Raw genomic sequence first — 121896 nt, 5'->3', positions numbered from 1 at the left:
ATTCTCTTCATTTATTATTTGTCATATACTTTTGACCTCTCACTGGATGTTACAGTATTGAACTCTAATGCTTTGTTTAAATTCTGAGCTGTACTATGTAACTACATTGATTTGGCTCTGTTATACAGTGCCACTGACTCTTGTGCCTTTTTGTCTTTTTCTTTATTACTTGTTCAATAATTCAAATGTTCAATAGACATTGATTATACAAAGAAAAAAAAAACAACAGGACAGTCTCTCTTATTAATATATAGTGTGGTAGTAGTCAATTCATAATATGGGAAGCTGTCTGGCAGTTTCTCTCTACAGAGACTTTCATGCACATTGTGATGGAAGTGACTTTGGGTGGGGGTCTCATGGAACACAGCTCACTTTGGAGAGGTGGGGAGACCCCTGTCTCAGCTCCCCATATCCCTATTATGTGTAAGTCACCCTGTGCCTGTTAGGGGTACAGGGTTATCTTTCCTAATATTGGGGTGGGGGTTGTTGATTGTGTAATGCCATGTGGTTGCATCTCATTGTTCTATTGTGTATCTTGCTTGGGAGTAAACTATTATGGGATGTATGTGTTTATGTGTATTGGCTTGGTGGGGGTGTCTCCAGCAGCCCTCCCTCCTGATGGAACTGTCTGTTGGTGTGTCTCTTGTTACTAAATGTAGATAGCCCCACCCTGTGTCATTATGCAGGGAGGTGGGGTTGTTCCCTTGAATGTTTATATCTTGTGTCTGTGTTAAAATAAACTAGTCTATTTCCTGGTTTCCTTCAAGACTGGTGTTGTGTAGTTTTGCATGGTCTGCTGTGGTGTCTGTGGTCGGTGTTCAGACAGGGAAGCGGTATTATAACGGAAATACTGGTTCCGTTACATACATGGTATTCTAACATGGCAATATCTCATGTTATTTGTTCTAACATGACAGTCTCTCACAATAAACTCTTTTCCATACAGGGCAGTTTCTTGCTAGGCATTCAGCAGTGTTTTCCCTAAAAATGGTAGTTAATCTTTCGCAACAAGCCAATCTCAGATGGAAGATTTTCTACAAAAGGTCTCTCTGATGGAACCACTGGCTTCTACCACCCTTTAAAATTATTTTATTGCATTAAAGCTTGGACAGCACTATTCTAAATGATTGTATGAATATGTTTTGTGATATAAATGTTAGTAAAGCGTGACACAAAAATGTTCTAACAAAGACTTTTCCTTTTGTAGACCATAAAATATGAGTTCCTCTGACACAGGGATATGCCCTGACTGTGGGCAGAGAGCTATTGGCAATGGCAAGTATAGTTATTATATCTATATTATATTTGGTGATCATTACAAAGTATTATATTTTGCTGCCTTTAGTTTAAAACAAGGAACATTTGTGAGAAAATGTAAAACACTCTCTATAAAAGATGTTCTGGAAATTAGAATAAAAAACTAGAATTACATCACAACATTACGTATACAGTATTATATTAATTGCTTTTACGTGTTTACATTTAATTTATATGCATATTGTTTTTCTTGCAATTTCCACTGCTAGTAAAGAACAGATAGATGAAGCACACCAAGCATCACAAAGAGAATTGACATTCAGAGAGAAACTCTTTTCTGGTATCGGAAAGCTTTATAGTTATAACCAGCATAATTTATAAGACTACCACTTACTGGACTTGTTCCTACCTGTAATGTTTTAATGGTAATGCTTTTTATAGCTTAAAAATGCCATGTCACTAAACAGAAGTGACATGGGCCAGATCTGGAAGGTGCAGCCAGTCAGGGCTGTATTTACCATAATGACACTTGTGCTTCAATGATCAGGGCAGTAGGGTAAGGCTTCATTTACATGGGCAGGCAATTATATGCATTCATAGGGCATTTCTAAACACATATAAATGCATGTAATTATTTTAAGCAGGTTTGCGCTGATTCTGATACTGGTATACAGTCATGGCCGAAATTGTTGGCACCCTTGATATTTCTCCAGGAAATCATGTATTTCTCACGAAACGTATTGCATTAACACATGTTTTGCTATACACATGTTTATTCCCTTTGTGTGTATTGGGACAAAACAAAAAAAGGGAGGAAAGAAAGCAAATTCGACATAATGTCACACAAACCTCCAAAAATGGGCTGGACAAAAGTATTGGCACCCTTTCACAACTGCGGATAAATAAGAATGTTACAAGCATGTGATGCTCCTGTAAACTCACCTGGGGCAAGTAACAGGTGTGGGCAATATAGAAATCACACCTGAAAGCAGATAAAAAGGAGAGACGTTCACTTAACCTTTGCATTGTGTGTCTGTCTGTGCCACACTAAGCATGGACAACAGAAAGAGGAGACGAGAACTGTCTGAGGACCTGAGAACCAAAATTGTGGCAAAATATCAACAATCTCAAGGTTACAAGTCCATCTCCAGAGAACTAGATTTGCCTTTGTCCACAGTGCGCAACATTATCAAGAAGTTTGCAACCCATGGCACTGTAGCTAATCTCCCTGGTCGTGGACGGATGAGGAAAATTGATGAAAGATTGCAACGCAGAATAGTCCGGATGGTGGATAAGCAGCCCCAAACATGTTCCAAAGACATTCAAGCTGTCCTGCAGGCTCAGGGAGCATCAGTGTCAGCGCGAACTATCCGTCGACATTTAAATGAAATGAAACGCTATGGCAGGAGACCCAGGAGGACCCCACTGCTGACACAGAGACATAAAAAAGCAAGACTACAGTTTGCCAAAATGTACTTGAGTAAGCCAAAAGCCTTCTGGGAAAACGTCTTGTGGACAGATGAGACCAAGATAGAGCTTTTCGGTAAAGCACATCATTCTACTGTTTACCGAAAACGGAATGAGGCCTACAAAGAACAAAACACAGTACCTACGGTAAAATATGGTGGAGGTTCAATGATGTTTTGGGGTTGTTTTGCTGCCTCTGGCACTGGGTGCCTTGACTGTGTGCAAGGCATCATGAAATCTGAGGATTACCAAAGGATTTTGGGTCGCACTGTAGGGCCCAGTGTCAGAAAGCTGGGTTTGCGTCCAAGATCCTGGGTCTTCCAGCAGGACAATGACCCCAAACATACGTCAAAAAGCACTCAGAAATGGATGGCAAAGAAGCGCTGGAGAGTTCTGAAGTGGCCAGCAATGAGCCCAGATCTAAATCCCATTGAACACCTGTGGAGAGATCTTAAAATTGCTGTTGGGAAAAGGTGTCCTTCCAATAAGAGAGACCTGGAGCTGTTTGCAAAGGAAGAGTGGTCCAAAATTCCGGGTGAGAGGTGTCAGAAGCTTATTGATGGTTATAGGAAGCGACTGATTTCAGTTATGTTTTCCAAAGGGTGTGCAACCAAATATTAAGTTAAGGGTGCCAATACTTTTGTCCAGCCCATTTTTGGGGTTTTGTGTGACATTATGTCATATTTGCTTTTCTGCCTCTGTTTTATATTTGTTCCAATACATACAAAGGGAATAAACATGTGTATAGCAAAACATGTGTTAATGCAATACCTTTTTTGTGTGAAATACTTGATTTTCAGGAAAAATATCAAGGGTGCCAACAATTTCGGCCATGACTGTAAGTATCGGTGCTGATACTGAGCATTTGCATGAGTACTTGTACTCCTGTAAATGCTACGATACCTAAAGCTGATACCATTGTGGTGTGATTTGACCCCATACAAAATGAATAGGCTCAAACTACAGTGAAAAGAATCACATGTGATTTGAACAGGTATGCAGTGTAATTCCTGTCCTAATCACATGCGGTTTTCTTGCAGGTGTTGTGTGATTTGAGACATACAAAATGAATGGCTCAAATCACACTGAATTCCTGTTCAAATCACATGTGATTCTGTGCAGTGCGATCTGAGCCCATTCATTTTGTATGGGCTCAAATCGCACCACAAAGGTATCAGTAATTGGTTTTGGCAAGTACTTGAGTACAACAAGTATCGGTACTTATCGATAAAAAAAAAAACGGGGAAACCCTAATTTTAAGAGTACATGCACATGGATGATTGCAGGCACAAGGAAGATCTGCCATAAAACTCCAGGCAGTTTCTTGAACACAGAGGTTTCACATTTTGGAAAATATGTCATATGCAAATGTGCAGGTAAGCACCAATGCAAAAGAGCATATACATTTACAAGTACAAGTGCATACAGCCATTCACTTCTACTGCTGACTGTATACGCCACCCTCAGTTCCCTGTGAGCAGGAAAATGCTGGGAGTTTTATACTAGAGCTCTAGTGTGTCTCCTAACATCTGTATGTGTGTACCCTACATGGTGTAATGCTTGTTGTGCATTAATTTCTGTTCAAGTAAATTAAGTTCAGCTGAATTTAGAAAAATGTGTTTGTGTGTCCATAGGCGGATTAGATACTGCGAGGATGTGTAAATGCATGTTAGCGCATTTAAATGCAGGATGGCTTGATCGGAGAAGTAAAATGTTTGTTTATACTTCCCAGATCAATTCCTCCTGCATTTAAATAAAACACATGTGGGAGATCCATGTGAATTGGGGCTTAGGTGGACAACACTGAGCCTCAAAATTCAATAGCCGTGACAAGTTAAAAAAAAAATGTTCAATAGCCCAGCCACTTCTGAATATTTGTGGTTAAATTCAGCTAATAAACTATAACGAGATTTGTGTGAAACAAGATGTATTCATCTGCTGTAGGCACTTAGGTGTCCGTTTATGACACAAAAAATAGCTGTGATTCAGAGGATCGCAGCTACTCTCTGGTCATTCAGAGTTTATGACACCCAGGAGAACTGTTCAGCTCTTCACTGGAGATCTGTGTTCTCCCTCCAGATTCTCCAGCCCAGAGCTGGAGAATGGGAGGGACCGCAAACTAAGCAGAGATAATTTACCACTGTTTAGTAAACTGATCTTTTACTGTAATCTCGCGAGATTATAGTAAAATCAGCCGTTTCCCAGCGTTTGTAGACCGTTCTCCCTTCGTTTGGAGAACTGATCTACATATGCTTCATAAATGGCATTCACATGAGAACTGTGTTCTCCGAGGATGCCGGAGAACTGAGCAGCGATCATTTATCGTTGGTTTATAAACGGACACCATAATCCTCACTGATCTCTGATGCATGGAGAAGGGAAAGCCACTCACTATTTGAAAGTCTTAGTATCTGTTTGTTAAATTCTCCATCATACATACTGTGCACCTGGTTGATGCAGCCCTAACCAGGAGGCATAGTCTGATAGAGAGCTTAATAAATGGATATCAAGGCTTTAAATGGTGAATGGCTTCCCCTTCTCATTGAGCGTCAATGAAAAATGTGTGCTTCAGATGTGGGGAGGAGTCAGAAGACTCACTATAGTTCACAAAGCATGAAATATCTCTCATTTCTATTATTTGCTGTTCTGTACAGTCACAATGTACTGTAGTTCTTAATACAGACAGCATCTAGCAAAGTTTTTAAAAGAAAAAAACTGAGGGCTACAAGGTGTGCAGCGTGTACAAAAATGCACCACCATTCAGATGTACCTGGGATAGAATAATATCTGAAGCCCTGCATCCAATCATTTAACATTTAGCATCCAGGCTTTTAGATAACAAACCATTAACGTATAGTTCATATTACATATCCTTATAGCGTATGTAAGCCTTGCACTGAAAAATGTGTTAAATAATGTCTTACCCCACATCTTTTCCATTGAGGCCAATCTTCAGACTGCACTGGCACAATTTTATGTAAACCTTTACAACTACTTTAGATATTATTTGTAATTTTGGGTAGAGTGAGGAAGCGTTGGAATACCTGTCAATCACTGGATGCTGTATTTGACTCCATTAGGAAGATTCATCTTCATTTTTAATACTGTGACTACGTTTCCAAGGTTAGAAAGTGAGGCAATATCTACTGTTTTTGAGTTGTCACCAGGCAGCAGCAGAGGGAAAGTAATCTAACAGGGAAGCCACTTCCAATGACAAATAGAGATAAACAATGATAAAAAAACTCACAGAGTTTCTATCCCTTCCTCACTCTCTCCAAAACTACAACAACATTTTTCCATTAGTTTTGATTGTGTTTAAGTAATAGTGTACAATAAAATGTTGGACTTGTGGCACTCATTTATCAATAATGGTATAAACTGTTTCTCCAAGTTGTAAAGTATGAGAATATCCTGTCTCTCATTCAAGTTTCCTGAAGAATGCAGGAAATCAGTGCCATTATCCCCAAATAATCTACATTAGTCAGCTTCTTTCTCATAATAAACATTGATATTCATTGTAGAATGAGGTATTTATTTTCAGATGTAGGTGTGTTTTTTCTATTCTGATAAGACATTTATTACTATCAAGTGGTGTAACAAGGAGTGGGTTGACATTTGTCCTTGGAGTGGTATGGCACTGCTTTATCTTAAAGATAAGCAGATAAAATCAATTAAAGGGATACTAAAAAGAAATATCTGAAGGCACTGCTTACAGCAAACACAGAAAAGGGAATCAACAGACACAGAAAATGAAACAGGGATTTTCTACACACACAAACTGATTGAAGGGAGGGCCTGTACTAAGGACAGTGACATGGAACAATACATTTTTATCACCCTCCTAGTTTATCTAGGGGGAGCTAGACCATAATGCTTAAATAGGTGTAATAGCCAGAGGGGTCACATTCTTGTCAGGGCTGAGAGACTCTGCAGGTCAGTCTCTCTGGAATTTCCCTCTGCTCTGTGGCTTTCGGAGAAGGGCCTTGGAAGCAGTGGGTGGATCTTCAGGGACCTCAGCCGATCTCCAACAGGAAACTTGGCAAGGGGCTGAGACTCCCTTGAAAATGGAAGAGCCAGGAGAGGGGTGGTGGGAGAGGAGAGAGAAGCAGTAAGATGTGAGGCTGGAGGTGGAAGCCTGCCAGGAGGCCTGGTGGGATGGTGCCTGCCTGTGAGCCTGGAGCTGGAAAGGGTGAAAACTCAGGACTCACTGGCCCCCTGAGAGAGGACCACCTGTATGGTAGGAAAGGAGCAGCCCAGCTGATAGGCCTGGTAGCAGCAGCCATTTTGCAAGCGGGGCAGGAGAGGATCTGAGTGAGTACACCTGCACCCCCTGGGTGGATAGGGGAAGGAGCACTCTGGTGGGAAACCAGATTAGCCATCTGCTAATGACTGTACACCTTACTTAAAGGAACAGGAGCCAGATCCGCTGCTCAGAGAGAAAGTCTCCAGATTGCTGCGTGAAGAGGAGTCATCTAGGTCTGGGGTATTACAACTAGGAGCTGCTGGCTAGCACTCCAACATAGACTACATCAGAGAAAATAAGCTGTGAATAGTTCAGGAGGTTGTCCTCAGATTTCAGTTCCCTTGAGCATCCTATATACCCCTTACCCCATCTAAGTTTAATCCCCTCAATAAAATAACAAAACCAACACTTAAGGCCTGATTTCTGTTTATGGATGAAAGCTGTGTGGAAAATGCTAATTGACTGGCTGGACTATAGGGGAACCCAAATTCATTGTGAACCCCTTAGGGGGTAGTGCTCTACATTCACATACTCAGTCAATGGAAGCTTGCTTAACCTACAGCAGGAAGGTTCTTTGGTTGATGCAAGTTTTCAGGCTGGCATTGCTTTATCGAGAAATTTTCCTTTTTTCTTCCAAGATAAAGCATTCCCTTTAGCTGTTTCAGTGCATCATCTCCCACAGGCTGATACCAAATCAAATGAAGGTACTTACATTGCTTGCATTTAAAATACATTTAATTAGATATTAATGAATACAGATCTGCATTGATTTGTGCCTTTTATATTTGATTGGAGTTTAAAGGATAAGTTCATCTTTCATAACATGTTACATGCTACACCCATATTCAGGGCAACATGTTATGAAGGCAACAGCCTTCGCTCCCTGCCAATCCCCTGCTTTGACAGCTAGCGGGGGATCTTCTCCCCCCACTATCTGTAAAATTTTTAAAAACACGGCTCCGGTCTCCACCTGCTAGACCACGTCACTGCTCTGTGAATGAGGAACTACAAGTCCCAACAGCCTTAGTGGCTGTCGACTTTTAGTTATCAATGAACTACCACGGATCTGTGGAGCACCGTGGTAGTTCATTGAATCTTCCTGTCAGTATATCTGCTTACCCGTACATCCTGTACAGGCAACCAGATATGCTGACAGATCTGCAGGAGACCTGCATGGCACCAATGATCTGCTGATTGCTGGTGTAATGCTTTCCAGGATCCTTCAGCAAAAAATAATAAATGCAGATTTTTTTATCTGCAAAAAAAATGTGCATTTATTATTTTTTATCAAAAGGTGAACTTTTCCTTTAACTGCTTGCCGTCCGCTTGCTCATCCCCTGCTGACTCGTGATGTTATTGGAAACAGCATGAGTTTGTCAGCAGGTTTCAGCCAATGATTTTGCTGATCAGCTATGGGCAATCACAGCACAAACACAAGACTTTGTACAAAGAACAGCTAGATCTGTGAGTAAAGGCAGTACATTATTTATTTATTTCAGGTACTTGTATAGTGCTGTCAATTTACGCAGCGCTTTACATATATATTGTACAATCACATCAGTCCCTAACCCTCAAGGGGTGTACAATCTAAGGTTCCTAACTCACATTCATATACAAGGGCCAGTTTAGACAGGATCCAATTAACCTACCAGCATGTCTTTGGAGTGAGGAAGGAAACCGGAGTACCCAGAGGAAACCCACGCAGGCACAGGGTGAACATGCAAATTCCAGGCAGGAGGTGCCGTGGCTGGGATTCGACATATTACATAGATTACGTTTGTTAGGCACACAGGTACCCCTTAACTGCTCTTGATGCTAACCCCTTCCAAGTGAGTGTCATTAATACACCGTATATTATTATATCTTATCACTGTATTCGTGGCACTAGCGACACTAGTGTCAGTGTCATTTAGTCAGTTTGTGTCCCTCCCAGATAGTGTCAGTTAGCACCAGATTGCCTGTCACACTATCAAAGTCACACTATAATTCTGTGATCACCGCTATTGCAAGTATAGAGTCTATAACTGCGTAAATTCCAGTATATATACCATAGTTTGCAGACACTAAAACTTTCACACAAACCAATTAATATACACTTATCAGGATTTTGTTTTACCCAAGATGGGTAGCAGAATAAATTCTTGCCTAAATTTAAAAAGAATTGGATATGTTTTCCAACATATAGTAGAAAATATATTATTTTTCAAAATTTTCTGTCTTTTTTCATTCATATAATAAAAATATAAAAAACCCAGGGTTGATCAAATACATAGTTACATAGTTAGTCTGGCTGAAAAAAGATAAAAGTCCATCCAGTTCAACAATAAAAAAATAAAAAAAAACCCACCAAAAGAAATCTCTATTTGAGTGAAAAAAATTATATAAATTTCATTTGGGCACAGTGTTGCATGGTCGCGCCAGTTTAATTTTAATTGCCACCTAAAGTAGCACAGTGCTGAATAAATGCCCTAGTCATGAAGCGGGTAAAACCTTCTGGAGGTCAAGTGGTTAATTTGACTTGGTATCAGCCACTTTAGAATAGGAGGGCAAGAAGCAGCGCAAGAAGCCAATCAGTTCATGAGCTGACAATGAGCATGCTGAAAGAGGATAGATCAGAGTGCCAGAGTGAGGAGCTCATCACAGTCCTGCTTCTCGTTCATTGTCCATGCACTGATCAGGGGTGGGTCTTTGATAGCTTGAACTCAGAGAAAGTGGGTTGAATGTTTTTGGCCTTCATTCAAACTGGAAGACTAAAGGCATCTAGCGGTGGAAACGAAGTACTGCAGGGCAGTTCCAAATAATTATCTAATAATAGGAAATCATTTTATTTTTCATAATTTATAATTTTTTTGCTGAAGTTCTGCTTTAGGGCACATTCCACTTTAGGAGTTGTTTAAATAACTTGTGAGCCACTACCTATTTTTAACAAGGTGCGTCAGCACAAAAACACTTACTCAATGTGTATATATAAAATTTCAAACAATAGTGCCGCTCTCCTAAAAAATATCATATACTTAAACTATAATTTTTCAAAAATATACATTAGTGATATAGGTCCTTTGTGTTAGCGTGAAACAAAATATATCCAAATAATAAGTGACCATTAAATCTACTATAAAAAGTGATCAGTCCAAACGTGAAAAATTCAAAAGTGAACAAATCTCCATTCCAAGTGACTTCTTATTGTGATCTCTATATGCGCTCACCTCCTTTGATGCCTACTAAAGGCAAATCTCGCTTTTGTTCACCTATTGGAACTTTGGATCATATATTGCATCTTAACAGAAATGGTGAGTATCTCCCAATTGCTGCTGGAACGTGACGCTCCTCCCCTACGCGTTACGCTGCAGATGACGCAGCTTCATCATGGGGATATCCCCCTGATGAAGCTGCGTCATCTGCAGCGCAATGCTGTTAGGGATCCGGGTATGACCAGAAATGTGTGGACTGACACAGGGAAGTAGCAGGCTTCAGGAACACAGGCGTAGTCAGGGCTGGAGAGGTGGAATGGTCAGGCAGGCCGTTAGGCACTGTCAGGCACCGCCCGGCGGGATCTCAAGTACCCACAGAACGGGATTCCCGAGGGCGCGGAGTCTAAGCCCCAGTCTGCCTTTTCACCAGAGCCCCTGATGGTGGGGATGGACTTGGCGCAGGACTGAGACCAGGTCGCGGCCCCTGAGTGCACCCAACTGTGGTAGAGGGGTCCGCCGAGGGTATGTACCGTGGGAAAGCCTGACATGAAGAGGCTGGCAGACTTACTGATGGAGCGATCCGTGCGGGATGGATGGATGGATCGTCTGGGTAGCGTGAGGCGTAGTCAGGCGGGCCAGGTCAACAATGTGCGGGCAGCGAGGTACCAGAGGAGTAAGCAGAGAATAGTCAGGGTCACAGGCCGGATTCAGTAACTCACGGGCAGCGCGGTACAGAGGATCAGGCAGAAGGATGGTCAGGCAAGCCAGGGATCAAGCAGGAGAAGTCAGCAGAGGTCAGGATCAGGCAGGGTCAGCAACAAATCAGATAGTCAGCAGAACAGGAACACAGGATACCAGGTACAGGGGCTCATGGGAAACAATACACCAAGGCGCTGATCACAGGCCTGGTCCTACTTAAATACACTTCCTGCAATCAGCTTCAGCTGATGGCTGACTGCAGGAGTGAGCTTCTGGTTGCTGAGAGCACCCGCTGGTGAGCCCTGGTACTGCAGCCCACACGGCAGGTGAGTCCCACCACCAGTGCTGAGTCCATTCCTGACAAACGCATAGGGGAGGAGCCTTGACGTCACCCGGCAACCCAAGGAAGGCAGGCACATATGCTGAACGGCAGACACGCTGGCTGTAAGAGATCGTGGATGTTTTAACTAAAACGCTTGATATTCCTAATATATGTGAGTGTATATGGGCACACAATAAAGGTCTTTTAATGTAAGGATAAGGCACTATGTTTATGTCTTCTTTATACTGAGGAAAAATTATTGGGAGGAGATTAAACGAGGGATTCCTGCGGTGGTGTGAATAAGAGAGGAGAGTCACGTTCCAGCAGCAATTGGGAGATACTCACCATTATTGTTATGATGCAATATATGATCCAAAGTTTCAATAGTTGAACAAAAGCGAGATTTGCCTTTAGTAGGCATCAAAGGAGGTGAGTGCATATAGAGATCACAATAACAAGTCACTTGGAATGGAGATTTGTTCACTTTTGAATTTTTCACGTTTGGACTGATCACTTTTTATAGTAGATTTAATGGTCACTTATTATTTGGATATATTTTGTTTCACGTTAACACAAAGGACTTATATCACTAATGTATATTTTTGAAAAATTATAGTTTAAGTATATGATATTTTTTAGGAGAGCGGCACTATTGTTTGAAACATTGCACTTTAGGAGTACATGTTGTCAACCACTCTTATTGTGAATGTATTATACTTATTTTCTTTCAGTTATTGGCAGATGAACTTTCATACACATGAATATTTCTTATATAACCCGCTTTTTTATTTTTATTTTCTTCACAGCTGATTTAACATTCCATGAACTATTCTGCTATGACGCTTACATAGTGTCTGCACCATCACCACAGAATGTAAAGCAAAGGGAGATTGATGAGTATATGACTGAGAATATTGTTAAACGTCTTGAATCAAATGGATTTAAATGTTACCTTGGATCCAGAGACATATATGGTGGTGAACATGTTATACCAGCCTTGAGTAAACCAATTACTATAATCCCAACAACTATTGTGCCAGTGTATAAGGACAAAGTTTTTTCTTCATTTCGGAACTTACTCCTCAGAGTGGATTACTTGGATAGGATTGTGCTTTTGACATTTGATAAAACGCAGATTGATCCTCCAGCTGTTGCTAGGAATTGTTACTCGATTGATGTCAAAGACCCCAACCTGCTAGCAAAGCTGATGAAAACAATTTCAACAAAGACAGAGCAGATACCAATACTTGCTAGGAAAAGAAAACTTGAACGGAGTAATTCAGGTAAGGATATGTTTGTCACATATTTTGAAGAAAGTAATTGATTAACTGGTTCTACAAAGTGACCCAATGGCAGAAAAAATTGGATCATTTGAATGCCTAGAGCTTTTGTGGAGCCCTCAGTGGCATTAATACCACATCCAAGATTTTGGCCTTAATATCAAGCTGCATTGAAGGAATGTTAAAATGACATGTGATAATGCTGGTCTGAGAGGCCAATTTAGCATATTCTAGGCACACTAAAATAGCTTATTTTTTATGGTGAAAAATGACATGTCCTTGATTCCCTCAGCGATCCAGTCACAGGCTGAATATAGAGATTTGACTTCTGTCCATGCTACATTTAATCTTCATTACTTCTATTCTGACTCCAACTGTTGTATTAGTGCCTTAACCCTTGCTGAGACCTCTATGCCTGACCTGTATAAGCAGATACAATTACCGCGGACAGTCTTTATCAGATAGCTGAACTCACCAAACACCGGTTTTCTCTTCCACAAAAATCATTATTGCATGCAGCAGTTATAGCAGACAACAGATGAAGCAGATGATTGAAAAAGACAGTATTTGCAGGTCAAAACATGGTAATGTGTTCCCAGGGGTGAGCAGATTAGAGGTGACCTAAATATTAGCAGCCATATTGATCACAATAAAGACAGAGTGAAAAGGAAGCGGAAATACAGTCAGGTCCTTAAATATTGGGACATCGACACAATTCTAACATTTTTGGCTCTATACACCACCACAATGGATTTGAAATTAAACGAACGAGATGTGCTTTAACTGCAGACTGTCAGCTTTAATTCCGGGTCTTTTGGTGTTGCTGAGCTCCTTCTTTTTAATAATGTTCCAAACAGTTGTTTTGGCCACGCCTAATGTTTTTGCTATCTCTCTGATGGAATTGTTTTGTTTTTTCAGCCTAATGATGGCTTGCTGCACTGATAGTGACAGCTCTTTGGATCTCATCTTGAGAGTTGACAGCAACAGATTCCAAATGCAAATAGTACACTTGAAATGAACTGTGGACCTTTTATCTGCTTATTGTAATTGGGATAATGAGGGAATAACACACACCTGGCCATGGAACAGCTAAGAAGCCAATTGTCCCATTACTTTTGGTCCCCTAACAAGTGTGAGGCACATATGCAAACTGTTGTAATTCCTACACCGTTCACCTGATTTGGATGTAAATACCCTCAAATTAAAGCTGACAGTCTGCAGTTAAAGCACATCTTGTTTGTTTCATTTCAAATCCAATGTGGTGGTGTATAGAGCCAAAAATGTTAGAATTGTGTCGATGTCCCAATATTTATGGACCTGACTGTACATCACAAAAATGGGAGGGAACATAGAGAATAAAACAGTGCATGATCAAAATATCCACAAGACGGCAGTATCTTAACTAACTAAACCAGGGCTAATAAACAGTGGCTTAAGGAAATTAACCGCTTGCCGCCCTCCCGCCCTCCCACCTGCAATAATCACTATGCGATCACATGATCACAATGTTAGCAAAGCTGTTATGAACCAATCTGATTCATAACAGCTTTGCTTCTCTTCCTGGTGAGCTGTGATTGGTCCACAGCTCTCACATGATACATGGGGCCAATCACAGCACCCTGTACCATGTGACCAGCTCCAACCAATCACAGATCACTATTATTTTGAATTGTCATGAACTTAACTCACTCATGACAGTTCAAAGCAAGCTTTGCATTGCAGGAGCACCGATCAACGGAAAGAGCCAAAGACATCGGCTCTGTCATGTGATCAGCTGTGTCCAATCACAGCTGATCGCATGCAAATAAAGAAATGCAGGTTATTGGCATTCCTCTCCTCAAGAGCTGTCACGCTGACAGCTCGTGAGGAGAGGAGAGCCGGTAATCGGCATTTCTTTATTTACATGCGATCAGCTGTGATTGGACACAGCTGATCACATGACAGAGCCGATGTCTTTGGCTCTTTCCGTTGATCGGGTCATGTACACTGATCATCAGGGCAGTGATGATCAGTGTGTCCTGATTATCAGTGTAGCCCCATCAGTGCCACCTGTCAGCGCCCATCAATGCCATCTGCCAGCGCCCATCAATGCCACCTGCCAGTGCCCATCAGTACCACATCAATGCCACTGATCAGTGCCTACCAATGCATATCAATGCCACATATCAGTGCCCATCTGAGCTGCATTTCACTGCTGCCTATCAGTGCCAGTCAGTGCCGCATATCAGTGCCAGTCATTACTGCCTATCAGTGCACATCAGTGCTGCCTGTCAGTGCCACCTAACAGTGCCAGTCAGTGCCAGTGCCAGTCAGTGCCGCCTGTCAGGGCCTCCTATCAGTGCCACCTATCAGTGCCATATGTGAGTGCTGCCTTTCAGTGCCCATCAGTGATGCCTGCCAATGCCCATTAGTACCACCTACCAGTGCCTCCTCATCAGTGCCCATCAGTGCAGCCTATCAGTGCCCATCACTGCAGCCTCATTAGCGCACATCAGTGAAGGAGAAAAATCACTTATTTACAAAATTTTATAACAGAAACTAAGAAAAAACTTTTTTTAAAAAACATTTCCAGTTGTTTTTGGTTTGTTTATCAAAAAATTAAAAACCCAGAGGTGATTAAATACCACCAAAAGAAAGCTCTATCTGTCTCAAAAAAATGATAAAAATTTCATATGGGTACAGTGTTGCATGACCACGCAATTGTCATTCAAAGTGCGACAGCGCTGAAAGTTGGCCTGGGCAGGAAGGGGGTATAAGCACCCAGTAGGCAAGTGGTTAAATGAGCTTCAACATGATTATTCTTCAGCAATGGAATCTTGCATGGTGAGCATGCATACAGGCCATGGAGGTTGAGTGCATTACTTATTGTTTTCTTTGAAACAATTGTACATTTTAATTCCTTTCTGAATCTCTCCACAAGTGGTCCTTTGCTTTTGGACAACTCTTCTGGTAGTTCTTTTCACTCCAGTGTCAGAAATCTTATGAGGAACACCTGGTTGTGACCGGTTTATGGTGAAATGGTGTTCTTTCCACTTCCGGATTATGGCCCTAACAGTGCTCATTCAGAAGTTTAGAAATCCTTCTGTAACCAATGCCATATGTTTTGCAATAAGGTTGTGAAGGTCTTGAGAGAGCTCTGTTTGTTGTGTGACACCTTGGTAATGAGACACCTTTTTATAGGCCATAGGTGGAGCTGATAATAATTTGCATTGACAAGGGACAGTATTGCTTTCTAATTACTGATAGATTTCAGCTGGTGTCTTGGCTTTCCATGCCTTTTTGTATCTCCATTTCTTAAAGTGTTCAATACTTTTTCCCTGTGACATTCCATTTCATAACACATAACTTAATTTCTGAACTTATTTGTTTTGGTTTCTTTGTATGTATGAATTGCTTGAGTTGTTACATGTGGTGAAAATTTAATGTCAATAGCACCTGAAAGGGTAAATTCCTGTCTGTAACCCAATTGTCCTTGAATATTTTTAAACCTTCTGGATTCAGCAGAAATAAAGCTCCAGACACCAAAATGTGCAAGCTAAATCTCTGAAAGTTTAATGCGTGCAAGCAGTTTTACACAAAACAAGAACGACCAATGAAATATTATACTCTTATCAAAGAAGATATAAACTACAAATGGCTGATGAACACCATATAAGGTAGTTTTGTTTACTGAGAATAGAAACTAAAGTCAGGAAACGAGAGAGGTGTTACAAGTGAAACTCAAAATCAAAACGAACTGTTCCCACATCTAAAATGGAAGCATTATACAAAATTGATGAATAAATAATTTGCGCTAGTAAATGTGTATAAATATATAAATATATATAAAGAAATCATCAAATCATAAGTCCAGAAAAAAATATATATATGCCAATACCACAAAAAAATATAAAAAAAACAAAAAAAAACAAAAACTTTTAAGTGCAAAAAACTTTTGTGCAAAAAAAGTGTCTAAATATGAAAAATTTCACCAAAAAACCTTGATAATATAATGGCAGATCATCCATAAATATATCTTCAGAAACGGAAACTCTGCAACACAACGATCCTCATCGATCGAAATAACAGGATGAAAAACTTTGTAGTTAATCGAAAATCCACTTCTCCAATAGATAAAGGACCACCTTCAAACGTATCCATGGGGGGAAATGTCAAGCACTCGAGAGAAACAGAAAGACTTCATGGTGCAATATTATAAAAACCAATTCCTTTATTAGGTACTCATTGCACTTACTCAAGAGGTGTCCCAGCCGACACCAGCATCAACAGCATAACAGCAATCACATAAACGAGCCTGGCTACTCAGCACATGCGCAGTAGCTGGCAGCCAAAAACGTAATGACGTCACATCAATCAAGCTCCGCCCTCACGGAGGGCAAAAGTTTTTTGCACTTAAAAGTTTTTTTTTTTTTTTTTTTTTTTTATATTTTTTTGTGGTATTGGCATATATATTTTTTTTTCTGGACTTATGATTTGATGATTTCTTTATATATATTTATATATTTATACACATTTACTAGCGCAAATTATTTATTTATTGGTACACTTTATATATGGTGATTTTTTGCAGCTGGTACACTATTAGTAAGTTATATAATTTTGACCATAGGCGCTATTATTAATTTTTCTCATACAAAATTGATGCCAGTTAATAAGACATATTTCCTTACAGTTCCTCCCATTTGTGACATAGTGACAACACATCAAATTTCAGAGTTGTTGTTTCCAAAATGCATCCGGGTTCTCTAAAAACTTGTTAAAAATGCATATGCAAAGTTTAGCAACAACATAGAACATAAATATTAGTAAAAAACAAAATCAGCAGGTTACTTTCTTAAAACATCCATTCAGCCATCTTCGGCTATGGATCGGGCTAGAGCTTGTAAAGCATTTACCTGGGCTCTATAATTCTCAATGACTTCATAGTAGTCTGGAATCTCAGTAGATGTGTTCTGTATCCATGTACAATACTCATAGTCAGTCAGTCACATAGACCGGTCAATGCTGCACCCATTTGTTCTATTTTCATTTCATTTATGAGCACCTGTTTTCTTAATGTCCATAGTTCAACATTCAAAAGATTCACTTCTAGTTGTGTTTCATTTATAATCTGATCCATAATAAGGGAATAATTGTTTAACCTTCTCATCAATTCTACCCCCCACCCAGCCCATGAAGGGAACCATGACCAGACTTGGTCTCCTGTTTTAAACAATTCCTGTTTCAAAGGATATTTGGATGACTGCTAGCCAGTAAAGCATTTCTGTGTTTCCCTCCCATGACATCCATTATTGGTACCAAGGTGGCTAAATAACACCATACTTCCTGTTCCTGGGGGATCCATGGATAACAAGTTTTCCCACAACATACCTGGACTCCTTCAGTAAAAGCTACTGATTTATTTACAATGCTTACATTTGGGTTACGATAACCAACTAAAGCTAGATTAATAAAACCTCGGCCTAATCCATAATATTTTCTGTGGTATGCATTGTTAGTAATGTTTTCTATGTATTTTTTCCATCTATTCTTAGTAGTGTTTACTTGTACAAAGTTATCATCCTCAGGTGCTTTCCCAATGACATCAAGTTTAGACTTACTACAAAATCCTTCTCCTTCATTTGATTTGTTGCCTAAATGAAAACACCATTCAGGTTCCATCATAACTCCCAACACTGCAAATGTAGGCCTTGTAGTAACATTTGTAAGGATAATACTCAGATTACCAATAAACATTGATGTCACATTTTTTGATGCAGCATATAAAGGAATGTTCTTTGTTTCAGGGTGGAGCATACTACAAACCCAACAACTCTTGAATCCCGAGAGTTTGGCATACCTATACTTAAATCTCAACAATGACATATTTTCTGTCAATGACCTTTTCTGCTTCTTTTTTATTAGTCCACTGTCATTCACAGTCTTATTGTTGTGGCCTCAGATTGGTGGCCATTCTTCTGGGTGATAGTAGCAGTAAGCCACTGAAAAAGTTATCACTGAGAGACAACCAATCAAAAGAAAGTTCTTTTAGGCTGTCTCTGGATGAAGTAGCATCCGGAAGATTGGAGGGTGCTGTTAGGTCTGTCTCCTTTCCTTGTTCCATCTGTTGCTTCTGGTTCTTTGGTGGTTCTGGGATCCTCTTTACTCTAGAAGCATGTATCCAGACATTGGAATCAGCAGTCAGAACTGTGGTTCTCGTCACAGCCGTCACTATGGTAGGTTCTCCATATGGCTGATCTGTGGTCTTGTGTTTGTGAAGTTCCTTAACCACTACCCGATCTCTTGGCTTGTGCGGGTGAGTAAGATCATTTGTGGGAAGAAGAAATGAAAGCGAGACATCACCCTATACACAATTCAACACCCAAATCAATTCCTGGACATATCTTTCCTGGATTAATTCTAAATCACCTGGCATAGCTACCAAAGGGCCTCTTGTCCAGGAGGTGGGGAATGGCCTGCCCATAAGAATTGTAAAAGGGGAAAGTTTGGTGACTTTATTAGGTGTCACCCTCATCTCAGCCAGAATAGCTGGCAGGTACGACTCCCATCCCTTAAATGTCCCGCCTGTTATCTGTTGTCTTCTATTAATGATGTGGATGGATGATGAAGGCAAGTGTATATTTATAAATGTACTTTTCCCGCAGCAGCTAGTCCAACAGTTCTTTTCCAGAGAGATGCATTTATTCGGCCCAGAAACAATTCATAAAGCAGAGGTACAGATAAGGCAGATGACAGGGTATTTAGAATATTCATGCAACCATCAAGCTCAGAGGGCTCACTTTCTATATATATAAAATTACAATATCCCTACATGGCCCCACTTGAATCATTTTTTTACTCAGAACTGATTCGTGGCTAATCAAACTACTCACACCTTCCTGGTTCTTAAAATTGACAGTATGTTTACTGTTTGGTTTATTGCAAACTGTTGTAATTCCTATACCGTTCACCTGATTTGGATGTAAATACCCTCAAATTAAAGCTGACAGTCTGCAGTTAAAGTACATCTTATTCATTTCATTTCAAATCCATTGTGGTGGTGTATAGAGCCAAAAATGTTAGAATTGTGTCGATGTCCCGATATTTATGGACCTGACTGTAGTTGCTAAATTAGGGGGTTTACCCAACATGTCTTTCAGGTGGCTAAAACTATACACACTACAAAAACAATTTGGAATTTATTTCCCACCTGACTTTAAAAAAAAATAAATCATGAAGACTTGTCCTTGGAAAAACAAAAATATGCCATGGTCCTCCAATAATGTCCCAAATACTGAGGCCAAATCTCTGAGAGCAGTAGCTCTCTTAATGCATGCCAAAGAACTTTAATTGGAAAAACTCATACCACATGCCCAACTGTCTATGGGCTATCAACAAAATGGTTGTTCATCCCAGTGTAGTATCTAGGTGTAAATTAGGACACCTCAATTTTCAGCTTTTTCAGTTGCTCCATAAATTGATGTCTTTCTTGCTTTAGCTGACTAATCCATCATGGCACCAGGCGGGGCAGATGGTGGGGCTAAAGAGTGGAGATTATTTAAATTATTGGGCTCTGGAGCATAACCAGACACATATATGAGCCAGTGAAGACGTGCTGATTTCATATACTTCATATCCCAATTAGGGTCCCCTGAAAACCATGGGAAAGCTTCCTTATCTCCCAAACACACTGCCCTTATCATGTCTATATGAAACTTATCATTAGACCCATCTCTTTTCATATCCAGGGACCATTTGGCAATATTTTCTATGAAAGGGACTACATAATAATCAACCCATGGCGAAACTCTGATCGCATATTCCTTACAACTTCACCTAGACAATTCAGGATTTTCTTGTCTTTCTTTTTCTTAGCAATATCACTTAACACTTTACACGGAGGCTTAGGAATGTTGGGCAGAGGTCCCTTACCGTGGACTATACCCATCTTGAAGCAAAACAAATGTTAGGCAAAGCACTAAATTATTACAGTGTTCGCACTTATTCTCTGAAGCGGAGAGGCTGTAACACCGACAAAACCTTCTCAGCAGTTCAGGAGTTTAACACTTAAAGGTACGACACTGAAATAACCCTTTTCTGAAGAACAAATATATATTACATAGCAGTTTCTTAACATACAGCAAATTAAAAATAAGCACTTATACTTCTAAAGTGGCAAAAATAAACGAGGACTCCTGTGATTTCACAATATTATACCTGCCTAGGCAATTTTTTCCCAGAGGCTCCAAACCTCTGAATTCCCTTTGAGGTCAATCAAAAAGATCAATTCCTGTCTGTAGCCCAATTGTCCTGGAATATTTTTAAACCTTCTGGATCCAGGAAAAATAAAGCTGCAGACATCGAAGTGTGCAAGCTAAATCTCTGAAAGTTTAATGCGTGCAGTTTTATACAAAACTAGAACGACCAATTAAATATACTCTTATCAAAGAAGATATAAACTACAAATGGCTGATGAACACCATATAAGGTAGTTTTGTTTACTGAGAATAGAAACTAAAGTCAGGAAATGAGAGAGGAGTTACAAGTGAAACTCAAAATCGAAACTAACTGTTCACACATCTAAAATGGAGGCATTATACAAAATGGATGCCAGTTAATAAGACATACTGTATTTCCTTACAGCACCTTTAGAAATATATTTACTGAGAAAAATGGTGACATGTTCAATACTTATTTTACCCTCTGTATAAGGCAATTTAGGACCAATGGGGAAGGCCAAAGACGTCCTCGAACTTGTCCACTACTTACACTACTTCCACCACTTGCATGTGATTACAAAATGAGGCCTCAGACCCATCAAGGTAAAGCAAAGCATTGTCCATACATAAAGAGATTTTCTCCTCCAGAGGGCCACAGCAAACACCTCCAACAGCTGACATCTGAGGAACCGCCAGAGAGAGTGACTCCACAGCTAGATCAAACAGTGATGATGAGAGGGGGCACAGATGCCTGGTGCATCTCTGGTGAGACACATCCTTATTAGTGTGCACTTGCACCGTAGAGTTGATATACAAAAGGTGAACCTATTGACTAAATTGAAGGCCAAAGCCCATATGAGACATAGTTTCCTACAAAAAAGGCCAATGGACAGTATCAAATGCCTTTTGCACATCTAATGATAATACCAGTCTACTTTGTTGAGAGGTAACAGCATTATGGATATGCAGATATAGCGCATATCCACAAATGAGGGTGTATATTAATAGTACTCTTGCCCTGCATAAACCCTATCTGGTCGGCATGGATAAGCCAACAATTTAACAACACAATTTAATAGAGAGATAAGATGGTAGGACCTACACTGCAGCTTATGTTTACCAGGCTTGGGCAATAAGACAATGAGGACTTCAGTCATAGAGTCCAGTAGGTTACCTGCTGTAAAAGCATCAAGAAATAATCTATGTAGTCTAGAGGCTAGCATGTCTGAATAGGCCTAGTACCACTCTGCTGGAACTCAACGCCTCTACCATTAAGGGTTTGTCCAGAAGGAGCTGTTGAGAGGTGGTGAGTTCCAGGAAGGTGAAGGCAAAAAAAATTGAAAAAGCAATTTCCAAGGGTTATAAAAGTTAGCAAAAGCCATGTTAATAGCCAACAGGTCACTGGTGACAATACCATTGGGCAACTGAATACAAAGGATAGAGCTGTCCAAATACTTTATTTGAGAATGAAAAGCTACAGTTTTCCATTCTTTCCGCTGTGCTCATGTAATCTGACTGACAAGTACAGTTGTTGTTTCGGCGTTAGCTCAACTAAGTGTAACTGTAGAGCTCTATGAGTCCCAACCAAGGCACTATGAGAGTCAGGAGAAGGGTTAACAATATACTGCCTATGGGTTGTTTCAAGAGTATTTTCCAGAGCCTGTAGCATTGCTCGGCAGGAGAAGCGATGCTGGACAATATTTGATATATAGGAACCTTGCACCGCTGCTTTAAAGGCATCCTACATGGGGCCAACGATGGTGGAGTAAAGATTATTATCCCAGTAGTGAGTCATATCTTGTGAGAGTAGTTCAAAAATGTTGGAGGTGGATATCCACAGGGGACTGAGCCTCCAGATTCAAAAGGAAGGCCTATGACATATACCTAGATCCAATTTAAGTGGATAGTGATCCGAAAATGTGTGCATCAAATAGGACATGTTCTGCACCCATGAAAGAAAGTTAGCTGTCACCAGTGCATAATCTATTCTAGAGAGAGCATAGTAAGATTTGGATTGGCAGGAGAATACCCTATCATTAGAAGACTTCCAGCTCCAGAAGTCTACATATCCATAAGCTGTGCACCAATTCATAAAAAATTTGGATTCAAACAATAATGGCGGGAGCCTATCCATAACAGGTTGATGGACAGAATTAAAGTCTCTCAAAATAAGGGTGGGGCAAGAAGCGAAAGTAGACAAATGAATGCTTGCTTCAGAGAAACTTGCAGCCATGACCAGTGGAGGGACCATTATTGAAAGAAAGGGATCTCTGTGGATGGTAGCATGAAGAATATTGGCCCTTAGGGTCCAGGGGAACATTTTTAAGTCGTAGGTCTGGAAAGGCTCACATCATGGTTAGAGTTTAGGAGGATAAGCAATTAAGTTTTAGGATTACATTACGTGTTAAGGATCTGTTTTGTAAGTTATAGTTAAGGCTAGGTTTAAAGGTAAGTCTAAATTTTCAGGGTTAAATGTTTTATGGCATTGGATAGAATACAGCTGCGTTAAAACCTCTACCAGATTATTTTTTGCCACTTGTGTTTCACTGGGGAAACTTCTTGACCCAAAGGCACAATAAGAAGCAGTCTCCTAAAGTAAAGGGATTTTCTCTATTAGACATTTGTAAACAGATATCCCCATACCTCTTATTCTAGCGATAACTCTAAAATTTCGGATTTCCTTTCACTTTATTTCTCGTGACAATGGTCACCAGTACAAATAGAGGGGTGAATTTCCCCAAAGGGGAAACATACAGCAATTAAAGTTTGACAGAGGATGTAACCCTTCCCAACTCTATTCAAAGTAGAAAAAGGTTTGCCTCGAAATACCAACACAGGGCCAAAGCTTGAGTATGCCTTTGCACATAATGGTGACGGGAAGAGGGTGGGGTTTTTTCATTTTTAATTATTTATTTCGATTTTTTTTTAATTTCTACACTGTCCCTTTCATTTTTTTTTGGTTGCTTTTATTGTTATCACAAGATCGGTGTGATCAGATGCTTTCTCAATATAAAAATGGTCATGTTTATTCGTGGCTCCCAGTTTCTTACACTGTAGAGATAATTGGAGCCATTCCATTCTCCAATCAGCTCTATTGTCAGCTGGCAGAAACACTGGCTGCGTTCTCAGGTTCCCCGATGTGACAAGACAGCCTGAGGAAGCCATGGAAGCCTGTGGGCTGAATGAAAAAAGAGGAGAAATATCTGCCAGAAAAAATGTGTGGTATGCCCACCATTAGAATATACTGCCCTGCGTCAACCCACTTCTTTTCAAATCTTTTTTTTATTGAAATGTTAACAATTACAACAATATAGAATGATTCAGGATAGAAAATAAGTACAAACTTATCTTAGCACCATGGTGCTAGCACGCTCTTAAATCTGAGAAAGCAATCATATACTGGCCTATTAGGCCATCAAAGGCATACATAAACAAAACAAATCAATACCGTATTTGCCGGCGTATAAGACGACTGGGCATATAAGACAACCCCCTACTTTTCCTGCTAAAATGTAGTGTTTGGGCTATACTCGCCGCATAAGACTACCCCTCTTCCAGTGCACACCAGTGGGAGGAATCGTGCCCCATCATCGGTGTCAGTGGGAGGAATAGTGCCCCATCATTGGTATTAGTGGCAGGAATAGTGCCCCATCATTGGCATTAGTGGCAGGAACAGTGCCCCATCATTAGTATCAGTGGGGGGAATAGGTGCCCCATCATTGGTATCAGTGGCAGGAATAGTGCTCCATCATTAGTATCAGTGGGGGGAATAGGTACCCCATCATTAGTATCAGTGGCAGGAATAGTGCCCCATCATTAGTATCAGTGGGGGGAATAGGTGCCCCATCATTGGTATTAGTGGCAGGAATAGTGCCCCATCATTGGTATCAGTGGGAGGAATAGTGCCCCATCATTGGTATCAGTGGCAGGAATAGTGCCCCATCATTAGTATCAGTGGGGGGAATAGTGCCCCATCATTGGTGTCAGTGGGAGGAATAGTGTCCCAACATTGGTGTCAGTGGGAGGAATGGTGTCCCATCATTGGTGTCAGTGGGGGGTGGAATAGTGCCCCATCATTGGTGTCAGTGGGGGGTGGAATAGTGGCACCGCGCCACCCCCCTAAAAAGTGTCCGTATGCCGTATACTGGCGTATAAGACGACCCCCGACTTTTGAGAAGATTTTCAAGGGGTAAAAAGTCATCTTATACGCCGGCAAATACAGTAATTGCAATTTTAGTTACCAACAAAATTGGTTACAATTAAGGTGTATAATACCTGCATAGTGCACTAATTGCCTTCACAGTTATCCCAGAAGAGCAGACCAATATATGGCCGGACTTCCAGGTAGTATGGTCTTAGGAAGAAAGAGAAGAAGGGGAAAAGAATGAGAAAAGAAAGAAGGAAAAATAAAGGATTATAAGAGAACAGAGCACAAATTTAGCCAAGATAACAATATTATACTCGATTCCATATATTCATATTGTGTAACATGAACATTTCTTTCCAACAAGACCACTTCAGGTCAAATTTCCCCATGTGCTGATAGGAAATGGCCACAGCCCTCTTGCAGATGTAATGTGAATGTATGAATTACTTCTGATATAGAGGGGGTTTTAGTTGATTTCCAAGCAGCAGCAATTGACATTCTGGCAGCAATAAGTATATTGCCAATTATTGTTCTAAATTGTCCAGGGAATAGGTTTAAGGTGATATTAAGTAGCGCCAGATGCGGTGCTCGGCTAGTCATCATTCCAGACATCCACGAAATAAGTGCGAAAACCTCTTGCCAGAAATTGTGTAAACAGGTGCATTCCCACATAATATGCATCAGGTTACCTTCCCTGCTACAGTTCCTCCAGCACAATGGCGACACATTAGGATACATTTTAGCTAGTTTGTATGGGGTAAGGTAGCTGCGGTATAATATTTTTAGAGAACAATCCCAGTGATTTGTACATTTAGTAATACTCAGATTATTGCTCAAGGTTGCATCCCATTCATCTCGGGTGAATGATCTTTGTAAATCCCTCTCCCATCTGCCCACGCAGTTTAGAATAGAAAGATCATTGTCATAATGTAATAATTTGTAAAACCATGAGATACCTTTTTTTGTTCTAATAGGGTTAGTTAAAACGTGCCATATTTTAGAATCTATTTTAATCCATTTCTTCGAATTCACACTATGATAACCTCTTATCTGCAGAAAAGACTTTCAAACTTTATAGATTTTAGGGTCTCTCAAAATGCGATATTCTGACTACCTAACATCTTTCAAGACCCCGTATAACTATGTACCCTAGATTGTGCTACAGACACGACATCTTTTTTGGGGTGACTTTTGGGTTGGGGTACCAGGAATGGCATCAGGAAAATTCCTCACATGCAATCGGCTCACTGCATCTGGGTTGGGTGTTCGGGCCACAGCACGGCCGTGATGATCTCTTCCTGAAATTTTAGGAAGGATCCACTTTGTCCAGTTTGCACAAAAGCACAAAAGTGTTCTACAGAGCCAAGTGAAAAAAATATACAGACACTTTTTGTACCAGCATCTGGCTTTATGGGAAACTAAGTATGGCTTCATCATCTGGTCTCTGAAGTCCACTCTTCCCATGTTAAGGTTATGGCCATGGACACAGAGAGGCTTCTCAACAGCACCAGTTGCCATGCAAATTTGGACTGTCGTGTCTGCGTGAATGGAAGGTAGGATGAAAACATACCATTTGTCCTTCCACTTCACTGCGAGCAATTCATCATTTTTCATGCAGGCTTTTCCCCCCTTTCTAAGTTGGGAATTTACAAGCCGTTGGGGGAAGCCACGGCAATTAGGTTGCAAGAATGTACAAATGTCTGAATAGCGGCACGTTTGCATAAAAATTGTCCACATATAACTGGTACCCCATATGGAAAAAGGGTGACACCAGGTCCCAAATTATCTTGCCACTGCTCCCCATGTAGTCTGGGCATTTGAGGGGGGCTCCATGTGAATATCTAACTGTTTGAATGCAAGGGGCCAAAAAATGAATGAGGGACTCATCAATATAGATGTTTTGTTGGGGTGTATATACATTTGCAAATTTCTGGTTTATGTGATTTACGAGGGGCCGAATTTTGTGGAGCCTATCATATTAAGGGTCATCCCGAGGACGAAAGAGTGTATTGTCGCCAAAATGCATAAATCGCATTATAGTCCCATATTCATGCCTGGTCATGGCAGCAGAGAACACAGGCATATGATCAGTCGGGTCTGTGGACCAATATAACCACAACTCATTCTTTTTAGTAATGCCCATGTTGAGGGTTAGGCCCCAAAAAATAATTAAATTTGGAAACCATAACAGGTTTCCATGCAAATTGACTGACAAGGTTTGAATTTGGGTTGGTGGTGACATATTGCTGTACATATAAACTGCTTTGGTCCACAATCGATCCATACAGATCTTCTTTGAAAAACAACTCCAAAAAATCAAGGGGAGTAATTATATTTGCTGTTTCCACTTGAATTCTGGGTTGGGCAGTGAATGGGTGAAACATGGGTGCTGCAGGATTTGCATGCACATCTGGAAGAAAACTATGGGCTCTACGGCCATGTGTTTGAATTCTTGGTGGCTGTGGGACACTACACCAGCTTCTACTACACTTATGAGACTTGCTACGTCACCAAGTAATATTGCAGGGCTGGTATTTAAAAGGCCAGGATGTACTAGGTCGCTGGTGCTCGCCAGTTTACCAAAAGTTAGTGCGGCACTAGTACTGGCACTCTGCTGCATATGAGCATCATCATGCAATTCTAACACCTCAGCAACCTGGGCATGGTGTTCGGTATACCTGACCTTAGCAGGGACCACTTCTTCATCTGCTGAGCTATCTGTCATGGTGCTGCCGCTATAGGTTCGTGTTCTGAGGCAGGTTCTGTCAGTGAGGCTTCCCCTTTGCTCTCATATGTCATACTCAGAATTCTGTAGGCCTCTTCAACAGAGTACCTTTCGTTGGACATTTTGGCCACCAAATTTAAAGGTAACTAGTGCAGAAAAAAAAAGCAACTGACTGTCTTCTACAAAGAAAAATTACCTGCAAGTGCTAGCACAGATCAGGCCTGATCTGCAGTTTTGTGTGTAATGTATCAAGTGACAATGAACTACTGACACTGCACTTGGTGGGGGGGAGAGCGGAGGGGCTAAAAGCAGGTGTTGGCAGGTGTCGGGGCTGATCCTGCTAATGCTGCATTTTTGGGGACACTATACTGGTATAGTTATGATCTGATTAAAGATATTGATCCGTTCAGACACTATACTACCAATGGAAGTTTATAGTGTGCATGTGAGTAAGTTCCTGGCAACAGGTTCAATGTGATGGTAATGTAGCAGCGGACAATCTGCTGCTATCTGGGAGGGACGGTGACACTAATGCTATCTGAAGTCGCTGGTGACACTAATACAGTGATCAGTAAAAAAATCTGTACACTGTACTAATGACACTGGTGACAGGGCAGTGAAAGGGTTAACTGGGGGATGATCGGGGGGTAAAATGTGACCTAGTTGTGCTTTTACAGTATCAGTGTAGTGCTTTGACTTATGTGGATCTGCTTTCCTCACTCTCTGGAACGGAATGTGCTCCAGGGAGAGAAGATTGCATTGTTTCCTGTGTGTTAGGGATCCGGGTATGACCAGAGGTGTGTGGACTGACACAGGGAAGTAGCAGGCTTCAAGAACACAGGCGTAGTCAGGCTGGAGAGGTGGAATGGTCAGGTGGGCCGTAAGGTACTGTCAGGTGCCACCTGGCAGTGTCTCTAGCAGCCCACGGCACGGATTTCCTCAGGGCGCGGGGTCTAAGTCCCAGCCTGCTATTCTCCAGGGCCCCTGATGGTGGGGATGGACTTGGTGCAGACTGGAACCAGGTCGCGACCCCTGTGTGCGTCCGGCTGTGGTAGAGAGTACTGGCAGGGGAGTGCAGGAACGGAGTCTGATGGGAAGGGGCAGGCAGACTTACTAGAGGTGATCCGTGCGGGATGGATGGATCGTCGGGTGAAGTAAGTGTCAGGCGTAGTCAGGCAGGCCAGGTCAGCAACGTGCGGGCAGCGAGGTACCGGAGGAGCAGGCAGAGAATAGTCAGGGTCACAAGCCGGGTTCAGTAACTCACGGTACAGGGGATCAGGCAGAAGGATGGTCAGGAAAGCCAGGGATCAAGCAGGAGAAGTCAGCAGAGGTCAGGATCAGGCAGGGTCAGCAACAAATCAGATAGTAGCAGAACAGGAACACAGGATGCAGGTACAGGGGCTCATGGGAAACAAACACCAAGGCCCTGAACACAGGCCTGGCCATTCCTTAAATACACCTGTGTAATCAGTTTCAGGTGACGGCTCATTGTAGGAGTGAGCCTCTGGTTACTGAGAGCACCCGCTGGTCAGCCCTGGTACTGCAGCCCACACGGCAGGTGAGTCCCACCACCAGTGCTGAGTCCATTCCTGACACTGTGCCTGTGTTCTGTAAACACAGGGACATGATGAGCTCTGATTTGGTACAACTGATCAGCAGGTCCAGGCCAAACATTATTGATCTGGTGAGTGATTGATGCTCTAATAAATCACAGCACCGCTGGGCCAGCAGGCACATGCACACAACCTGCCTGTCAACATATCGGTAGCGACGGGAGTGCTGGTCACGTTTATATACATGTAGCAGTAAATCTGCTCTAGGGTGGATGGCAATTGGCTAATATCCGGGGTATCCTTGGATAGGGTCACTGTCTTGCACAATGGGTACCTTTGCTTGTGCTGGGACAGGATGGAGGTCACTTTCAGGGATAACTCTACCTTAAGGTGGACCTCTGACTCAAAGATGGCAATACACTGTGTACAATTGAGCAGATGACTGAACTTTAGTTAACTCTCTTGAGCCCCATGTTATTGTACACCACTACTGTCACTTGTTGCATATAGGAGGGACACTACTTCACTCCTAGTAAGGGAATGGAGTCCTGCCGTGCATCTAGTGCTGATTCCATGCAAGCACTTGCTTAACTCTTTCACTTTCGTACCTGTGAACAAGTTGGAGACCTCTGAGCGCTGATCTGCTCCCATTACTATGGGATATAGACCACCAGGGGAGATAATGCTGACAACAACTCTCTACTGCAAGGATGTCCTGCCTTTAATAGGTACACTCTTCACAACAGGCTGCTTTTTTGACCTTCATTATCCTTGGTAACCACTTGCTGTCTTCATACCCCAGTGTGCTTACTGACCCAGGCTGGAAACCACATGTGTGCCAGTTACTTACATATACCCCTTTTGAATAAGTTCAGAAAAAGCAAAGGCAAAGTTTCTTCAGTTTCATTTTACTAAAGAACTTAATCAAGGCAGTTGACAACAGTAACAGTCTTTTCCCCAGCTACCCTAGTCCCTAACTGTTGGCTGCCCCAGCATACCTGCACAGGTGCAGTCCAATAAAAGGCATGTCCAGAGTGGTAGAAAGCAGATGTTGGTGTCCTCCCTACACTGTCGATGGCTTCCTGGATACTGGCACAGGACTCTATGCTCCTCGAAGGGCTCCCCAACAGCTCCACCACACTCTCTCTCAGGGCAGGCAAGGCTCTCTCTGGCAGTTGCAGCAGCTCTGTGAAGTGGCTGGAGACTACATGCTGTGTGTTTTGTCTGTCCCTTCTCATGCAGCCCACTCTCCATTTATTAACAGCACAGGGAGAGAGGCAGAGCCTAGAAAAGTGCAGGGAACTAGGTTCACACTTTCCCTCCCAGCTGGGGCAGCAGCTGTCTCACTAACCAGAATTTCAACCTGCTTACATGGTGTTGGCCTTTTTTTTATTATTAATATTTTATTGAGTTTTACATTTCATCTATTCCATCCATTTAAAAATTCAATATAACGTATTCAATTATTTTCACCCAAAATACAAAAATACAAAACTTCCCCTTCCCCCCACCCTATCCCAATCAATACCTTCCTTTCCCTCCCCACCCACCCCGCCCCTCCACTCAGCATCATTCCTCTCTCTTTTGGAGTCCTAGGGTTTTCATCTATTCCTATTTCCTATATACTTTCAATTAGTTTAACCTTCCTAAACTCCTCCCACTTTTTCCATTTCTCACGAAAACACTCCATTTTGTCCTCATCTATATGGTATAATTCCTCCATTCTATATATCTGATCTACCTTTCTAATCCAATCCGTTATTTTTGGTACTTCCTGTTCCATCCAAAATTTAGGAATCAGACTTTTTGCTGCGTTAATATAGTGCAATAACCCAGAATTGTTATACCTTTTAACTCTGTTCCATGTAAAAGACATATCCCTGGTTCCTGTAATATTTTTATCTCAGTTTTTTCTTGTATCTGATGGATTATTTCTTCCCAATATTTTTGGATTTTATAACACTCCCACCAAATGTGACCTACTGTGCCCTGTTCCCCACAACCCCTCCAACATAAAGGTGATTTATCCCTATTTTGTTTGTGTACTATATTTGGTGTCATATACCACCTCGCCAAACATTTGTAATTCATCTCTACATCTTTCATACTCACATTACCGTGTGTTAACTTATAAATCTTTTTTTGTTTATCTTCCTCTATCCTTATTCCCAATTCTCTTTCCCATCTCTCCATATATGCAGGGACCATGTTTGTTGTTAACTTAGTAAAGATTTGATATATTTTCCATGTTTCCCATCTCCCCGTGTACTAAACAAAATTTCAAATGGATTCCACTGTTCTTTTTCCTTAGGGGCCTAGGAAGTTTTTCTATAAAATATTTCATTTGTAAATACCACCACTCATTTACTTTAGTGAACAACTCCTTCTTTTTCATTTCTACTAGGGGGCAAATTTCCTCACCTTTCATTAGGTCTCTTAATTGAGCATCTCCTTTTTCCATCCATCTCCCTGCAACCTTTACATTCCCCGGCCGGGAATCGTGTTTACGATAGGCATCAACATTGAGTTAAATTCCCATCCCATCTGTTTGTGCATTGTGTCCCAAACTCTCAAAACAATTCTTGTAAATATACTTGTGCTGTCTATCATTACACGACAGTGAGGTGGTAACCATATTGTCTTATCCAAATGTGTTTTACTTAATGTGTTTTCTATATTTTCCAACTTTTCCCCTGTGCATTATGTGTCCAGTCAAAAATTTGTGCTATCAATACTGAGTTATAATATCTTTTAAAAGCAGGAACACCCAATCCCCCATTTTCTTTGTCTCTAGTTAGAACTTTGTAACTTATTATAGGTTTTTTATATCTCCATATAAACTTTAACATAATTTTTTTCATTATCCTAAAATACTGTCCTGGCAGATTTACTGGGATCATCTAAAATTTGTATAAAATTTTTGGAACAATTACCATTTTAATTAGGTTTATTCGTCCTATCCAAGATATACCACCTATCCCAAATTTTCTAATTTGGTCTTTGATTTAATTTAATAATGGAATAAAATTTGCTTTATATAGATTGCAAATATATATATAGATGCAAAATTTATTCCGAAATATTTTAGTTCTTTTTCCTTCAACGAAAAAGAAAACTCTTTTTGTAAAGCCTTTTTCTCTCCCCTTGGAAGATTTATATTCAAGATTTCTGTTTTAGTTGGATTCCTTTTTAGGTTAGACAATTCCCCATATTCCTTCAGTGTTTTCATTAAATTGGGTAATGTTATCCCTGGGTTACCTACATAGAACAGAAAATCGTCAGCATACGCCGCTACTTTATGCTCTGTCTCTTCTATCCAAATTCCCTTAATATCTATGTTTTTCCTTATTTTTGCTAAGAGGGATTCTAAGGACAGGACAAACAGCAAAGGTGACAATGGGCATCCCTGACGGGTCCCGTTATACATCTTAAAGCTCTCTGATATTTCCCTATTAACTTTTATTGCAGCAGATGGTTGATTGTACAATTTCCCTATCCATATTCTTATTCTAGGGCCCATCCCCAGAGCTTCCAGTGTATCCAAAATATACCCCCAGTCTAATCTGTCAAATGCTTTCTCAGCATCTACCGTCAATAACAAAACAGGGAATTTTTCTCTTTTACTTTTTTGTATAAGCAATATCGATCTTAATCCATTATCCCTACCCTCTCTCCCAGGGACAGACCCCACTTGATCCATATGGATCCACTCCAGCAATAAATCCTTTAACCTATTTGTTAAAACTTTTGCATATAGTTTTAGTGTCTATATTTAGTAAGGATATCGGTCTATAACTAGAACACTATGTACTATCTTTCCCTTCTTTTGCTATTATTGTAATATGAGCCTTCAGGGATTCCTCCCTCATTTCCATCTCCCCTCCCAATGCATTCATATATATACTCAGTTTAGGTATCAATTGATATTTAAATTTCTTATAGTAGCTCACAGTATACCCGTCCCGACTTTTCCCTGCCATAGTACTCTTCAATGCACTTTGAATTTCTTCTTCTCTTATTGATCTCTCAAGGGATATTAACTGCTCTTCTCTCAATTTTGGTAGCCCCGCCTCTTTTAGGTATATCTGTCTTTTTTTACTTCTTTCTTCCTCTTCTCTTATGGACCGTTGATAATTGATATTATATAATTTACTATAATAATCTTTGAACACTTTTGCAATATTTTTGGTAGAATATTTTAGTTCTCCTTTATTATCTCTTACTTTCTCTATATAGTTCTTACCTTTCTTTTTTCTTTGAGCTCTCATTAAAAATTTTCCTGGTCTATCTCCCCACCGATATCTTTCCCTGATCATCTTATTAAACACTCTCCTTTTTTCTTCCTCCATTAAGTTATTTAGTTCTTCTCGTTTTTCCATTACATTCTGCTTAATCTGGTTTGTTATTTTATTTTTATGTACCTGTTCTAATTCAAATAATTCTCTATGAAGAGTGTTAATTCTCTCTATCCTTTCCTTTTTCTTTTTCACCCCAATCGCTATTAAGATTCCTCTAATATAGGCCTTATGGGCTTCCCACACAGTCGCTACCGACACCTCTTCAGTCTCATTTCTTTCAAAATATTGTTCTGTTTCTCTTTTAATTGTCTGTTCCGTCTCCTGATCCTGAAGAACTGTCTCATTTAATCTCCATGTGTTTATCTTTTTATGTTCTCTTCCCCATATTAACCTCATTGTGACAGGTGCATGATCCGATAGTGTTATAACTTCTATCTTTGCTTTCACCAGAGACTCTATGGGGTTTATTTACTAAAGCTGGAGAGTCCAAAATCAGACTCCCTTCTGCATAGAAACCAATCAGCTTCTAACCTCAGCTTGTTCAATGAAGCTTTGGCAATGAAACCTGGAAGCTGATTGGTTTCTATGCAGAAGTGAGTCTGATTTTGCACTCTCCAGCTTTAGTAAATAAACCCCTATAAGTCTGTGATCTAGCAATGTATAATCCAATCTTGAGTATGTTTCATGTGCATGAGAATGGAATGTATAGTCTCTCTCATTCAGATTTTTAATTCTCCAACTATCCACCAACTGACAATGTTGTATTGTTTTCCTTAATACTTTCAAGTGTTTATTGCCCTCTCTAAGCACATGAGACGTCGTATCTATCTGTGGTTCCATGCTACATTTAAAATCCCCTGCCACAATTAGTTTGCCTTTTAGCTTCTTTAATATGTTCTTTAGATAAACCTCTGGTTTTTTTATTAGGGCAATATATATTTGCCAATGTACATTCTACCTCTTGCAGTTTCCCCTGTAAGAATAAAAGTCTCCCCTCCGGATCCTCCATTTTGTCTTCCAAACTAAACCTTATATTTTTCACAAACCCAATTGCCACACCTTTAGCACGCCTAATTGGGGAGTCTGCATAATACGCGTTACGCCACAGGTCACATGGCTTCATCAGGGAATTGTGATGAAGCCAGGTGACCTGTGGCGTAACGCGTCGGGGAGGGGCTACAACGTCACTACACACCCGGTGCATGGCGGGTATACAGTGTGTGCGGCGCACACAGCAGAGGATTACTTGTATCAAACGCACATTATTCTTTTAATTATTGTAAGTGCATTACCTAGGCACATTAATAAAGATTAATTTTAAAAGGATAAGGCATTATGTTCCTCTCTTGTCTTTATATAATCTCTATTATGGAGGATAATCAAGGATAGGGGAGGAGGGAGAGAAAGCAGCATTGGAAGGAGAGAGAGATCCCAACAGGGATACTATCTGAGAGGATCCTGGAAGGATATCCATCCATTACTCAATAGAGGATACCACAAGTGTTTTTATTGTGAACTAAAAGCTTAGTAAGCCTATCTACTAGGCTTACAGGCAGGTGAGCACATAGGAAAATCTTTAGATTGTAAGTTCCTCGAGCAGGGCCCTCATATTCCTTCTGTACTGAAACGTATTGTAATTGTACTGTCTCCCTTATATTGTAAAGCGCTGCGCAAACTGTTGGCGCTATATAAATCCTGTATAATAATAATAATAATAAGGGGTCACAGAAATTCATCACTTTTATTTTGGAGCACGTTACTATTTTTTGGGACTATCATTTATAATTATTTTATTCACAGAGTCTTTTTGTGTGTATTGCTTATATTAAATATTAAATATATGAGCACTTTGCAGTATACAACACATAAGATTAATTTGCTCTGTTTGTCATATTGATCGAATTTATGGATTTAAATTTTTTTTTAAATTTGATATCTAGCTCTATTAGTTTATTACGTGATTAATTTTTCATTTGTTGTGGAGTGTGGTATTTGTTTGAATATAATTTTGATCCACATTAAGTATGCACTAAGTAAGCATTAATTTGTATTATTTAAATTAGAGTATATGTTGGTACACATTATTGTATAATTAACACAGATTTGGGAGCATGTCATTTTTTGGGCTTTTTCTGTTTATGCACATTGAATGAGGATGTGCTTGATGTCAGCGAACCCTATTATTTACCCTAAAACACAAGTGGCTCACAAGTAATAAATGCATTGTTAATAAGTCATAGAGTTAACCTCCATTACTATATATTTTTTCCATTCTTTCTTTCCCTAGGATTCTCCCTACTTCTTCTATCTCCTCTCTTTATGCTGAGTGTCACCCTTATCCCTTTACCCTCCCCCCCCCAATTCCCCTTTCCCTCCCCTCCCATTACCCTCCCCATCCCTTAGCCTGTCGGCCTTTTTCTGATCTGCAATAACCTGCTTTAACCACTTCATTACAGCCACGTGTTTGAGAAAGGCAGAATGGTAGACTTCAATTCCACCAGTGTTAATCATAAATAGCATTGAAGAAAGCACCATCAGATGGATTGTCAGGGCTGCTGTTAAAAGCCCATACAGCCAATCTGTCAGCCCCCCCCAAAAAAAACACAGTTTACTTTGCTTCAGTTATGAATGAACACAGTGAGTGATCAGTATTGATAGCTCATTGTGTTCATTCAGGAAGGGGGCTGGTAAATGTGACATATTTACTGGATCCTTCCCCCAACTCTCCATCCTGAAGGTTCCTATTGTGTGCTTGAAGCTGCCAGTGGGAAGGAGAGGAAGGAAGCTGGCAGCACTGCAGGGATGGGGGCACACAGGGGGGTCTGGACAGCAGGAGGAAAGGTATGGTGTCAGAGAGGGTGATGGTTGTGGTGGGGGGCAATTACTGGAACCGATCCCCTGTATAGCTCTCTCTGCAGCAGATAAAACCAAAGGGAGGAATAGGAAAAGAAGCCAACTTCAACTTCTGCAGAGAGAGATACAGGGGATCAGTTCCAGTAACTGCAACCCCCCCTGCTGATCCTCCTCCCTGCCCACATCTGATTCACCCACCTGCCTGGGCCCCCCTGCTGGCCTGGGCCCCATACAGGAGGACTGGTGGTGCCCCCTTATCCACGGCCCTGGCCCTTGTGACCATTGATGGCTGTGAACCAAGTTGTCTAATGATGGCTTGATTTACAGACAAAGTGTATTGTGTTCATCCATGAGGCTCCGTGCCATGTTATTACTGTGATGACCAATCAGAGTGATCACAAATGTAAACACAATACTTATACATTTATGGTCTCTCCCCTTCCCCTTGTAATAGAGGAAGGATAGGAAATAGTAGAAATGAATTAATGAAGAATGAATGAATGAATTGGTTAGCAACAGCAGATGATCCATGGTGAGGGATTTTTACTGACTGTAATAATTTTTTATCCCTTTCACCTCTTCCATAATCGTATCTCCTGTCTGTCTCTGTATGGTAATTGTATATTAACCCTTCACCTCCTTTATCTTGTATATTAATCCCTCTACCTCCTCCTGTGTATGACATATACTGTACATTAATTTATCTTGTGCACAATTACCAATCTCCATGTTTTAATCACTTTCATTCCAAAAAATGTGCCAAAAATTAGATCACCACAGTATTTTGTTTTTCCAACCACAAGTTCTTTTTATGTTTTTTTTTTAGACTCTCCTGGCCTTTTTATTTGATGTGTTTTTCTTTTCTTTCTTTTCAATATGTTTCCGTTTTCCTTTTTATAGAAAATAAAGCCAGTGGTTATTAAATACCACCAAAAGAAAGCTGTATCTGTCTCAAAAATTATATAAAATTAATTTGGGTACAGTTCTGCATGAGCAAATCATTATCAGTCAAACTATCACAGCACTCAAAACTAAAAAATGGCCAGGTAATGAGAATAAATTTAAGGCTGGCACTCAAGTACTTAAGCTGCTTTTGTGTTTCCATTGACTTGTAAGGGGAAAGAAGTAATTCATACAGGAACAAAAGCCCATCAACACAAACCTTAACATGGAACTTCACTTAAAAGTGAAATTTCCACTTATCTTCCCCTCCCTGCCTCACCCCCCCTCCCCCACCACCACTTTTGGAAGTTTTCCTGGGAGCAGGTACTTTTTCTGATAGGTACCTGCTTCAATTTCCGCATTTCTTGTTTGGACTCAAAACTCCCGGGACACGTCACATGTCCCAGGAGGCCATGGGACCAGTCTGAAAGTGCAGTGCATCTCAGGCATTAAAAGTTGTTATCAGTTTGTTATGAATCATAGTTTTTTGTAATATCAGGAGGATTTAATGATTATAGTGTTACATTGCTACTATGCTGTAACATTTTCATTTGCATTCTGTTTCAGGATCAACGGTATCATCAACTTCAAATGAGTTTCAAAGAAACCGTAAGTGATAATCCTCTCGGGGGATCAGGGAGGAATTTTTTCCCCTGCAAGAGCAAATTGGATCATGCTTTGCTGGGTTTTTTTTCCTTCCTCTGGATCAACTGTGGGTGTAGCATTCTAATTTTTTTTTTAATGGTTAAACTGGATGGACTTTTGTCTTTTTTCAGCCAGACTAACTATGTAACTATATAATAAAAATGGACTCTGTTCATTAACACAAAAAGTGATATTTGCAGTGATGTTGCAAATAGTTACCAACCAGAATTAATTACAAATTATTACAAAATATGAAAGGTGAAAACTGATTGACTGCTATTAGCCACATCTTTCTTTTGTGCTTATTTTATTTACTCAGATTTTAATGAATCAGCCATTATATTTTTAATATGATTATTCTTAATAGCCTACTTATGAAAGTAAATGAAACACGTGTCACTTATGATTTCTCTACAGCTAAGCCCCATTTGTTGAAATGCTTTAGACGGGGCAGTCCTTAGGTGGGGACTGCTACTGTGGTTATCTGTAAAATAAACTTGTATTATAGTGACAACATCAATGTGCAGTGGCTATTCTTTCCTTTCAGTGTCTTTAAGCATTGATTGCTCCATTTGCCTCCAGCACCCAGTTCCCAGGGTACAATGAGAAAGTTCATCTTGGAGTGGAGGATGAAATTCTCTTTTTCAACCAGAATTTTAGTTTGATTATAATATTATATGAAAAGTGAAAAGTGATCGACTTCTATTAGCAACAACTCATTTCTTTTGTGCTCACTTTCTTTTTTGAGATTTTAGTGAATCAACCATATTATTTATATAATATCATATATTGTTAGTACAATTCTTGATATCTCACATATGAAAGTAAAACAATCAAGTGTCTCCTATAATTTCTACCTTACAGATCCATTTCGGAGATCAGATATCTCTAGGAAATCTTTCCGAACAAAACCACCTCTTGCAACTGTCTCTGAAGGTATTAATCTTTTTTTTTCATCATAAAGTTATAATGATTTTTATAAACATAGGATATTCAGGGGTGCTGTTTTTAGAAGCAAAGTAAACTAAGAGAACAACTACAACTGCTGGACCTAAATAATTAGGACTAGGCTGATTGGAAATGGCATGTTACATAGTCTGTACATGCTTTAGCTTTTAGTAGACAGTGTGCAGCCCTACCATTAAACTCAGTATTGCAGAGTAGTCTGAATGTGTTCACATAAAAGATTAATGATTGGAGGGTTATGGGTACTCTCTACTTTTGGTCCCTATAAGTTGTCTAGGCTAACGGGGCGATGTTTCCACAATATTTTCTAATTTTTCTCCTTTGTTTTGTTTAGTTTTTGATACTATGAAAAAAATAAATATACCAGACACTTTGCATCTAAGTGCCACTTTTGGCAATGCATATTTTACCACCCACTATCCCTAGAGGTTTTTCCTACTCTGCCAGGTCTCTTCCACCTGGTCAGTCCCATCTTTTGTATGTATTGTTAGGGATATCAGTATGACCTATATGCATTATGACTGGGGGATCTTTCCTGGATAACTACTAACTAGTGGAGAGTCTCCTCTCAACTTAACCAGTTTGTGAGCTGCATCTGATTTAACATTTTAATGGATGGAAAGATTGACTCATTTTTGTTTTATTTACTTTAGAAGGAAGTACTGCTTTTGCAGAAATACCAAGATCGGGTAAGCACTTAGTCAGGAAAATAAGCTAACAGGGCTGTTTATAAAAGTCTTTACAAGCAACCTGCACTTGATGGAAAAATATGATGTGCCATGTTAATAAAAATCAATGTTAATCCATGTTAATAAAAATCAATGTTAATGCATTTTGTAATTTTTTTTAGATGGGAATATGTTACTTCAAAGCACCAATATTACTGCATCTCCTCATGACCTCCTCAGTTTTTGTCATCATTCCAGTGTAATCGTGAGGCAAGATGCTGCAAAAAAAATGGCAAGAACAATCCGAGAGGACATTGCAAACTTTTCAAAGATTGACCATTTAGAGTACTTTGAAAAACAAATCAGGCATCTCAGGCAAAATCATAATACAATGGACTTTGAAAAATTATACTTCTGGATTTCAGTTGCTATATTTTACAGAATATACAAATATGATGACTCTAACCTGAAGGTGCACATGAAAATGTTGACATTATCTAAGAGTAAAGGTAGCAAGAATAGATACGAGCAGCTTTACCAAGAAACCTACCAAAGGCTCACTACTTCTTTGCATGCTAAAATGAAGATATGGCCAAATAAACTGGATAACAATGATCAGTATATCAAGAAATTTGATGATTGCTTTTCGATGATAGTATCTAAATTGCCTGAAAAGGTGGAAACGCCACCAGATGCTCTCACCAAAATTCTGAGTCATTTGCCATGGGATATTAAGCACTTCTTTGTAGTGGCTATTTCCGAAAAGGTATGTAATGCAAACATATAAAATACTTTATAATGTATAAGAGATGGATAGGGATAGGGATCTAGGGGAGAAACCCCTTATTCAGACAATAATCCGGATAACAATCATCACTGTGTCAGGAAACATTAAGATTTCCTTTTAGAGGTATATCCTAAATTACCTGCATTATTATGTATTTATTTCAGCTCTTTCTAAAGAAATACACACAGTCAAGTGTGTTCCTTTTCTCTCAAATTTGTAACTTCATCGGGAAAAAGCACTGGACAGCGTTTATTGATATTCTCGAAAGAGTGACAGAGTATATGCTTGGCACCTACACAAAAGGTAACACTTCTTTCAACAACTGCAATCATTATATAAGGCATTTTGAGAAAAACAAAGATATATATCCAAAGCAGGCAATTTGTATGACGAGGATGCTTGTAATGATCTACCTCATATATTACTGCTGGGAGTAATGTAAGTTCTCTGTAAATATTGCAAGCCTGCCACCAGAAAATATACCACTGGAATCTTCTAAACCATGGAACTTCGATCTAGCAGATGTAATAGAAAAGTAATGCAGGCCCAGGGGCTGATATGCTAGAGGCAAATTGGCTGTGTACTTTGCAAGGAAAGTTACACAATGCAAGGGAATTTGTCCTAGAGCTTAATGAGGTGAAGCTCTGTTGATTTCTTTCTTTCAATCATGTGCAAGCAAAATGCTGTTTTATTTATTTTCAACTTTATTGGATATTTTTTTGCAAAGTGAAACCTCACCATATTCACTAAGCTCTAGGATAATTTCCCTTGCTAAATGCAACTTCCAAAGCGAAAAGCCTATTTTTGTAGTTATTCAACCCCTTAGGGTTTCTCAAATGTGCCCCATTTCCCACTTTGTGTCAGCCATACACATATATGCAGCCTCTCGGCCGGTGGGTCTTATTGCCAAGTGGCCGCATGTATGCGGTTCTGTATAAACAAATTGCCATGCTGAGAGCATGCTCTGTACACGCTCCCAGCAAGGTAGCCAGCAGGGATTGGTAAGCTCCTGATGCATACTTGCCATCTGGTGCTTTCCAATCTTGTGACTACCGTGACAACCAATCACAGTGCTCACAACCCGAATGCGCACCTCAACCTCCAGGCATCTGGAAAATCTTAAAGGGTTGGGAGGTGTCAGCATGAAGGAGTTAAGCTTCAAATCCAGCGTAAGAAAGTGTCCTTATCTCAGAAAGTTACTGTGAGCATCAGCCCCTGCTGTCTCTCTCCACCTTACCATTGGCTACAAAGAAAAACAGGAATACCCAATGGCCAATAAGAAAGAAGGAATACAGCAAGGGATTTGGGTGTTCTTTTTTGCCAAATACTACCCAGGTTTTAAAAGGTAAGTGCGGTAGTTTTCAGGAAAGCTATGTTTGTGCGAAAGCACCATTTTCACACTGCAGGAAAATCTGATAAAGGTTTTAAAATGCTTTGCAAATGTTTGATGAACATAGAGCTCTTCAGACTTGTGTGCAATCTAGATATAAAATGGCCTTACATACTGTATATGGTCTAAGGAGGTTTATTGTACAGGCTGTATAACTATTTAATAATAAAGGAAGGATGACATATCAACTACCTTGCTTCTGACAAAGTCGGCATGGTGAACTCCATTGTGGGAACTTTGTATGCACTTTTTTATACTGTTTTAAAGTTAGTGAAATTTTGATTTTCATTAATAAGTAGCAGAAGAATCATACAAATGGAAGGTTCTCTGTCTTCAATTGTTGACAACAAATGTTTTTGAAATGCTTGACGTGACTTCAGTGTTTACAGTATAAGTGCTAATGGTAATGTTCATTTTATTTTGGTGGCAGCATCATAGCTGTGGCAGCAATGCCATGTGGTTAAAATCTTACAAATTTCCCCAAGGTTCTCCATATTTGGTAAATTGGCATTTATATAGGCATACTACCTTCTTAGAATGTTTTATACTTTATAAATACCAAGTAAAAATCTTGAATCAGAGGCATATTAATGCTCCTTACCTGCTTTTGCAGTAAAGATGCACTGTTTTTAATGGAATGCATAGAGATGATATACATTTTCCCCACATCAAAATGAACCTTCATTAGCCCCTATTAACACATACTGCTTTTGTTAGCATCAGGACAAAATTACAATGCAATTTAGTTATGTTGGAAAAAAATAGTGTTACGTTACTGATGTCAGTAATAACAGTCATCGATTGGTGAATCAGAGAATATTCAACAATTGAATTGAAAACAGCTTGTAGAGGAATGAGTATTGTGGCATAAAAAGTAATGTTACAGAAAACCTGTTGGTCATTATCAGTCCCCCGATTTGGGTTATGTGCTGTGCATTGTTGCCCAATACTAATATTTTAATACAGTTGGGGGGGAAGGATGAGCAGGGAACTGTTTCCAGTCTGGGGAGGGTAGAGAAGATTTTAGCACAGAAGAAAATATAGAGGAATAGGGGAAATCTATTAGAGAATAGGAAGGGTGACATGGCAAGGTATAGGCAAGATGGGGGTAACTCTAGTCACTATTGGGCTAAGTGTGGGGGCAGGACAGTATAAAGGAGGGGTTATCAGGTAGATACCAGGATATGTTTAGGTTTGTGAGGGTTGAGATTCAGGAGCATGTGATGCGGAATATTGCTATATATGTAACTGGGAATCTGCTATACAGTAGTAACCCACAGAGTAGGCCTTTAAGGGAGTTGCAGATCTGAAAGAGGAAGAAGGAGAGGACTGACTGAGGCCAGAGAGGAGGTGTTTATGCTCCTCAGAAAAGGTGAAGATTGTCTAGTAGAACTAGGTATTGCACAAATTGGCAATTGTGGATTTCAGAGAGCTTGTCAGATCTTCCATGAACCCATGCTGTTCTCGACCCATCTTAACCATTGTTGAATGGACAAAGGGGAAGAGGATATCCTGTGATACAGGAGTGTGCAGCATTGATCAAATGCACAATTATCAAATTTTTGTATGCTTTAAATAGGACTGTGTTTTGTTGGTTGAAAATGTACACGGGTTCATTGGGTATCTAGTGATCAGTGAATTTTTGAGGTATTGTATGGATGTAGTTATTGTAGAGACATTAGGGTAGACGGTTTTTAATAAAGCAGGTATTACACACCAAGGAGTCACAAATTTATAACTAGATTCCTGATATTTGCTACTAACAGATGAATGATATGAAAGCACAAGTATTTTGGTTCAGTCTTTAGATTAAAGTGGCAGATGAATATCTTTTTCCCATTAGTCTAAATATGGAAGTGGGGGTTGGATTAATTCAAGGAGTAGTCATTTATATTTGATTGACAACGCATGTCTTATTAGCTCCACCGAACTGCGTTCTTTTTTCAAATCAGAGGACAATCAACCAAATGGGCACTAGGGAGGGTTTTAAGAAAATGTGACCGTTAGGATGGTAAACAACCTTTCATTCAGTCCTGAATGAAAATTGGGATTGCCCAATATAGGAAGAAGGGGAGAAGGTTTTAGAGAAATATAATGGATATCAAACTTTTATACATACTGCTTTTCTGGGCATTTACAACCAAGAGCAAACTCGAAGAGCTCTACAAAGCAGTAAATATTTTGGAGTTGCTAAAGCCTTATCATCCATTAAATGCCCTCACAGAAGATCTGTATCATAAGAAGAGACGGTTGATGTGACTGTTATTATACCATTACCTACTACTTTTTATTTATTTTAGTTATTACAGCTACTTATATAGGTTCAGATGTAACACTTCGTAAGAATGACACTCACCCTGGAAACTTGAAAATTTTCTTTTTTGTTTTACCTATTAGATGAAGGAAAAACTTATTTTGGTGTTCAAATTACTACAAAGCATCTGATTGCTAAGAAAGGTGTTGTTCCAGCATAAAGTGTAACTCCAGTGAACATCGATATTTTCTTTGTTTTGGATAGAGTAGGGAGGAATTAACATTTATGTCTGATTTTTTTTTCTGTCTGTTACCCCTTTGGGGAGGGTTTTCCCTTTCTTAATGAAAAAAAACAACAAGAAAGGTTCTAATCCTTTCCTGTTCTATCCAAAGCAAAATAAAAAGATTCAACTAGAGTTGGGCTTTAAATAAAAAAAAAATACTACAGTTTGAATGTGGACGACATTTGCTTTCATGTAATTACTATATGTCTGGGATTTAAATTTTTTTACCACATATCTTACTGTTTAAATGTCATTATCTATTAACATGTCCTTTTATCTCTAAATAGAGACACTATTGGCCTGCTTGCAAATTCTTAAGAACATTATTGAATGGAAGTCAAGAAGTCGAAGAAGAAAGGAAGACAAACTTAACTTTGTTGTGGAACAAACTATTAGTAAACTTGTTTATCACCCTGTAGACACAGTCAGAAATTATATTGTGTCCTTAGTATTTGGAGAAGTTTCCAATCCCGTAGACATTTCCCAGCTGGGTAGCTGCTATATCAAAGTGAGTGAAGACTTAGTAGAGAGAGGCATTCGGGAACATCTACTCCACAGCTTTCCTGCCTTAGCAATTCATGACCAAGTGCACATTGGCTCTCCCCATATGTTAATGTTTGAAGCTAAGACATCAGAGGGTGATTCTCTGCTATACGTATTTAGGCAAAGAACACTAAATGATATTCTGAATACAAACTCCACAGATGCAGATTATGAAAGTTTCCAACAAATGTTAAGAGCAATCAAAATATGCCAAGGCCAAGACAACATTGTAGCATTGAGGGATGCCCCATCAAATGGTATCTTGCCATTTTTTGTAGTTGAACATGGTAAATCTTTGTTGTCATTCTTGCATGAAAAAGAAAATCAGCTCAGCTGGATACAAATGATAGATATACTTATCGACATTACCAAGGCCATTCAGTACTGCCATAATAACAATATATTCCTTAGAGAGATCACTCCAGCTAGCTTTATAATTGTCCCCAGAAAAAATGGAGCTTTGCAGACCAAATTGGCAAGCTTCGTGTATGCAAAATGTCTTAATGAAGAATCCAACAATGACGCAGTAGAGTACACTGATGACCTAAATTTCCTTTGTGTCCAAGGTAAGCAAAGAGGTATCAGGAACACATTAACCAATGTAAATAATTTATAGTGCATGCCAAACAATGCTAGTATATCCAAGGAAAAGTTTATGTGAAATAATCAATAGTTACATTTAGAAATGTGTATCCACAGCATTAAGTAATCTGTGTATATAGCAGTAACAATGGCCCCAAAGGGGAGGGGCACCATTGTGGCACTCACTGCACACATTAGGGATTTTCAGGAAGTGCTCTTTTCTGCGGCACTGGTCTTTTAGCTGCAGCAAAACCTGTCACTTGTGGGCTGCAGTGCGAAGAAGATCTGCATATGCTGGCACTTGGGACATAAATAAGGGGGTGGATAACGGGTCCAAACCAGTCACAGATCCTTTACAATGCTAGAGCAACTGCTCGGGTCCTTCCATTCTGCAAGGGGCACCATTGCCTTGAGACGTCTGCTGGATGCTGGCTCTTATACAGTGGGATAAAGTTGAAGGAAAGAGGACAGGCAGAATGCAGCATGAGACATGAGCAGCAGGTGAGCTGCGAGTCAGAGAGCAGAGTTGTGCATAGTGCTTTGCATAGGACTGTTACTACTGGCTGAGTCTCACTAAATGTGTTAATCTAGATGAGCAGGGCTGTTTTCATTCAACAGTGAAACTTGTTGCTGCTCAGCGCTGAGGAGATCCTAAGCAGTGCTTCCAGAAGGGAGCCTATTGAGCAAGTTCATTATCATTTATTTTTGTTACATGAATAATGATATGGATGATGTTTTCATAGTCATGAAAGTCATTGTTTCATGTCAAGAGGTAAACATCTGTGCCTGGAGATATATTCCACTTTAACTGCATACTAGCAATGTGCAATGACATATAGAGAATAGGAACATGCAGAAAGCCAGCTTCAGCTGTAAAGTTTATTTTACCTGCATGCAAGAGGCGATGCAAATACCCAGGTAGCCAGACTACCATTGTTGTTGCTCTTTTGCAACACCCATAGTTCATCATAGTATGTAGCATGCAACGTCTTACTTTTCTCCTTTGAGTTTCCAAGGGTGCCCCAAGTCTTTTACAGTCCTACCAATGGCAAGAATAGCCTCCTGCGCATTAGTGTAATAGCCCAGTTGATACATGGAAGATCATATAGAAAGACACATGTAGCCTTGCTGCCCTCTAGGACTGGGAGTGTCCCATAACAACTAGAAGAAAACAACAGAAAGAGAGGGAGCACCAACCTAGTGCATTATCCAAAAGATGTTTAATATAAATACAAATAAAACTAATCACGAGCATAGAAGAAAACACACTTATCAAGCCACACTTCCGTGGCCGAATGGAAAAATCTCCCAATCGCAGGGGGTCCATACCAGGGTACCTGAAATCTGACGCATTTTGAAGATATCTTTCTTCCTCAGAGCCTAACTACAAATGATTACACTAGCTATATTCAGCTATATAGCCTAGACCACACAGTCTGACATAAAATAAGTTGAAGAACACAAATAAAATGCTCAGAGGATTGACAATAAGGCATACTCTCCATATTATATATATATATATATATATATATATATATATATATATATAGTGACAGTGCGAGGCTCTGCCACTGTGTAAATTAGTTTGAAAAGGACACCAGACTCTCAAACAGTCAGTTTGAGAGGCTCCAGCAAATATTTTGTGAGCAGAGAAAACTATGTTTTAAGTTTTCACTGGATTTGTAAGTCTGGATCAGGGCTGTAAGCTTGAAGGCTCCAAAGTGGGACGGAGTCTTCAGACTTGTGTCCAGGTTTTTCAGAAGTTCTGCAGGGTGTGTGTGTGTCCAGGTTGTTGTAAGGCAGATCTGAGCATAGCTCAAGAGTGGTGGAGGTGGAATAGCAGTTGCTATTGCTGCAAGCCTGAAGACAGAGCCCTGTCAGGAGAGCTGGAAGCTCCTGGTGGAGACTACAACCCTTGTGAGGGGGATTCTGGGCCCAAGGACTGGGAAAGTCTGGCCAGCTACGAGAGTCTGGGAGACCAAGAGAGGGTCTGGGAGGAAGCTGCAGAGGCCAGTGAGTCCAAGGGGCTGGAAGGAATCTTTGAGTCTCTGGATGGTAGCGGAGGTATAGAGAAAACTCTGTTAAGAGGCCATGTGCAGCCTGAACAGCAAGGAGCTGTCACCTAGGCTGAAAGAGCCTGAATAGCCAGTGGTCTGGGAGATCAAGCCAAAGAGAGGTACTGCTAACCAGAGAGCCAGGTGGCTTGGCATTTTCATTGTGTATTATTTTGAGTGAAGTTGAAACCCCCTGTGTGGGAAACCTTGTGTTGGAAGGACTTTTCATTTATCATTTAATAAAAGTGGGCTACCAGGCCCTTAATTTTAGTTCCTGTATGGCATGAACTCACTTAACACCTTCAATCCATTAATCTGCTGTAGGCCGGATGGGACACTCCTTATTCTGAGTCTGAGGGGCCGTGCATCAGCACGATCTGTCACCAGCTATGTCCACGGGACAGATCACTACACCGGCCAGTTGCCAGTGTCATGACCACTGTGACCAATCACAGCAGATCACATGACAATTGTATACAATGGGTGGCTTCCTTTCATGCCATCCATTGTATACAATTGTGCTGTTAGCTGTGATTGGTCAAAGCAGTCACATGGTAAAGACAGAACCAATCACAGCCCATCTGTATCATGTGATGAGCTTTGCCCAGTCACAGCTAATCACAACAAAAGACTGAATGAATCAGTTTCATTCAGTAATAATGATTGCAAATATCAATGATATACATTGGTATTAGCAATCATAATATGTAAAAAAAAATCCTGATCATTTGCCCAGAGTAGTTGAATTTTAGTATGGTAACATTGTATTGCTCTGGTCACACTGTCTTGAAAAAAGAATCGTGAAAAAAATGTAATTAAAAAAAAAAAATTTAAAAATAATAATTAAATTATTTTTCTTATTTTTTTTCTTACTAAATACCTTGGAATGTCTATTTTCCAAAAGTGGGTCATTTTGAGGGTATTTGTACTATCCTGGCATTTTCAGGCCTCAAAAAATGAGATTCGCCGTCAGTACATTGATTGATCGATTGTCAGATATATATATACCATGGTTTGTGAACTCTATAACTTTTCTACAGACTAAATAATATACACTAATTTGGGGTATTTTCACCAAAGAAATGTAGCAGAATACATTTTGACCTAAATTTATGAAGAAAAGTTATTTATTTACAAAATTTTTAACAGAAACTGTTTATTTAGCAAAAAAAAAATTGAAAAACTCAGTGGTGAATAAATACCACCAAAAGAAAGCTCTAGTTGTGTGAAAAAAATTATAAAGATTTTTTATGGGTACGGTGCTGCATGACCGCACAATTGTCATCCAAAGTGCGACAACATTGAAAGCTGAAAATTGGCCTGGGCAGGAAGGGGGTAAAAGTGCCCGGTCTTGAAGTGGTTAAAAATGCATCTACCACTGAGCTAAACTTCCCCCATATCACTATATATATATATATATATATATATCAGCATTTAAGCAAGCAGACAAGATAAAGCATTGCAATAAATTGCAGTAAAGCAGCATTAGCTCAGTCCATCACATTCCTTCCCTTTGAGATAGTACAAGGTATTGCAATGCTCTTATGCAATGACACAGTTCGTGCCCGGAGGCTCTCGCAACTCCTGGGTCCGACCTCAATCCGGTGCCTGCTTGTCCCAGTAGGTCCACAACTTCCGGTAGTGTAGCTTTGCACCTTTGGATATTATGAGCTACTTTTAATATTCATATTACGTCCAAGGGTACAGTGTGGCGGCAATCTGGAAACCACTCTAGTGGGTAAATCCCGTGGTTGCTGACACTGCCTACATGAACATGTTTTGCCTACATGACCGTAAGCTTCGTCAGGACATAGAGGCACATGTAACAGTGGCTTTTAAAGGGACAGCAAGATCAATTTCCCATTTCGCCCATGGAAGTATCTCTCCTTTTGAAAGCGCTTCGTATGCATTACTTATTATTTTCAAATAGAGAGTGTAGAAAGTCTGCCCACTTTTTCCTAAATTGACATAATGTTTTCATATAGGGACAAGGCTAATCAAGCATTCGTTCCCATACATATTGAGATTCTATCACCTGTTGAGTTATCCTAACGGAAGAGGCAGAAAAAGAAGGAGGGGATGTTTCCCTGGATTTTAGGGTTCTATTAAAATCTCCTCTCCGATTTGTTAGCTTTAGAGCATAGAATCCTTTCACTTTTAGCCCATTTGTTCTAACATCATGGCAATCAGTAAAGTCCTGAGCTAATGGGGTATCTGCTTTCTGTTTAATGCTACTTACTGTATATGTTCTCCAACTCTGACCCAAAGCTGCCTTTTAGTTTTCCCTACATAGAACTTCTTGCAGGGGCATTCGATGACATACAGCACACATGTTGTCCCACGGTTTATAAACTGCTTTATATTGTACTCAACTCTTCGGCTAGAGCTGGTGAACAACTTAGTACAGTCTACATATTTGCACATTTTACAATGGCCACAGGGGTATATACCTCTTTCTTCTTAAAGGTCCGTAAGCCAATTTCTATTAGAAGTTGTAATGAATTCAGATTGCACTAGGATTTCTCTCAAATTTCTAGCCCTTTTGGCCACCATCATAGTTTTTTCCCCCTACTATCACTTTTAAGTCAGGGGAGCTGGTAAGAATGTGCCAGTGGTGTTCTAAGATTCCCTTATTTCCTCCCACTGAGCCCTGTATTGAGTTCTTTTTGATTATTAATATTTTTGATATCGATATTCTAATAAAGTATGACACTCTGATATACTGCAGTTGATCCTCTTTTGTAGCTTATTTAGTAGGTGGTCTGCTTTAACCCACCATAATATGTTTTAGATAAATTGGTATAGCTATTGAGGATCCCGCCTTAATTTTAAAAGGTGAGAGGGTGCTAAAACTATATGCTGATTTATTAGTATGAAAAGCTCTTAGTTTTTATTTAATTGAGTTCTTTTTAAAGTCCTAACAGTGATAAAAAGTCCCATAAGGTATATTGAATGGAATGATTTCAGAATGGTGTCAAGGTTTTGGGGTTTTTTTGATTGCCTTAGTACTTGAATTTTGCTTGCCTTGATTTGTTATTTAGGTTTCTAGAAGTTTTAAAGTTACAATAAAATAGTTACATACTGTGTACATATATTTCTGTTCTTAATACAGGTGATAGAACGGAGGCTATTGCAGCTTATTTTAGTCCTCCTGAAACTCTGCGTGACAAAACATTTTCCAAGTACTCAGAGGCATGGATGCTTGCTGCAACATTTTTATCCATTCTTTTATATGGAAAATGCCCGTTCCAAGAGCTGGCTCATCTTAGTGTGATCCAGTTTGTCAAAGAGGTGAATTTAACACTTCTAAATCATACTGCTATATTTTAATATATAACATATATATACATTTATATTCTGAACTGATCTTTTAATTTATACACTGAAGACATCATTATTTCAACATAGAATGTCAATGATTAAAAAACATGGGCTGAAACAATTCTTAGTCTCCACCAAACCCTAATTAAGTAAATGCAGATAACCAAAAAATGAATTTCCATTTTGCTCTCAATAAACTAAGGTCCACCTTCATCTTTAAGCAAGAGACTTGTGTTTCTATCATGCTGATTGCCCCTCTATCCAGAGGGTGTTCTTACTACTTAAAGCTATAATTTAATTAGTTCTTATGTTTTGCACCCCCTCCCATCAATATACTGATAACATTTTTCAATGAAACCCTTTTTTTTCATTTAATACTTTATTATAGACCAAGTAATTGAATTGCAGGGTCTCTGTACTTCTGTATGCAATGCAGGCAGATCATAGCTGGTTGAAGGGTCTAGCAGGTGATCTACATGTGCTTATTGAAAAAATCACAGCTCTCTCCCCAGAACTCCTCTCAAAGCCTTCAACCCTGATGCAAGCAGGGGACTGACTCTTGAGAGAAGTTATGCAAATACTAAAGTGATTGTAAATCTTTTTCTTTATTTTATAATCTTATGCACAGCACTGGATCGAGATCGGAAAGTGTAAGGGGAGAGAGGGGGGATCCTGCTGGAGGGCTTCGTTTTAAGGTAAGTTTCACATAATGTGCTAGTATACAATATATACTAGAACATTATGATATTACTGTGCAGGGCGAAACTTTTTTTTTTTTTTTGGGGATCAAGTTTACTACCGCTTTAAGGCTGGAGTTCAGCATTAAAGTGGAGTTCCACCCAAAAGCTCCACTTGTTTGCCTCCTCCCCCCCCTTCACTGCTATATTTGGCACCTTTTGGGGGGGAGTGGGTACCTGGTTTTGATAGGTACCCGCACTCACTTCCGGCTCAGTTCGCTGCGGCGAAGTGAGCTGGATGTTCTTCCCCCTTGTCAGAGACTCCGGGAGTTACCGTGGCGCGCGGGTCTGCGCATGCGCACTCGCACTCACGGACGCGCGCCTGGCACCAATGAGTGCACAGGGCGCACTATTTAAACAGACTTTGGCAATACTCAAATTGCTGTATGGTCTTTCCTGCTTTTCCTGTTATCCTGTGTTCCTGAGAGACTGCTAGTTGCCGACCCTGCCTGACCCTGATCCGTTGACCGTCTCCTGCTCTGATCCCTGGCTCGTCCCTTACTACTGTTCTGCCTACTCCTGAATATTTTGACCTCCTGTTGCCGAACCTTTGCTCGTGACCCGGTTACTCTCTACCTGCTGCCCTGTACTGTTCTGCCTCTCCTGTTACCGACCTGGCTTGTCTGACCCCGCTATACACCATACTGTCATCCACCCATCCATCCCGCTCGGATCCAGTCGCTACTGTTCAGGGCCTGCCAGTCTCTTCACATCAGGCTCTCCTCCTGTACATACCTCTGGTGGTCCTCTCTACCACAGTTGGGCATAGCCAGGGGCCGCGACCTGGTCTCAGTTCTGCTCCAAGTCCCTCCCCACCATCAGGGGCTCTGGTGAATAAGCAGACTGGGGCTTAGACTCCGCGACCTGGGGAATCTTGTTCTGTGGTTCACTAACACCCCTCCTTCCTCCCGCAGTTTCCTGGGAACCTTCAGGTCCCAGAAGACTGCCAGACCAATTAGGGTGCGCAGCACGACTCGCGCATGCGCAGTGCTCATTTCGCTGTGAAGCTGCAAGCTGTAACAGCCTAGTGCCAATAGTTGAGATGCTGGTGCCGTGGAGAGAAGGAAGAGAGCACATCGCTGGACTCTGGGACAGGTAAGTGTGTGTTTATTAAGAGTCAGCAGCTACAGTTTTTGTAGCTGATGACTTTTAATAAATACAAAAATGGCTGGAACTCCACTTTACTACATTGTGCATTGGTTGTTCATGTGGCAATCTGGATCTCACTTTTGGACATTGTTTGCATTGCTCATCTCAGAGGAATAGAACAGCTGTAGATTTTCTAACCCTCTAGAGCTGACAGTTAGTGGCTTTCTGACTGCCATCATTAACGTATGAGTGTCACTTGATCTGGGCAACATGGACTTCCTTCACTTTCCGTGTGCACAGTCTCACCCAAGTTCATTAAGTATTGACAATACTTTCTAGATATTGAATGCACATACAAAATGGAAGCATTAATAGTAGCCCCCTTATAATACTGAAATTGCAAACTTCCCATGCAGCATTCTAAGAACAACTGTAATAGGCCTCTGGAAAAAAGCCCAGTAGAACTCTCAAAATTCTTTGTCAGAATACAGGAACTTTCAGTCATATGCTTTTCTTCTTTTATTGGTATGCAAACAGACAAGATAACAAATATCATGAAATTCTTCAGTATTACAGCAGTTTGATTAATATATTAATGCTTTTTTTTTTCTTGTCGCAGATTATTGCCGGACACAATGCCAGCATCCCAAGCTTCCTTCTTAAGGATCTGTCAGAAATTTTAAGTGCCAATCTAAATGTTACAGTAAAAGAGCGCATTATGACTGAAACAATACTGGACAAACTGGAAACATGCAAAAGTAAACTTGGTGAGTATAAAAGGACACATTGCTGCTGTTGATATTATTGCTATGTGGTGACATCAGTAACCAGGTAGAGATCATTTATGAGAATTTGATTCATCTACCCATTAGCTACATTCTGAATCTTCCAGACTGATTTATTTGGCAACAAATGTCCCAAGCATATTCCACTGAGGGTGCAGTTTTTGTTCTCAGGAGATTTAAAATGATTGGTGCCAGTCACTTTGCTTTATATTTTAAACTATTCATTGCACATACGCATGCAGAAATAGCAAGGAGGGAGCACAGGATACCTGATTAAAACATAGTCCTGGATCTTCTGCATCTTCTAACCTTCTGGGTCCCTCTCTCACAGGGCTGTACTGACCAGTGGTGCCACTAGAGTTGGTGTCACCTGGTGTTGTAAAACACAGTGTCACTCCCCCCCCCAATAATTTTTGACCGGAAGCAGGCTTACAGGCATTTGATATTTTTATTTTTGCCCCTAAATGCCTCTCTATGTTAGCCTATGTGTCCATGCACACATAGGCATTGACAGGCATTAAGAGGCAGAGGCATTTAGGGGCAGAAATATAAACTAACCAAAATCACGTTCAGGAAAGGAGTATTTATGCAGAAAAAGTGCCTGACGCGCCTAAATATGCCTAAATGCTAGGTGCATTTAGCAATGGAGCGGTCATTCATTTCAATGGCCAGAATAAATTAATATTCTGTTCAATGAAATAAATGAATGTCTGAACGCTTCTAAATATGCCTAAACACGTTTGAAAAATGCTGCTTTAAGTGCATTTTAAATGGTCCTTTTTTTTCTGTCAGGAGGAAGGCCATTGGATGGTGCCTTCATGGACTCAACTGATTTCGAACGCCTTTTCTTTCGAGTACCACGTTAATGTCTCAATTTTTGTAGATGGAGCTTTCTACTTCCTGATGAACTTTGAGTGCATGTGTGCATGAGACTAGTTACAATTTTTCTCAACCAGTAGAGAATGCAACAATTAGAAATTTGTTCATTCTCAGTAGATTCGACAAACAATGTTTATCCTTGTACATCCTTGTCATTTAATTATTTTGCTCATGGTAAAAATTGTTTGTCAAATCAACCCTTTTACCTCTTAGTCAAAGGAACGTTTAAAATAATGTTTTCAAATGAAATTCTGCAAGGTGTAAGACTAAAAGACTAATTAACTGCGCATATCACCTAAATAACCAATTATGTCAAATGTGCTAAATTGTGCACAACAAATATGAACACCATATCCATTAGTGCTATGCTGTATAAACAAATATGGACATTAGTCTCACACAACATATTGACAACTACAAGCCATCAGCCGCAGTTCTTCCATTCACAGAACTCTGTGAATGAATGACAAGGCTGGCTGAGCAGAGCCCCACATGACCGTGTTTTTTAAAAATAGTGATGGCTTGCTGTCACAGGGAGGCAGCGGATCGGGAAGAGGCTGCAGGTACAGGTAAATGTTACATGTTCCACCCTAATGTGGATCCACCCCTGCCAGCTCCTCTGATACACCAGGTTGACTAAAAATTACTGCAAGCGCGATAAATACACAAGTGTAAAATACCTGTGACCTGGCAGTGGGTTACTATCAGTAAATAGACACACACCCGTTTTAGTGGCAAATGCTCTTAATCTATTGATACAAGTTATAATAAGTGGCAACTGAACATAAATGAGCACACAGCTGAAAGACTATGACATCGCCGGCTAGACAGAGAAATACTTTTAGGTATGTTAAATTGGCATAAATTTTATTTTATACCCCTAACTAGGTTCATAATGGTAAGTTAGTATATCGGCAATAAACAATATTAGTAAACATTAAATGCAGTATAAATGATAACACTACACTAGGTTAGAGTGCACTCTAAGTGATTGGCTGGGGTGCAGCGTCTCTTAAGCGGTATCACGTTAACTAAAAAAAACAAAAAAAACCAAGGCTTCAGGGCAGCAACTGTTAGGGGCAGTCTTTAGTCCTGACTCTTCAGCTAAGTGTTGGGGCCCGTTGGCATTCATTAACCACATGCCGCCCAGCCACTGTATAAATACGGCGGCACGGCTGGGCAAAAGAACGTTTTAAAACGTGTGTTTTGTAAACAGGCAGGGGGCGCACTCGATGTGTTCTGCTGCGCTACCTGTCCCGCCGATCACAGCCGCGGATGTCAGTCGCCGGGTCACAGCCGGTTGTTACCGGCTATGTCCCGGCGATCGGCGGCAGTCGCTGACAGAAAGCACAGCTGCAGTAGCTGTGCTTTCTGTCAGTTCCCTGACAGCTCCAGGACAAGCTGATCGGGACAGAAGAGTTTCTCTCTCCCGATCAGGTGTTCCCTGCAGTACACCCCCCTGCCCCCTAGTAAAACACTCCCCTCACACAGTTAACCCTTTCCCTGAAAAATAAACTTAACCCCTTCCTCCCCAGTGCCATTAGTACAGTGTCAGTGGTTTTTTTTTGCACTGATCACTGTATTGGTGTCACTGGGGATGTCAGTGACCCTAAGTCAGTACCCCCCAATGTCAGAGTGTCCGCCGCAGTCCCGCCATAAGTCGCTGATTGCCGCCATAAGTCGCTGATCGCCGCCATAAGTCACTGATCGCCGCCATTATTAGTATAAAAAAAACTAAAAATCCCAGTATTTTTCCCGCCATTTGTAAATGCTATAACTTTCACGTAAACCAATTATTTACATGTATTGGGGTTTTTTTTTAGCAAAGACATGTCGCAGAATGCATTTTGGCAGAAATTTATGACTAAATTTGATTTTTAAATTTTTTTTTACTGGACATGTTTTATAGCAAAAAGTCCAAAAGCGCAAAAAATAAAAACCGCACAGGCGATCAATTTCCACCAAAAGAAAGCTCAATTTGTGGGGAAAAAAAAGGATGTAAATTTCATTTATGTACCATATTGCATGACCGCACAATTGTCCCTTAACTTACCGCAGCTCTGTATAGCAAAAAAATGGCGTAAATTGCAGTATCTATACCATAGTTTGTAGACGCTATAACTTTCACACAAAGCAATCAATATACACTTATTGGGATTTTTTTTACCAAAAACATGTAGCAGAATACATTTTGGCCTAAATTTATAACCAACTTTGAGTTTACTATATATTTTTTATAGCTGAAAATAAAAAATATTGTTTTTCTTCAAAGTTTTTGGCCTTTTTTTGTTTATAGCGTGAAAAATAAAAAGCACACAGGTGATCAAATATCACCGAAAGAAAGCTCTATTTGTGTGAAAAAAAAGACGTAAATTTTGTTTGGGTGCAGCATTGCATGACCGCGCAATTATCAGTTGAATTAGTGCAGCGCCGAGTAGCAAAAAGAGGCCTGGTCATTAAGGGGGGTAAATCCTCTGGAGGTCAAGTGGTTAAGGCTGTCAATAAGGCCTGCAGTCAGTATTAGGGCTATGTGGGAGCTGGTAGGTAATTCCTAATTGCTCAGTTTCTAATGGCGGTAACAAATAGTGGCTACAAGGCTCTCTCACTAGACCCAGCAACACAGCAGCAGTGGTCTCTCCGATCGGGTGCCCACTCACTCTGGGTTGCCTGTGATGACTCTGGTAGGTAGCTTCATCCCTCAGTACTTGGGTCATGCTCTGTAACCTCTGGCTGTCCTTCACACCACTGTGGGCTCTGCTGACCAGGATCTTTCTCTCTTAGGGGGACATTCCTTGACATGATCCTGTCACACTCCTGTTACATCACTCCCCTGTAACACTCTGAGGAAAATCCTATTTCCTGAAATATCTGGGTCTCTCCTCCTTACTACTGATTTGTCCATTGCTACTGTATGGAGAGAAGGGGAAAAGAACATGCACACAGCCCTCTCTGATGGTTAAACTCTGTGCTGCTGACAGGAGAGCGAGGGGAGGAAGGATTGGCTGCCCGACTACACTACCCTTTAAGGGTCCATGTACACGGGACTTAAAAATTTGCCAGTTTCCTTGGCAGAAAAAAGGCTCATTTAGAGTTTTTTTGTACAGGAGTTTAGGAGAGTTTAGAAGCATTCAGTGATTTTTATGCCAGAAAACTGCTCTCTAAAACACAAACCAGAAAGTTTTTTTTTTCTGCCGGTAAATGCTGAGCTTAAAAAAAAATGCCTCTAAACATTCTAATGTGCATGGACACATAGGATAACATTGAACTGCTTCTACAGATAAGACGCAAAAAGCAAAAAACTGTAGAAGCAGCAATTTTTTTTATTTTTTTTTAGAGGGAGAAAGTTGCTCATTTTGTAACCTGATGGGCTGTAACAGGATCAACTGAATGATCAGATAGAGACTATATTTAATTTTGAATTTACTAAACAAGTGCAAAGTTAAAATCTAAATTGCAAAACAGGGTCAGATTGAAAAAGAGCATTCACAAACATAGACTTTTTACAACAATGTCTTTGTGGCTCATTTAGGGTAACATGTGGCTTCATAGCATAGCCTCTTTAAGACCCTTTTGAAACAGAAAGGCTATCTGCGAATCCTTACTTCAGTAAAATAGTTCAGAACACAAACAGTCCAGGATATCTCTGGTAACACAGGCGAACAGATAATCTAAGGCCCAAGGATACAGGGCCGCCTCACTGGCACTAGAGTACCCTTGTAGCAATTGCAGAGGGGCTTCTGACAGTAGCTGGGTTTTCCAAGCAAGCTGTATGCTATTAAGTTCCTGTCCGGCTGCCCACATGCTGGTTCTGACAATGTTGAGCCTTTTGCTTCTGGTGGCAGATCAGCAGTCCAGCTACTTCTTCTTCTCAGAACTTCTGAGGGAGGGTAGCAAACAAACCTAACTTCCCTATACGATCTCAGGGATTTGTGAGAAAAGCAGTTAAAAGGGGACTGCACCTACACCAGAGCACAGTGAGTAAATCGGCACTTCACTATAATTTTACATGCAGATCGGTTGTTTAGTAGTGCAATTAACTAGTGATAAGTGAATTATCCTGCGTTTGGTTTGTGGGTGCATCTGCAAATCCAGCCTGAAATCTGCAAACATACAGCCCAAACCTTTTTGAAGTATATGGCAGTCAAATCTTGATATTTCTAGCTTTTATCAAGGCCAATTTGCAGGTAATAAAGGCATGGGTAACTAGGCACTTTTGCTGTAGGATATGTGTCAATGCAAACAGTTTTTAAAAAATACTGTTCAGCTGGGAGGGGGTCTTTTAATAAGGCTTAAAGGGTAACAAAAATAATATTCCCCCTGCAGACCCCCATATACACTGGTCCTAGGATGTGGGGATGAGGTTCTTGTCCCTACCAACCTGGAGACCACATGCCTTGTAGGGCAGATGCCTTCAACCCCTCCTGCAAAGCAAGCTACCAGCATTGGGGTCATGTGGCATTGTAGGTTTCATGCCTGAATAAGGTTCTGGGAGGGTGCATGCCTGAATAAGGTTCTGGTATGGATTTTTAGGGGAACCCCACCACACCATTTTGTTTGTTGGTTTTTGCTTGAACGTCCTCCTCAAAATACAATCCCTACCAAATCCTTATCAAGGGTAAGGGTCTGGATGGCTCAGGAGTGTGGGGTTGCATGCTCGCTGCTCCTGGCTACCCAGGCTGCATACCTGGATAAGGGTCTGATAGGGGTTTTGGGGGGCCCTGAGCTAAAAAAAAAAAAAAGCATGGGGACCCTCCAAATCCATGTAAGACTCTTGTTCTTGATAGGAGTCTGGTATGATTTTTTTTAGAAGGACTTATCCCTCCTATAATAGATCCTTATGCAGCTTGACTGGGTACAACGCAGTTTGGATCTCCTGTGGACTGTGGATATAAGGGTCTGTGGGGGAGGGAGTTATCAGAATCTGGAAGTTCCCTTTGAAATGGGGGCCCCAGATATCAGATCCTTCCCCTACACGAATAAGTACAGGGTACCCCTTGTACCTATTCATTTATTAAAAAAATTTAAATAGGAAATAACTATTTTGCTTAAAAAGACAAACATATCTATTTTTATGTAAATCTGATATCAATCACGTCATCTAGCGATGTAGATCTATCATTAGCCATGATGAGTGATGATCTTCCAACCCAAACACGATGACCTGCACCATAACGTTCCTTTTTCATTGCCACCTCCATCACCAATTACAGCTACCCAGCTCGCTGCTGAATGTCAATAAACCAGCCCAGGATCCTGGCTGACCATATTTAGTCAATGCTTACGCTAAGGGCCCCCGCCTACTTGTTTACTATTTATTACAACTTATTGGGTGGCAAGATGCTGTAACCTAGTGGTGTTAGTAATAATTCCAATAAATTAATGGTTATCGGCTGCAGCAGCTAGAGATTCTGTTGGGCAGGTGAACTGACCAATTCTGGCACCGTAGTTGGCCCATTTGGGAACTGCAAACAGCTAGGATTCAAGTCAAACTCATGCCTCTTTGCTCATAAATTCCATATTGTAAATACTGTCCAGTTTGTTGTTAAGGACTGGAGGAAGATATATATATATATATATATATATATACATATGTTTTTCCTATAATCAGTAACACAGACAGCAATAAAGGCAGTGAGGAAAGCAGATGATCATAGAGAAATGAAAACAGCAGTGAACACATGGAGTACCAAAAAAGCCAGCCTTAGCTGTTGTGAAAAGTGAAAATGCAACCCTTTCATGTGCTTTGCAGACCTGTCTTCACCAGAAAGATACCTAAAAAAAAAAAGCAGAAGCATAAAGAATGTGAAAGAAGATTTATTATAAAACTGAAGCAAGATGCTAATGTTCTATAAAAACGCAAACAATATATGTTATTTTGTTCATGTTTTATTGCATTTCACTACTGGTTTATTTTATTTTACTAATTTATTGTGCAAATAGGAACAAGAAAGGACACAGTCCCTGCAGAGAAAACAGTGTGCTGTTATATCAATTCAGAAGATATACTAAGGGTATAGTATTAATTTAATAATTAATTTAATTTACAACGCTGTACAAACGCAAGTCAATATATTCCTGTATATTTGCCAAAATGTTTACACATAAAGCTTTCAGACTTGCATCTATAATGTTTTATATGATATATTATTTAAAATAATATTGTGCAGTCTTCTATCTAGCCTGTAGCTGGAGTTCTGCTACTCTTTAGCTAACTCTTAGTGCTTTGGAAATACCTTATCTCAAGAAATATAAAGCTAAAAAAAAAGGTAACTAACATTTATCAAAATTCCAGTAACATTCAGGGCCAGTCTGTGTGTAGCTGACTTTGTTCCCAAAGATCGAAGATGAGCTAAACAGTCTAAGGGTTGGGTGTATAAGGGGAACTAGGTTTATCTGTTTGTTTTTGGTGAATTACGGTTTTGGGGTTGCCCAAAATATGAGCATACAGATTTACCCTATCCACAAAGGATTGTGTAATTTAAAAACCTTGCTTTCTCTGGTACATTCATTATTTTGATTAGCCAAATATATGTGTACATACAGTAAAAAAGATAAAAACTGCAAATGGCCATGAAAGGGATACGTCCAGTATGGCTAATGTGTCTTATATGTGGGTCAGTAGTCATGTCTTCACCTTTCATACTACAATTTATTGCAGGCTTTGAGTAACAAAAATGTTTAGATGTTCCTGGCAAAAATCATTTTTTTTAAATTAGGTGAAATAATTATCTTTAGGAGAGTTTTTCAGTTTTTCATAGTTACTAATTTTACACGTTTGTAAGAGCCTTTTTTTTTTACTTTATTACTATCCAAAACATTTTTGATGTATGTGAGTGTAAATGTATACATTTAGTACAATACTAAATAGTAGAGAATATAATCTGATTTATAAGACAACACCACTAAAAATACAGTGGTTACATATAAAATGAAAGAGGACCTGAATTGTGAAAACTGTGCCCAAAAAAGGCGTGCAGATAGCCAAGGACTAGCACAGCATTTTCTATGGTTTCATTGCAGCTGATTTTTCCCAATACTAACTTACCATGGCTTGTTGTGTACCATGTCTCTGTGTGGAGTAGGCTATCTTGGTAGAGGAGCAGGAATTTGCTTCCTCATCGAAGAGCTGGCCTCTGACAACTGGTGGTCTGGTGACTGAAGAAGGAAGCAGCAGGGGAGGTTTACAAAGCACAGATCCACAGAATGAATGTAACAGAAGCAGGGAGATGCATGCACTGTTGGTCTTCAGGTACATGCAGGTACTTTCTGGGCTCTCCAGTAAGCTCCCAAGAGAACAGAGAACAGCACAGTAGTGGCAAAACCACCTTTCACACTGCAGATACAGAGCAATGAGGAGACACAGGAAAGGCATTGATATTTTGTAGGAGGAATTCAAGACAAAAAGTACATTTGTAAGGTATTGCTTAGACACAGTTAACATTTCTATATCCTCCCTATATCATAGGAAATCTTCACTTTTTGATTTCAGGTCCACTTTATGCTAACACCTCATTACTTTATGATGACCACACACACTGGAAACATTAAAGTGATATCTGCCAAATTGCCAGATATTGGTGTTTCCAATTTGATCTAAAAACATGTCCTGACCAATAACTGCTCCTTCATTACCAATGGGAAAATAATTGAACATATATTTAGATGTGCAAAATCAGATTTGCTGTTGTTGGTAGATATCAAGCATTTGATGTGTTTAAAAAACCATGCAAGTCTTTCACTAGACCATGAGACAGGGTCCCAAACTCTGAGGCTCATAGTGGGCCTGTGAGACTTGATGGATATGCATAATTACTGACATTGTAATATAATTATGTACATTTTTGCAAAGCAAATTTGCTGCAGGAAAAAAGGTGGAAATTATATGGTTATATCTCAATTATTAATGAGAGTTCTTTATTTTTTTGTTACAGGGCTATGTGGATGAAGGTAAGAATTTCCTCCAGATAAGTGAACAAATGAGACAGCGTGGCATGAATGAAGTCTATCCTTTTTTTTAACTTTTTTTTTTATTGACAGAAATTTTTGTGCAAGATCAAAGTGAAGATCCAAAGGAAGAAATGTACAAGGATAATGATAACCTGGTAAAACTATTTTTTCCATTACCCTTGTTTATCATGTTTGACTTTTCAATATAATACATTAGTTGACTGACTGATTTGCAAGATGCTGAGAATTATTTATGAGTTTATAATACCAAGACCAAATCAAGCATCACAGGGGAAACTTCTTGCCTGTCAGCACTTTTTTTTCTGCAAGTGTACACTGAGCTGTACATGAGTAGCTCAGTTTACAGTCTTGGTACAATTCTATACTGCAACAAAGTAACTTCTGTATATGAGTTCGTCAGTGTACAGTCTTGATACAATTCAAAACTGGAACAGAGTAACTTCTGTGCATGTTTGCAGTAGTTAGATGTTCCTGGCCAATCAAGGTGGGCAAAAACTCAGAAACTGGAAAAAAAACAGAAAAAGATGGAAGTGCAAGCTGCAGAGGGGAGTTTAGACATTGCAATGATGCAAAGGGTTGCTTTGTAAAGTAAGAGTGACTCAATATGAAAATATGCTGTTTATACTTGTACATTATGAAAAAAGGGGCCCAAATTTACCTGTAAAGGGGATCCCTCCAGTGGCATGCTGTCACCGCAGGTAGAACTTTCATGTTTACCCGGTCTTTCTTCTGGGCTTACATGCTCTGGTCATTTGAATGGCCAGGCCATGATGACATCACGGAAGTCATGATCCCAGAAAAGCACTCTGAATGGTTGGCACATTCGAGAGTGCCGTCCATTCAGAACACAGTGTACATGCACCTGTGATGTCACCAGCCATTACAAATGTGAATATCTCCTAAATGGTGTATTTTTAGGTGATGTTCACTGTACCTACAGGCAGGGAGGTATTTACCACAAGGCAAACAAGACACTTGCCTAGGGCGACATTTTTCAGAGGGGCAGCACCTCCCCCCAGAAGAAGGGATGAAAGAAGGGACACTTGCATGATGGAAACCAGGTGGGATCTGAGAGAGGCTGTGGGTTGCTTGATTCCCGGGGATGTCCGGAGCTGTGAAGATGAGTGTCTCTCTGTTGCTGGGGAAGGAGAGGTAGTGGAAGGCTCTCCCGAGTGGGGGGCAGGGGTGTTGTTGGTCAATGTCCCTCTCCATGGGAGGGAGAAGGGAGGGTTGTGTTGGTCTGTGTCCTTGAGGGCAGACAATTTTTGTGTTGCCTAGGGCAGCACAAAACCTAAATACACCACTGTGTACAGGTAAGCCTTATGAAAGGCTTGCCTGTCAGTACAAGTGAAAAAGTAGACTTTACTACCGCCTTAAGGGTGCTCATTATTTTTGTATAGGCTGACAATGTACCTCTGCACACAGGAAACCTCACTTGACCCTTTCTGTGAACACAAGCCAAGACAATGTATTGTAGTATGTTACCTGCCGCTTGCTGCATTACTTTAGCATGTTAGGGTGCCATCTAAAATGAATGGCACTGCAATGCACTAATTACGGTTATGGCAGTGCATGAGTGATCCATGTGTGAAGTCATAACACTACCTGTGTTTTTATTATGGAAATAGATTTTGTGGTCACACTGCTTTATGTCACCTAGGAAAATGACAAGCTTATTGAGATAGTCACAGTGAAAATGAGCCTGATTACCAGAAGAAAACTACAGCAACTAAACCATGAAAACATTTTAACTGTGAATGAAATAAAGAGAGAGCACTACAAGACTATTCTGGTATGTCGCTGTTGCTGCATTTAGTATTATCCTGATGTAATACAATACTGGAGTAATGAGAAAAGTTGAGAATGATCACATTTTCTTTCTAAGATCACTATTAAGTGAAGCCATCAAATCAGAATACCAGTTCCAGAGCCAGCAACTCCCATATTTCTGTACTTATTTAAAATCATGTTAACAGATGTTTCTAAAAAGTGAGAAAGAGCAAAGCGGGAGTTCATAACACTGTAAGGGTTCGGGCCAAACTCGATACAATACCACCCCTTACAGTGCGCTTTGCTATTAAAAGCCACTGCTTGAAGTTTTATATATGTGCACTGGTACTTGGGGGTCCCTAGAATTTTTGGATGTCACTAGAACTAGCTCGAGACAGATTGGGTGCCACAGGAAGCAAAGATGAAATAGATGGATTAACAGCACCCCCTCCCAGCGAAGTGACTATGTATGGGAAAGTGTGCACATGTACAGGTGAAAATGCACCATAAAAACTGTGCCACATTTTTAGCTCTGGAAGTGGGAGAGATACTTAAGTTTCAGGGGAATTCATAAAAGAAAGGTTCATGTGCCACGCACTACAGAATGTACAGCTGACTGTGCAGAAAAAGAGAGAGTTTACATGTAGGCAAATGTCCTTTTATTGCTTGAAAATAATTTTTTTCTTTTTTGAAAACAGTGTTAAAGTGTTACTAAACCCATGACCCTGCATTCACTATATCTGGTCTCCCACAGTACACACACCATGGAAATGCAATTATGTTAGTGAATATAAACTGCTAAATACCTTTTCTCATCAGCAGTTAGAGCAGTCTTGTGACTTCTATCAGTGTCCAGCACATCACTGGTTACAGCATGTAGGAGGAGCAGGGGCAGACTGACAACTCATGGGGCCCCCGGGTAATAGGGGGCCGTGGGGCCCCTGTGTCCTTGCCCACACTCAAAAAAAGCCTACAAAAAGGTACCAGGGGCATTTCATGAGGCCCCCTACTGACCCCAGGTCCTCAGGCAGTGCCTGAGTGCTCGTATGTAGGAGGATGCAGGACCCCTGACTTTTGTCTGGAGAGTGCTGATTTACCCTGTGCTGATCACATGCACTCTCCCAAGAAAAAAAAACTCTCTAGCAATACACACCAAACATGTGCACCTGGCCTCTATTCTATCAGCAGATGGATTGGGGACAGTAGAAGAAAGGGAGGATCAGAGAAGACAGGATCAAACACCCTTTTTGCACAATATGGAGGATTAACCCCTTAGGTTCCACGGTGAGTATAACAAGCATGCATTACTGCATATACAGACAGATTTTACTGTTGTGGGTTTAGTAACACTTGACTCGATTTGTAACTGATGTTTCTTTAATTTGATATTTTTATTGGAGCCCCCACAGTTATGGTTTCTTTTCATTTCATAGATATCAGAACTATGTGATGGATATAAGTGCCGATTGAGTGAAGTCAACTCTGATATTGGAATAGACCAGCTGTTTTCTTACTTTGAGCAGATCACTTTGGCTGTAGTCGAATTACACAACCGCAATATTGTGCATTGTGATTTAAGATGTGATCATATATACATAAATCAAGAAAAGGTTGGTGTCATGTTTTTATTTTTCATACAGAACTGACTACAACATTTTTGTATGAACCGTGTTTTGCCAATGTAAGGCAAAGCAGCAGGTCCCACTAGTAGTGTATACCTACTGTGACAGGAGTCACTTTTGGGTGGGGGGCCCATGGAACCCAGCTCACTTTGGAGAGGTGAGGAGACCCCTGTCTCAGCTCCCCGTATCCCTATTATGTGTAAGTCACCTTGTGCCTGTTAGGGGTACAGGGTGATCTGTCCTAATATTGTGTAGACATGTCTAGGAGATAGGTGGGGTGGGGGTTGTGGATTGTTTGGTGTTGCGTGGCTGCATCCCATTGTTCTATTGTTTGTCTTGCTTGGGAGCAAACTATTATGGGATGTATGTGTTTATGTGTATTAGCTTAGTGGGGGGGTGGGGGGTATCTCCAGCAGCCCACCCTCCTGATGGGACTGCCTGCTGGTGTGAAGTTTGAATATCTGTTTGTCTCTTGTTACTAAATGTAGATTGCCCCGCCCTGTGTCATTATGCAGGTAGGGGGTTTGTCCCCTTGTCCCCTGAGTGTATATATCTTGTATCTGTGTTCAAACAAACTAGTCTACTTCTGTCAGGAATCAAGGAATGACCAGAAAGGTGTGGACTGACACAGGGAAACGCAGGTCTCAGGTATAGTATAATACAGGTTATTATTAGCCACCCAGATATATATATAAACGCACAGTGAGCAAACTAACCTTCCACTAATCTTAGGAGGTGCAGGAACACAGGCGTAGTCAGGGCTGGAGAGGTGGAATGGTCAAGCCGGCCGTAGGGTTCTGTAACGACTGCCTGGTGGTACCTCTAGCGGTCCTCAGGGCAGGATTCCCCAGGGCGCGGAGTCTAAGTCCCAGTCTGCTATTCACCAGGGCCCCTGATGGTGGGGATGGACTTGGAGCAGACAGGAACCAGGTCGCGGCCCCTGAGTACACCTGCTAGTGATAGAGGGATCCGCCAGAGGTATGTGCAGGTACGGCTGGATCCGTGCAGGATGGATGGATGGCAGAGTAGTGAGCGTGGTCAGACAGGCCAAGTCAGCAACGTGCGGGCAGCAAGGTATCAAAGGAGCAGGCAGAGGATGGTCAAGGTCACAAGCCGGGTTCAGTAACTCACAGACAGCGCAGTACAGAGGATCAGGCAGAAGGATGGTCAGGGATAAGCCAGTAGTCAGAACAGGAGACGGTCAACAGGAATCAGAATCAGGCAGGGTCAGCAACAAGGTATCTTCTCACAGGAACTAGGAACAGGATACAGGGGCTCATGGGGAAACATACACCAAGGCGCAGAGCACAGGCCTGGTCATGCCTTATATACACCTTTCTGTAATCAGCCCCAGGTTTGGCTGATTGTGAGCTTCTGGCTGCTAAGAGCACCCGCTGGTCAGCTCTGGTACTGCAGCCCACACGGCAGGAGAGTCCCACCACCAGTGCTGAGAGCACCCGCTGGTCAGCTCTGGTACTGCAGCCCACACGGCAGGAGAGTCCCACCACCAGTGCTGAGAGCACCCGCTGGTCAGCTCTGGTACTGCAGCCCACACGGCAGGAGAGTCCCACCACCAGTGCTGAAAGCATTCCTGACAACTTCCTGGTTTACTTAAAGACTGGTGTTGTCTAGTCTTGTATGGTCTGCTGTGGTGTCTGTTGTCGGTGTTCGGACAGGGAACCGGTAGTCTAACGGAAGTACCCAAGTGCAGTCTGGGGTCAGTTCGTTACACTTACCTGACAGAGCTAGTGCTTGGTGGTTGGCTGTATATTGCTAGGAGAGAGTCCTTCGCACTGTGCTTGGCCCAAGTCATGACATAAAGCTTAAATGGAGCTGTCTATCTTTGTTCCTGGAGGCTGAATGAAGTAGTGTAGTGAAGAAATAAAAACAAGGTAGCATCTGGTGGGGCCACCTTTAATGTGAGTGAAGATTTTCAAATCCTTTAGTAAACGGGCCCAAGAAACTTTGTTTCAACTTTTCAGTCACTTCTCATATATTGATGATATTACAATTAAGCATGCTAAGTTTCAGTTTCTCAATAATTTGTTTACTGAATGTGTAAACATAAGGAAATTAATAAAATATCTTATGTATTCCAACACAACAGGGTACTGTGAAAGTCAGCCATTTTGGAAGAGCCGTGTCTCTGGAAGGTAGACAAACCTATGCTTTTAAAATGATGCCACGTGATGCTGAAAAATGGTAATGAATCTTTTCATTCATTTGGTTTGTATGCTTAATTGTTTGGGCATTTGTGCATTTTAATTAAATAGCAAGAAAATAAACCTTTACTGAAAAACAAATTAAGAATTGTATTTGGAGTTTATAAGAAATATTATTATTGACCATGCTTTTATTTGTTTCTCCATTCTGAATGGAAGAGAAACATAGAGAACAAAAAAGGAAGTAGGCCAAACCATTATATGGAAATCCATTTTCTTTGTGTAATAAATAAAAAAAACTATATAATATAAATATACATATATCAAAGAAAACAATATTATGGTGCCTACAAAACCAAATGTGAATGTATAATGTAACAAAGTTACCACAGAATTGTGAATTCTGCCAAATTCAGGCAGTAGTGGCAGCTGCCCCTATTAAGTGAATAAACACTCTGTATGACAAACCATAAATAGATAGGCACTTGCTCAATAAAATAAGTATACTAACAAATGAGTAGATAACATATACAGTGGGGATCGAAAGCTAAAAATTTGTATTAAAGTGCATAAAGAAGCCAAGGAAAGATGGAAAAATCTCCAAAAGGCATCAAATTACAGATTAGACATTCTTATAATATGTCAACAAAAGTTAGATTTTATTTCCATCATTTACACTTTCAAAATAACAGAAAACAAAAAAATGGCGTCTGCAAAAGTTTGGGCACATTGCAGAGTTAATATCTTGTACTGCCCCCTTTGGCAGGTATCACAGCTTGTAAACGCTTTTTATAGCCAGCCAAGAGTCTTTCAATTCTTGTTTGAGGTATCTTTGCCCATTCTTCCTTACAAAAGTCTTCCAGTTCTTTGAGATTTCTGGGCTGTCTGTCACGCACTGCTCTTTTAAGGTCTATCCATAGATTTTCAATTATATTGAGGTCAGGAGATTGTGAAGGCCAGGCCATGGCAAAACCTTCAGTTTACGCCTCTTGATGTAATCCCCCGTGGATTTCGAGGTGTGTTTAGGATCATTATCCATTTGTAGAAGCCATCCTCTCTTTAACTTCAGCTTTTTCACAGATGGCATCAAGTTACCATCCAAAATTTGCTGAAATTTTATTGAATCCATTTTTCCTTCTACTCATGAGATGTTCCCTGTGCCACTGGCTGCAACACAAACCCAAAGCATGATTGATCCAACCCCATGCTTAACAGTTGGACAGAGGTTCTTTTCATTAAATTCTGTGCCCCTTCTTCTCCAAATGTACCTTTGCTCATTCCGGCCAAAATGTTCAATTTTAACCTCATCGGTCCACAGAACTTGTTTCCAAAATGCATCAGGCTTGTCTATATGTTCATTTGCAAAGTTCAAACGATGATTTTTGTGGTGAGGGCGTAGAAGAGGTTTTCTTCTGATGACTCTTCTATGAAGACCATATTTGTACAAGTATCTCTTTATAGTGGAATAGTGTACCACAACTCCAGTGTCTGCCAGATCTTTCTGGAGGGATCGTGCAGTCAAACGTGGGTTTTGAATTGTTTTTCTCACAATCCTGCGAGCTGTTCTGTCTGATATTTTTCTTGGTCTTCCAGATCTTGCTTTAACTTCCACTGTTCCTGATGACTGCCATTTCTTAATTACATTCCGAACAGAGGATATTGACATCTGAAAACGCTTTGCTATCTTCTTATAGCCTTCTCCAGCTTTGTGAGCGTCAACTATTTTCAGTTTCAGTTTTCTAGACAACTGCTTAGAAGAACCCATGGTGCTGATTGTTGGGGCAAGGTCAGATGAGTCTGGGCATTTAAAACCTTTGAGCTTGACATCACCTGGTCTTCCCAGATGATGATTGAGAACAATCCATGACACTGGCAGGTCTCAGCTTTGCAAAGGGGGCAGTGCATGCTATAAATTCTGCAGGGTGCCCAAACTTTTGCAGACGCCATTTTTTTGTTTTCTGTTATTTTGAAAGTGTAAATGATGGAAATAAAATCTAACTTTTGTTGACATATTATAAGAATGTCTAATCTGTAATTTGATGCCTTTTGGAGATTTTTCCATCTTTCCTTGGCTTCTTTATGCACATTAATACAAATTTTTAGCTGGGGTACCCAAACTTTCGATCCCCACTGTACATATGAAGTGATCTCCCAACACCATGTGAATAATTATCTAATAGAGTGTATAATAAAGTCCAAAAAAAAACTTATGAATGAATGAGAGTCCCATAGGAAGGTGTCACATAAATCCAGTGAATTCTTCTCCACCACTCGTGAGTAATAGATAAATTTCTCACTCACCAGAAGGTGTTGACCCCCGCTAGGGTGGTCAAATGCTGTGTGGATTCCCAACTGCAGGCTCTCATACGATTAGTCTCCAAACTCCCCTTCTAGTAATGGCTCTCCAGAAAGCTCAAATAAAACAAATTTTCATAAAATTGCTCTGATCTCTGTAGAAGTGATCTTGTTTTGCAGTAGATCAGGAAGAATGTATGCTAACAGGGAGTCATGTGACTTCTGATCATGTGCCTACATTTCTGGAGTGTTGATTATCCGGTCCTCAGCAAGGGAGGCAGAAGGAAACAAAGGGTGCAGAGGGGGAGCAGGACTGAAAGTGTCGGTTTCTGAAGATTTCTAAACCAGCCCTTTCTCTTAACCACAGCTGAATTAATGTGATAGGGGAATATTCAATGTCTTCTTTGTAGGGAAACCATTATTTTTAACATCTATTTTAGCGAGTTGCCTTAGGGTACCCAAATGTGTTGTTAACTTTTATATCAAAACAAAAACATATTTTTTTGTACCAGATTGGCACAACTTTTCTTGGTGTTCCACGTGTCTCTTCTTTTCATGATCACATTTAAGAATCTCCAAATTTTATTAATAGTTTTAAGAACAGCTTTCTCTAAAGATTAATCCACTTCTAGGACTTTTGAACACTTTAAAAAACATTCCTAAGACCTAGCACCACCACCTCCTTCCTAAATTGATTTTAGACCCTCTTGCAGAGCAAACTAAAGGGGAACTTCACTCACAGGACAGTCTCATACCACTGCTCCACCTCTGTGCTGGCATTTTTACATATGCCATGTTAGGTCTGATATGCCAGAGGTCTCTGAAGCACATCTGTGCAGACTCAAGGGATTTGCAGTCACGCTGCCAGTCTCTGACACTTGCTAAATAACTAGCAGACAGAAGTGTCATGTCTGTGCATGCATGTAGTCTTGCTGTGACATGTACTTCTCAGTAACCCACTGTCCCCTGGGATGTGACGTGGACATCCCAGAAGGCAGTGGGGGGAGGGGCTAAACCCCTGTTTATGCAAATGTGATAAAACAATGTATTATGTACCAGGAGCGGACTGACAACTCATGGGGCCCCCGGGCAATAGGGGATCATGGGGCCCCTGTGTCCTTGCCCAAACTCAAAAAAGCCTATGAAAAAGGTACCAGGGGCATCTCATGGGGCCCCCTACTGACCCTGGGCCCTCGGGCAGTGCCCGAGTTTCCAAATGGTCAGTCCGCCCCTGTTATGTACCTGTACTGCATAACTGTATATAAAACAAACATTTTGGTTTATTTTGTTCACAGGTCAGCACCTGAAGTCAAGGAGAATCAAATGTATTCAAAAGCATCTGACATCTTCAGTTTGACAGCTGTGTTTGAAGAAACAATAAACACACAGAAAAATGAATTATATGAAAATCATCCACTGGACCCATTCTATCAATGCAAAGTATACACGGTAATAGCTGCATAAAGGATGAGAAATCAATTATCCATCTAATAAATGTACAGTGAGGTTAAAGAAACTCTGTCATGAAAAAAAATATTGAAGCTCCCATTACTGACCTTTGAACATGCTAGTTGCCTGGCATCCGTACTTTTAAAGGATAAGTTCAACTTTAGAATATGTTACATGTTACACCTGTATTGAGGGTGTAACATGCAACAGGTCCTACCACAGGGATCTGTGAATGAAGAAACTACAAGTCCCTTCTACCACCACTGCATATAGCTGATAAGCACACTTGTAGTCCATTCACACCTCCAGCTTTCTACTGTAACTGAGAGCCCATACAGAGTTATGGGCAGAAAGCAGATGAGAGAGTGTGCAGGAGTCTAATATTGTACAGATAATACACTCATCGCAGATACAATACTCTGTGACATTCTTTAGGAAAAATGATAAATGCTATTTTTTTTCTGCAAAAGTACTGTATGTGCATTTATTATTTTTCCTTAAAGGTGAACAATTTTTCATTAAATTGAAAGTAGTTGGAGTTCTGGTTTAACCTATGTAACCCCTTTCATTGTTTTCTGATGTTTGCACTGTTGAAATGCATGCATAATGTAGCCAATGGGCATTAAAATATTATCAGAAATGTGCAAATAATACAGCAGAATTAAAGAGGGGGACATTTATCAAGCATATCTGGGTAGCCAACTTTGCAAAAGTCTGCAAGATATGCCACCGAAGATGAGAAAGATTTTCACTCTCAACAGATGTACAATTAAAAAGTGGTAGCGGGTCAGGTTTCATTCTGTTGCAATGCTACTTTATAGCAGCTGTGGTAATTTATGACTCAAGGTGTAACCTTATAGTAAATCTGTTGCATAATCTATTTTACTGCTCCTGTTTATCATTGCATTGCTGTGTGGCAGAATTAATAAATATCCCTCAGATATTCTTCCTAATAATGAAGTCACATTTTCACAGAAAGTATCTTTCTGTTGCTTTACTTATAAGTACGGACAGCATTTTAATGCTTTTTTTTGCTGCTGTAGTGCCACCACTGCAGGAGCTGCTGGTTAGGTCATGTCCTCTGTTCTTACCTTGACTTTGATAGATGCTGCACCACCACTGACACCTTAGGTTTACCCATTAACCCTTTGAGGACCATAAGATTACGGAACGCCAAAATAATCAATTTTCTGTTTTTAAAGTTCGTACACTTCAGTTGCTGTAACTAAGCCATTTCATGAAATAATTGGCAAAAAGCTAGACCCATTTGTTGATAAGAACTAATATTTTGACTCAAACCAAAAAAAAAGTATTTTAAGTTCTTAATCAGATGATACAGGCTATTAAAAACATGGGAGAAATACGTCCCTTGGTCCTCAAAGGGTTTACAGGGGTGGGTTAGTAATTTTTCAATACCTTAGGATCACCCTGAAATTAGAATTGAGACTTTGTAGCAAATATCATATATATAGTATATTATCAAGTAGTTATCAGATAAAATACAGTATAATAGTGAAAATTTCACAGCATAAACAACACACTGAGGCTTCACTGGAAACAGCAGAGATACTGCGTGAACTCAGACCAGACCAGCATAAGCTATAGCTCTCCTCACTGAATGATCAGCAAAAGGTAACCAAAGGCAGGTGCCAAAACAATCTTTAAATTTAGTCTTCTGCCTGCTATTATTGGGCCTTAAGAGCTTTTTGCTCTTGCAAGACATGCTGATAGGCCTGACGCAGGTGAGAATGAATGTTTTTTCCCCAAGCAAATCATTTTTCAGGGCTATGTGGGTGAGTAAGCTTCTCACCAGATCAGTATTTGTTCCTATCAATAAGGAGCCAAGTGTTCACCCAGGGGGCAGCGATACACAACTGCTAGAGTGGGAAAGGTCTCGGATTTCCCTACTACCAAAGAGTTAATAGTCAACTTAATCAGGACATACACATAGTAAAGAAGCTTCTGTGTCTCAGTTCCCTAGATTTATAGTTCTTCCAGCTTTCAAAGTGATGTGTGCTTCAGATATTTATAATAGAAGTAAGGTATAATAGCATAATTTGTGCTCCCATATCTAACAGTGCTTTAGTGTATATTCCTTCCACTTGAATGGGAATTATTGGTTAAAGGCCCACTAATTGGTCAGGGAGTTTGCTTGGGACAGGCTCTGCGATTCGCACCTGTGCATTCTTCTTGCCCTATGCCTGTCTCTTTTGACTTTTTCCACTGGACCTAACACAATGGTGTGCATCCACTGCTTGTGCCTGTTTGCCAGGGAGCAGATTACATGGATTCTGTTGTTTTTTAACCGTTAGCCGCCCGGCCAATGGCCGTTTGGCGGCTTGAAAAGCGCTGCAGCTTTCCGGGTGCACGCCATTTGGCGGTTTGCGCGGTTGCAGAGCGACGCAGCAGTGCAATCTGTCACCTCGGACACGGCCGATGACAGATCCGAGTACTGGCTCCTGTTGCTGGTACCATGTGACCTGCTGTGACCAATCACAGCAGGTCACATGACAGTTGTATACAATGGATGGCTTCATTCATGATGCCATCCATTGTATACTAGTGCCTAGCTGTGAATGGTCACAGCTAATCACATGCACATGTCATGTGATTAGCTGTGACCAAATCACAGCTAAGCACAAAAAAAAAAAAAAAAAAAAAAAAGCTGAATGAATCGATTTCATTCAGGTAAATGCTTGCTTATAGCAAAGTAATTCTTTGCTATAAGCAAATTGTGTAAAAAAAAAAAAAAATACTGATCACTTCCCCAAAGTAGTACAGTGTTACTATGGTAACATTGTACTATTTTGGTCATAGTAAAATATGAAAAAAAATCTTAAAAAAAATAAAAAAAAATGTAATAAAAAATTAAATATAATAAAAAAAAAATAATTTTTTTTTTTCATACTGTCACCAGTCAGTGTCGCTGTTCACCGCCATGCCAGTTATATGATGACGCTGTACTGCACTGGTGACAGTATGTAAAAAAAAAAATAGTGAAAATAATTTTTTTAATTTTTTCATTTTCCGAAAAATTATGACAAAAAAATACAACTTCAAAAAACTCGCCATGCCTCTTATGAAGTACGTCGGACTGTCTACTCTGCAAAAAGGGGTCATTTGGGGGATATCTGTACTGTTCTGACATTCTTGGACCTCAAGATATTAGATTGGCTGTCAGTACTTCAGGATTGATCAATATTCAGATCTATACCATAGTTTGTAAACTCTATAACTTTCCTACAAACTAAAAAATACATCCTAATTTGGGTTATTTTCACCAAAGACATGTAACAGAATACATCTCGGCCTAAATTTATGAAGAACAATTATTTATTTGAAAACGTTTATAACAGAAACAAAGAAAAATGTGTTTTTTTTTCAAAATTTTTGGTCTTTTTTTGTTAATTTAGCAAAAAATAAAAACCCCAGCGGTGATTAAATACCACCAAAAGAAAGCTCTAGTTGTGTGAAGAAAATGATAAAATTTTAGTTTGGGTACAATGTTGTATGACCGCGCAATTGTCATTCAAAGTGTGAGAGCGCTGAAACCTGAAAACTGGCCTGGGCAGGAAGGTGTAAAATTGCACGGTATTGAAATGGTTAAGAAGTGCAGCTAGTTTATCTGAACCAGTTTCTCTGTCTCCAGCTCCAGCATCTGAGTTTCTTTGTTCTTGGAGCTCTCGGTAGTTTGTGAGCCCTCAGCTCCTTTACTTGGGCCTCTTGGAGTTTCCCTCTGGCTTTCCAAGGAACAACTTCCTTAACACTTTCATGTCTAAATCTGCTAGGTTCTCCCCACTTTTGCAATGGACTTTGAAATGTTCTACTTCCCTGGCATGGCAGCACCTTCTTGTCATGGGAGAAACAGTTAGCTCTCTTTCGGCTACAAGAGTGGATACAGTCTGTTTAATCTCTGAAAGAAATTTCTGCACATAACTTGCTCTACTGCCTTCTGAACTTCGCAGAAAGTTTGCTGTAAAGTAGTTTGCATCTGGGACATCTGTGCTATGGCTTGGGTCAGAGTATCCATAGGAGTGGCAGCCCATCCCACAAACTAGTCTCTGTGTCAACCCCAGCTTGGGTGAAATAGGCACCTGCACTGGGCTTGAGTCCCTTGAATGCTTTGGGTTCCAGGCTTTGGCAGCAGTGAGAGCTTCATCCTCTCCAATAGTGTGAGCTTAGAATAAGTAAGTGGGTCATTTGGGTCTTTGGTCCTGAGTTGAAGCACAATGGGGTCTAAGGGCTGAGTCCCTTTCAGAACTTGAGATAGTAAGGCACTGCTTACAATCTCTGCTTCCATTCCACTTTTAATGATGACTTGGTGAAGAATCTGGTTCAGTCGTCTGACATAGTCCAGTAGCTTCTCGTTTTCTCTTTGATAGGCATGTTTAAAGAGACAGATTAGCTCTGTCCAATTTTCAACTCTTCCATAGATCTCTTGAAGAGCCTCTAGGCACTCAGAATGAATACTCGCTGACTCCGATAGCTTCTAGTTTTCTCTTTGATAGGCATGTTTAACCACTTGCCGGGCACTTATATCCCCTTCCTGCCCAGGCCAATTTTCAGCTTTCAGCACTGTTACACTTTGAGTGACAATTGCAAAATTGTACCTATATGAAATTTTTATAATTTTTTTTCACACAAATAGTTTTCTTTTGGTGGTATTTAATTGCCGCTGGGTGTTTTATTTTTTGCGCTATAAACAAAAAAGAGCAAAAATTTGAAAAAAAAAGTGTTTCTTTGTTTCTATTATAAAGTTTTGCAAACAGGTAATTTTTTCTCCTTCACTGATGTACTGTACATTGATGAGGCTGCGCTGATAGGCAGCACTGATGGGCACTTATAGGTGGCACTGATGGGCACTGATAGGCAGCACTGATGAGCTGGCACTGTTATGCACTGATAGGCGGCACTGATGGCCACTGATAGACAGCACTGATGGGTGGCACTGACTGATGGCACTGACTGGTGGCACTGCTGGGCACTGACTGGTGGCACTGCTGGGCACTGATGAGCTGGCACTGCTGGGCAGCACTGATGGGGGGCACTGCTGTGCACTGGTGGGAGGCACTGCTGGGCACAGGTGGGTGGCACTGCTAGGCATTGATGGGCACAGGTGGGTGGCACTGCTGGGCACTGATGGGTGGCACTGCTTGGCACTTGTGGGTGGCATTGGTGGGTGGCACTGCTGGGCACTATTCATCAGGGCACTGATCATCAGTGCCAATGTGTTTTCTGACAATTGCCGGTTACCGGCAGTACTTTCCTCATGCTGTGATGCTGTGACAGTGTGAGGAAAGTGCAGCCGATAACCAGCAACTGCATTTGCCCGGTGATCTGCTGTATTATTGGACACAGCTGATCACGTGGTAAAAGACTGCTGTGATTGGCCTTTTACCACGTCACATTATCAGCTGCGTTCGTAGGACTCAGCAATCACGTAGATCGCAGGGTGCACGCTGCTGGGGGCACGCAGGAGGGCGCATTCTGGAAGGACGTCATATGACGCCCTCCCAGAAATGGACAACTGTGCTGTAGCCGTCATTCGGCTATAGTGCGGTTGGCAAGTGGTTAAAGAGATAAAAATAACTAAATCAAACCGCGCACTAACAGGTTGTCACAGGTAGCCAAGGAGGAGGAGTTTGTTACAACTCTCTGTGTGCAAGGATTCTCTGCTCTGACAATGTCAAGCTTTTTTCCTTGCAGAACCACTCAACTGGCCAACTTAACCATCTTTAAACAATTTCAAAGGAAGATGTAGATGAGGATGGTTTATATGCAGAGATACCGGCAATGCAAGTATTTTTAGCATTTCCAAAGGAGTGTGTTGCATATTTTTCCTATGTTTAGGCCAGAAGCTCGTTCTAGAAGAGTAGTGCAAAATTGAATAGAAGGACAGAGCAGCAGAGTGGCTTAGTGGTCAGCACTTCAACCTTGCAGCACTGGGTTGCTCAGTTCAACCCCCAACCAGGACACTTCTGCCTGCACTGCAGGATGCCAGATTAAGCACTTATGAGGAAGAGGTTTTCCAGCACACTGAGTCACCTATTTGGTCAACATGGCCTTCATGAGATTTGCCAGATGCATGGACTTGCCATTGGGGGATGCTGTGTCTTTCAGGAGTCTACTCAATCATGGTGATTGGGTGTGTCCTTGGAGGGGGTTTGGCATCTTCTGGTGGTATCTTTATGACTTGGTCTTGTCTTTAGGAGGTATATCTGTCTGCAGTTGCAGCCTGTGAACCTGTCTTAACCTTTGCCTCTCTTCCAATGCAGTGGAAGTTGGGATAAAGAATAATAATTCTGCCCTAAACAGTAATTCTGACAAGTGAGACAATCTTGTCTGCATTGCGAGAGTTTAAACTATCCTCTTCAACGGCATGCTTAATTTGAAGGCAAAGAGCTAAAATTGTGTTTAGTCTGGCCTCCTGCCTCAGAGTAAATGTCTGCCAAACAAAAGAAGACTGCATTTCAATAGTTGGTGTCTAGAGATGAGCGAATTATTCAAAAATTTGATTCGGCTGATTCGCCGAATTTGCGGGAGAAATTCGATTCGATGCGAATTTATTCGCCACGAATTTAAATTATTAAAAGGGTTTCTAGGCTTCAGAGAGCCTTTATATTAGTGCAGAACACTGTACCTTTAATTTAAATGCCCTTGGAGTCTGCTGGGGAAGAGAAATAATACTGTCAGTCAGTATGACATGCAGATGAGTGCCGTCGATCTTAGAATCACCGCACACTTCACTCATTTGGGCAGTCACGGGGCACGGCGAAGAAGAAGAAGAAGAATGAAAAGAAGAATGAAAAGAAGAAGAAGAAGAATGAAAAGAAGAAGAAGAAGAATGAAAAGAAGAATGAAAAGAAGAAGAAGAAGAATGAAAAGAAGAAGAAGAAGAATGAAGGGAAGAATGAGAAGAAGAAGAAGAAGAATGAAAAGAAGAAGAAGAATGAAAATAAGAATGAAAAGAAGAAGAAGAAGAATGAAAAGAAGAATGAGAAGAAGAATGAAAAGAAGAATGAAAATAAGAAGAATGAAAAGAAGAAGAAGAATGAAAAGAAGAAGAAGAAGAATGAAAAGAAGAATGAGAAGAAGAATGAAAAGAAGAAGAAGAAGAATGAAAAGAAGAAGAAGAAGAATGAAAAGAAGAATGAAAAGAAGAAGAAGAAGAATGAAAAGAAGAAGAATGAAAAGAAGAATGAAAAGAAGAAGAAGAAGAAGAATGAAAAGAAGAAGAAGAATGAAAAGAAGAAGAATTCCAGTACAGCAAAAAGTGTATCTGCAGAGAGCTCCGCTATTTCTGACAGTTCTCTGACAGTTCTGACAGTTCATTTACAGCGGTTGAAACATTGTATCTATTTATTTCCGAATAAAAACATCTGTATCCTAAATGGAAACAAATAGATACAATGTTTCAACCGCTGTAAATGAACTGTCAGAACTGTCAGAGAACTGTCAGAAATAGCGGAGCTCTCTGCAGTGACACTTTTGCCAGGTGATCGGGGAAAATTCGATTTGTGCATCCGAAGTTTGCTAAAATTCGGATTCGATGCGAATCAAATTTTCCTAATATTCGAAACGAATTCCACTTCGCCAAGTTCGATTCGCTCATCTCTATTGGTGTCTAACTCCAAAGAAGAATGCTCCTGCAGTCCTGGTTTGGAGTCCAGAAAAAAATTGAAAAGAGAGAGTCCTCAACCAAAAAGTCCTATTCTGGGGGAAAAGACGCTTACTGGTCTTTTTCAAATTGTGCCATCCATACATACAGTATCTTATGGGTACCTGGTTTTTCCACTTTTGGTAGCAGGGTACAGCATTGGTCTCAGAGGCTTGGACCCTCAGGACAAGCATTTCAGGCCACAACTGGAGAATCAGTTATCTTCAAGATTATGCCTGTCTCAGGAGGAATACTTTGCTCCAGCAACAATAGACAAGTTCTGTTAGCCAACGTCAAATCTTACCACCTCTAGGGATGGCAATTCCAGTCCCAGCAGATGTGATTTTAAGATGAGTACTATTGTTATTCAGAGGGGTGCCTATTTCCAACTCCCCAGATCTGTCTTTCAGACGTACTTCTGTTTCTACATGGGTCAAGACATTATGCAGCATATGTGACTGCTGGTTGGATTCTCGATCCATTCCTTCTCTAGACAGAGATCCCTTTAAAGAATACAGAGGGATTTATCAGAACCCTACAAGAGATTGACTGGCTAGGGTCATTTGTCCCCTATGCAAAGTTTTGTGTATCTGAGAGCCTAATTCATCACTGTGCAGTATACATTTTTTTGCCACACTAGAGCATATTAGTGGAGGGAATCCTGGATTATCCTGGATTTCCTCTTTTCACCTGTCAGCATCTCAGTGCCTGATCAGGACTATGGTTTCTCCCATCACTATATTAAGGTGGGCTCAATGGACAAGGCTTCTTGTTCTAAAGGAGTTTTTTGTCCAACGTTGGACATATACCTAGCTTTTCATGTCTCACAAAGTCAGATGAAGCCTTGGGTGCTGGAACTATAGTAAATCTGTGCTGCAGAGCTTACGGCCAGTGGAAATCCCCTGTTGGGAAGTTGTTTTGAGCATTTCTGTTTTCTGGACAGTCCTTAATTGCTTTCTTTTCCTTTCATCACCTGACAGTAGGCTCCTTAGTCTCCAAAGAGGCTGGGGGACATCACAGTGGTGTCCTACATCAAGGGGCAGGTCAGAACTAGCAAGGTCAGTCTACTGAGAGAAGTAGAGGTGATTGTGACCCTGGTGGAGATTAATCTCTCTAACATTTCATTGAGTCTACATTCAGAACTTCTAGGAAGAATCCATGTTTTGTGGCCCAATTGGGCAACAAGTGGTTCCTACATCCAGGTTCCTCCAAGTGGATTTCATCAAGATTTCAGAGCTGGATATACAGTGGTTTTTTATGGGTCTAGTAGTACATTGATATTTCCCCATTGGCCAAACAGGCCTTGGTTCCTGCTTTGGTACCGGGCTATCAGACTCCAGTCTTTTTTCTCAGATTATATCTTCTGTCGCAGAGTGCAATACTCTATCCTTGCTCATCTCTTCCAGTTTTTCATTCTGAGAGTAACAGAGTAATTAGCCTTTTGCTCCCTCTCTACGAGGGATTTGCTACTTGCTCCTGACGTCCAGCTCCAGATGAGATCTCTGTTTAGTCCAGCTTGGGAAGAGACAAAGCTATGAAGACAGCCAATCTAGGGGCTATCTCATCAGCCAGGAAGTTAGCCAAGATTTTAGGTTTAGGCTAGGAAGGATCCTTGGTGACTGACAGCTTCAGGAGGGAACATCTCCAGTCCAGTTGGAGTACAGGTTGAGCCATGATGACAATCTGTCTAAGGGCTATATCCTCAGCAGGAAGTTTTCCAGTATCAGAGCCTTTAGGACTCTTTGGCAGTTTGCTGCTCCAGATGGGATTTTTTTCAGTCCAGTTTTGAGTAAAGGTAGCCATAAGATACTGTATGGTTTTTCCACAGTTGGGAGGTTTGCCAAGATCTACGTGTTAGGCTATGAGGGATGCTTGTTGGAATTCTGTTTAGTACAGATAGTGTTATCTGTACTGGGTTGCAATTTGAGGTGGCTTTGGCATCCTACAAGAACAAAATATTTGTTCCTCCCATTGGCAGGACCACTAAGGATAACTGACTGGCTCCATGCCCTGGATATTGGGATACTTTGATCATGCTCACAAGCTACAGATTTGCTTTGCAGTTTTAGGACCTCTCTTTGTCACTCTCTCTAGCAGAACCAGTGGGACAGAGATATCATCCAGAATCATTCCTGAATGGGTCATTCTGGCTAGCCAACTAGCTTATAGGGCTTAGGGCTTGGTTCCTACGGAAACAGTGACAACAAACTCAAGCAGGAGTGTGTAGACCTCATGGGCTTCCTGTGAAAGGGTGCCAGAAATATTTGTCGGGGATGACATGTCTTCCATTAAGGCTGTTCTGGCTCATTGTAGTGTGTAGCCAGCTTCTTTATACTGTTAACGCAGCCTCTGGCTTAACCTCAGCCTCAGAATTTATGGGAGTGGGGTCCTATAGGGTGGGAGCGAGGACAGAGCTACACAATTATATGCTGCCATGGAGTCTGTCAGGAAAGGAAAATTATGGTAAGTATTTGATAGGAAATTTCTCGTTATACTGTCTGTATAAACAAAACCAAGTGGTGTCATAGTTGATATGGTAATCACATGATCATTCTTGGGTCTCACAGCTAGGAGTACTGTAAAAAGGAACATAAATAAGCAACTTCAGAAGGTAAGGTGTATAGCCCCAACACTAAATTAACCCTTAAAAATCTATAAGCTTGTCACTGCCAAAAGTTTCAATCTAATCTACATCATGATTGCAGCTCCCTGTTCCTAGCCAAAAGCAAAATGTTTCAAGCTGATGCAAAGTGCATATGTTTATGAACAAATATTTCAGGGTGGAATTATATATGTAAACACATTTTTCTGTCATTTAACTGCTGAAATAACTGCCAAGTTGGCATCCCACTGCATCATGCTATACAGCATGGGTGCTCAACCTGTGGCCCTTCAGCTGTTGCAGAACTACAAATCCCACAAGGCAATGCAAGAGGCTGACAGTCACAAGCATGACCCCCAAAGGCAGAGGTATGATGGGACTTGTAGTTCCCTGACAGCTGGAGAGCCACAGGTCGAGCACCAATGCTATACACATTGAGGGGGGTTTGCTAAAACTGGAGAGTGCAAAATCTGGTACAGCTCTGCATAGAAACCAAACCTGCGGACAAATTGTTATGCTTAACCTCCCTGGCGGTATTCCCGAGTGTAGTTCGGGTTAAAGTTTCAGTACCAAAAGCGATAACCCCGAGCTACACTCGGGCTTACCATGAGGCGCTGCTCCGGCATCTGTTCTTCACTTACCTTGTCCTGCGCTCCCGCGATGTCCCTCCTGCAGTGTCCCCGGCAATGTAAATCCAGCAGATGCCGGCATCTGTCATCTGGGTTCCATCCCCTGCGAGCGTCGGGACGTACGGGGGACGGAACGGTGGGAAATTTGAAAATGACAAAAAGCGAAATTCACTAAATATAGTAAAATCACATAGTAAAACATTACTGTATCAAACCATTTCACATACATTTTGTCCCGAGTGCTTTGTCCTGTGCTCTGCCTGCATTTTTACTGTTCTTATTGCCTGGAAACTGAAAAATGTCCATGGCGTCCAAAAAGTGTCCCTTTAGGTCAAAATTGGTTTTAGACCAGCTAGAGAACAATGATAGTAATTTAGAACCACTTGCAGAATTGAGTGATAATGATTCGTGGGGAAATTCATCATCAGACACTGAAAACAATTCTGCGACTTTGCTCAGTGATGTGCGAACTTGGCGCTATATTTCAAATTTCAGTGTTTTTGGTTTGATTAGATTATTGAATTCAATTTATTATTATTATTAGAGATGAGCGAATTATTCAAAAATTCGATTCGGCTGATTTGCCGAATTCGCGGAATAAATTCGATTCGAGGCGAATATATTCGCTGCGAATTTAACGTGTAAAAAGGGTGTTTCTAGGCTTCAGAGAGCCTTTATATTAGTGCAGAACACTGTACCTTTAATTTAAATGCCCTTGGAGTCTGCTGGGGAAGAGAAATAATACTGTCAGTCAGTATGACATGCAGATGAGTGCCGTCGATCTTAGAATCACCGCACACTTCACTCATTTGGGCAGTCACGGGGCCAAAACCAGAGTGTGGAGCCACAGTGTGGCGGTGGAGGCAGCAGCAATGGGAGGCCATACAGCACCCTATGACAAAATGGAACCCACCAGCAGTGTGAGGAGACCTGAAAGTGGCACATGGCAGAGTGTGGCGATGGAGACAGCAGCAATGGGAGGCCGTACAGGGACCCATGACACACTCTGGACCTGGCAGCAGCATGAGGAGGCGGTACAGGGGCCCATGAGAGATTACGGGCCTGGCAGCAGCATGAGGAGTCGGTACGGGGGCCCATGGCAGATTACGGGCCTGGCAGCAGCAATGGGAGGCCATACAGCACCCTATGACAAAATGGAACCCACCAGCAGTGTGAGGAGACCTGAAAGTGGCACATGGCAGAGTGTGGCGATGGAGACAGCAGCAATGGGAGGCCGTACAGGGACCCATGACACACTCTGGACCTGGCAGCAGCATGAGGAGGCGGTACAGGGGCCCATGAGAGATTACGGGCCTGGCAGCAGCATGAGGAGTCGGTACGGGGGCCCATGGCAGATTACGGGCCTGGCAGCAGCAATGGGAGGCCATACAGCACCCTATGACAAAATGGAACCCACCAGCAGTGTGAGGAGACCTGAAAGTGGCACATGGCAGAGTGTGGCGATGGAGACAGCAGCAATGGGAGGCCGTACAGGGACCCATGACACACTCTGGACCTGGCAGCAGCATGAGGAGGCGGTACAGGGGCCCATGAGAGATTACGGGCCTGGCAGCAGCATGAGGAGTCGGTACGGGGGCCCATGGCAGATTACGGGCCTGGCAGCAGCATGAGGAGGCGGTACAGGGGCCCATGGCAGAGTGGCGGAGCGTAAGCAGCTAAAATTGAAGGCCATACAGAGGCCTATGTTATAAAGTCCCCCCAGCAGCAGCGTGGGGAGACGACTAATAGTCGTCTCCCCACGCTGCTGCTGGGGGGACTTTTTAATATAGGCCTCTGTATGGCCTTCAATTTAAGCTGCTTACGCTTCGCCACTCTGCCATGGGCCCCTGTACCGCCTCCTCTTGCTGCTGCCAGGTCCAGAGTGTGTCATGGGTCCCTGTACGGCCTCCCATTGCTGCTGACTTCATCGCCAGACTCTGCCATGTGCCACTTTCAGGTCTCCTTACACTGTTGGTGGGTTCCATTTTGTGATAGGGTGCTGTATGGCCTTCCATTGCTGCTGCCTCCACCGCCACCCTGCGCCATGTGCCTCTGTCGTCTGCTCACGCTGCTGACGGCTTCCGCTTTTTAACCGAGGCCTGTGTTTGGCTTCCGAATACTGCTGCATCCACCGCCACCCTGCGCCATGTGCCTCTGTCGTCTGCTCACGCTGCTGACGGCTTCCGCTTTTTAACCTAGGCCTGTGTATGGCTTCAGAATAATGCTGCCTACACCGCCACCCTGCGCCATGTGCCTCTGTCGTCTGCTCACGCTGCTGCCAGGTCCATACTGATTCATGGCCCCCTGTACCGGCTCCTCATGAACGTGGTTCAGCGGGTTTGCATCACTTAACGGCAAATCGTTGACAAACGCTGGGACGTTCAGTGTTGTGCGCATTAAGCCAGACACCAAAGGGCAGCACAGACCTGTTATTACTCGCTCAAGCATGGCTGAACAAAAACCAGTCTCTACCACAAATTGGACCCAGACCTGCCCAGGGTCTCGTAAGTAGATTGCACGGAGGAGTAGAGTTCGTTATTGGAATTAACTGTGAGGGACTTTTAAACCTAGGCCTGTGTATGGCCTTCAATTGAAGCTGCTTCTGCTCCGCCACTCTGCCATTGGACTCTTGATAGTCGTCGACTATCAAGAGTCCAATGGCAGAGTGGCGGAGCAGAAGCAGCTTCAATTGAAGGCCATACACAGGCCTAGGTTTAAAATTCCCTCACAGTTAATTCCAATAACGAACTCTACTCCTCCGTGCAATCTACTTACGAGACCCTGGGCAGGTCTGGGTCCAATTTGTGGTAGAGACTGGTTTTGTTCAGCCATGCTTGAGCGAGTAATAACAGGTCTGTGCTGCCCTTTGGTGTCTGGCTTAATGCGCACAACACTGAACGTCCCAGCGTTTGTCAACGATTTGCCGTTAAGTGATGCAAACCCGCTGAACCACGTTCATGAGGAGCCGGTACAGGGGGCCATGAATCAGTATGGACCTGGCAGCAGCGTGAGCAGACGACAGAGGCACATGGCGCAGGGTGGCGGTATAGGCAGCATTATTCTGAAGCCATACACAGGCCTAGGTTAAAAAGCGGAAGCCGTCAGCAGCGTGAGTAGACGACAGAGGCACATGGCGCAGGGTGGCGGTGGATGCAGCAGTATTCGGAAGCCAAACACAGGCCTCGGTTAAAAAGCGGAAGCCGTCAGCAGCGTGAGCAGATGACAGAGGCACATGGCGCAGGGTGGCGGTGGAGGCAGCAGCAATGGAAGGCCATACAGCACCCTATCACAAAATGGAACCCACCAACAGTGTAAGGAGACCTGAAAGTGGCACATGGCAGAGTCTGGCGATGAAGTCAGCAGCAATGGGAGGCCGTACAGGGACCCATGACACACTCTGGACCTGGCAGCAGCAAGAGGAGGCGGTACAGGGGCCCATGGCAGAGTGGCGAAGCGTAAGCAGCTTAAATTGAAGGCCATACAGAGGCCTATGTTAAAAATAATAACATGTTTGGGGCATGATTCATGGCGAATTTAGTCAGTTGTGTCAGGAACTGGTGGTTTGAAATCCAGACTAATCCACGCCTGATTAATTTTCACAAACGTGAGTCTCTCCACACTTTGGGTGGACAGTCGTGTCCTCCGCGGAGTTACAATACCTCCTGCCGCACTAAACACGCGCTCCGATGCCACGCTACTGGCCGGGCATGACAGCCTTTCAAGGGCAAATTCAGCTAGTTAGGGCCAAAGGTCAAGTTTCGTTGCCCAGTAGTCAAGGGGATTGTCTACCTCGGTTGGCAGGGTGCTGTCCAAGTAGGCCCGAGCCTGTTGTTTGAGGTCCTGCTCCAGGTCCACCTGATGCTGCTGCTGCTGCGGCTGGTTAGTAGTTTCCTCACTGCGCTGGTGAAGAAAGCTACTCATCATCGACTGCAGACTGAGGCAGCCGCTGCTGGTGGAGCTGCCACTGCTCCTACCACCCCACCCCTCCCCTGCTGCCATGGCAGCGGAACGCGAGCGCACAGGGCCCACAGTGTCTGAGGATGGACGTTGGCGCAGAAAGGCAGAGACCAACTGACTACATAGGTGGTTTTTATAGTACTTTATTTTGGCCTCCCTCTCAGCAGGTGTGAAAAAGGCCACCATTTTTGAACCGTAGCGAGGGTCCAACAAGGTGGACAGCCAAAAGTCATCCCTCTGTCTGATGGTTATTATTCGGCTGTCGCTACGCAAGCAACCGAGCATGCTATGGGCCATTTGTGCCAAGGAATGCGAGGGACTCCCTGCCTCCATCTCCACAGCATACTGCCACGGTGCGTCTGGGTCCTCTGTCTCCTCCTCCTCCTCCTCTACCAGATGCTCCTGCTCCTCCACTCCTGTCCGCTGAGTGGAAAAACCACCCATTTCACTCAATAATTCCTGAGCACCAATGTCCTCCTCTACCTCCTCCTCTTCTTCCTGTCCTGCCCCCACAGGGGTCATGTGGCGTTGAGATCTGTGCGCCACGTCTACCGCACCCTGACCAGCCATTGTTAACAGCATTTGTTCCAGGACGTGCAACAGAGGAATGACGTCGTTCATCCCATAGTCCTGCCGACTCACGAATAGCGTGGCCTCCTCAAAGGGCCTGAGCAAGCGGCAGGTGTCACGCATGAGCTGCCAATGGCTGACATCTAAGTTACACAGGGGAGTACCTTTATCCGCTTGTAACATCAGGAAATCGGTGATGGCCTTTCGCTGTTCGTAAAGGCGGTCTAACATATGTAGGGTTGAATTCCACCTTGTTGCAACGTCGCAGATCAGGCGATGCTGTGGAATTCCGTTCTGCCGCTGCAGCTCAAGGAGGGTGTGCTTTGCGGTGTAGGAATGGCTGAAATGCATGCAAAGTTTACGTGACATTTTAAGGATGTCTTGCAGTGGGATGGTGGATTTTAGGAACCGCTTGACAACCAGATTGAACACGTGAGCCATGCATGGCGCATGGCACAACCTTCCTTGACGCAGAGCAGACACCATGTTCTTTCGGTTGTCGGTCAACATGGTTCCGATTTTCAGTTTGCGCGGAGACAGCCATCTGTCGATTTCTCTGTTCATTACACTCAGAAGTTCCTCCCCTGTGTGACTACGTTCGCCAAGGCATACCAGGTGCAGCACAGCGTGACACCGTTGCGCCCTGCACATGTGATATGCCGGTCGGGTAATGGGACTTGGCACGGGGGTGGCGGCTGAGGACACGGCGGAAGAAGAGGTGGTAGATGCGGACATCTTTGCTGGACCAAGGACGTGCAAACGTGGAGGCAAAAGAGGCGTGACCTGTCCAAGTTGCTGGTGCGGCTGTGCCGGCACCACGTTCACCCAGTGGGCCGTAAATGACATGTACTGTCCCTGACCGTAGTTACAGCTCCACACGTCGGCGCTGCCGTGCACTTTGGCAGAGACCGACATGCTCAAAGACTGGCCCACCATCTCTTCTACATGTGAATGCAGGGCTGGCACTGCCTTTTTGGCGAAGAAATGCCGGCTTGGCACTCTCCACCGCGGCTCGGCACAAGCCATCATTTCTCGGAAAGGTTGGACAGGAGGACGTTCAGCTTCTGCACCGTCGGGTGCGTGCTCGCAAACTGTTGTCTCTTGGAAACGGATTCCAAGAAAGACTGCTGACGGAATCCGTGAAGAGGAGTAGCAGGAGAAGGAGCATCTGAACGAGCGGAAGATGCCAACGAGCGACAACTCCCCTCAGCAGAGGTGTTGGAGCCTTGACTGGCTGATAGAGGGCGATTGACGTCAGGTGACGGAGCAAGTAACGGAGCGGGTGATGGAGCGGGGGCTGGGGCAGGCAGAACCGCCGTATCTTTATCACGGTTTTCCCAGGCCACCGAATGGCGACGCTGCATATGCTGACGCAACGCTGTAGTCCCAACATGGGCCCCCTGGCCACGCTTGACTTTCTGGCCACATAGTCGACATACGGCTACGTTTACTTCCTCGGGCGGCTTGACGAAAAATTGCCACACCGCCGAGTAGGAAACTTTGCCCCCGCTACTCCTCACTGGCTGACTGCTACTTCCTCCATGCACACGGGCACCACTACTGGCCGTGGTGGTAGGCTGCAGTGGAGCTGGTGCTCTACTCCGTGGCCGTTTGCCTCCACTGACACTGCTGCGACCCTGCTGCCTCCTGGGCAACCCACCGACTGTTTTGCTCGCTGGCAAGCTGGCACCCTCTTCTCCTGATGATGCGGAAGCAATAGCCTGATGACGACGAGGCTGCCAAGTGCGATCAGCCTCATCATCATCAATTAGGGTCTCCGCCTCACTACTAGCCCCCTCGGCTGCGTGTGGGTCAGGAGACAGACCTGTCTCTAGACCGGCTACCGAGCCACTCTCCTCGCCAGTACTTCTTCGCCTGGCTGCTGAAGAGGTGGATGTCTCCCCCCGTTCCTGACCGCCCTCTGTTAGCTCTTCCTCACTGTACAGTGGGGCTGAGCCCACAGCATGCGATACTTCGCTTGGTGAGGGAACACCAAAGGACAGGGGCAGGTAGAGGACACGGGATTTCAGTGGGCTTGCTCCCGGGCCATGCCAACTAACGGTTGTGTCTGACGTACCCACCGACCGTTGGCTGTAGGTGTCAGAGGTGACCTGGGAAGAGGAAGACGACCGAGTCAACCAATCGATGACGGCAGGGTTGTCGGTGGAGACACGACCGCTGGATGACACCGGGAGCACTGGCCTCTGGCTGCGACTAGTGCTGCCTCGACCCCTTCCTCTGCTGCCACGTCTGCTCGCTCCTGAAACATTGCCTCCTCTGCCACTCCTCTGCGTGTTGTCTGACATACTCTTTAATTCAATAGTGGTTGTGAAGCAGAAAGTAACGATTCTGTGTCCCTGAGTAACAATTCTGTGTCCCCGAGTAACGATTCTGTGTCCCTGAGTAACAATTCTGTGTCCCCGAGTAACGATTCTGTGTCCCTGAGTAACAATTCTGTGTCCCTGAGTAACGATTCTGTGTCCCCGAGTAACGATTCTGTGTCCCTCAGTAACAATTCTGTGTCCCTGAGTAACGATTCTGTGTCCCTGAGTAACAATTCTGTGTCCCTGAGTAACGATTCTGTGTCCTGAGTAACGATTCTGTGTCCCTCAGTAACAATTCTGTGTCCCTGAGTAACAATTCTGTGTCCCTGAGTAACAATTCTGTGTCCCTCAGTAACAATTCTGTGTCCCTGAGTAACGATTCTGTGTCCCTCAGTAACAATTCTGTGTCCCTGAGTAACAATTCTGTGTCCCTGAGTAACGATTCTGTGTCCCTGAGTAACAATTCTGTGTCTGTCCCTGAGTAACGATTCTGTGTCCCTGAGTAACGATTCTGTGTCCCTGAGTAACGATTCTGTGTCCCTGAGTAACAATTCTGTGTCCCTCAGTAACGATTCTGTGTCCCTCAGTAACGATTCTGTGTCCCTGAGTAACGATTCTGTGTCCCTGAGTAACAATTCTGTGTCCCTGAGTAACAATTCTGTGTCCCTGAGTAACGATTCTGTGTCCTGAGTAACAATTCTGTGTCCCTCAGTAACAATTCTGTGTCCATGAGTAACGATTCTGTGTCCCTCAGTAACAATTCTGTGTCCCTCAGTAACAATTCTGTGTCCCTGAGTAACAATTCTGTGTCCCTGAGTAACAATTCTGTGTCCCTGAGTAACGATTCTGTGTCCCTGAGTAACGATTCTGTGTCCCTGAGTAACAATTCTGTGTCCCTGAGTAATGATTCTGTGTCCCTCAGTAACGATTCTGTGTCCCTGAGTAACAATTCTGTGTCCCTGAGTAACGATTCTGTGTCCCTCAGTAACGATTCTGTGTCCCTGAGTAACAATTCTGTGTCCCTGAGTAACGATTCTGTGTCCCTGAGTAACGATTCTGTGTCCCTGAGTAACAATTCTGTGTCCCTGAGTAACGATTCTGTGTCCCTGAGTAACGATTCTGTGTCCCTGAGTAACGATTCTGTGTCCCTGAGTAACAATTCTGTGTCTGTCCCTGAGTAACGATTCTGTGTCCCTGAGTAACGATTCTGTGTCCCTGAGTAACGATTCTGTGTCCCTGAGTAACAATTCTGTGTCCCTCAGTAACGATTCTGTGTCCCTCAGTAACAATTCTGTGTCCCTGAGTAACAATTCTGTGTCCCTGAGTAACGATTCTGTGTCCCTGAGTAACGATTCTGTGGCCCTAAAGTCTCTGTGGCCCTAACTCTGTCCCTAATACAGACAGGTCTGTCTCTCTTGAATGACCGGAGGCTAATGGAGAATTCTAAGATGGCCGCAATTTATAGCTCCACCATTACACAGTGCTGGCTGGCTGGCTGCTGATTGGCTAATGCGATCACATGTCATGAATGAATGCATTATGGGTCAGCGCGCCTTGTCTGCGCGCCTTCCCAGAGATCCCCGCTCCGTCGCCACACATGTCGCCGCCATTTTTGGGAAAATTCGATTCGTGCATCCGAAGTTTGCTAATTTTCGGATTCGGCGCGAATCGAATTTTTCCTGATCTTCGAAACGAATTCCACTTCGCCATGTTCGATTCGCTCATCTCTAATTATTATATTATTATTTTTTAGGATCATTTATTATTTTATAATTTATGATTTCGTATTTCAAATTTTATCATACTCAGGATGTTTACTAGACTCTTGTTTGGACAGATTTCAGTGAGTTATTCCTAAAAATTACAGGCCTACAATAAAAAAAATACATATTTCCATGCAAAAGATTGTACCACTTTGAGCACAGAAATATGGACATAATCAGACCGCTAGGGAGGTTAAAGGCAGGTACCCTTTGTGCTATGATTATTGCAAAATATGGGATATTGTGGATAAATTTGTCCATGCAAGTGTACTTGTTTATAAAGAGTAAAAAACAGTGAGCGCTCCTAATAAAGCAGCTATTCCATTAAGGTAACCAAGAAAAGCCTCAAACAGATGTATAACAGGAGTGCAGCGCTAAAATAAATCTATCTAAAACCATTAGAAATCCATATCCAAGGTAAATAGATAAAAGTATATGAATATATAATGAATAATATAATAACAAGTAAAAAAGTTAATAAAATAATGGTTGTGGTTAAGATTCCAACCGCAACGATGCTTAAGTGCTTGTGCTTTGAAGGTATAGTAAAATTGCGCACTCACCAGATGCACATTGAATATGCACATATAAATATATCCACAAAGGTCCTCTTTAGGGAACGGGATATGCCGGGCATATGGTTAACCTCCTTCAGGGTAATAAACAGCACAGCAGAAGCTCCTGCAGTGGATGGTGATCAGCTCAGCCAGAGGTCCCCTATAAGGGTAGATAGGTTTGAGCCTGTGTTACAGGGACTCCCTTCTCTGGATACTCGGAATCACGGAATGCCTTATACCAATGTGGCGTGCCTGTCACCTAGCGACCAGATCTATCCCAGCAGCAGCAGAGTCCTTGTTTGACGATAGTCAATTATACTGTGTTTTATGCTGTAAGGTAGTTACTCCTATTTGTGAGCATACCACTGTATCTTTATAAAGAAGTGCAAGCGCTTTCATGGTGAATACTCCTGGAGGTTTGGAGTTTTAAGTTGGCTGCTGCAGGATTAATATTTTTTTCCCCCTTGTGTACTGTGGATTATTTTATCTATATTAGAAACCAATTAGCTTCCATTTTTTTTGTAAAAGCTTAATTGAACAAGCTGAAGTCAGAAACTAATTGGCTAAAATGCACATATGCACTAGGTTTTGCACTCACCAGTTTTAGTAAATCAACCCCATTATGTAATAAAGTTATCAAATCGGTCTTCAATTTTTTTTAATGAGAATTCCTGTAAATACATTTTTTTTTTTTAGGAAAAGTATGCAGACATCAATATTCAGGATGATTTGAATGAAAGCATTAAAAAAATGTTAAAATGCATGAACAAAAGTTGGCATCCCAATCCAACAAAGAGACCTACACTGAATGAAATCCTTGAAGCAATTCAACAAGTTAGGAGAGACTATGGACAAAATAGGTAAGCGTTCGTTTACTTAGGCATTCTGGGGGTATGGACATAGAGCATGAAGCCTCCTCCACTTCTTCTATACTAAGAAAACTTGTTAATTAGAAGCAATTTTTTACTTTTTCTATACTGAGCAAGACATAGAGAGCAGGAGAGCTGAAGCCGCTTGCTCCAGCTCCCTCTGCTTGCCTTGGTTTGCCAGCTCAGCTGAGACTGAAGGAGTGGAGGAGGAAGGCAGTTAACCTTGCATTTGTCAGTGTTTGCAGCCAGGCATATAGTCATGGAAAGAAGTTTTGTGAAAAGAAACTACATGGGAAGAGAGAGGCATGTGAGCTTCATACCAGATTACTGAGATTACTGGCAAACAGTTCACACCCTATATGTCAGGATCAATCTGATGGGGATCTCCTGCGCTTTTATATTATGAAAACAGCCACAATCTCTTTATTAGGTGCTGAACCTGCAACCGTTTCTATTTCACTTTGAAACAGAAACTGCCACAGATAGCACCAAAGACGTGAAACAGGTCTATCTGCCATGTTAGTGTGGTGCACTCCACCTGTGCTAGTTTCCTGAACCTCTATAATAGCATAGAAAACGTAGTTAATTCTCCCATTTGTCTTTAAAGCTACATTCTGGATTAGTCTAAAAATGACCCTTGCAGCCTCCCCACCCCCCACCTCCTGCACTGCATGGGATAAATGCTCATTTTGTCAGGGGGCATAAACATAAACTATAATTATTAATGGCACTCTTATCTGATCACTGATATTTTAGTATCTGGACGGGTCTCCATCGTCTTCACGTACAATGCAGGGTTTTTGGTATTGCATTGTACTTGATGACACAGGAAACCTTGCAATCAGTGGAGCAGAAAAGAGAAGTGGCCCTTGGGGATTGGTTGTTCAGCAGGATGGAAGCTTGCAGGAGCAAGGAAGAAGGTAGGTACTACTGCTTTTTGTTTTCACACAAGACAAAATAACATAAGAAATATTAAGCATTTAAGTGCAAGTTTGAAGGGGGGGGGGTGGTCAAACAGCAAGGGGATTTTTTTTCCTGCCTGGACCTGGCTTTAAATGTTCAGAAATAACGAACTATGCAGCATTTATTCATATTTGTATAATTTCTTGTTCTATCTACAATACCCTGTGTTCATAGTTAGTTGCCTATGAAAATTGGTTTAATGGTTTACATCCTTAAATTGCACTGATGCATAACCCTTAGGTTTACCCCAACACGTAACGTCCCAAGGGCACTAATCCTTTTCAATTACACACTAACTCTGAAAAAGACCTGTTGACATAACCAGGGGAGGACTGACAACTCATGAGGCCCCCGGGCAATAGGGGATCATGGGGCCCCTGTGTCCTCACCCACACTCAAACCACACCCAAAAAAGCCTATGAAAGGTACCAGGGGCATCTCATGGGGCCCCCTACTGACCCCGGGCCCTCGGGCAGTGCCCAAGTTCCCAAATGGTCAGTCCGCCCCTGGACATAACTTATGCACAGGTAGTGAGGTACCTTAAAGTACTTAAACTTAAAGTTTAGATCAAAATCTCGAGCCTCTACTGCAGTATTTACATAAACCATTCCGAAATCTTCTTGGAGTAGTTTGCACATGTGCAGTAACTTCCCAATGACTTTTGACCTATATGAATCCCTATGATTAAGCCCATTCAGTGAAATGCATCAGTGGAGGTTCTAGTGGGCCATGTACTATCATATGCAATAAAGCCTTATACATGCTTGAAGATGGAGTGCAGGTGTGTTTTTTGCATTGTATGGTCATGGAGGTGGAAGTTGGAGCCAGCAGATTGGCACAGTGCGCAGAAGTCACCAACTGTCTGCAGAGTCAATAGCTAAAGACCTCCAAACTTCATGTGGCCTTCAGATTAGCAGAACAACAGTGTGTAGAGAGCTTCATGAAATGGGTTTCCATGGCTGAGCAGCTGCATCCAAGCCTTACAACACCAAGTGCAATGCAAAGAGTCAGATGCAATGCTGTAAAGCATGCCACCACTGGACTCTAGAGCAGTGGAGATGTGATCTTTGGAGTGACGAATTGCACTTCTCTGGCAATCTGGATGTGTCTGGGTTTGACAGTTACCAGGAGAAAGGTACTTGCCTGACTGCATTGTGCCAAGTGTGAAGTTTGGTGGAGGGGGATTATGGTGTGGGGTTGTTTTTCAGGGGTTGGGCTTGGCTCCTTAGTTCCAGTGAAGGGAACTCTAAAGGCGTCAGCATACCAAGACATTTTGGACAATTTCATGCTCCCAACTTTAAGGGAACAGTTTGGGGATGGCCCCTTCCTGTTCCAACATGACTAACCAGTGCACAATGCAAGGTCCATAAAGACATTGATGAGCAAGTTTGGGGTGGAGAAACTTGACTGGTGTTCACTGGAGTCCTGACCTCAACCCGATACCTTTGGGATGAATCAGAGTGGAGACTGCAAGCCAGGTTTTCTCGTCCGACTTCAGTGCCTGACCTCACAAATGCACTTCTGGAAGAATGGTCAAACATTCCCATAGACATACTCCTAGATCTTGTGGATAGCCTTCCCGGAAGAGTTGAAGCTGTTATAGCTGCAAAGGGTGGGAAACTCACTACTGAACCCTACGGACTAAGACTGGGATGCCATTAAAGTTCATGTGTGTGTAAAGGCAGGCGTCCCAATACTTTTGGCAATATAGTGTATACATACTGTTAGGTAATCATATAGGACATGCATTACTATTTTCCTCAGCCAGTGATCCAAACACAGAAGGGATCAGAGATCTAAGGGGAAATAATTTATTATGAGGTTCCCCTAACCATATATTGAGCTTGCAAGCAACGATTGTATAAGATTGTACACTTTAAAGTGGTATTAATAAGCAAACATTTTATTTTATTGCAGCTTACCAGTTCTTAGATGTAATGGCTGCATTAGTTTGCTTTTTTAGGCTTTCATTTCCTTATTTTTACCCAGTAATCCTGATAGTAAGTCTGTAGTTTTTCAACAGAACATGCTGTCCTGCAGATTTAGCAGTTAGGGGGATGAGACAAACCATTTGCCACTTGCAGGGGTGCTTGCAATGATTGGCAGTTATTTATTCATGTAAAATCTTTATCCCAAAAGGAAAAAACTGTTTGCTGTAACTGCTTTCGTGAGCTGGAGTTCAGCTTCAATTTGTTAATGTATCTAAATCTACTAGTACATCTAACACTCCCCCCAGACTGACAATGCAGCTGGCCAAAGGTGCCTGCTGTGTTCATTCATCCAGAGTGGGGGAATTCTAATAAGGAGGTATTTTACTGGTCAGATCACCAGGTTAAAGCAGAGGTAAAAAAGATTATGAGCGCAGCTACCATAGGTAATGATTGGTAAGCTGCAGTATATTATATTTTTGGTTTTGGGTTCAGGCTCCATGCACAATTGTGTGACTCCAAAGTCGCACAATTTCCAGTGCGACTTTAGAGTGCGACTTTGAGTGCAACTTTGATCCGACATTACACTCTCTGGCATCAAATTTGCATCAAAGTCACATCAAAGTACCGTAAGAACCTTTTCAGCGTCTCTGCGACTTTAAATTGCATAGATCCGAATGGGTGCCATTGAAAACAATGAGCTATCATGTGACGTTTTGTGTCCAAAGTCACATGACAAGTTGCAGAAGTGTGAATAGAGCCTTAATACTGCTTTATTAAATAGAATAAACATGCTAACATTATTGTGACTGTTTGTGTAGGCCAACTGATGAAGAAGATGAACTAGAAGACGAACAGGAAATAGAAGAGCGCTCATATGATGTCTATGAAACCGTAATTGAAAATCCAGTTTCTGATTCCTCTGATTTCTCAATCAAGTATGCTTGGAAAGACATTCTTTACGAGCTTGGGGAACGAGGAATTGAAAATAACACTACTGCATTTACTGAGGTCCCAGAAACTTGCAGTTATGGGGATGTTGGACTTCCAACCACCAAGATGAGAACTACTCCAATCATTCTTCTGTAAATATCTTTTAAAAGACAATCAATTATTGACAGTGAAGGAAGTAAATGCAACCATGATGGAGTCCCATAACCAGGTATAAGTGATCATCCTATAGAATATAGAAGTCTAAATGCCACTTCTGTTCTCCTACTGGGAGATGCTTTCTCCAGTGATGAACTCTGCTAAATTGTTTTAACAGGTGGCTAAACAACTTCAGCATCACACTTATACTCAGTTTTGCAGCACTCCCCTTCAGCTTTGTTGCTCTGTGTTAGTCGATGTTGGACATTTCACAGGTTATAGGACATCTTCCTCCATTTCATGTGACAGTGTTCAGACCCGCAATTGACCATCCAGGCCCAAGCATCCCAGGAGGTTCCCTCACACCAAAAACACCAGGAATTTTGCAAAGACTGAGCAATGGACTGCTAAGGAAGCAAGGAAAAAGTATCAGTGACTGGAGAGTAATCTTCCACTTTGTCACCCACTGTAGCCCTGAATGGGAAAGTGACGGAGCTTCTTTCCATGAATAACAGTAAACTCTAGTAGGATAGTGAAGAACAGCAGCTATTTGCCAGATGCTGTTCTAAATTAGCTTTTAAAGATTTTAAATTTCTTTTACATATCATAGATACAGAGATTTCCCAATTCCTGTTTTTATTGAATTATCAAGGGTAGAACAATACAGTGAACATAATAAAGTATTTATACAAAACCAAGCATTTCTTGTTTTACTTATACACATGTATATATACAGTATATGAATTATAATACCAAATTCAACATAATCTTCCAAGGTAGGAACATTGTAGACTATATTGTACTTCATCCAGTTTACCCCTTGGTTGGTTCAGACTGTAAACAGGAAAGTACCAATGAGTTAATAAAGGATCACTACTCCATATAAAAACAGGTGAGAAAAATTATTTAGATGGCATTATATAATAGCAATGTATTTCCAAACTGATGCATCAATCAATGTTAGAGTTCCATATATGCCATTTTTCTAAATTTAGATACAGTATAGTTCCTATGTGCTAACATGCATACATAATGAGCTTATGTATTTAGTCTAATAATAATGTTAGGTTAGGATCACCTGTATTTTCCATAGGTTAGTTACAGTAAGCCTTGCAGCTATAATGATGTAAGTTACAATTATTCTATACTGAAGAGGGTATTTATTAAAGTGTTGCTAAACCCAAGACCCTGCATTCACTATATCTGGTCTCCCACAGTACACACAACATGGAAATGCAATTATTATAGTAAATACAAACTGCTAAATACCTTTTCTCATCAGCAGCTAGAGCAGTCTTGTGACTTCTATCTGTGTTCAGCAGAGCACAACTAAAAGCTTGTAGGAGGAGATTTCTTTCTGCTCTAGGAGGATGCAGAACACCTGACCTCTGTCTGAACAGTGCTGATTGGCCCTGTGCTGATCACATGCACTCTCCCAAGAAAAAAAAACCTATCTAGCAATACACATCAAACTGACATGTGCAGAGAGTCTCCACACGATATGTCATATCAGGAGACAAGCAGGGCACACTGGAAGAAGGGGAGGATCAGAGAAGTCAGGATCAAACAGCATTTTTACACAATGCAGAGGATTAACCCCTTAATCCACAGTGGTTCCACAGTGAGTATATCAAGCATGCTTTACTGCATGTACAGAGTGATTTTACTGTTGTGGGTTTAGTAACACTTTAACATTAATGCCTAATAGAGCCATAGCAGGGTTTAGTTCTATTAGGTTACCAGTAATGCTGGCTATAAATGAGGATATTAATTTCCAAAAGCTATGTACATTTTTACATTTCCATAGTATGTGATATAAGGTATCAATTTTCTCCTTACATCGCCAACATGTAGGGTATGGTGATTATGATAGCTTCTAACATTTCTTTAGGAAATTTGTTTTTGTTAGCAACAAAGTTAAACACTTTAGTTACATATGGTGCTAGTAGTTTCTCCTGAAAGTTCATCACTTCCAAGAGCTTTATTATTTGGTAGGCATTTAATTTAATTACTTCTTCCATAGATATTGGCTTGTTAAGTTGTTCCACAGAGATTAGGTCAGTTTTTGGGAGATTAACCTTATTTAAGAATTCATTAATATTTTTCAGTGTAGGTTGACTAGTAGATGTATCATCTTTGAGGTTGTATAGTGATTCATAGTATTCTGAGAATGTTTCTGCTGTTTCCTGGGGGTTATAACTAACCTTTCCAGAGGTGTGATGAATTACTTTGTGGATTCTATTTTTGTTATTGTGTTCATGTAGTTGAAAGGCCATTAACTTACACACTTTATTATTCTGTGAGTAGAAATTTCATTTTAATTTTTTAAGGTATCTATCATGGTCTGCTATCAATAGAGCCCCGTTGTTCATTTCTGCAAGTATTAAGTTGTTGCAGTAGAACTAAATCATTTGGTGCGTTTTTATGATTTTCTTATACAAGTGAAACTCGAAAAATTAGAATATCGTGCAAAAGTTCATTTATTTCAGTAATGAAACTTAAAAGGTGAAATTAATATATGAGATAGACTCATTACATGCAAAGCAAGATAGTTCAAGCTGTTCTTTGTCATAATTGTGATGATTATGGCTTACAGCTCATGAAAACCCCATATCCACAATCTCAGAAAATTAGAATATTACATGCAATCAATAAAACAAGGATTGTACATAGAACAATATCGGACTTCAATGCTTCACTGCCTTGCTGCCTCAATGCGGCGTGGCATGGAAGCTATCAGCCTGTGGCACTGCTGAGGTGTTATGGAAGACCAGGATGCTTCAATAGCGGCATTCAGCTCTTCTGCATTGTTCGGTCTCATGTCTCTCATCTGTCTCTTGGCAATGCCCCATAGATTCTCTATGGGGTTCAGGTCAGGTGAGTTTGCTGGCCAATCAAGCACAGTAATCCCACAGTCATTGAACCAGGTTTTGGTGCTTTTGGCAGTGTGGGCAGATGCAAGTCCTGCTAGAAAATGAAGTCAGGATCCCCATAAAGCTCGTCTGGGGAAGAAAGCATGAAGTGCTCCAAAATCTCCTGGTAGATGGCTGCATTGACCCTGGACTTAATGAAGCACAGTGGACCAACACCAGCAGATGACATGGCTCCCCAAATCAACACAGACTGTGGAAACTTCACACTGGACTTCAAGCATCTTGCAGTGTGTGCCTTTCCATTCTTCCTCCATACTCTGGGTCCTTGGTTTCCAAATGAGATGCAAAAGTTGCTCTCATCAGAAAAGAGGACTTGGGACCACTGAGCAACAGACCAGGTCTATTTTTCTTTAGCCCAGGTAAGACACTTCTGACGTTGTTTGTTGTTCAGGAGAGGCTTGACAAGAGGAATACGACATTTGAAGCCCATGTCCAGGATCCGTCTGTGTGTGGTGGCTCTTGATGCACTGACTCAAGCCTCAGTCCACTCCTTGTGAAAGTCCCCAACACTTTTGAATGGCCTTTTCCTGACAATCCTCTCCAGGCTGCGGTCATCCCTGCTGCTTGTGCACCTTTTTCTTCCACACTTTTCCCTTCCACATAACTTTCTATTAATGTGCTTTGATACAGCACTTTGGGAACATCCAACTTCTTTTGCAATTACCTTTTGAGGCTTTCCCTCCTTATGGAGGGTGTCAATGATGGTTTTCTGCACAACTGTCAGGTCAGCAGTCTTTCCCATGATTGTGATTCCTACTGAACCATATGAGAGACCATTTAAAGGCTCGGGAACCCTTTGCAGATGTTATGGCTTAATTAGCTGATTAGAGTGGGACACTTTGAGCCTAGAATATTGCACCTTTTCACAATATTCTAATTTTCTGAGATTGTGGATTTGGGGTTTTCATGAGCTGTAAGCCATAATCATCACACTTATGACAAATCACAGCTTGAACTATCTTGCTTTGCATGTAATGAGTCTATCACATATATTAGTTTCACCTTTTAAGTTGCATTACTGAAATAAATGAACTTTTGCACAATATTCAAATTTTTCGAGTTTCACCTGTAGATTGGATATATCCTTTGGAAGTTTATTCAGGGTGCTATTTCTCTTTTCCATTTGACTGAGTATTTGACTGAGTATACCCCTGATAAAAGCTTTATGAGTACTCCATAAATTAGTACAATCAAGTACATTATCACGATATACATACAAATTATTTTAGTTTATATTTTATTACAGACAATTATTTATCGTTAGAAAATATATAGGTATTATTCCTCCATAATGTATTATTAACACATTTGTTGCCCCGTTTTGATTTCAGTTGTAATCGGTGCATGGTCAAACCAGGATATATTATGGATTTTGGGATCCACTGTTTTTTGCAAAAGAAATTTGTCTGTATTAAAGTAATCAATCCTTGTATAGGTTTTATGAACATTAGAAAAAAATATATAATCTCTTTCCATGGAGTGTAGACATCTCTGTGGGTCATGTAGGTCTTCTTGAGAAAACATATTATTTAAACCATTTCTGTTAGTATTAGGCTTCTTGGTGGTGTCCATAATGGGATCCATAGGGACATTGAAGTCCCTGCAGATGACAATGTGTCCCTTCTGCAGTTTCCCCATTTTCTTAAACACTTTCTTCACATATTGATGAGGATTTTTACTGGGAGCATATACAGTCATGGCCGAAATTGTTGGCACCCTTGATATTTTTCCTGAAAATCAAGTATTTCACACAAAAAAGGTATTGCATTAACACATGTTTTGCTATACACATGTTTATTCCCTTTGTATGTATTGGAACAAATATAAAACAGAGGCAGAAAAGCAAATATGACATAATGTCACACAAAACCCCAAAAATGGGCTGGACAAAAGTATTGGCACCCTTAACTTAATATTTGGTTGCACACCCTTTGGAAAACATAACTGAAATCAGTCGCTTCCTATAACCATCAATAAGCTTCTGACACCTCTCACCCGGAATTTTGGACCACTCTTCCTTTGCAAACAGCTCCAGGTCTCTCTTATTGGAAGGACACCTTTTCCCAACAGCAATTTTAAGATCTCTCCACAGGTGTTCAATGGGATTTAGATCTGGGCTCATTGCTGGCCACTTCAGAACTCTCCAGCGCTTCTTTGCCATCCATTTCTGAGTGCTTTTTGACGTATGTTTGGGGTCATTGTCCTGCTGGAAGACCCAGGATCTTGGACGCAAACCCAGCTTTCTGACACTGGGCCCTACAGTGCGACCCAAAATCCTTTGGTAATCCTCAGATTTCATGATGCCTTGCACACAGTCAAGGCACCCAGTGCCAGAGGCAGCAAAACAACCCCAAAACATCATTGAACCTCCACCATATTTTACCGTAGGTACTGTGTTTTGTTCTTTGTAGGCCTCATTCCGTTTTCGGTAAACAGTAGAATGATGTGCTTTACCGAAAAGCTCTATCTTGGTCTCATCTGTCCACAAGACGTTTTCCCAGAAGGCTTTTGGCTTACTCAAGTACATTTTGGCAAACTGTAGTCTTGCTTTTTTATGTCTCTGTGTCAGCAGTGGGGTCCTCCTGGGTCTCCTGCCATAGCGTTTCATTTCATTTAAATGTCGACGGATAGTTCGCGCTGACACTGATGCTCCCTGAGCCTGCAGGACAGCTTGAATGTCTTTGGAACATGTTTGGGGCTGCTTATCCACCATCCGGACTATTCTGCGTTGCAATCTTTCATCAATTTTCCTCATCCGTCCACGACCAGGGAGATTAGCTACAGTGCCATGGGTTGCAAACTTCTTGATAATGTTGCGCACTGTGGACAAAGGCAAATCTAGTTCTCTGGAGATGGACTTGTAACCTTGAGATTGTTGATATTTTGCCACAATTTTGGTTCTCAGGTCCTCAGACAGTTCTCGTCTCCTCTTTCTGTTGTCCATGCTTAGTGTGGCACAGACAGACACACAATGCAAAGGTTAAGTGAACGTCTCTCCTTTTTATCTGCTTTCAGGTGTGATTTCTATATTGCCCACACCTGTTACTTGCCCCAGGTGAGTTTACAGGAGCATCACATGCTTGTAACATTCTTATTTATCCGCAGTTGTGAAAGGGTGCCAATACTTTTGTCCAGCCCATTTTTGGAGGTTTGTGTGACATTATGTCGAATTTGCTTTCTTTCCTCCCTTTTTTTGTTTTGTCCCAATACACACAAAGGGAATAAACATGTGTATAGCAAAACATGTGTTAATGCAATACGTTTCGTGAGAAATACATGATTTCCTGGAGAAATATCAAGGGTGCCAACAATTTCGGCCATGACTGTATGTTTACAATTGTTGTAGGTCACATTATCAATAATTGCTACTAATATTATGTATCTACCCCTTGTGTCCGCCTGAAGATTTAGAAGCTGAAAAGAAACAGAATCCTTCATAGCTGTAATTACTCAACTCTTCTTCTTTATATTATTATATGAAAATATATACGAGGTGTGACAATTGTGCACATAGAGACCTGGACACTGACAGCCATTTTGTCTCTCCTGATTCTCCCTCCTCCCTCCTCCCTTTTAAATGGAATGTGAGTCTGTAAGTGAATGGGGGTCAAAATTGCATATCACACAGCTGGATGAGCTCCATGGCTGTAAACCCCTAATTAGTCTGGTTCCAGAATGTCTGCTTGAAAACCACTTTCCTCTGCCTGGTCGTAAAACAATAACTCAGTCAGTCATGACCTGTAGGCCATTAGAGCTAGGAGTGTGCCATAAAACGTACATTCCACATGAGCAGAGGTTAAAATTTCGAGTCCAGACCTACTAGCCGGTCACAAAACTTACTCTCCACCAGTTGCCCCACCCAACCTTGCCCAGGTCCGCCCCCACCCCACCCCACTCCAAACCCCACCCCCATATTTAGAATATAATTCTAAATATTAATCTGCCAGTTGCTAGGATGCTACCTGTACCTATTGAAGGGTATTGACCGTAGTATGAACTTGTAAGGGATTTGGTCCTAACCTTGGTCACCGCCTAACACCCATCCCCAAATGGGGTGATTGGCTATTTGTTCTCAGGAGACACCCCTTTGAGATAATAGCAAAAGACTCACAGCCTGGAGAAAAAGTAGCTCTCCTTTTAACATCAATCAGGGATCATCTTGAGAGCAAAGGCAACCTTTTGTTCGGACGATTGGACTCTGCTCAAACCAAGGACTTTTGCAAGTATTCTGCCTTCTGAAACTTCTTTCTTTTATTTCTCTGTTGTTTTATTACTCTCTTTATATATATTTGTTACATCTTTTTCTGTTAATATTTAATTGCACCATTTTGACCTTTTTAGTAATAAATCCTATTTTCTGAAAAGTGTTAAACTGTCTCTAAAGCTTTTAATGCAAACTAAAGAATCCCTGTCTCTGAAGAGTGCTACTGTATGTGATAATCCTCTGAATACATCTGTCTGTGGTGACAGTGTGTTAAAGACGCTTATACTAATATCATAGTGTTACTGCTAAGATTGATGAGTTTCCTCCTTTGTAAAAAGGTGGTGGTGGCAGTGTGAAGGGTTGATTGCATAATTAACCTGACCCAGTACCAATCGCTCTCAGGCTGCGAGCACATAGATTGTGACTGGAAAATCTTTGTGCAGGGCGCAGCTGAGAGTGGCATTGTTACACAAGTGACAGCGCTGTGTGAGATCAGCTGGTCCTTCGGTCACGAATTGCTGAGAAGGGCTGGGGTCTGACGCCGCGCACTGTCACATGAGGAAACGTGTGTAAATGTCGATATCTTGTTTACTGCAAAGTGTGATTCTTGAATACAGACTATATTGCTGCCAAACTTCAAAACATCAGGCAATAAAGCCTTCTTCTTATATGGGCTATTGAGCCCTTTTGCATTTAAAGACATACATTTAAGTCCCATAATAATATAAAACAGGGGTTAAAACTTCGAGTCCCGACCTAACTAGCCGGTCACAAAACTTACTCTCCACCAGTTGCCCCACCCAACCTTGCCCAGGTCCGCCCCCAACCCCACCCCGCCCCAAACCCTACTCCGCCCCGCCCCCAACCACGACCCCTAAAGCTTAAGAAATTACATTTTTCTTTAGAATAAAGAGTCCAAACTATAAAACTGTACACAGTAATGTATATCCCAGCTCCCCTGTACTCCATTATAGTGATATTATTATTATTATTATACAGTATTTATAGAGCGCCAAAGGGTATGCTCAGCGCTGTACAGTAGCAAGGGGGACAGAACATGAGACAAGACAGTAACAATACACTACACGAGGGTTTGAGGGCCCTGCTCTTTCGAGCTTACAATCTAGGAGGGAGGGGAAGGTTGTACAGGAGGAGATGGCTGTGGGGGATGGAGTGGTGGGAGGAGTGGAGGAGGTTAGTTGTTAGGTGAGGTCGGGTGTTAGGTGAGGTTGGGGTAGGCTTCCCTGAAGAGGAGGGTTTTCAGGGTGCGCCTGAAGGTGAGGAGGGTAGGTGACAGTCTGATGGTTTGGGGTAGGGAGTTCCAGAGGATGGGGGAAGTCCTGGAGAAGTCCTGCAATCGGGCGTGGGAGGAGGAGACCAGGGAGCTAGAGAGTATGAGGTCCTGTGAGGAGCGGAGGGCACGGGTATGGTAGTATTTGGGTATCAGGTCAGTTATGTAGTTCAGCCATTGTGAATGGCTTTGTAGGTCAGAGTTAGCAGTTTGAATTTGATGCGTTGGGCAATCGGGAGCCAATGAAGGGATTGGCAGAGGAGGGAGGCAGATGTGGAGTGCTTGGTGAGGTGGATGAGTCTAGCCGCTGAGTTTAGGATCGACTGGAGTGGGGATAGCATACGTTTGGGTAGGCCAGTGAGAAAGGAATTGCAATAGTCCAGGCATGAGATGATGAGGGAGTGTACGAGTTGTTTGGTGGTGTCTGGGGTGAGGAATGTGCATATCTTGGAGATGTTGCGGAGGTGGAGCCTGCAAGATCTAGATAGCAGTTGGATATGGGGTAGGAAGGAGAGGTGGGAGTCCAGGGTGACACCCAGGACTTTGGCGTGTGGGGTGGGAGAGACGGTGGCGTTGTTAGTAGTGATGGAGAGGATGGGGGGGGCATGGGGTGGGGGGAAGACCAGGAGCTCGGTTTTGGATAGGTTAAGTTTGAGGAAATGGAGCGAAATCCAGTCTGATATGTCGTTTAGGAGGTGGGCGATGCGGGCAGAGAGTGAGGGGGTGAGGTGGGGGGTGGAGAGGTAAATTTGGGTGTCGTCGGCATAGAGGTGGTAATTGAAGCCGTGGGAGTGAATAAATTTGCCAAGGGAGGAGGTATAGATGGAGAAGAGGAGGGGCCCGAGGACAGAGCCTTGGGGGACCACGACAGAGAGGGGGAGGGGGAGGTGGCAGTGTTGTAGGTGACGCTGAAGGAGCGTTGGGAAAGGTAGGAGGCGAACCAGGAGAGAGCAGCGTCCTTGATGCCAAGGGAGTGCAGTTTGGCAAGGAGGAGAGGGTGGTCAACAGTGTTGAAGGCCGTGGAAAGGTCAAGGAGCAGGAGGATAGAATAGTGGCCATTGGCTTTGGCGGTTAGCAGGTTATTGGTGATTTTAAGTAGGGCGGTTTCGGTGGAGTGCAGGGGGCGGAAGCCAGACTGTAGGGGGTCAAGGAGGTTGTTATCAGTGAGGTGGGCGCTTAGGCAATTGTAGACCAGGCACTCAAGGAGCTTGGAAGTGAAGGGCAACAAGGAGATGGGTCTGAGGTTGTTAAGGTTAGTGGGGTCAAGCGAGGGTTTTTTGAGTATGGGGGTGATGTGTGTGTGCTTTAGAGGGGAGGGGAAGGTGCCGGTGGAGAAGGAGAGATTGAAGATGTGGGTGAGGGAGCGAATGATGGAGGGGGGGGTGACTGGAGGAGCTGTGAGGGGATAGGGTCCAGGGGGCAGGTGGTGAGGCGGGCTTCAGTGAAGACCTTAGAGACCTCCTCGGGGGTGGTTGGGCTGAAGGAGCGGAGTGTTGGGGAGGTGATGATGTGCGCGGCGTTAGGTATAGTGGGGGGTAGTGAGACTATGAGGTCAATGGGGAGGGGTTGAGGGGTTGAAGGAGGGCGGGAGGCTGGGTGGAGAGGTGGATTGTGAGTTGACACTGTCCTTACAGGAGAGAGCAGGGATTTGAAAGTGGAGAAGAGCCGAGGAGGACAGGTGGAGAGGGTGTTGATAAGGGTCATGTAATAGGCTTGCTTGGCGGCGTGAAGGGAAGTGGTGTAGGTGAAGTAGGCGGCTTTATAGAGGGAGAATGCGGAAGGTGATCTGGTTTTGCGCCATAATTACTCCAGCGCGCGACTGCGTCGTTTGAGGCATTTGGTGTGGTCGTTTTGCCAGGGTTGAAGCGGTCGGGGTCTAATGCTACATGTGGTCAGGGGTGCCAGGGAGTCAAGGGCAGCTGACAGTGAGTCGTTGTATGCATTAGTGGCCAGGTCAGGGCATGACAGAGGGAGGATGCTGTCATACAGACGGTCAGCTGCTGGGTGGAGATGGGTCGGGATCAGATTGCGGTGGTTGCGGGTGATGGTTAGATGCTTTGGGGGGGGGGGGAGTTGAGGGAGGGGGAGATGAAAAAAAAAAAAATTCTAAGGGTTTTAACTACTTGCTGACCGCCTACCCGCATTGTGCGGGTGAGCAGCAGCTGTGGGCAAAGCAACGTAAGCTTATGTCGCTTTCTATTTCAGGGTGTGAATGCACCTGCGCCCCCCAATGAGAACACCACACTGTGAGTAAAAGCATCACATTTTACATGCATACCTTAGATTAGCACAGTTATCCCTTTGATCGCCCCTATTAACCCTTTGATTACCCCATTACTCAGCCAGTGCAATTAGTACAGTGTCAGTATATAGAATTTTTCACAGATCACTGTATTACTGCCACTAGCAACATCAGATAGCATCAGGGTCTGTAAACTCCCCTCCTAGCCAGGGTCAGATAGCATTAGATTGCCCGCACACTATTGCACTCATGCTATAGGACGCTGATCACAGCCATTACTATTATAGTGTTTGTACAATGAATATATTGATCATGAACAGAACTATACTAGTTCACTGCCAGCACTAACGTTTAGCCCCTCAGCTGTTTTTCATGGAAGGTTTGGACCAATTGATTGTGAGCCAAAGCAATTTATACGCACAACAATACATCCCCCCTGCCCACCCAAATTCAGCTCTGCCAGACAATTTGCATGGAAACCTAACATGGTTTCTGAACTTAAAACTTTTTTGGGCCTAACCCTCAACCTGGGCATTACAAAAAAGAATGAATTGCGGTCATATTGGTCCACACACCCGATTCATCATATGCCCATGTTCTCTGCTGTTACATATATGCCCAACAAGGACCAATAACATACTGGTACATTGCTGGACTTTGGGTGGTTGTACTGGGATGATGCCTGCAGCTACAGGCATTATTTTGCTATTGCTTTTTCAGCTAGCGGTCAGCTGTCATGTAAAAGCAACCGTAATGGCTAATTAGCTGCTGAATCATTTTTACAAGCAGCAAGAAGGAACAGACATCCCCCCCCCCCCCGCTGCCTTCCACAGTTTTCTTGGGCTTTCCCATCCCACAGGGGAATCCGAGAATGCAGCCGGCAGTTCAACCGACTGACCATAGAGCTGACTGGAGATCAGAATGGCTCCAATCATCTCTATGGTCTAAGAGACTGGAAGCTACGAGCATTTCATCATTTCCATTTTGCTCGATATTAACAGCACCATTTTTAAATTGGGAAAGCATCTGATCACACCGATCTTGGTGTGATCAGATGCTTTAAAGGCAGAGGAGACATCTAGAGTCTAATAGACCCCAGATTTCTCAGAAAAGATTACCTGTCATTGTCTATTGCTATCACAGGGGATATTTACATTACCTTTGATAACAATAAAAACAAAAAAAAAGGGACAGCATAAAAATAAAATATATATTTTTTTAAAACTCATCCCTGCCTCCCCTTCTCATACTTGTGCACAAAGGCGAACGCAAGCGTCAGTCCTGTGTCAGTATGTAAACAGAGATTGCACCATGCATGTGAGGTATCACCACAAACATCAGATTGAGGGCAGTAATTCTAGCACTAGACCTATTGTGTAAATATAAAGTCGTGACCTGTAAAAGCTTTTAAAATGTCGTCTGTCGATATTAAAAATTTACATAGTTTGTTGCCATTGCACGGGCATGCACAATTTTAAAGCATGTTATGCTTGATATCTACTTACTCAGTGTAACATCATCTTTTAAATTCTATCAAAAAATTGGTCAATATATTGTGTTTTTGTGCATTAAGATTCAAAAAAGTGTATTTTTTTAAATTAGCATTTGAAAAATCACTGCACAAATACTGTGTGACATAACAAGTTGCAACACCCACCATTTTATTCTCTAATGTTTGGGGGGTTCAAAGTAATTTTCTAGCAAAAAAATGTTTTTTCATGTAAACAAAGTGTCAGAAAAAGCTTGTTCTTCAAGTGGTTAGAAAAGTGGGTGATATTTGGCATTTTGGCCCTGAAATGCCAGGATAGTAGAAGCACCCCCCCCCCCCCCGCCCGATGATCCCTTTTTGGAAAGTAGACACTTCAAGGTATTTGGTAAGGGGCATGGTGAATATTGTCTCATTCTTTGCCACAAGTTTTTGGAAAATGAAGGAAGAAAACAAAAATGTATTTTTTCTTTTCTTTTTCAGACCCTGCAAAAAAAATGATTTCTGTAAAATACTCATCATGCCTTTTATCAAATTCCTTGGGTTGTCTACTTTCAAAAAAGGTGTTATTTGTATCAGTGTTTGTACTATCCTGGCAATTTAGGGTAGTGAGGAAGAGATATGAGGAACTATGCCCTTTGAAAACCTGAAAGTGGTAATTGAATTTTGGGGGCCTGTGTGTGGATAGGCTGCCAAAAAGTCTCTCACATGTGGTATCCCCATACTTGGAAGAAGTAGAAGAATGTGTTTTGGGGTGTTATCCCAGATATAACCATGGTATACATGAGCAACATATCATTTAAGTGACTTTGTATATAAAAAAAGTAATTTTCAAGATGGCCACTGCTGACCCAACTTTCTATTTGATTCCTGCATGTGTTCCACAGACTGGAAGGGATCTAGGTGGAAATTACATCACAGTGAATAGCCCTCATCTAACAAAGATTGCCCAGAGAAGTATAGGAACCCAATGATGACATCACTGTGGTGCCTAAAATAAGGTGATGTTAATAATTTCCTTAGTCATGGTAAACAAAGGTAACAGGGAATGTTAAATAAATGCAGATTATACTTCAGATTTAAAAACTTGTCATTCTGTTTAGCTGGTCTTGTGATCCAGGCACCAATATCAGGATTTATAGCCAGGTTTTGGACCTCAATTTTAGTTTAGCAGTACAGGACATGCCCCCAGCCTGCTGATTAGACAATGTAGGGACATCAGTACAATGAGGGCTGTTCATTCTGCTCACTCTTCCTGTGTGTTTTGACTCCAGTCTTGTTGTGCGAGGGATTACTGAAATTTATATCCAATTTGATATGCAATTGTGAAACATATGGTTGAATTGTGCTGTGCAGGGTGTATGACGTTTATCATGAATTTAATTATGTTACAAATGTTTTACACTTTTGTGTATTTCACTTTGTATCTATATACTATATATATATATATATATATATATATATATACATATATATTGCTCAAACTAATGAAAAGAACACATTTTAATGAGTATAGCATCAAGTCAATTAAACTCCTGTGATATTGATCTGGTCAGTTAAGTAGCAGAGGGGGTTGTTAATCAGTTTTAGCTGCTTTGGTGTTAATGACATTATATGGGCAACAGTGAGACAACCCCCAAAAGAGGAATGGTTTACAGGTGAAGGCCACTGACTCCCCTACTCATATTTTCTGACTGTTTTTCACTAGTTTTGCATTTGGCTAGGGTCAGTGTCACTATGGTAGCATGAGGCGATACCTAGAACCTACAGAGGTTGCATAGGCAGTCCAATTCCTCCTGGACGGCACATCAATACGTGCCATTGCCAGAAAGTATGATGTGTCTAAAGACCATGGAGGAGATTCCAGGAGACAGGCAGTTAGCCTAGGAGAGCTGGACAGGGTCGTAGAAGGTCCTTAACCCACCAGCAGGACCAGTATCTGCTCCTTTGTGCAAGGAGGAACAGGATGAGCACTGCAAGAGCCCTACAAAATTACTTCCAGCAGGCCACTGGTGTGAATGTCTCTGACCAAACAATCAGAAACAGATTTCTGGGCCTGAGGGCCCGACATTCTCTAGTGGGTCCTGTGCTCACTGCCCGGCACCATAGAGCTCAACATTTGCTATTGAACACCAGAATTGGCAGGTCCAGCACTAGCACCCTGTGCTTTTCACAAACGAGAGCAGGTTCACCCTGAGCACATGTGGCAGACGTCAAAGAGTCTGTTTGAACAAGGAGATAAAGATAACAATAACAAATACAGTATACCCAGGCACTTTCTACAAGTGCATGCCAGATCTACATTGGGTCTACAGGTCTGGATCATAGAGCAGATCTCTAATACTTTCCCAAAGCTGAAAGGTCTAAAAAATTGTGTGAACAGGAGACATATTGGATCTTCTCATTGAATACCCTAACGCCAGCAGGGCTCAACAAAGTGATAGAAACCAGTACTATCATTTAGTTCCATTGTTTTGACAATTATATTATATTTAAGCTATATAAAGCCTTTTATAATATTTATACTATTATTGTAATTTCTTTCCCTCCTAATCTATCCATATACAGAGAGCAAATAGACTCTTCTTGGTATGTTATTCACATCATGATCTTCATTTTACAGGCTAGAGTTCTGTTTATATTGAGTCAAACATTCTCTGCAATGCTAATTGTAACATCTATTTTTAATTTTATTTTCATTTTTTGTTTTATTTTTTTGCTCTAGAGCTCCCCTTTATGTTTTCTTTTTTTATCCTTTTTTAAGATCATGCACATAGTATTAATTTATTCAGTCAGTTGTACCCGAATTATTTAAGCCATATCTGCCCATACTTAACTATCATAAGTATTCCATGTGTGCTACATATGTTTTTGTAATTGACCAAAGTGGTTTAAATAATTTTGTCAATGTTGTGCCTTTATGAGTAAAAAGTTCACCTTTCCTAAAAAAAAAATTATAAATGCACTTTTTTTTAAAGTAAAAAAAACGTATTATTATTTATTTTTTTAGGAGTCTGAAAAGCATTGCACCCATGATTAACAGATTGTGGGTGCAATGCAGGGCTCCTGCCAACTGTCAGCATAAGCTGCCTTCTCATACCTCGTACAGGCAGGCAGTTACACAATGACAGAAAGACTTAATCAACTACAAAGAGCACTCACTAGCTCCATGGTAGTTCATTGACAACTACAAGCCAACAGCCGCAAAGACTGTCAGTATTTGTAGTTCATTCATTCACCGATCTCTGTGAATGAATGGTGGCTGCGTGGGTGGAGCCCTGCATGGACACATTCTTTTCAAATTGTGACAGTGGGTGCAGGGAGAAGATCTCCGGCCCACTGTCACAATGAAGGGGGATTTGGTGAGAGACTGCAGGAGTGGGAACATGTTACATGTTTCACCATAAACTGGGTGGAACATGTAACATGTTCTCAAAGGTGAATTTATCCGTTAACCTAATATACCTTTTTATGGTAACTTCATTTTTACTGGAAAATGTACCATCTCAGGAAAAAAATACTAGTTTGAAGGAATTGATTTATAAATAAAATCCCTTTTAAAGTGGTTCGTTTAGTGAAATAATTCCAATGTGTTATTGTCTTTCAGCACCACGGACAGCACAGACCACACTGCTCTGTATCATTCATTTTGGGCAGATGAATAGTAATTTTTTTTTTACTTAGACCACATGCATGCTGGGTGTTTAGCCCCTGTTGGTCAATCCTGGCACTTTCGTGCACCCAAGAGGCACAGGTGCAGTGTTCAGCCTTGAATCCTGTTGTCAAAGCCTATGATAGGCTGAATTATGCTACAAATGGACAGGGCTCGATACAGTACTAAGCAGTATTCATTTGCATTCAAGGGCATATCCCGAAGCATAGGGTCCTAAATGCAAGTAACACTCAGTACAGCATCCAGCTGTAGTGTATATCAGCCTGTCATAGACTTAGACAGGCTGCAGAGAGTTTGTGTTGGATGCTGCACCTGTGCCTTCTAGACACATGGAAACGTGAGGATTGGACATACAGGAGCTAAATGTTTCGGCTAAAGCTCCTCTGTAATGTATATAACTCTTATATTTTAGAGTCTCCAAGTTTTAGAGCAAATATAGCAGTGGATAAATTAAGGACAGTGCCTCAACAAGGCTATTTACAGAAGAGCCTTGTTGAGGCACTGCGGCTTCTACCTCTATTTGCAAATGTGTGCAACTAAAACCTTAATTTTCTTAACCTCCCTGGCGGTATGATTATTTCAGATTTTTGGTGCTGAAAGCGGTACCATTTTTTTGCATGGAAATATGTATTTTTTTTATTGTAGGCTGTAATTTTTAGGAAAAACTCACTGAAATCTGTCCAAACAAGAGTCTAGTAAACATCCCGGGTAGGATAAAATTTGAAACACAAAATCATAAATTATAATTTAATAAATAATCATAAAAATAATATAAAAATAATAAAAAATTGAATTCAATAATATAATCAAACCAAAAACACTGAAATGTGAAATAGAGCGCCAAGTTCGCACATTGCTGAGCTCAGTCGCAAAATCGTTTTCAGTTTCTGATGACGAATTTCCCCCACGAATCATTATCACTCAATTCTGTAAGTGGTTCTGATTTACTATCGCTGTTCTCTAGCTGATCTAAACCGCTTTTGACCTAAAGGGACACTTTTTGGACGCCATGGACATTTCTCAGTTTCCAGGCAGAAAGAACAGACAAAATGCAGGCAGGGCACAAGACAAAGCACTAGGGACAATATGTATGTAAAATAGGTTGAAACAGCAATGTTTTACTGTGTAAAATGAAAAAAAAAAAAAATTACATTTTTTTAAATTTTTAAATTTCCCGCCGCCGGCGGCGGCGGCGCCCGTACGTCCCGACGTCACAGGGACAGGACACAGAAGCCGGATGCCGGCATCGGCCGGAGGAGATGGCCGGGGACGCTGCAGGGGACACATCGTGGGAGCGCAGGGTAAGGTAAGTGAAGAACACATGCCGGAGCAGTGCCGCATGGTATTCCCGAGTGTAGCTCGGGGTTACCGCTTTTGGTACTGAAATGTTACCCCGAGCTACACTCGGGAATACCGCCAAGGAGGTTAACTTGTGCCATTTATTTTTTATTGCAGTCTATCCGGTAAGTGTAAACCACCAAGTAATTATGCACTTGGTACTGGGGGTAATGCTGCACACTGTTCAAGATACAGGGAAAAACAAAATAATAATCAAAAAGAATGCACAAAACATCTGACCATAAAATCACAATGAGATCAAACAGTAAAATTATATTAATAATATCAACATCAATGAATAAAATCACCAATATAGCAAAAAATGAAACCATATTTGACATAGGTCTAATAACACTGTAATAGAAATGAAAGTTCACTCCCAAAAGAATAGTCAGGGCTCCACTAGGGGGCTAATATAGACAATCTTGTGTGAAGATAAAAGTCCACTCCTAAAGGAATATTCAGGGCCCCACTAGGGGCTAATATAGACAATCTTGTGTGAAGATAAAAGCCCACTCCTAAAGGAATATTCAGGGCCCCACTAGGGGCTAATATAGACAATCTTGTGTAAAGATAAAAGCCCACTCCTAAAGGAATATTCAGGGCCCCACTAGGAGCTAATATAGACAATCTTGTGTGAAGATAAAAGCCCACTCCTAAAGGAATATTCAGGGCCCCACTAGGGGCTAATATAGAAAATCTTGTGTGAAGATAAAAGCCCACTCCTAAAGGAATATTCAGGGCCCCACTAGGGGCTAATATAGACAATCTTGTGTGAAGATAAAAGCCCACTCCTAAAGGAATATTCAGGGCCCCACTAGGAGCTAATATAGACAATCTTGTGTGAAGATAAAAGTCCACTCCTAAAGGAATATTCAGGGCCCCACTATGGGCCAATATAGAAAATCTTGTGTGGAGATAAAAGTCCACTCCTAAAGGAATATTTAAGGGCTCCACTAGGGGGCCAGTTAAGATCTTGTGAAAAAAAAATCCACCACAGTTCCACGTATTATAGTCCCAAACCTCCCCGAACATAGGTATATGAATTCCCTTACCTGATAACCATGATCTCCAAATTATGAGAGATCAATAGCGCAGGATACACCAAATATGCATCAAACCAGGATATGATAACAATCTCCATGCCCATTAGATCATCTGCTGGCTCTCTGGAAAGCACAATTCTCTGCAGTAGAATTCAGGAGAAAATACAAAGGACCATAGAGAAATATTGCTAAAAACACCTATTTATTTAATGCAAAATATACTCACATCAAGCATGTCAGGGTAATAAAAAGCCTCACAGAAGTGGATCTTTCTTTTTAAATTTAGCAGCATATTTTTTGCTATTGCCATAATTTACTACCAAAGAACAAGCCATAATAAATTCTCCTGTTCCTGACAATCGCAGCTATACCACATATGTGTATGTTAGTTGTTGTTTGTACCCTTAGTACGGCCCAGAAACAATGCATTTTGCTTTTTTTATCCTACCTAAAACACACTAACACTAACTGTTACTGATAATAATTTAAAAATCTTGTCCAAAATTTACTAACCATGACCTTTAACCCTGACCTTGACCTTTGACCCTTATTTGACCCAAACACTAACCCTGGCACTGCCCTAGATCAAATCATGATCTAGGTATGTTTATTTCTTTATTATAATTACATTTTTGTATTATTTTCATTTATTTTATTTTTTTACATGCAATTGTTTATTTTTCTCTCTCTGCGAGCAGAGAGAGTGATGCAATGGGGTAGATTTACTAAAACTGGAGCACTCAGAATCTTGTGCAGATGTGCATGGTAGCCAATCAGCTTGTTCAATTAAGCTTTGGCAATAAAACCTGGAAGCTGATTGGTTTGTATGCAGAGCTGCAGCAGATTCTGCACTATGTAGTTTTTGTAAATAACCCCCAATGCATCTCTCCCTCCATTCACAGAGAGAGAAAGTCAGGGGCGGGCTTCGCAGAGACTGATTACTGTGATAGCCAATCAGAGGCTGTCACAGCAATCAGGTGACCGGAATTGGGAGTTCTGGGTCCCGATTGTTAATACAGGGCCCGGAACTCCCGGTGAGATCCCGATCTCTGTGCTGGGAGTGCGCCGTAGTGTTAGGAGGGGACTTCTGGTGATGTCACATCTGGCTGGTGGAATGCATGCCACTGCAGCATTTTTGGTCCGGCGTGTTGTGCCTTTTTTCACATTATTCTTTGTGTCAGTTATAAAAAAAAATGGAATTACGCTACAGTATGTAGATCCCGTTTACAATCCATATGCACTGAATATTTGTTGCTGAACCCTGCCATTAAACTGGAGTAGTGGTGGAGTCAACGGTGGAGAAGGATCTGGGAGTTCTGGTAGATCACAAACTTAATAATGGCATGTAATGCCAAGCTGCGGTTTCTAAAGCGGGCAAAATCCTCTCTTGTATTAAAAGAGGTATAGACTCCAGAGAGAGAGATATCATTTTCCCCCAATACAAATCATTAGTAAGAGCTTATCTGGAATATGTAGGTCAGTTTTGGGCACCAATTTACAAAAAAGAAAATTGGGGAACTGGAGAAAGTACAGGGCAAATAAACTGACAAGAGGCATGGAGGAGATAAGCTATGAGGAAAGATTAGAGGAACTGAATTTATTCTCTCTTGAGAAGAGGAGATTAAGGGGGGATATGATCAACATGTATAAATACATCAGTGGTTCATATAGTGAACTTGGTGTAGAGCTATTCACCCTGAGGTCAACACAGAGGACAAGGAGGCACTCTTTACATCTGGAGGAAAAGAAATTTATTCTGAAAACACAGAAAGGTTTCTTCACAGTGACAGCTGTGAAAATGTGGAATAGACTCCCTCAAGAGTTGGTTAACTGGATATAACATTTATAGGTAAAGTTGATCCAGGGAATATCCGATTGCCTCTTGGGAGATCAGGAAGGAATTTATTTCCCTGCAGGAGCAAATTGGATCATGCTTTGCTGGGGTTTTTTGCCTTTCTCTGGATCAACTGTGGGTATAGGATTATAACTTTTTTTTTTAATGGTTGAACTTGATGGACTTTTGTCTTTTTTTAGCCAGACTAACTATGTAACTATGGAGGACTGAGAGAAATAAAGCCCAAGCCCAAGATATTCCTACCCCAGTGCTTCTTGACTCTTATTGCTTAGCATAAGGGTCAACATCTGTTGGTGAATGGGGGAACACAGTGGGGTCGCACAGCACTGTGGTTCCTGCATCATGACAAGTGTTTGCACACCTGCACTTTATTATAAAGACTAAACTAATTTTTTACTTAAAGTGACACTAAAGCTTAATTTAAAAAAAATAACAAACATGTCTATACTTACATGCTCTGTGCAGTGATTTTGCAAAGAGCAGCCCCGATCCTCTTCTTTTCGGGTCCTTGGGGCACCGCTTTGTGCTTGTCCCTGCTGTCTCAGCCAATGAGGAGGAACAGCTCCAGAGAGCAACAAAGGCTGTCGAGAACGTCATTGGATCAGAGGAGTCTCAGGTAAGGATCGAGGGGGGACTGAGAGGGCCGCTGTGCACAGAAGGTTTTTTACCTTCATGCATGGAATACATGCAGGTAAAAAACCTTGAGCCTTTAGAACCACTTTAATTTATTTGATTTGGATTATATTGAACTGTAGTGCTCATGAACTCATAAATATATGTTATATAGTGTGACACATTTAAAGGCAAATTTGTCTTTATTATATTTTGTATCAAATTTAACAGTACAAAGCATGAAAAATAATGATAACATGGACAAATAAGTGAGCAGAAAAACATCACAGGCATGACTATGATCTATGTGGATGAATCAAAATGATTCCAATCAACAACGGAGGGATCAATAACACATTACGGAGATATGAAAAAACATAGATTCAAGGGGAGCATCCCCAGGCAAGATGTCTGAAACAAAGATGAGATAACTCCGTATAACCAAGAGTATAAACCAAGAGAAAAAAGAGAAAAGAGTCTAAAGAGAAGAGAAAAAAGATAAGCCAGTTGTAAGGATAGTGAAGGAGAACAAGAGATAGGGTCGGGAGACAGATACAGCAAAAAGCAGTCAAGGTGACCCCCCACCAGTATCCCATAGGAGAGACCCCGCCACCTGCACCCTGGTACAGGCCATGGGGCCAAACCAGGGAACATGCCAGAATGAAAATGAATCGGAGGAGCAAGGCTCAACTCCTTTAAAGCACGACAGGGGAACACAAATCTCGGAGAGTCAAAGAGGAGGAGAAATGGAGCCAGACCAACCACAGTAACTTATGTTTATCATAGGTATAATTGGCAAATGCAAGCATTTCCTCCATATACATGGTATCATTAAGCACAGAAACCCACATCCGCAGAGGCGGGGGAGTGGCTGTTTTTAAAAAGAGAGGTATCAATTGGTAGGCCGTGTATAGAAAGAAACGCAACACATTTTTCTTCTGCGCAGCCAGCGAGTAATATAGAGAGGAGAGCAATTTCCAGTGAAGAGGCCAAGGACTCACCATAGATCCTGTCATATACAGCAAAGACCTGTCGCCAGAAGGGTTGTATTAAGTCACAATCCCACCAAATATGGAGCTGTGTACCAACAGCTTTAGTACAGCAACAGCAGAGATTAGTTGTAGAAGGAAATATGGGGAAGGGTGAAGAAACTGTACCATTCACCAGGAGAGACGCTGAAAGATGAGAATAGAGGGACATAATCTGAGCGAGGAACCGCTAACCCAAACCTATCTGTTCTAGGGTAAGCTGTAGAAAATTCCAGTCAACGCAATCGAATGCCTTCTCAGCATCAAATGAAATGAGGCAAGTCTTTAAGCCATGTTGCTTGATATAAGAGATAAGATGGATTGTTTTAGAAGTATTATCCCTAGCTTTGCGACCAGGGACAAAGCCAACCTGATTGTGGTGAATCAAGGTTGGTAGAAAAAGGGAAAGCTTAGCAAAAAGCTTAATGTCCAGATTAGGTAGAGAAATTTGGCAATAGCTATTACAAAGTGAAAGGTCTTAACCTGGTTTAGGGATAACCGAAATATTGGCGGACAAAAAAGCTGGTGAAGGCACGTTCAGATCATCGGTGACATTAAAAGCTTGGGCCAAAAGTGGGGCCATATGGGCAGCAAATGTTTTGTAAAATCACGCGGTAAACCCATCCGGACTCGGGCACTTACCAGTTTTCAGGGCATTAATCGCCCCAAGAACTTCCATAGGCGAGAAAGGCTCCTCTAGGGCCAATGCATCCTGGGCATCTAGAACAGGCAACGCTGCCTCCGTAATGTATTGGGACATAGCCAGAGGAGAGGAAATGAGAGGAGCATCAGGATTCACCGAGGTTAGATTATAAAGTTTAGAACAATAACGCTCAAACACGGAAGAGATTCTCTTTTTGTGGTAGAGTTTAGTATTGTCAGGTGCCTTGATGTGCTGGATCGGATGACGGGATGGACGGGGGTGGAGTACATGTGCCAGGTGTTGGCCACATTTATTAGCTACGGAGTAGTGAGTGTTGCACGCTTTGTCTCGTGCAACAAGAGAGGAAGAATCTAAAATGGGAGTAAGTCTCCACTAGCGTTAGAGTCCACCGCGAGCACTGGGTCTAACGTGCGTTTATGAGAAGGTTCCAGGCGCGCAATGAGTGAAAAATAAGCAACGCATCTCCGTAGTTTGAGCCTTTTTTAAAAGAGAGCCATGTTTATTAAGAACCCTTCTAAGAACACATTTGAAGGTCTCCCATTGAGTGAGAGGGCCGGTAGTGTCCAATGTGTAATCAAAAACAAAGTCTTCTTGAATAGGCTTCATGACCTCTGCAATACATAAAGAATCTTTGAGCAGGGGATCGTTCAAGTGCCACGAAAAGTGACGCAAAGATGATGGTCGGTCCTGAATCATAAGATGGATTGGGGTGTGGTCTGACCATAAGTAATGACCAAGAGAGGATGAAGTCGGGCAATCTAGAAAAGACTGTGACACAAAGAAATAGTCTATATGACTGTATGATGCATGAGCTCCATAATAATAACTATAGTCTCACTCCGAAGGGTGTTGGATATGCCAAACGTCCACTAAATGTAATTCATGCAAACGCAACTTAATTTGATATAAGACCAATGAGGAGAGAGAAGAGTTACCCACGGAAGTGTCCAGGTCAGGAGAGAGATCCATGCTGAGGTCCCCTCCAAGAATGAAACAGGGACCCCCAAAATCGGACAACTTAGAGAGGACCGTCGCAAGAAATGGAGCCTGATCTTGATTGAGAGAGTAAACGTTCATCACTGTAAAAACAAAATCTTGGAATTTCAATTTGAGAAAGAGGTAGCGACCAGCTGGATCAACTAGAGAGTCAAAGACCTCTGGGTCAAAGGTATGATGAAAGGCCACCGTCACCCCCCTAGACCTGGCGTGCGGATTAGTACTATGATAACAGTGAGTGTAGTAATGATTGTGGAGGACTGGGATACCATCGGAGCAAAAATGAGTCTCTTGCAGGAGCAAGATCTGCGATCAATGTTTCTGGAAATGATAGAGCATCTTGCTCCACTTCTCTGGAGTGTTAAATCCCCTACAATTAATAGAGGAAAATTAATCGGAGTCATATTTATCTGTGGTGGAGCAAATAGGAAAAAAATGCGTCACTGACAGTGCTTCGCCAAACCTCCCCCGACCCCCGGAAAAAAGGGAGAAAAGAACAATAAGAGGGAGGAAAAAAAAGAGGATCAAAGAAAGAACTAGGGAGGAAAGGATAAAAAGCAAAGAAAGGAAGAGCAGAAAAAAAGAGGAAAGTGAGAAGGAGAAACTAATAGACAGGCAAGCTATCTAAAAAACATACAGTGTCATACTACATAGTACACTGAAGACCTAGGTGGGGAACGTCAAAGGCGTATGTATCCGATCCTGTCCCAGGCCTCCTGCAGGCAAATGATAACTTTTAGGAAGGTCACCCTCAGATTAGGATGACCTCCCCCACAAAACATATTCAATAAACCCTCAAACAGGCATGAGAAAACAAGTCCCCTCGCCCGACAAATAGACATAAACAGAACTCCACACTAACAGGGTGTAAATGAACCAAGTGGTGGGAGGGCCCAAAGCCCCCATGGCTATGGTTGGAGGAGACCCTGCCCACCACAGCAAGCGGCTGTGGCGGAACCCAGGAACAAGCCTCAACAGCCCCAGAGCCCAAAGGACAACAATCACAAATATAAGTCACAGATCCAACAGGAGTAACCAAAAGAACACATAAAAACTGTAGGAAAAAGGAAAAAGTTAGAAACATCTCAAATTACGCGAATAGGGGATCATCCCTCTGGGATCTTCTGGGAGAAGGATCTGAAATGCTTCTTCTTCCTTCAATTAGTCTGCTGCCAGGAATAGGGAAATGGAAGGTCCGGGGTCGGGAGCTGGAAGGGCCAGTCCGGGAGAGACACCTGAGGTAGCTCGAACACACTGAGAAGTGTGGGCAAGTCCCCGAGAGTACGGAGAGAGTGGATTTACCGTTCTGTGAGCCATGGAGTTGAAACGGGAACTGACACTGGTAGCGAATATGCCTTTCCTGCAACATCTGAGTGAGAGGGCGCAGGGCCCTGCTCATGACCAGAGTCTGGCGGGAAAGGTCAAGGAGGAGCATCACCGACACGTCGTTGAATATAATGGAATCTTGCGTGTTGGCTGCATGCATAATGGTGTCCTTGACCTTGAAGTAGTGGACTCTGCACAGGATATCACGAACAGAAGATGGATCAGGATTCCTGGGGCCCATCGTGTGATGTGATCGAACTCAATATAGGTGTCTTTAGGTTGCTGTAGTAGATTGAAGATAGTGGTAATAGCTGCGGATAAATCTTTAGATTCAATGTTTTCTGGTATGCCCCTGACCCGTATATTATTATGGCGTTTCCTGTTCTCAATGTCATCTAGTTGGTACATGAGTTGATGTATTAAAACCGTATGGGAGTTCAGGGTCTCTTCATAGGATTGTAAGGCGTTACACAGACCATCAGCAGTATTTTCAATCTCTTCCATACGCACACAAATATCTTGTTTCAGATCAGAAATTTGTTTGTACATGTTTTCAATACATTTCACATAAAGCTCAAAATCTGACTTTGTAGGAAGAGGTTTAATGTAAGTGTGCAGGGACTGCATGTGGAACTGCAGATCCAAGCCATCCTCAGAACAGAGAGATGTTGATGAAGGACTGCGGGACCCCCGTGTGCCCTGTGGTCTCAAAACAGGATCCCCAGAAGGAGAAAGGGAGCCCTGAGGGCTTACCTGCCTGTCTTCAGGAAACTCCGTGTCCAGGGGGGACGATGAGAGGTGCCGGCCCCATCTTGGAGGCCGGGGCATCCAAAGCCTCGGCCAAAGATCATGTCAAAAACCAGCTCATAT

At 41.8% G+C, this 121896-nt stretch overlaps 1 protein-coding gene across 1 annotated transcript; it reads left to right on the top strand.

Moving 5' to 3' along the window:
• The first annotated feature begins 10163 nt into the window (after positions 1–10163).
• Positions 10164–97030, top strand: LOC149442361 (uncharacterized). The gene is made up of 19 exons (XM_089656217.1): positions 10164–10257; positions 11986–12462; positions 37743–37784; positions 38685–38756; positions 39440–39475; positions 39637–40220; positions 40406–40544; positions 44456–45277; positions 50460–50638; positions 53114–53261; positions 60099–60169; positions 62090–62105; positions 62196–62260; positions 63787–63918; positions 65330–65506; positions 67626–67720; positions 71271–71424; positions 92180–92343; positions 96065–97030. Exons 1-19 carry the CDS (start codon positions 10164–10166, stop codon positions 96330–96332), a joined length of 3735 nt encoding a protein of 1244 aa, XP_089512343.1. The 3' UTR covers positions 96333–97030.
• Positions 97031–121896: the final 24866 nt, after the last annotated feature.

Source organism: Staurois parvus, unplaced genomic scaffold, assembly GCF_062004578.1.
Source record: "Staurois parvus isolate SC_StPar_1 unplaced genomic scaffold, SC_StPar_1.0 ptg000894l, whole genome shotgun sequence".
Taxonomy (NCBI): Eukaryota; Metazoa; Chordata; class Amphibia; order Anura; family Ranidae; genus Staurois; species Staurois parvus.
Note: the sequence above shows the minus strand (reverse complement) of the source record. Positions and strands in the feature narration are given on the sequence as shown.

Excerpts from the sequence above, each read along its gene's own strand:
- LOC149442361 (XM_089656217.1), top strand. The coding sequence starts at position 10,164 with ATGCGCTCACCTCCTTTGATGCCTACTAAAGGCAAATCTCGCTTTTGT. Across the intron at positions 62,261-63,786 it reads ACAAGGATAATGATAACCTG|GAAAATGACAAGCTTATTGA; the intron begins GTAAAACTATTT and ends TATGTCACCTAG. Across the intron at positions 71,425-92,179 it reads ATCAATGCAAAGTATACACG|GAAAAGTATGCAGACATCAA; the intron begins GTAATAGCTGCA and ends TTTTTTTTTTAG.